General features: G+C 35.5%; 3 protein-coding genes and 1 pseudogene across 7 annotated transcripts in view; 2 read left to right on the top strand and 2 right to left on the bottom strand.

Annotated features, from left to right (window-relative positions):
* Nucleotides 1-20,698: 20,698 nt before the first annotated feature.
* Nucleotides 20,699-93,688, bottom strand: P4HA1 (prolyl 4-hydroxylase subunit alpha 1). 3 transcript variants are annotated; one of them, XM_079137088.1, is made up of 15 exons: nt 93,494-93,684; nt 77,563-77,670; nt 76,418-76,514; nt 74,874-75,025; nt 70,184-70,321; nt 60,684-60,923; nt 58,070-58,266; nt 55,814-55,990; nt 53,841-53,911; nt 39,649-39,748; nt 30,667-30,720; nt 27,899-27,964; nt 24,997-25,065; nt 24,241-24,337; nt 20,699-22,753 (listed from the first exon to the last, which is right to left on the bottom strand). In XM_079137088.1, the coding sequence occupies exons 2-15, from the start codon at nt 77,636-77,638 to the stop codon at nt 22,683-22,685; spliced, it is 1,605 nt and encodes a 534-aa protein (XP_078993214.1). In that variant the 5' UTR covers nt 77,639-77,670; nt 93,494-93,684; the 3' UTR covers nt 20,699-22,682. The 3 variants fall into 3 exon arrangements, with proteins under 3 accessions (XP_078993214.1, XP_078993213.1, XP_078993215.1); XM_079137087.1 differs by lacking the exon at nt 53,841-53,911 and adding an exon at nt 52,606-52,676 and having other exon boundaries at nt 93,494-93,682; XM_079137089.1 differs by lacking the exons at nt 53,841-53,911; nt 70,184-70,321 and adding an exon at nt 52,606-52,676 and having other exon boundaries at nt 93,494-93,688.
* LOC306659520 (ribosomal biogenesis factor-like) lies at nt 43,978-48,659 on the bottom strand. The gene has a single exon (XM_079137145.1). The coding sequence runs from the start codon at nt 45,078-45,080 to the stop codon at nt 44,781-44,783; it is 300 nt and encodes a 99-aa protein (XP_078993271.1). The 5' UTR covers nt 45,081-48,659; the 3' UTR covers nt 43,978-44,780.
* Nucleotides 71,785-74,840, top strand: LOC306659511 (thymocyte nuclear protein 1-like; annotated as a pseudogene). The gene has a single exon. The product of its transcript is annotated as a thymocyte nuclear protein 1-like (transcript).
* Nucleotides 93,689-107,977: 14,289 nt separating the features above from the next.
* Nucleotides 107,978-112,511, top strand: part of NUDT13 (nudix hydrolase 13) — a 20,917-nt gene continuing 16,383 nt past the window's right edge. For both annotated transcript variants that reach the window (XM_079137118.1, XM_079137119.1), the window contains exons 1-2: nt 107,978-108,107; nt 112,064-112,156. In XM_079137118.1, coding sequence (XP_078993244.1) covers nt 112,074-112,156 — 83 coding nt within the window. In that variant the 5' untranslated portion in view covers nt 107,978-108,107; nt 112,064-112,073. The remainder of the gene's footprint in view (nt 108,108-112,063; nt 112,157-112,511) is intronic.

Here is a 112,511-nt window from a genome sequence, read left to right as displayed (position 1 = left end):
TAAAGCAATCCTTAGCAGGAAGAGTGAAACAGGGGGTATTGCAATACCAGATCTTCAACTCTACTACAAAGCAATAGTAACAAAAACGGCATGGTATTGGTACCAAAATAGAAAGGTAGATCAATGGTACAGAATAGAGGACACGGACACAAACCCAAATAAATACAATTTTCTCATACTAGACAAAGGGGCCAAAAATATGCAATGGAGAAAAGATAGCCTCTTCAACAAATGGTGCTGGGAGAATTGGAAATCCATATGCAACAGAATGAAACTAAACCCATATCTCTCACCATGCACGAAACTAAACTCAGAATGGATTAAGGACCTCGGAATCAGACCAGAGACCCTGCATCTTATAGAAGAAAAAGTAGGTCCAAATCTTCACCTTGTTGGTCTAGGATCAGACTTCCTTAACAGGACTCCCATAGCACAAGAAATAAAAGCTAGAATCAACCACTGGGATAGATTCAAACTAAAAAGCTTTCTCTCAGCAAAGGAAACTATCAGCAATGCGAAGAAAGAGCCTACAGAGTGGGAGAATATCTTTGCCAATCATACTTCAGATAGAGCACTAATCTCCAGAATCTATAAAGAACTCAAAAAACTCTACTCCAAGAATTCAAATAATCCAGGTGACAAATGGTCCAAGGAAATGAATAGACACTTCACAGAAGAAGATCTACAAGCAATCAACAAACATATGGAAAAATGTTCAACATCTCTAGTAATAAGAGAAATGCAAATCAAAACCACCCTAAGATTCCATCTCACCCCAATTAGAATGGCGATTATCAAGAATACGAGCAACAACAGGTGTTGGCGAGGATGTGGGGAGAAAGGTACACTCATACACTGCTGGTGGGGCTGCAAATTAGTGCAGCCACTCTGGAAAGCAGTGTGGAGATTACTTAGAAAACTTGGAATGGATCCTCCATTTGACCCAGCTATCCCACTCCTTGGCCTATACCCAAAGGACTTAAAATCAGCATACTACAGAGATACAGCCACATCAATGTTCATAGCTGCTCAATTCACAATAGCCAGACTGTGGAACCAACCTAGATGCCCTTCAATTGATGAGTGGATAAAGAAACTGTGGTATATATATACAATGGAATATCACTCAGCCATAAAGAATGATAAAATTGTGGCATTTGCAGGCAAATGGATGAAATTGGAGAATATTATGCTAAGTGAGAGAAGCCAATCTCAAAAAGCCAAAGGACGAATGATATCGCTAATAAGTTGAGGATGACACATAATGGGTGGAGGGAAGGGTTAGTGTTAGGGTTAGAGTTAGGGTTAGGGAGGGGGGCAAGTATGGAGGAAGGAAGCACTGTATAGAGGGAAAAGAGGGGTGGGAGGGGAGGGGGGAAGGGAAAAAATAATAGAATGAATCAAACAACATTACTCTATGTAAATTTATGATTACACAAATGGTATGCCTTTACGCCATGTACAAAGAGAGAAGCAACATGTATCCCATTTGTTTACAATAAAAAAATATAATAATAAAAATAAATAAATAAATAAATACACTGAACCATCAAAAAAAAATATAAACTGGATTATTTGATTTTTTAAAAGTTTTTTGACTTCTCTATATATTCTAAATATCAGTCCTCTGTCAGAAGAATAGCCAGCAAAGATTTTTTTCCCATTCTGTAGGTTCTCTCTTCACATTCCTTATTGTTTCCTTTGCTGTGCAAAAGCTCTTTAATTTGATGCTGTCCCATTTGTTAACTCTTGACATCATTTCTTGAGTTTTAGAAGTCCTACTGAGAATGTCATTGCTTGTGCCTAAAAGCTGAAATGTTGACCCTACATTTTCCTCTAGGAGTTGCATAGTTTCTGGTCTAATTCCAAGGTCTTTGATCCGTTTCGAGTTGATTTTTGTGCAGGGTGAGCAATAAGGGTCTAGTTTCATTCTTCTACAGATGGATACCCAGTTTTCCCAGTACCATTTGTTTAACAAGACTATCTTTTCTCTGATATATGTTTTTAGAACCTGTAGATGTGTGGGTTTGTCTGTCTTCTGTTCTCTACCACTGTCTGTCTTTATGTCAGTACCATGCAGTTTTTGTTACTATAGCTCTGTCGTATAATTTGAAGTCAGTTGTAGTGATGCCTCCAGCATTGTTTTCTTGGCTTAAAATTTCTTTGGCTATTTCTGGGTCTTTTATTCTTCCAAATGAGTTTTAGGACTATTTTCTTCTAGTTCTGTGAAGAAGTCATTGGTATTTTGAGGGGGATTACATTGAATTGGTGTATTGCTTTTGGTAGTATAGTCATTTTAACAATATTAATTCTGCCTATCCACAAACATGGGAGATCTTTCCATCTTCTGAGGTGGTCTTCAATATCTGTCCTCATTGTTCTATAGTTTGTATTGTAGAGGTCTTTTACCTCCTTGATTAGATTTATTCCTAGGTTTGTTTCTGGTTTTTTTTTTTTTTTTTTTTTTTTTTTTTTTTTTATCTTTGAGTCTATTGTTAATGGAATTGTTTTCCTGATTTCTTAGAAGATTCATTGGTAAGTTTTTTTTTTTTTTTTGGTATGCTGAATTTATAATCTGCTTTGCCAAATTTATTAACTCTAGTGGTCTTTTTGTGGAGTTTTTTGGATCTTCTAGGTATAGGATCATATCATCTGCAAACAGTGATAATTTGACCTCTTCCTTTTCTATATTTATTCTTTTATTTCCTTCTCTTGCCTAACTGCTCTGGCTAGAATTTCTAGCACTATATTAAATAGGAGTGGTGAGAGTGGACCTCCCTGTCTTGTTCCAGAGTTAAAGAAAATGCTTTGCTTTTGTTAAATTTACTATGAGATTGGCTTTGGGTTTTTCATACATTGCCTTTATGATGATGAGGTAGGTTCTTTCTATCCCTAGTTTCTTCAGTGTTTTTATCATGATGGATGCTGAATTGTTGAAGGCCTTCTCTGCATCTACTAATTCCTAAGTGATTTTTATCCTTAATTCTGTTTATGTGACATATTACATTTATTGATTTGCATATATTAACCCATTCTTGTATTTCTGGCATAAAAATCAACTTGATTGTGGTGCAAAATCTTAATATGTTGTTGAACATGATTTGTTAATATTTTAAGTATTTTTGCATTTAAGTTCATCAGGGATATTGGCTGTAGTTTTCTTTCCTTGATGTGTCCTTATCTGGTTTTAGTATGAGCATGATATTGGCTTCATAGAATGAATTTGGAAGTGTTCCATCCATTTCTATTTAATGAAATAATTTGATACATTAGTTATTCTTTAAAGGTTTGGTGGAATTCAGCTGGGAATCCATCTGGTCCTTGGCTTTTCTTTTTTGGAAGGATTTTTATTACTGCTTGTATCATATGTTATTGCTCTGTTTAGGTTTTCTATGTCCTCTTGATTTAGTTTTGGCAGACTATATTTGTCTAGAAACATATCCATTTCTTCTAGGTTTTCCAATTTATAGGGTATAAGTTTTCAAAATAGTCTCTAATGATCTGCTGGATTTCTGAGATGTCTGTGGTGATTTCTCTTCTTTCATCTCTAATTTTATTTGTGTTTTCTTTTTTCTTTTGGTTTAGCTAAGGGGTTATCAATCTCATTTATCTTTTCAAAGAACAAATCTTTGTTTCATAAGTCCTTTGTATTTTTTTTTAATTATCAAGTTCATTGGTTTAAGCTCTGATTTTAATTATTTCCTGCTACTGGTTTTGGAATTGGTTCTTTTTTTTTTTTTTTTTTAAGGCCTTGGGATTCACCATTAAGTTGTTTGAGATCTTTCTGATTTTCTTATATAGGTATTGATAGCTATAAACTTTCCTATTAGAATTGCCTTCATAGTGTCCCACAGATTCTGGTATGTTGTATCACTATTCTCATCTAAGAATTTTAAAATTTCTCCTTTGATTTCTTCTATCATCCATTCATTACTCAAGAGTGTCGTTCAATCTCCATTTGTTTATATAGTTTCTGTAGGGTTTTGTTGTGTTGATTTCTAATTTCATGGAATTATATCCATTTTTTGTATTTGGTAAGAGTTGCTTTGTGGCCTAAAATATGCTCTATTATGGAGAAGTTTCCATGAGCTGCTGAGATGAAAGCATTCAGCTGTTGTTGGATAAAATATATTCTGTCTGGCCCATTTGATCTATATTATTTTTTTAGGACCAAAGAATCTTTACCAAGTTTGTCTGGATGACCTATCTAATGGTGAGAGAGATGTGTTGAAATCACCCAGTATTGTACTGGGGTCTATCTGAGGCTTTAACTTGAGTAGTGTCTCTTTTAGGCAGTTAGTTGCACCTATGTTTGGAGCATAAATATTTATAATTATTATATCTTGTGGATTGTTCCCTTCATCAATATGAAGTGATCTTCTTTGTCTCTTCAGATTAATTTTGGTGTGAAATCTGTTTTGTCAGATATGAAAGTAGCTACTTTTGATTGTTTTGGGGCTTCATTTGCATGGTATATCATGGTATATCAATTTCCATCCTTTCACTTTCAGCCCAGGGTTGTCTTTGCCTGTACGGTGTGTCTCATGCAAACAACATATTGTTAGTTCTTTTTAAATCATTCTGTCAGCCCATCTCTTTTAAATGGAGAATTGAGACCATTTGCATTCTATGTTGTTATAGAGAAATGTTAGTTAATTCCTGCCATTTTGATTTATTTATCATGTTATTCTGGTCCTGTTTCTTATTTGCTTAGCTATTCTTCAGATGAGATTTATTCTTTTATGAGCACTGAGGTTTTTTTTTTTTTTTTTTTTTTTTTTAATTCTCTGTAGTAGTTTTTTAAGTTCTATAGTGCTGGTTTAGTAATCATGAATTATTTTAGTTTCTGCTTATCTTGGAAGGTTTTAATTTCATCTTTTATTTTGAATGATAGCTTTGCTGCATATAGCAATCTTGGATGACAGTATTTTTCTTTCAGAACTTGGAACATACCATTCTAAGCCCACCTGACTTGTAGCATTTGTGCTGAGAAATCAGAAGTGATTCTGATACGCTTGCCTCTAAATGTGTCCTGAAGTTTTTCATTTGAGGCTTTTAAAATTCTATTCTTGTTCTGTATGTTAGGCATTTTAACTATAATGTGTCATGGAGAGGTTTTTAATTTTATCTATTTGGGTTTCTGAATGCCTCTTGTATCTGAAAAAATAACTTTATCAAGTGAATTAAATTTCTTAAGAAATGTAGCTCCTTGGTAGAACACTTGTCTAGCATGCAGGAGGCCCTGGTTCCATCCCAGTATCCCCTCTCCCTCAAGGTAAATATAATTCCCATTTGAGAAGCAAGAAAAACAAATCAGAGGTTAAATGGCTTGGTCAAAGCTAGGCAGGCTATTGGTGGCAAGGCTGGGACCTGGGCCAGTTAAAACAAAATTACAGAGCTTCTTTGAAAAAATCAGGGAAAAGATCCCATTAAAGATACCATAAATAGAAATATTTTTCCTTTAAAAATGTCTTTTTTGGGGGGCTGGGGCTGTAGCTCTGTGGCAGAGTGCTTGCCTAGCACATGTGAGGCACTGGGTTTGATCCCTAGCACCACATTAAAATAAACAAGTAGAATAAAGACATGCTGTTCATCTACAACTACAAAAAAAAATTTTTTTTAAATGTCTTTTTTGGAAACGATTTAGGATACTAGTTACACATAAATAATAATATAAACAAACATTAAAAAGTATTTTTGATGTTATAGTTTTAAATAATACAACATATATACTAATATGTGATATCTTGCTTGATTATAAGATTTATGTGCTTTTCTGAAAATTCATTTAGATGATCAAATTTATATTTCAGTTTCAGTCAATATAATTGAAAATTATTTCAGTTGCTGATGACAATCAGAGTTGGCAAACAAAATTAGACAACATTTTGTTTTGAGAAGGGACCTTTTTGCTGATGTATCTGTGAGGGGAGCTATTAAGGATATTTTCTTCCCATTTCTTAATGCCTAAATTTTTGTGTGTGTGGTAAAACAAATGTTAACATAGTATCCATTTTATCTATTTCTGAGGGTATAATGCAGTGGCAATAAGTACCGCCATCACCACCATCTATCTTCAGAACTTCTTCATTATCCTAAACAAAGTCTGAACCCATTAAACAATGACTTCTCCTTTCTCTAGCCTTTGGCACTTTCTTACTTCCAATTCCTATGAATTTCCTAGTCTATTATGTTCTCGATATAAATGGAATCATGCAGCAGCATGTATTCTTTTGTTTGACTTATTTCATTTAGCATGTTTTCAGTTTATCCATGTTGTTTATATCACTACTTCATTATTGTGGATAATACTACTATGAATATTTGTGTACAAATACTCATTTGAGTTCCTGCTTTTCAATTCTTTGGACTGTATCTCTAGAACAGGACTTTTTAGATCATATGATAATTTTATGTTGAATGGTGTGTGTGTGCGCACGCGCGTGTGTGCGTTTGTATGGTCCTGGGAACCAAACCTGGGGCTTTGCACATGCTAGCCCTGTTTAACTTTTTGAAGAAATGTCATAGTAGCCACACCATTTAAATTCTCACCAGTGATAAATAGGATTCCAATTCTTCTACACTTTTGGTGGGTGGTTTTTGGTACCAAGGATTGAACCACTGAGTTGCACCCCAGCCCTTTTTTGAATTTTATTTAGAGACACGGTTTCACTGAGTTGCTTAGGGCCTCATTAAGTTGCTGAGGCTGGCTTTGAGCTCTCGATCCTCCTGCCTCAGCCTCCGGAGCCACTGGAGTTACAGGTATGCATCATCATGCCTAGCTCTACATTCTTGCTAATGCTTGCTACCTTCCTTTTTCTTTTCTCCCCCCTTGATAAGTTTCCTAGTGGGTGTCAGTTAGTATCTCATTGTGGTTTTGACTTGCATGTATCTAAGAATTAGTGGTACAGGGCATCTTTGCATGTGTTTGACCAATTGTATATCTTCTTTGGAGAAATGTCTATTCCTGTCCTTTGCCCATTTTTTTAAAAAAATATTTTTTAGTTGTAGATGGACACAATATCTTTATTTTATTTATTTATTTGTATGTGGTGCTGAGCATTGAACCCAGTGTCTCACATTTGCTAGGCAAGCTCTCTACCACTGAGCTACAACCCCAGTCCCCTTTGCCCATTTTTAAATTGGGGTTTTTTGTTGTTGTTTAGTTTTAGAAGTTCTTTATGTATTGGTTTCTTATCAGATATATGATTTGCAAATATTATCTCCAGTTCTGTGAGTTACCTTTCACTCTCTTGTGTTCCTTGCATAAAATTTTTAGTTTTTGTGAAAAACAACTTTGTTTTCTGTGCTTTCTATGTCAGTCATAGCCAAGAAAGCAAATCCATGGTCATGAAGATCTTCCCATTTTCCTAGGAGTTTTCTAGTTATAGCTCTTTTTTGTTTTTGTTTTTGCTTAATAGTATGAAAGTTTCACTTATATTGCTGGGATTAAGGTCTGAGTATTTTTATTTGGAATTGTGGATCTTTGGGGTTGACAGGAATATTAAAGTTCATCTTGTCCACAGTCTGATGTTTGAGTCTCCCCACTACGTCCCCTCCTAGAATTGATCCGTTTTCTTGGTTGCTTCAGTTAGCTATAATATTTTTAATGTGTAAGCAGGGAGTGATTATTTAGTTTGAGAATTTAAACATGTTTTCTCTTTACATAAATTTTAGCCCATGATCAACTAGGAATTTTTCTCAGAATTGTAAAGAATAAAGCAAATGTAATCCTGCTGTAAAAGAATTGATAAGCCCAAACTTTTAGATGGAGAGATCTGTGAAATAAAAGGGTTTATTTGGGGCTGGGGCTGTAGCTCAGTGGTAGAGTGCTTACCTAGCATGTGTGAGGCACTGGGTTTGAACCTTAGCACTGCATAAAAAAAGGCACTGTATTCATATACAACTTAAAAAAATAGAAATTAAAATTTAAAAAGGGGAGGTTTATTGAACAGTTATGGATGGTAGCCAGTAAAAGGACCAGATCCTGGGACAATTTCCCCAACTACCTGCAGCAGAGCTGAGATGCAGGACGTGTCTTTCAAACCTGGAGCTCAGAGTATCTCTATAAAATTTGAGGAAGGAAAGTACAAGTTGTTTACATTGAATCCACACAGGCTATAGGGGTGGGGCAGCTTAGTAGGAAGTGGAGAGTGCTTTGGGAGAGGAGGCAGTCCAAAAGAAGCCTTTGTTGCTTCAGGAGTGGTTAGGGTTAACAGGGAAGTTTTTAAGTAAGCACGTATCACGGACCCCATAGGATTTAAGTCAAGGTTTCAACATACATTCAGGAATGCAAAACAATCTTTGTTGGATTCAGTCTTAGCTGTAAACTAATTAACTTCCCTTATCTCTCTCCAGAATTTTTATCAGAATATGCAACATTCCTTTTTTTTCTAACTTGTGTCTATCTAGATTCTCAGGTTGGCTTCTATAGTTAATGTGATGCATTACTCTTGTGACAAGAGATTGTCAATTTTTGAATGAGAAATAAAAGATGGTTGTTGGAACAGATGAAAAACGAGTCACTTATTTACAAAAGGCTTCTTACTCAATAACTTGGAAGAAATGCAGAGACAAGAACAGTAATTCAGAATGTCAATCCTAGGACATTTGGAACCCCTGAGTTCCAAATGTTTTCATCCCTTCACAAATTTCTCTGCCCTCTCTTATGTCCTATAGAAATTGTCAGAAACCCTTACAATATATATGAGAAAGGATTAAAAGTAATGAGACCACAGATCAATTTCATCGATACTGCTCATGAACATTCACCTTTAAAATTAGTCAAATGAGGGTTCCAGACAGTTATCCTGGTGCTAAAAGTTGGTCAAAAAGTTTTCAGAACTAGTTCATGAGCCAAGTATGCTGTTCTCTTGATCAGTGGGGCTAGATCTGTGCAGAGTTCTCAATCTTATTTCACATTTAGGAAATTTTAAAAATATGTCCAGGTTCATTTCTAGAAACTAATTGGTAAGGGAGTTGCTCCATTTTGACTTAATTTTTCTTTGTGATATATAAGGGATCTAGTTCATTTTTTTTGCATAGGGATATCTGTGGGAAGCCATCCTTATTTAGAAGAACCAGGTTAGGTCAAGCCATGGGACGCAGATGCCTGGCTTCTAGGAACTGCCGGGGAAGGTTGTGGCTCTGCATGGGAGTGGCTCCCTGTCTCCTTCTGGAATATTCCCCCCTAAAAGAAGGGTTCCCCTAACTCCACCCTATCCTGACCATCACAGAAGAAGCTCTTCCTGGTCCTGGCCCCCCTTTACCTGTATATCATAAATAAGAGTTGGGAGACTCCAGGTTATTGTTAGAGGCCAGAGCTGCTATAGCCAGACCAGTCACACCCCCTCTCATTTAAAAAGCATATTGTCTCTTGTGTGTCAATAGATAAGTTTTTTGGGTAATAGAAAAGCAGTCAACACCATCCTCCTGCAGTTAACCCTTTTCTCATCCATGTGGACATGGCAGAGAGGCCCCCTGCAGATATCCACTGTTCCCATTTGTTAAGACTGTCCTTTTGGGCTGGGGTCATAGCTCAGTGGTAGAGCACTTGTGTAGCATGTGTGAGGCACTGGATTTGATCCTCAGCACTGCATAAAAATAAGCAAATAAAGGCATTCTGTCCTTATTACAACAAAATTTTTAAAAAAATTATTAAAAAAAAAAACCTGTCCTTTCCATCACTGAATGATCTTGGCACCCTTGTAAAAATTATTTGACCATATATGCATGGACCCTTTGTTCCATTTCATTTCTCTGTTTATTCCTAAGCCAACACCATACTGTTTTGATTGCTTTAGGCTTATAGTAAGTTTTGAAATCACATTTATGAGTCCTTCAACTTGTTCTTTTTCAAAAATGTTTTGGCTACCACGAAATGCTGTATAACTGTCAAATGCAGTTTCTGTGTCAATTGAAATGACCATATTTATTTTTCTTTTTCTATGACTATAGTACATTGGTGTATTCCAGGAATAAATCTCCCTTAGTCATGGTATATTGACCTTTTAAATTTGATGTAGAGTTTCATTTGCTAGTATTTTTTATCAGGGATATTTTCATCAGTGTTCATGAGGGATATTGGTTGGTAGTTCTCATATTTTTGGCTTTATGATCAGAGTAATGCTGTACCCTTGGAATAAATTAGGAGGTGTTCCCTCCTCTTCAGTTTTTGAGAAGAATTTGAGAAGGATTGGTATAAATTCTTTAAATGTTTTGTAAAATTCATCCATGAAGACATCTGATCCAGGGATTTTCTTTTTTGGAAAGTTTTAGATAACCAATTCTATCCTATAGAGATGATAGATCTATTCAGATTGTTTCTTCATTGTTCAGTCTTGGTAGATCTTGTGTTTTAAGGAGTTGTACCTTTCATCTAGGTAATCAAATTTGTGTACAGTTGGTATTTCCTATAACCATTTTTATTAAAATCAGCAGTGATGTTCCCATGCTTGTTTCTGATTTTAGTAATTTGTCTTTTATCGTCATTCCAACCAAAGAATGACCATTTTATTTCTATAGAACCAGCTTTGGTTTTGTTTTTCTGTTTTTCTATTTGTTATTCATCTCTGTTCTGATCTTTACTATTTCCTTCTTCCTGCTAGCTTTGGCTTTAATTTTTTTTTCTAGTTATTTAAGGTGTAAAATTAGGTTATTAGAAATCTTTCCAGTTTTTGTTTTGTTTTGTTTTTTTAAGGATATGTTTGTAGCTATAAATACTCCTCTTAGCACTGCTTTTGTTGTTCCCATAAATTTTGGTGTATTTTGTTTTCATTCATCTCAAGGTATTTTCTAATTTCTGTAGTGACCCATTGGTTGGTTAAGAGTGTGTTAATTTTAATTTCCATACATTTGTGAATTTTCCAGTTTTTCTTCTGTTATTTCACTTCTTTTTTTGGTACTGGGAATTGAACCCAGGAGTACTCAACCACTGAGCCACATCCCCAGCCCTTTCATGTATTTTATTTAGAGAAAAGGTCTCACTGAATTGTTTAGGACCTCGCTAAATTGTGAAGGCTGACTTTGAACTCATGGTCCTCCTGCCTCAGCCTCCTGAGCCACTGGATTACAGGTGTGTCCACAGCACCCAGCTCACTTCATTTTGATTGGAAAAGACACTTGGTATGATTCCAGACTTTTAAAATTTAAGACTTGTTTTGTGGCCTAACATATGGTACAATGCGGAAAATATCCTATGTACACGTGAGGAAAATGTGTATTGTGGTGTTGGCTGGAGTGTTCTGTGTTTGCCTGGTGGGCCCAGTTGTTTTATAGAGCTGTTCAAGTCCTCTGTTTCTTTAGTGATCTTCTGTCTGGTTGTTCTATCCATTACTGCAATTACCACAATTGTAGAACTTTCTCCTTTCAATTCTGCCAATGTTTACCTTTTTCCTGAACTCTTAGGTATATAATGTGTATACTTTAAAGCATCTTAGTGAATTGACTCTTTTATTAATATGGATGTCCTTCTTTATCTCTTGTAATAGTGTCTTATCTGGAATCTATTTTGTCTGACATTAGGATAGACATCTCAAATCTTTTATTTGCATGGAATGTATTTTTATATTCATTTTTAACCTATATTTGAATTTTTTGATTTTTTAGTGTTTTATAGTTGTACATCATAGTGGGTTCATCTTGACATATTCATAAATTCATATAACATTTTTTGTGGGGGTACTAGGGATTGAAATCAGGGGCACTTAACCACTGAGCCACATCCCCAGCCCTATTTTGTATTTTATTTAGAGACAGGGTCTCACTGAGTTGCTTAGCACCTTGCTTTTGCTGAGGCTGACCTTGAACTCGGGATCCTCCTGCCTCAGCCTCCTGAGCTGCTGGGATTATAGGCATGCGCCAGCGCACCCGGCAACATTTTTTTTCCCATTATAATTGACAGTACTGTCCCTTCCCCCCTCAACTCCCTTCGCCCCTATCCCCTTCTTCTACGCTATTGTTCTATTTATTTTTAATTGGCACATTATAGTTATATATGAAATTGGAATTATTGTGATATTCATATATGCATATAGCATAATTTGGTCAACTTTATTCCCTGGATCTTCCTATTTTCCTCCCCTCCCTGTTATCCCCCACTTTACTCTGTTGATCTCCATTCTGTTTTTGCAAGATCCCGCTTTATTTCTTTTGTCTTTCTAGTTTCTACATATGAGAGAAAACATTCAACCCTTGACATTCATTCTGAGTCTGGCTTATTTCACTTAGCATGATGTTCTCCAATTCAATTCATACCAGAAAATGACACCATGTCATTCTTTATGGCTGAGTGCAGTTCCATTGTGCACATACCACATTTTCTTGTCCATCTGTTGATGGGCTCCTATGCTGGTTCCATAACTTGGCTGTTGTGGATTGTCCTGCTTTATTGGTATGTTTGTATTGCTATCCTATGTTGAATTTAGTTCTTTTGGATAAATACCAAGGAGTGGGATAGCTGGGTCACATGGTGGTTCCTTTCCTAGTCTTTGGAAGAATCTCCATACTGCTTTCTAAAGTGTTTGCAATCCCACCAACAATGTATTAAATGTACCTTTTCCTCCACATCCTCACCAGTAATTATTTGTATTCTTGATGATTGCCATTCTAACTGGGATGAGATTAAATTTTAGTGAAGTTTTGATTTGCATCTCCCTTATTGGTAGGGTGTTGGACATTTTTTTCATTTGTTGCACATTTGCATTTTTTTTTTTTTTTTTGAGAAATTGCACTTTAGAGCTTATTCCCATTTAGTGAGTGGGTTACTCATTTTTGGTGGTTTTTTTTTTTTTTTTTGTCTTTTTTGTCTTTTTTGGAACTGGGGGGTCAAACCCACAGCTTTGAGAATGCAATGCAAAATGCTTTCCCACTGAGCTACATCCCAGCCTGGCTTATTCATTTTTGAGGGGAGTTTCTTTATTAATCACATGTCAGAAGAGTCACTGGCAAAGATTTTCTTCCATTCTGTCAGTTCTCTCTTCACTCTAATTACTCCTTTGAGTTTTTAAATTTGTTGCTGTTGCACTTATTGATTCTAGGTTTTATTTCTTGAGCTTTAGGAGTTTTATTAAGAAAGTCAATCTATTTTTGTCTTTAGACTTAAAAGAGGTCTCTTATAGACATCATATACTTGGATCTTTGTTTTTTAAAGCCCATTTTGTCAATCTTTTGTTTTTTGGATTGGCATGTTTAATCCACTTACATTTAAAGTAATTACTGATAAGAATTTATTCGTGCTATTGTGCTATTTAAGTATGCCTTATAGCTTTTGGGGGGAATTACATATAACATACTAAAGTTATAGTAGTATAATTCAAATAATACAGCTTCATTCATATACAGAAACACTCATTTTCAGCTCTGCTTCCCCTTTATCAATGTCACCAGTTACATCTTTATGTATTCTATACCCCAAAACATAGATCTATGACTTTCAGGCATTTGTCTTTTAGGAAATAAAAAGTGAAGTTACATATTTGCCCATGCACTTACTTTACCTGAGATCATTCTGTCACCACGTGGCTTTAAGTCATAGTTCAGCATCCATTCATTTCATCCGAAGGATTCCCTTTTAGAATTTCTTACAGGGCAGATCTAGTGGTGATGTATTTTCTGGCTTTTTCTAGAGGATGACATCCATGAAGCTGGCCCTGTCTGGGACCAAAACCTGGTTATCTCAATTCATAGCCTCACATGCTTTCTCTACAAAAGTAGCACAGCAATTGACATCTCAAGTGGAAGTAAACTATTTTAAGTATTTCTTATCCTTTTGTTTAGGCTAAAATAGTTCGTTGTTTAATGTATTTGAGTAATAAACTTACAGAAATAGTATGGAAGATAGCTAATATTAAAAACACATTGGGCTGGGGTTGTAGCTCAGTGGTGGAGTGCTTGCTTTGCATGCGTGGGGCCCTGGGTTTGATCCTCGGCACCAAATAAATAAAATAAAGGTATTGTGTCCATCTGCAACTAAAAAACAAAACACGTACTTGCATGTAGGAGAACTTGATTAGAAAAGATTAGTGAATGAATGGAATCTACCATATGATAAAAAATGCTACAAACACCAATTAGTTGCCATCAATAAGAAATTTGCTTGATTTTATTTTTATTTTTTGCTGTACTGGGGATTGAACCCAGGGCCTACACATGCTAGGCAAGTGCTTTCCCACTGAGCTATATTCATGGCCCATTTACTTTAAAAAAACAAAAAAATCCATTGTACAGGCCTGGTGCAAGGGTGCACACCTGTAATCCCAGTGACTTGGGAGGCTGAAGCAGAAGGGTAAGTTTGAGGCAAACTCAGCAGCTTACTGAGGCTCTAAAAAACTTAGCAAGATTCTGTCTCAAAATAAAAATGGCTGGGGGTATGGCTCAGGGGTAAAATGCCACTGGGTTAAATCCCCAGTTTAAAAAAAAAATTCCATTGTCCAGAAAAGTTTATTTCTAATTGTTATATAGTTATATGCTAAAACTTGTTTACTAAAACACTTGCAATAATGCTTTATGTCCTCAAATTTATATTAAAAATTTATGACAAATGAAAATGGAAAAACTGCCAATTGATTTCTGTTCCCTATTTTTCTGCTTAAAATCATACTTTCAACCTCATGGTGGCTGGCGAGGGGGCAGGGGTGGGGTGGATGGGGGGAGGGACCTAACATTTAGAACTACCAAACAGGAAAAAAGGGGGAAAGAACATTTTTCCCCAGAATGAAATGTCTTCCATCATAGTGGATTTTAAAGCATGTTCTCCAGGTATGTGGCATGCTTTTTGGATTTCTATATTTTTTTTGTCCTAATAGTTACAGGTTTGACATGGACAGCTCACAGGCTGGTATCTTCAAAAAAGTCAACCAGGTAGGCTTCAGTTGCCTCCTGCAAAGCACTGATAGCTGTGCTTTGTAAGGGCAGATTCATTTTGAAGTCTGAGTAATTTCTTATACTATATGCTGAAGGGGAGTGTGCAAGTCTGTGCTGGGGAACTCAGATGTCTAATGCCTGAGAGTGCCACAGTACAGGCCTGGAATAGTGAGGTTTCTTCATCTCTCCAGCAGGGGACGCTTTTTGTGAGCACCATTTGTAGCCAGTTGCTCCCTGGGCATTTTAACCATTGGTTGACTTGTGGGCATTTGGCTTTGTCTAAGCCCTGATACAGAGATCTACTTCCTTCTGCTGGAGCTCAGTAAACTAGAGGTGGCATTGGCATAGGTGTGATGGCAACACCCTGGCAACTGCAAACACCATTCTTATGTTTAAAGCCAAGTTTATAACAGGGAACCTGATCACTTAAGGTTTTTGCAAGATTCAACTCTTAAGTATCATTGTATCTTTGCTTCATACAGCAAGTTTACTTCTCATATGAAGTCCTTTGCAATTTGAGCAACATGGTTGCTCAACATGGTTTTGAGTTATATATTAGCCTACTAGGACTGACTGAGTCAAAGCTGTGTTTCTGGGGCATAAGATGCAAGTCTCTGCTTGGCCCCCTGCTCCCTTGGATTCCCACCACAATTTTCCAGGGCCAGGTGTGTGCACACCTATGTGCATATGTTTTCATGTGCTCATGCACCTATCGTATTCAGGATGTTAGTCTGTGTTGTATGAAATAACCCCTACTGTGGCTTTGCAAGCCTGCTGGGAGATAGAACAGCAGCAAACGGAGAGGCAGGATGAAATGACCACAGGAATCCAGAGATCCCTCTGCAGGTCAAGGTGAATGGAGAAGATAGGCTCACATGGGTCCTACTGGGAAAGGCCTACATACATGGCAGAGAAGGAAGCCAGTCAGAAAGAAGGAAGCATAGCATACTCTCTTCATCCCTGCTCCACGCTCCCCTGTGCTAGGGATGGACCCCAGGGCCTTGCACAGGCTAGGCAAGCTCTCTATCAGTGTGCTACAGTCCCAGCCTCAACAGTCTTTAATCACAAAATTCCTCTTCTGGAAAGCCTTCCTCCGCCTGGTCAAATCTGACTTATCCTTTGTGACTCAGTTTGACTGACTTATTCTTATATAAAATTTAGCTTAACTATAACAGTGACCATCACTTACTGAGCATTTGTTCTATGCCTGCCCTGATGCTAAATGTGTTCTACTTAAATTTCCAAGAGTAATTCTCAGAGGTCTGTGACATAGGTGTTATTACCATTGTACTTATGAAGGTAATGAGGCTTAAAAGCTGGCTGAACAATTTGTTCAAGGTCAGATTGTGAGTGGTTAGACCAGGACTCAAATTTGGGATTGCCTAATTCCAATGCCATTCTCTTAATCAGGACTACTGCTCCTAGTTTGTTGTTGCTGCTCCAGCCCTACTGTTGCAGGTCTCCTAACTCCTATAAGCTTTGGTTTGTCTGCTCCAGGGGAGCAGCAGCTGTCAGTGTCTCCTGCTCTGTCCATACTCTTCAGTCAGCTACCAGCAGTCATGTCTTTGCCTAAAGGCTTTCTCGGATTGCCTGAACCTCCCAGCTCTATGGGGTACAGATGGCTGGAAGTATCTCAGGGAGTAATTACCCTGGGGCAGCCCTACCAAATGCATGATGGCAGCTGGTGTCTAAAAACCCTGTTCCTTTGCCCTGTGCAGGGAGACGGGATTCTGGGATGTATTTTTTTTTTTTTTTTCACTGTTACTGGCAATCTCCTGCATTTGCCCAGGTGCCACAGTAGTAACATACCATTTTATTGGTCTTCCCCTCTCCTCAGGCCACCTCACAAGTATATACATGGCAGCCAAACCCTCCTCCTCAGGGACTGCTTTTGGGGAAATTCAAACTAAGACACTCATTTTAGTGTTATCCCTAACCTTTGTTTTATTTAGACCTTCTGTGTGTTCATGTTTTTTCTACTAAGGCAGACATGGCTTCTAAGCCTTGTCGCTCCCCTGCATATTTAGCAGGGGGTTGGGAATGAGGTAGGTGCTCTTAACAAACCCACTCATTCGATTGTCAGGCTTTGTTCCAATAATTTCTGGTCTGGGAGCTTTCTATGCAGTGGGCCCCTGGGAATGCTATGGTTGAATCGCGAGGCAAGCGCCCTAACAGGTCCTAGAGGAATGTCTGATCTCTAGGTTTTACCATAAATCCAGGTTTGGAGCATCCAAATCAAATTTGGGACCTGGATGTGTGTTTGTCGACTCTGATCTGGGCGTTCAATCTGAAACTACCACAAAGCAGCCCGGGGCTTATTTGGAGAGACTGAAAGCACAGACACCCCTTGATATGAGTAAGGGGACTAATGTAATGCATGTCCTTTGCAGGCAATGAACTATGAAAGGGGGAAAGGCTATTTAATGTTTGTTTAAAAGACTGTATAGAGGCCTCTGGGGAAAGGGTGACCTCGGTAGTATTTCCCTCCTTCACATATTCGCAATACCCACAAGCATTCCTCAGCAGGGTTGTTTTTAACTTTTAGAATGCTGAGTTCTACCAGCACTGAGTTCTACCAGTGTATCTTTGGAGAAATGTGTCCATTTTCAAGTGTTTTTTCCTTTGTTTTTGAATTAGGATTTATCTTCTTGCTTGCTCTTCTATTCCAGTTGTCTGTCTTGCTAGCAGTATCACACTATTTTGATGGCTGACTTTGAAGTACATTTTGAAGTCATCATGAGACTTCTACTACTCAAGACTGTTGGCTATTAAGATCCTTTGAGATTCTTTATTAATTTTAGGAGGTGTTTTGCTATTTCTGCAAAACCCCCACTGGGACTTTGGTAGGGAATAATTATTTCCATCCTTTCACTTTCAGCCTGTATCTTTAGATCTACAGTGAGTTTTATAGATAGTATATAGTTGAATCCTATATTTTTATCCTTTATGCCAATCTGTCTTTTGACAGGAGAATGTACTCCACTACATTTAAAGCAATTACTTTTAGGGAAGGATTTGTTTTGTCTTACAGCTTTTTCTCCCACTTTTTCTTGTTTTTTTTTTTTTTTTTTTCTCCCATTAGTGGCTTCCTTTGTGTTGACTTTTTAAAATAGTAACATTTTGGTTCCCTTATTAACTTTTGTGTATATTCTTTGTGGTTATCAGGGGAATTATATGTAACATCCTAATGTTATAACAATCTAACTTGAGCTGATGTGCTACTACTCTAGTGAGTGAATTCTTCAATTTGGTTACTGTATATTTCAGTGCCAGAATTTGTTTAGCTCCATTTTACATATTCTTGTTGATAACCTCATTTTGTTCATGTCACATTTTCCTGACATCTGTAGTTCTGTCCATGTTTCTTTTTAGTTCTCTGAGCATACTGCAAACAGGTGTACTAAAGTCTTGTTTTTTTGGTCTGTCTTCCGAGATGCCCTTCACCAGTCTTTCTCCCTTTGAAGGTAAGCTTTGTTTCATCTTTTAGTTTTCTAGTTGGAACTTAGAGAAAACAGTCATCTCTCCTGTTCTTTGCCGGCTGCATTCATGCCAAGGACAACCTCTGCTAGTACCAAGCAATGTTCTGAGCCTTGAGATTAGCCTGGGGTGATGGCCTGAAGTCCTGCAGGTTTTCCCCAGCTGCTTCCTTTCTTCCTGAGGTAGGTCAAGCAGACTAGTCCTTTAGGCACCTCCCAGAACAAGTCAGAATATTAAAAATAAGTTCTGCTTCATTCCCTCTAGCTCAAGGAGGGAACTGGGAATTAAGCAATTCTACTTTAAAAGTGATGGTTTTCAATGAAGTAAGTTTTTCCACAATGTAAACAACACATTGCTTTCTTCATTTAGAAAGTCTTGCTATGGTGTGGGGGGAACTGAACTAAATGTGTTCTTGATGTAGTTTAAATTTTGATGTAAGGTCCTTAACACCAATAAGAAACCAATAAGAAACCCATGGCAGCTCACTTGCAGATCACACTCAGAGAACTTTTATTATTGCTTTACTTGAATTTTCCATACTTTTCCCCATAGTTAAAGATATAAAATGGGAATGTGGGAAAGATAGCACTGATTATTTTTAGTTAGGACTTTTTTCTATCTCATGGTAAAAGTCTAAAAGGTGTTTCATATCACAGAACTTCACTTTTTTTTTTCCTTTTAAAAGCAAAAATAGAACATAACTAAATTCAACTACTATGTAAGTTATTTCATCTTTTAAGATAAAACAATGGCCTTATTATTATATAGGCATCAAAGGATAAGACTAATACCTGTTAGAAGTTAAACATTATGTAGTTATTTCATATATGTTTTAAATAATATCTAAACCCATCTAAAACCTACTTTGCAATGGAGATCATCTATACTTACAACTTCAAAGTAGATGGGTTAATAATTCTGACTTTGTGGACTTTAAGTGAATGCCTTTCCCAAGAAAAGGTAAACTTCAAACTGTCCTCTCTAAAAAGCACTGAAATGTAAAGTGCCTCTCACTCTATATTTAAAATGTTTTATTCTGAATTCTATAAGGTGTTTAGACTAAAACAGATTTATATTACAAATAAGCCTATTGGGAAATTGGAAGGATCCAATGACAGAATTTAGAAAAGTTTGAGTTTATCTGTGATTATCTTGCTTTGTACAATTAATTTCAATAGAATAGTACTGCAAAGGAAGTTCAAGAAGGCCACAAAGAGCAGAAAAAGGGTAGGCTCAGGGTTAGTGAGGAAACAAGAGTTTCCACTCCACTGGTTTTCTTTGACTTACCATCTGCTTGTACACATAACAGTAGGCTGTCTTGTCAGTCTTCCTATGTCAAAATTTATATTTAATTGAAGGCAATGTTTATATAGAAGATGAACTTAAAACCCCTCAAAAGTTAGAGTAAGCAGCCAAGGTACTTGTCTGCTGTGGTTAAATTTTGCAAAACACCATCATAGTGGTAGGACAGTATTCAAGGACATTAAGAGGATATGAAATCTACATTTGTCTGATAGATCTGGTAATTGATAATACTCTAGTTTTGGTAATTCATTCCTCTAACTTACCCACTATTATTCCTTCTAAAACACTTACTTTAACAGAGTAGAAATAGGCGCTACCAAGAGAAAAGAGATTTGTTTTTATGTTGCTAATCAGATCAAAATATCATTTTTCTGTTCTGTTTTGTCCTTAGTCTTTATTTCACAATTATCTATTCTTGCTCAAATGATCACAGTTAATTATGAGGGTGTTTTGGTGTTATACTGTTACCCATTCAACTATTTAGCCCATGATGTATGGCCTATAAGTTCATTTTTCAGTTATCTGGGAGTAAATAGACACCTGGCATGCACCTTACATACAGTGATTGATGCATGCCTATACATAGATATTTAGAATCTTAGCAGTAAGATTTCTTTCATATACACATAAAAATCAGGCGATAAATTACATGTTATTTTACTGCTTACAATAACTCTTCTCAACCCTCTTCACATATAATAACCTTACTATTACTGAAGTAAATGGCTGATTGCTTCTTTCATTATTATCGTTAGCTAAAGAATCCTAAAGTTGACTCATTCTTTTACTAGGTTGTTGCCTAGTTATCATATTCACATATCCTGCTGTTTTGGATGTCCTGATGGATATATCAGTTAACTCCGTATTGGTAATAACTGCAATTTTTTTAATAATGAAATGTCTCAATTTGAAGGATAGGCCTAGGGTTGTTGAGGAAACCAGTTTCCACATTTTACAGGAGAGTTCTAGCTCATTAATTTGAAAGGTCAGCATTAAGAAAAAAAAAAAAAAAAAAAAAAAAAAAAATCCTGACAGTTGAACCCTAGGCTTCCTGTTTTCTTTTTTTTTTTCTTTTCATTTGGAAGGAACAATCCCTGATATTTATGAAATTGTGGAGGGTTCCGTAAGATCTAACTCTGAAAGGAGTTTACCAATCCCCATGTGGGATTCTGGGTGAATAATAGGAAATTTGTAAGGTCATGGAATATGCAATTTCCTTTCAAAAGTTATTTTACTTGCTAAAACACATAATGGCAATAAATGTTTATTTTCTATATTTTGAACAACCATTTTATTTCTATACTTTTGAATTTGTTGCTTCTATCTTAACTAGAAATTTTTGTTGTTGTTCTGGGGACTGAACTCTGGATCTTACTTATGCTAATAAGCATGTGCTCTACCACTGAGGTACATTCCAACATCCCCAGCCTAAAAAAGTGTGGGGGCGGGGGGGGGGGGGGGGAGAAGAATCTATGGTTGCAAAACTTTCAGTGGATGAAAGTGTTGAACTTTTTAATATTTTTGGTTAAAATACTTGGGGTGGAGTAGAGGGCAGATAAAAGGAAATTTGTAGTTCATTTTATACATAGGTAAAAATAATAGCTACTTCTCCACAGAATTAAACCCAAACCTTCCTTACGTATTAAAAATGCATAAAGGATAAAGAACCAGGATTCACCACAAGTAATATAAAAACTCATGGTCAATTAACATAAGTTCACAGCTTCACACTATTATACCCTATTTCTGAATAGGAGAAAGCTTTAAGTACCATTAATGTAATAACCCCATAACCAAAGCTGAGCTCTCTAAAGGAAACTTTAGGTTTTTTTTTTTTTTTTTTGAGTTATCAAACCCAGGGCCTTGGGTATACTAGGCAAGCTCTACCACTGAGCTATAACCCCCAGCCTAACAAATACATTTGCTTAAGTATCTGAAACTTTAGTCTTTATCTCCCATGACAATGTGTTGGTGTGAGTGAGAACCAAAAGTATAACTTAATCCTATATATTAAAGAGGTAAAATAAATTAGAATTAACCCATTATTGCTCTATCAATCAGATTTAAATATAAAAAATACCACACAGAAAACAAACATTTAAAAAAAAGATTTAAGATCATAAATAGGTCGTTGTTGACACAACACATTTCAGAATTTTTTTTAAAACATTTTGGTTTTTTAAGAAAAAGATTTTTTAAAAAAAATCAATTCCCTCATTGAAAGGACCTGTACATTTTAAAACTTCCAGTCTTATATAAGGCACAATATTTAATCAGAATGCCAATATTACCACCCTGCTGTAGTAGGAATAAGATGCAAGGTACTGGCACGAAGAAACAAAATTTCTGGAAAAAAAAAAAAAGTCATTTAAGAAAAAGGACAAAAGACTAACTCATGAGCACTTTTGTTAAAAATGCCTAGTGTTGTGGAGGACTTTCTGTTAAAAAACTTAAGTATTTTAACTCACCACAGAGGAGCTATAAGAAAAGAGGGGCATTGGCAAATATGTTTAAAAACTTACCAAAAACAAAAACAAAACAAAAAAACAGCTTTGAATAATGTATGGAGGGGGCAAAAATCATCTAGAACCCGGATTAGAGTCCTAGTTTATTACTATTATTTAAGCATATTCAGAAAATAAACAGGAAGACTTGGTTAGTATAACACTGTAAGGCATTTGTTTGGTCTACCATCCTACAATGGAGATAGAGTGAAATATTAAAATCACGATGCTTAAATTATATTTTATCCTGCTAAAAAATTCTTTAAAATATAACATGAAATTTAAAATTCCTCATTTTTAACTTTCTCATTTCCTGTGGTATCAACTGAACTTTAAAGTTTTATACAATGTGGTGATTTAGTGTCTTAAAAGAAAAAACCCAAAGTGATTGTCCACAGATGAAACACGGGATGAGGTTCATGACTGAATCAATCATGGAGTGTTAGTCAATTGTAAACTCTTAAAGATTAAAACTAGGAACTGTGTATCGGACACTAGAGTAAAAGAATAGGCATAGAAAGGAAAGCCTGTTTGTCATTCCAATTCTGACAAGGTACATGGTCTTCGAAATTCTTGTCCACGTTCATGGAGCCATTTATTAGATACTGTGAAAGAGAAAAAAGAAAAAACATTAATTTTCTTCCCTTCTTAAAGCTGGTCTGTAACAAAGTTTTCCCAAGACCAAGATCAGACATTAAACACTTGACCTGGAAGCACAAGATTCTGTTATCTACGTATTTGTATGTGTACATACATATGTATATTTGAGTCTGTGCATTTCCTTAAATTTCCAGTGTGAAGCTTGCAATGAGACACAGATGGGATTCAGACAGAGCAGGACATTGTTTTACCTTTCAAAGTAAGACATCCAAAATAAAAATGAATGCAAACTTTCCAATCTAGAGGAGCAACTCTGATCAACCACTAATATTATGTGCTCATTAATTTTCCTTGGTTCCAAGATAATTTTTAAAAATACATCCCAAAGAAATTCTCTCCTTCGTCTCTAGTATCAAACTAGGTACCTTTTTAAACTGTTCTTTTACCTTTATCATCCCTTGAATCTGATCATTAGTCATCAAACTCTCACTTCTCCTTAGGTTTTTCTTTTTTTTTTTTTTTGGTACTAGGGATTGAACCCAGGAGTGCTTAAGCACTGCAACACATCCCCAGCACTTTTTACTTTAAGACATTAGGACAGGGGCTTGCAGAGGCTGGCCTTGAACTCAGGATCACCCTTCACTCTCCGGAGTTGCTGGGATTAAGGCATAGCCATTATGTATCTTGAATCTACTGTTTGTCTCTTAACCCTTCTGCTGCTGCTTTAGTTCAGGCTTTCACTTCACCATTGCCAACTTAGTGGAAAAAGCCTGTGAAGCTGAACTCTCCCCTGTCGTCTCTCCTTACTGTAATCCAGTGGTTCTCAAACACAATCACTGGAGACAATTTAAGAAGTGAGATCTGTTTATCAGAAATTAATCTTTCTATTTCTAAGAGACATAAGTTACTACTGACACACTGAAATGTATATATGGGTTAATACATATTATTTTTTTTTCTACCTTTTTCTTTATTTCCATGGTTGTCCCTCAGGAATGCTTCTTCATTTTGTACCCTAGGTGCTACTCTAGCCTCACATTCGTCCTGACCCCTGACATGCTTGAAAAATTACTTTCCTGTCTTAAGGACCAACTATTAAAAATTAGGCATTGAAGAAGTCTTCCAAAACTTAGGAGTCACCATCTTCTGTTTACATCTTTGTATTAGTGTGTACTGCATAATACTGCTTGATACTATATAGTAATAATTCATAAATCAGACTCTAAACTCCTGAGGGGAAGATGTTTTATTCAACTTTGAGTCAATGTTTCTTGGAAGAACAGGTGGAAGTGAAGTTAAAAATAACTCATCAAAATCCTGATCTGAAAAAACACAAATTTATATTAAGATCAGGGACTTACCTGGTTGAATCACATACAATGGTAGTCATATGAGGCAAAACTATGGGAGGAGGTGTTTTTGTTTAAGGTGTAGAATACAAGTTTCAAACAGGAGACAAACATTCTTTCCAGGGAATATAAGAAATACTTACCCCATTTGTTTCCAACTAGCACTGGACAGGCTGCGTGCCGTGTACTATAATCTCCTTCTCCACTGGCAAACAGATTATACCAGAAAACAGCAGTTCCCTGTGAGAAACAATTCAAAATTATCCCCAAATAAAATGCCTGGTTATCACTTTCTTCCTCTCGTTTTTAATTGTTGGGATTACAGGTGTTCAACATAGCTGGGCTCTTGTCTGTATCTTTTTTTTTTTTTTCCTAACATTTCTTTTATTTTCATGTGGTGTTGAGGATTGAACCCAGTGCTTCACACATGCTTGGCAAGAGCTCTACCACTGAGCCACAACCTCAGCCCCAGTTATCACTTTCTATAGTAGTTAAATATTTGTTTCCTCTTGGGAGCATTATATCTCCCCCTAAAACTCTGAAAGTGATAAAATCACTTTAGGAACTTTTATTGATTATACAAAAAAGTTAATACCACAAAGCTTCTTGACTAGAGTATTTGCAAAAACAAAGATAATGAATCTAGTAATGGCAATATGAAGAGGAAAAAAACATGAAAACCAATGTTAGGAATGAGAACTTTCAAATACCAATCCCTAGTTATTACTTACCTCTAGGTACCTCATGGTAATTTGTACCATAAATCTAGAGATAATGTAGTCCTCAAAGGATACTACCTTTAAAAATTTAACAATTAGACCATGAAATACTGTTGCATCTCTTCCTCAGGGGCAAAACAGACAAAAAAAAAAAAAACTCCCACAACAAACCCAGCTTACTTTTTTAGGCCAAACACTAGCTCCTACTTCAGGAAAAACAGTGGCTCCTCCTGCAGACACATCACTCATCTACAAGGGACAAGAGGGCATCATCAAAAGTGTAAGTAGACTGAAGTTTTAAATGCCATTGAGGAAAATTTATATTGAATCCCAGAATACTGGGGACATATAGATTCCTATTTATATAACTGGGCTTTGCATACTACTCAATTAAAGTAAAAGTCACAAAAGAATGCTTAACAGGAAGGGAGATGGGGATATAATTTGAGATAGGCAAAGGGAAAAATAAATGACTGAAAACAAGTAATAGGCATAAATATCTATTTTACTGCACTAGCATGTAATCTCCCCAGAGACCAGAGTGTCATTTGTTTTGCACTGCTGATTTTCAGCATCTAGAATAGTAATTCAAGAACAGTAGGTGCTCAACAAATATTTCTTTAAATAAAATTTAAACAAATCAGCTTTATCATCTCTCATGCTAGGTGATCAATATATTAAAAATTAGAAAATGAAAGGATTATATGAAGTTATAGTCATGAAGGAAACCTAGAATTAAAAACAAATCTTTCAAATTAACAAGTACATGGACCAAAATAAGGTAAAGGAAATACAGTTCATATAGGATCATATAGTGAAGTTGTTTTTTTTTTTAAAGCAACAGAATGTATAGATTTTGTTATCACAAAGAAAACCTAATATGCATTATCAGTTTATCTAAAATAAGACTTATAAATACAAAGATAAGATTTTTTGGGCAATATCACCCCCAAAATACAAGGTACAAGCTCACATCAGACAGCATAAATCAAGATAAAAAGTATTAATGAAAGGTCTTTCACAACAATAAATGTATAATAATGAAGAGTTAATATCTCTTAAACAATGAGAAAATCAACCCTAAAGATATTTATAAGTTGTACGTGATAGGACTCTAATATAATAGACCAAATATTATAACATCAAATTCACAAAGCAAAGACATGAGAAACCCAGAAACTAAGGAAACACTAGTGGCTCTAAAACATCTGAAATATGTAAGGTGCTTAACCTCTCTTAATAAAAATACAATAAATAACTGCCAATTTGATAAGTGAAAGATATACAGATGAAAAAGTCTGACAAATGTATTACACTTAGAGGTGGGATAATTTGGTACAACCTCTATGGAGAGCTCACTTCTAGAAAGTATATATGATTTCACAGCCTAAAATCATACTGTACCAGTTTCTCTCCTCGTTTTCCCTTTGTGATATTTCACTTTATTTTACATAAAACTTAGTAATGTACCTTACTTCCTTTCAGAAACTAGATGGAGTTGTAAGAAGGATGCAAATAGGGAAGAAGAGAGAGAGGGAAGGTAAGAGGGTGCGAAGGTGGAATGGAGGTAGGGAGAGAGGAAGACAGTAGACTGAGCAGAGAGACAGACATTGGTAGGGAGTGAGATACTAAAGATAGCAAAGACAATTCCATAAAATTCCAGTAAGGGTAAGAGATAAATAATGAAATCAGCAAAATTAAGTCTAGTTAAAAAATACATCTTTAAAATTAAAGGTCACAGCCTTGTAACAAATTGTATTTTTCCAAATATAATACATCCAAATACATTTCATTCTACATGTTTTTTGTTTTGTTTTTGGGAAGTGCCTGAGATTGACCCCTGGGTCTTAGGCATACTATCCACAAACATGCTACCACTGAACTACACCCAAAGCCCCTACATTCTCTTTTTACATGACACCAACATTCATCTCAAGTGGTAGGACCTATATTCCCTCACCTTGAAGCTGAGCAGAACTTTGTGATTGCTTCAATTTTAATATAATACAGCAAACATTACTCTTACTACACTGTATGACGTCTAAGGGTAGGTTATAAAAATACCATGTACTTTTGCATTGTTCTTTTGGGATGCTTGCTCTTGCAATCTAGACACCATGCTGTGAAACAGCACAGGTCACATGGATTGGCTAAATTGAGGTATGCTGTCAAAGAGCCAGTTTCAACCTTGGCTTCAAGATGTTCCTAGTACCAAATATCTGATTGAAAATGCATGAGAAATCTAGAGCAGAAACCATGAATTGAGCCAAGTCAACCGCATAACCATGAGATAATATTAAAAGGACTGTTATTTTAAACCACTCAGTTTTGGATGATTTGTTATGCAACAATAGAAAAGTAGAAGAAATACGACTGAAACTTAATTTTGGGGTTGGGCACATAGCTCTGTGGTAGATGCTTAAAATACATGAGGCCCTGGGTTTGAGCCCTACCAGCACACATACCAATTTCATTTTACATATATGAATATATAATTTTTTTAAAAAGACCAGTGGTTTGAAACTTGAACAATGTCAGCATTGTTACTGCTGATGGGGCTTTTGGAGTACTGCAATGTGCTATTTGATCTGGGTACCAGTTACCAGATGTGTTCACTTTGAAAAATTACCAAGATATATACTTAATGTGTGTACTCTTCTGATACTTTAATAAAAGTTTTAATTTGGGGGCTGGGGTTGTGGCTCAGTGGTAGAGCGCTTGCCTGGTATGTCTGAGGCGCTGGGTTTGATTCTCAGCACCACATATAAATAAATAAAAAATAAAGGTCCATCAACAACTAAAATATTGTTTCAAAAATTTTAACTTAAAATATGTGAATACATGAGCTATTATATATACACATTATACATGACAGAATAGTCCCATTGATCATTGAGTATGAACTAAATTTAAATTTTCAAGTTTTTCATATTTCTACATTGAACATCTACATTACAAACTGAAAAAGTTAATTTTAAACACTTTAAACTAGGATGCTAAATAGGAACTATGCTTAACAGTTGAGCTTATCTAAATGTCACGTGATCAAATCCCAACTTAAAAATATTTATCCATAACTTACATAAAACAGCCACGTAGCAATTCTATTTCCTGTCCCCAGCTCTTTGAAAGCATCTGGCTCATCTTTCTGTGAAAACAACAGTGAATTAAATATAAAATTCAACAATACAAATACTCTAATGACAAACTGAACATCAGTAGAAATAAGCTGAATGATATGCCAAATATTCCCTTATTATGTCCATAAGCATATTTAGTATCTATTCAAGTACCTATTGATTCAGCTTGCATACTGGATACTTTCAACAAAATCATTAGGGGGTAAAACATACTTGTTAGCTTAAATAATAGCAGCCAGCATTAAATGACCATAGATTATTTAAAAGACATGACAATTATCTCTTAGTTACACTCCTGAAGTTTATTCTCTGTGGACAAAAAATTTACTCTGAGATTGACTTTCAGCTTACAACTCCCTCAAATACTTCAATTCTGGTTGTCTATCTTTTGGATAATCAACACTAATCAGGTTGGAGACTTCATGTCTAGCTATTTAAATCTAAATTAAAATACAGAAAATCTCTTGGCATTTATGAAAATGTCCCTTCCACACAAATTTATACACATCTGTACTGGTAATAACCAAAAATTGAGAACAATCCAAATGTTCTTCAAAAGGTGAATGGGTAAACTGAGGTACATCTATGCTATGGAATACTAATAAGCAATAAAAATCAATATTGTGGTGTCCCTTGAGGGAAATATGCTTAGTAAACAATCTCAAAAAGATTCATATTGTATGTTTCCATTAATATAACATTTATGAACTAACTGAAATAGAACAGATTGTTGGTTACCAGCAGTTAAAGATGGGAGGAGGAAGGCTGTATGTAGCTATAGAGCAGTACTGCAAGGGAACATTGCTGTGATGCTACAGTGATGCAGCTTGACTACAGCAGTAAGTACATAAAGCCACACCATGTGCTGAAACTGCAGAGAGCCACAACTAGAAACATGTGCAAGTGTAAGTGGTAGAATATGAATACACTTTGTGGATGTGTTAAGGCCCAGTTCCAGGTTTGAATATTTGACAGTACAAAACTTATGCAAGATATTAACACTGAGGGAGGCTGGATGAGGGGTGCATGGGCCCTCCCTGAATGTGTGTTTGCTAATTCCTATGAATCAATAATTTAAAAAGTTCAAAACACTTAGTTTTGTAATGTCAAGGCTTTAACTGTATAGTTTTCTACACCATCAAAAACCTTCATATTTTTCAATAACTGCAAACAGAAGGAAAATAGACTTTACATGACTCCATAGAAAAAAGGCCCAGAATTCTGGGATTAAGCCAGAAGAGGGTTTTTAAAAAAATACTTTTTTTTTTCCCCCCCAGAAAACAAAGAACCTACCCTTATTTAATAATGGAAACCAAGAATGTTGTGGATACATGGGGCACATTCCTTAGATGTTTTTACAATAAAGATTAAGTTAAGATTTGGTAATGTTATACTTCAAAGTTGAATATATTAAAGTAAAAAGAGATCAGCATTTATTAGTCTTAAACTAAGAGTACTTTGCAAGCAGCACCAACTTTTTGAAAACTGCTTTAATATTATCTACCCTCTAAGCTTTCTAGTCTCTAGTCTCTATCTTTCATGTTTCTTGTTTTAATTCTCTATTTTTTAAATCTTACTATGTTGCTCAGGCTGTTCTGAAACTTCGGGGCCTCAAGTGATCCTCCTGCCTCAGCTTCAAGTAGCTGGGAATACAAAAACATACCACTGTGCCTGGCTTCTCTTGTTTATTTTCCTGTCTTAAAATGCATTGTAATTGCTTCATATCTATTGGCCAATTCACTTCCTCTGTCTCCAATCTGTTTTGAACTTACCCATTAAAATTTAATTCTCAATTATTTTTTTTAATTTGGAACTTCCCTTATTTTTCATATATGCCAATTCCTTTTTATAGTTTCTTTTGTCCTCTTCTTTAAGAACTATGTATTCATTTTACATTATATATCTGATAATTTTAGAATCTAAAATCCTGGGGATGTCTGTCACTTGCCTTAGTCTTACCAATAGTGTCTTATTTTTTACCAGATAGTGATTTTTTAAAAGAGTCCATGTTTATAGCTTAAGTGCTACAATGAGGATTGTCCCTCTCTAGGTAGGATATGAATTTGTTTCTGTCACATCAAGGAGTGCCACCACGCTGAACAGTCTCTTCTTTTCCAGAGTAGTAAAAATTCAAATCCAAGATTTATGTGAGGGTAGGCCTATGCTTTAAAACTTCTAGAACTTCTCATACTCACCCCAGCCAGGATGGAAACAGATAACGCTTCTTTAGGCTCAAAGTAGATTATTTTCAAACCTACTCTTTCCTTCACTGAAGGTGTAATCCTTCTGGAGATATAGGTGTGATGCATGAGTTTCACACTGCAGCTCACATTGCGGCAGGTCCTCTCACAGCTAGTAACCCATAAAGCTCTGGGTTCTTGGAGGAATGTGCCTCTAGCATCAGCTATTCTGCCTCCTGTTAACTAATTCTGGTCTCTAGGTATTTTTGTTCAGTTTGCCTTTGGGAGTATCCTTTACTTTCTTCCAAGTTCACCAATGTACTTAACCAAGTATCTTACATACTTTTTCAGGTATCTAGGTGTTTTTTACTGCTAAAAAGGCTTTGCAGAGTATGTACTTGCTATGGATTTATAACACTAAAACAACAGAATCAATATGTTGATATTCTTTAACAAGTGTCATAAGTAAGTTTTTCTTTAACAATGTAACACCTAAGCTTCAGTGGATTCGTTAGGTCTCCATTTCTTACCCGTGCAAAGTCAAAATGGGGTTCATATTGTCCTCCAACTCCGTAATTTGCGACCTGAAGAAACAATGTATGAAAAGAACTATCAAGATGAATGCTTTAAAAAAATTTCTGTGAGCCCTCTTACATGGTTAGGAACTTCAAGAGAAATGAAAAAGTCAATGAGAGTTCCAAAAAATAGGAATGAAAAACTAAGGATAGTTACTATATGCAATTTTTAGAACCTTAGTTAATATGCTTTTCTTTAGCAAATGTTTGGGAGACATGTTTTTTCCTAATAATTTAAACTAAAATTTTTGAGTTTACAATTTTCACAAATATTTTTCCTTAGAAATTTAAATTTTAAAAAAGGTTCCCAAAGTCCCAAATGCTGGCAAATTCCCAATGGACTTTGATAAAATTCCTTTTCTTAAATATTTTTTCTTTGCTCAGATAAAAATGAGAAGTCGAGAGATCCAAGATGGCAGACTAGAGGAAGGCTGCATTCCTTGTTGCTCGGAAACTTGGGATTCAAGCAGAGGAAATACTGTTTCTCCATGAGGCAGCTGTCACTGCCCATTGATTCCCTGCTGTTTACCCCATTTATCCAGTGGGGTGCCTGAGAGGGAGGATTACCCGCGGTCTGCCAGCATATCGCCTGCCTTTTAAGTGCAGATTGCTCACTGACCGCCACCTATCATCTGCCATTTGCCCACCTCTTGCCTACCTTTTATCTACCCATTGCCCACTGACCAATGTCCACTTGGCAACTGTCTGCCATTAGTCTGCAGACAGTGTGCAGACCGCCAGAAAATCACCTGCTACCTAGAAGTTCATTGTCACAGTACCCACAGATTTGGTTATACGCAGATGCTGCCAACTTGGGACAACAGCCATGACCTGCAGGTTTGCCACCACCATCGTGGAGCGTGGCAACCTCAGTCTGGGGACTCAGGCCACAGCCTGGAAATATATTGGGGTACCTGCAGGTTTGGTTGCACCTGAGGTCTTAGTGCTCAGTATGGTAGTGGCTGCCATCTGGCTGCCTCTTCGCAGGGTCACTTCTTTGTGTGAGTGCATCCCTGGTAGTCTCTCTGCAAGTTAAAAGGGCATTGAGATCTTAGGGCTGTAGTAAGAGAGGGTCTGGGTAAGCTGAAGCCCAGGTCCATCAAATTGCAGCAGGGTTTGTTGGGCCAGTCTGGGTCTGGCAAGCCTGTGAAAAGCCAGAGACTACGGGCAGCTCCCTGGGGGAGCACAGGTTGAAGAAACTGAAGAAAACTGGGCTCTCTCCAACTCAGTGACTCCTGAAGTGCACAGGGACAGAGGGGCCAGCTACGATGGTGGGAAAACTATAAGAGGGTATGTAGGTATTTTGCTATCAGCTCACCCACCCAACCAGTCCAGCACTCACTGAACTGAAGCTAACATCAAATTTCAGACAACCCACCTATCTGCAGAGAAGGGAAGCTGAGAAAATTTTTGAAAACAAATGGAAGCAATCATTCCATTTTCCATTGAGACTTTCTCCTTTTTTCGCCCTCTTGAACCTCTACCATCTTTGAATCCAAATATTTTTCCAAATATCTGAATAGCATATAACAGTTGTTGTGCATTCTTATATTTTTACCTTTTTTTTTTGGGGGGGGGGGGCTGCGGATCGAACCCAGGGCCTTGTGCTTACAAGGCAAGCACTCTTCTGACTGAGCTACCTCCCCAGCCCCCTTATATTTTTACTTTTTAAAAAAAATTTGTACATATTTTTTTCTCTCACCTCCCTGTCCCCTGGATAATCTTTCTCACTTCTCTCATACTAACAGCCAACCTCTATTAATTCCTCCCTCACTCTCACCATAAATTTTTACTCTATCTTCTCTCCCTCTCCCTCATAAACATCACATCTTACACTACTTCTGTTCCCTCATTGTCCATCATTTGAAACCGTAAACCCTTTTAGCAAACTTACTGTTTATGTTGTAGACAATAATTGAATACTTCATTTCTGTCTATTGTGACAAAACAATAAATGCATTAATAGAAGCCCCATTTGGTTTAAGGTGGTATATTGTTTTCATTGGGTGCTGTTAATATTGGTCTCCCTGGACTAGGGATACAGCTCAGTTGGTAGAGTGCTTGCCTCACATGCACAAGGGCCTGGGTTCAATCCCCAGCACCACACACATAAATATATTGGTCTCCCCCTTAACGGTGAGGTACTAGAAGCCTTCAGGCTATAAGACTACAGGGTGGAATCTATACAGCCTCAGCTCCATACTGCTAGATAAGAAGACAAACAACATGAAAAAACAAGGGAAAAATGTACCTCAAACTAAGATGTTCCAACAATAGAATCCACAGATGACACAGAAGAAGAAATGTCAGAAGGAGTTTAGAAAATACATAGTTAGATTGATCTTTGTAATAAAGTATGGTACTGGAGAGAAAATACAGGAAGAGAAAAAGAGCACTTCAATAAAGAGGCAGAGAATAATAAAAAGGAATCAAGCAGAAATCCTTGAAATGAAAAACAATACACCAAATTAAAAATTCAATGTAAAGTATCACCAACAAACTAGACCACTTGGAAGACGGAACCTCAGACAATGAAAACAAAATATATACTCTTGAAAATAATGTTGACCGCACAAAGAAGATGCTAAGAAACCATGAACAGACCAAATTTAAGCTTAATCAGAATAGATGAAGATGTGGAGATATAAACCAAAGGAATGCACAATCTCTTCAATGACATATCAGGAAACTTCCCAAATCTAAAGAATGAAATGGAAAATCAACTGCAAAAGGTTCACAGTACAAATATACAAAATTACAGCAGACCCATACCAAGGCACATTATAATGAGAATCATTAACATACAGAATGACAGAATTTTAAAGGCTGTGAGAAGAGAAAACCAAATTACATATATGGGGAAACCAATTCAGATCTCAGCTGATTTCTCAACCCAGACCCTCAATGCCAGTATCAAGCTCTGATGGAAATGGATACCAACCGAGAATTTTATATCCACCAAATTAAGCTTCAGATTTGAAGATAAAATAAAAACCTTCCATGATAAAAGAATTCACAACTATAAAGTCTGCACTATAGAGCACTATCAGCAAAATATTCCATGAGGAAGAAATGAAAAAAACAAGGAAAACCACAAAGGGAGGAAAAGGAAAGGAAAGATCAATCAAAGGAGAAACCAAGTCAAGTTAAAAACCAAAAATAAACCAAAATGACCAGGAATACGAATCATATCTCAGTAATAACCCTGAATGTTAATGGCCTAAACTCATCAATCAAAAGATATAGAGTGGCAGACTGGATTAAAAAAACAGACCCAACAATATGCTGTCTTCAAAAGACTCGCCTCCTAGGAAGACATCCACAGACTGAAGGTGAAAGGTTGGGAAAAAACCTCTCACATGGACTGTGTAAACAAGCAGGGATTTCCATCCTCACATCAGACAAAGTGGACTTCAAACCAAAGTTAATCAGAAGGAATAAAGGACATTTCATACTGCTTAAGGGAATCATACACCAACAAGACATTACAATCATATATATGTATATCCCAAACAATGGAGCATCTATGTACATCCAAACAAACCCTTCTCAATTTCAAGAATCAAATAGAACACAACACAATAATACTGGATGACTTTAACACACCTCTCTCGCCACTGGATAGATCTTCCAAATAAAAACTAAACAAACTATAGAATTAAATGATACAATCAAATGATTTAGACGTAAGGGACATAGAATATTTCATCCATTGAGCAAATACACTTTCTTCTCGGCAGCACATGGATCCTTCTCTAAAATAGACCTTATGTAATGCCATAAAGGAATCCAGCAAATATAAAAAATAGAAATACTACCCTGCATTCTATCATATCAAACAGAATGAAACTAGAAATCAATGATAATAAAAAAACTGAAGCTACTCCAACACCTGCAGACTAAATAGCATGCTATTGAATGATGAATGGTTAAAAGAAATCAAGGAGGAAATAAAAAAAATAGAGGTAAATGAGAACAGTGATACAACATATCTAAACCTCTGGGACACTATGAAGGCAGTGCTAAGAGGAAAGTTTATTGCATTGAGCTCATACATTAAAAGAATAAAAAGTCAACAAATGACCTAACATTACATCTCAAAGCCCTAGAAAACAACACCAAAAGCAGAAGACAAGAAATTAAAATCAGATGAAATCAATGAAATAGGAACAAAAGAAACAAATTAATAAAACAAAAAGTTGATTCTTTGAAAAAAAATAAAATGGATAGACCCTTAGCTACACTAACAAAGAGAAAAAAAATCAAAATTTGCAATAAAAAAGGAAATATCACAACAGATGCTATTAAAATACAGAAGATAATTAGAAACTATTTTGAAAATTGATACTCAAAAAACAAAATAGAAAAACTTGAAGGCATCAACAAATTTCTAAAGGCGTATGATCTACCTGAGCTGAATCGGGAGGACATACACAATTTAAACAGATCATTTTCAAGCAATGAAATAGAAGATGCCATCAAAAGCCTACCAACCAAGAAAAGCCCAGGACCAGATGGATTTGCAGCCAAGTTCAATAAGACCTTCAAAGAAGAATTAACACCAATACTCCTCAAATTATTCCATGAAATAGAGGAAGGAACCTTTCCAAACTCATTCTATGAAGCTAGTATCATCCTGATACCAAAACCAAAGACACATCAAGGAAAGAAAACTAAAGAACAATATCCATGAACATAGACACAAAAATTCTCATAAAATTCTGGCAAACTGCATCTAAAAACATTAAAAAGATAGTGCACCATGATCAAGTAGAGTTCATCCCTGGAATGCAAGGTTGGTTCAACAAAGGTAAATCAATAAACATAATACATCACATCAATAGACTTAAAGACAAGAACCATATGATTATCTCAATGGGACACAGAAAAGGTGTTTGACAAAATACAGTACCTCTTCATGTTCAAAACACTAGAAAAAAAAAGGGATAGTAGGAACATACCTCAACATTATAAAAGCTATCTACATCATTCTAAATGGAGAAAAATTCAAAGTGTTCCCTCTGAGAACTGGAATAAGACAGGGATGCCCTCTTTCACCACTTCTATTCAACATCAGTGTCCTTGAAACTTTAGCCAGAGCAATCAGACAGATGAAAGAAATTAAGGGATATAAATAGGAAAAGAATTCAAATTATTACTATTTGTGGATGACATAATTCTATATTTAGAAGATCCAAAAAATTCCACCAGAAAACTTCTAGAACTCAAGTGAATTTAGCAAATAACAGGATATAAAATCAATATCCATAAATCAAATGCATTTCTATACATAAACAATGAATCCACTGCAAGAGAAATTAGGAAAACTATCCCATTTTCAAAAAAACCCCACAAAACTTGGGAATCAATCTAACAAAAGAGGTGAAAGACCTCTACAATGAAAACCACAGAACACTAAAGAAAGAAATTGAAGATCTTAGAAGATGGAAAGCTCTCCCATGCTCTTGAATAGGCAGAATTAATACTGTCAAACTGGCCATACTACTAAAAGTGTTATATAGATTCAATGCAATTCCTATTAAAATCCTACTGACATTCTTCATAGAAATAGAAAAGGCAATCATGAAATTCATTTGGAGGAATAAGAGACCCAGAATAGCCAAGGCCATCCTTAGAAATAAGAGTGAAGTAGGAGGCATCACACTACCAGACCTTAAACTATACTGCAGAGCAATAGTAACAAAGATGGCATGGTATTGGCACCAAAATCGACATGTAGACCAATGGTACAAAACAGAAGACAGAGACGAAACCAAATAAATAGCTCTTTCATACTACACAAAGGTGCCAAAAATATACATTGGAGAAAAGATAGCCTCTTCAACCAATGGTGCTGGGAAAACTGGAAATTCATATGTAACAAAATGAAATTAAACCTCTATCTCTCACCCTGCACAAAAATCAACTCAAAGTGAATCAAAGACTTAGGCACTAGAACAAAGACTCTGTGCCTAATAGAAGAAAAAGTAGGCACAAATCTTCATCATGTCAGTTTAGGACCTGAGTTCCCTACCAAGACTCCTAAAGCACAAGAAGTAAAATTAAGAATCAATAAATGGGATGGATTCAAACTAAAAGGCTTCTTCTCAGCAAAAGAAACAATAATTTGAAAAGAGCCTACAGGATGGGAAGAAATCTTTACCACAAGCACCTCAGAGCACTAGTCTCCAGGATATATAATGAACTCAAACTTAACACCAAAAAACCCCAAATAACCCAATCAATAAATGGATAGACTTCACAGAAGAATAAATATGAATGGTCAACAAATATATGAAAACATGTTCAACATCTCTAGCAATATATACATGTAAATGTATACATATGTATATATATATATATACAGAGAGATACAGAGGTAGGTAACTGATAAAGGAAATATTTACACTGTTGCAATATGAGAGACTCTAGATAGGCAGTCAGAGAAATTTAATGAAGGCAAATGTATTATTGTGAAAAAAGTGTGATGAAAAGGAGGAAGATGTCCAGAGGAAAATATTGTTAAAACAGATGAGCCCTCAGATTTTACAACACTAAAGGATAGTGTTGGAAGTGTCTCCAAACTTAGAAGTATGACATAGGGCACAGAAAAGATGTTTACTCTATAAGTGAAATGAAAAATATTGCTGAAATGATTCTTGCTAAGTTTTTACAAAGAAACATAACACTTTAATTCTTTAACTTTTTTTATGTTTTAAATTACCATGATAAGTGTACTTGTCAAGACAATTCAGTAGGGAAAGGACAGTCTTTTCAATAAACAGTGCTGAGACAATAGATATCCACAGGAAAATAATGAAGTTGAATGCCTACCTCACAATACCTTTTACATGCAATATTAATCTAAAATCAAAGACTTGAATGGAAGAGATAAACTAAAATTCTTAGGGTCAGTGGTATAGCTCAGTGTGTGTGCTTAGCATTTGCAAGGCCAGGGAAGGTTCAATCTCCAGTTCTGAAAATGAAAACTATACAACTCTTACATGAATGCACAAATGTAAAAATATTCATAACCTTGAATTAGGTAAGAGCTTCTTAGAAACCTAAAGGCATAAAAAAAAAAAAACTCTGACAAATCAGATTTCATCAAAATTTAAAACATTTGTGCCTTGTGCCAGTGGATACCTTTAAATTGAAGACAAGTCACAGAATGGGAACAAATATTTGCAAACCACATCTGATAAAGGTCTGGTATCCAAAACACTTGACAAACAATTCAATCTGAAAATGGGCAACAGATTTTAATTGACATTTTTTTTCCCCAAAGAAGATATAGTAAATGACCAACACAGGAAAAAGATGTTCATTATCATTAGGCAGCAGGGATATGCAAACAAAACGTGAGATAGTACTTCAAACTCATTAGGATACCCGTGCTGCTTAAAAAAAACACACACACACAACAACAACTGGACCGGTATCGACAGTTAAGGTTGTGAAGAAACTGGAACTCTCACATATGGCTAGTGAGATCATAAAATGGTACAGTCACTTTGAAATAGTCTGGTAGATCCTCAAATGTTAACCACTCTGGAAAGCAGTATGGAGATTGCTAAGAAACTTGGAATGGAACCACCATTTGACCCAGTTATCCTACTCCTTGTATATACCCAAAGGACTTAAAATCAGCATACTATAGTGACACAGTCACATCAAAGTTTAAAGCAGCTCAATTCACAACAGCTAAGCTACAGAACCAACCTAGGTGCCCTTCAACAGATGAATGGATAAAGAAAATGTACATATACACATGGAATATTACTCAGCCGTAAAAATTGAAATTATGGCATTTGCCAGTAAATGGATGGCTATCATGCTAAGTGAAATAAGCCCATCCCAAAAAACCAAAGGCTGAATGTTCTCTGATATGCAGATGCTGACTCCAAATAGGTGTTGGCGGGGAGTGCAGGTTCACTTGATTGGTCAGGGTGGAATGGACAGAATGATTTGGACATAGCTCTCCCATGTTCATATATGAATACACAACCAGTGTAAGTCCACATGTGCAATCACAAAAATGGGAAGTTATATTCCATGTATGTATGATATGTCAAAATACATTCTACTATCATGTGTAACTAAAAATTTTTTTAAAAATGTTACCATATTGAGCCAGCAAGGCACATTCTGTACATGAAATGGTCACTGCAGAGTTATTCATAATAGCAAAAAGTAGAAATAATCCAAATGTCCAAGTTATGAACAGATACATAAAATGTATCATACCTACAAAGTGGAATATTATTGTGCCATAAAAGGGATTAAAGAATGATATGTGCTTCAACACAAATGAACCTTGAAAATATAATGCTTAGTGAAAAAAGTCAGATACAAAAGATCACATAATATGATTCCACTTATATAAAATACCTAGCAAAAGCAAATTCAGAGACAGAAGGAAGACTAGTGGTTGCCAGGGGCTCAGGGTGGGGGAATGTAGTATTACAATTTAAGGGGTAAGGATAGGGTTTCTTGCTAGGATGATGAAAATTTCTGGATTTAGATCACGGTGATGGCATGTCAATATAAAAAAAAACAGGGCAAATTTTATGGTATGTGAATTACATTTCAATTTAAAAATTATTTTTAAAAAGTCAAAATTCATAGTGGCTACTTGACAGACTAGGCCTGGGGAATGAAAAAAAATTATAATGTGCTTAATGTTAGTATCACATACTTTCAATTTTCTTGCATATTCATACTCAATAGTATTTTGCTTTAACAAAATTTAAGTCACAGAACAATCATAATTTTTCCCATTGATTATTAAAATCACACTGCATGGTTTCAGGCAACAGGGTTACTTTTTACAGTTCCCAACTATCATACAAATAAAGGACAGCCTGTTCAGTGTATGAAATTCTCATCTGAAGCCTCTCTTGAAGAACTATTAAAATAACTTGATATTATACCTACCTGTAATTCCTCTGCTGTGGAAACATCTAGTCCTGTTAGATCTTGTATTCTCATATTAATCCGAGACACTACAGGATTTTCATAGCCAGAGAGCCAGGCACTAAGGACAAGAAAATATTGGCTTTACTGATATTGTTTTATACATGAAGATCAAGAGCTATAATTGGTAGATGGGTGCTGGGGATTGAACCTAGGGTGCTCTACCACTGATGCATATAACTGGCCCTTTTTCTTATTTTGAGACAGGGTCTCTAATGTGCCCAGGCGGCTGTGAACTTGTGATCCTCCTGCCTCAGAGTCCCAAGTTGAGATCATATACCACCTGGCAAGAGCTGTGAGTTTAAAAATCATAATGTATAGGACAATAAACATTTAAAAGCATTTACTTGATTTGCTTGTTGGATATGCTTTTTGTCAAATATAATTTTTAAAGGATGTCACATTCTATAGTTAGAGGTTGGAAAGGAAAAAATTCTTTTACAGTGTTTCTATAAAAACAGTTGGATTAATGTAGAGAGACTACACTGAGAATTTCCTTCTTTGAGATGACATCTCACCATGTTCCTCAGGCTGGTCTTTTAACTCCTGATGTCAAGCAATCATGCCTCAGCCTCACATGTAGCTGGGACTATAGGCAATTACCACTGTGCTCTGGCTTATGTTGACAATTTCTAAAAATTCTAGAATACATTCCAAACTGAAAACAACTGTTTCTTTCACATAATGGTAGGAACCAACGTGGGGATGGAGGTCAAAGGGTCATATGTATATAATGGTAATACTGTTTTACAGGAAACAATATCATGTATTAAGTTTTATAAAAATATCCAAATATCCAAACACACCAAGATGGTTACAACAAACTGTTGATAAGAATATACAGAAACTGGAACCCTCATACATTGCTGGTGAGAACATAAAATGATCAGCCTATTGTGGAAAAAAGCTTGGTACTTCCTCAAAAATGTTAAGTACAACCCAACACCATGGCGTACACCTGTAACCCTAGCTACTTAGGAGGCTGAGGCAGGAGGATTCCAAGTGAGGTCATTCTTGACTACCTAGCGAGACCCTGTCTCAAAATAAAAAGGGCTGGGGAAGTAGCTCAGCAGTCAACTGCCCCTGAGTTTAATTCCCAGTACCACAAAAACAAATTAAAAAACCAAGAGTTACCATAGTAGCCAGTAATTCCACTTCTAGCCATCTACACAAATTAAATCTTACATACAGAAATGTTCAGAGCAGCGTTATGACCAAAAAAGTGACAACCTAAATGTCTATCAACTGATGAAAAAACCCATAAATGTGGTGTATACATATCCATAAAATGGACTATTACTGAACGGACTATAACGAAAGTTATGCTATGACATGGATGAAACCTTAAAAGCATTACATTCAGTGAAAGATGCTAGATGCAAATGGCCACATATTATGATTTCACATATCTGAAATATACAGAATAGGCAAATCTATAGATAAAGATCAGTGATTGCCAGGAAACAGATCCGTGGGGAATGGGAAGTAACTCGTTTTTTGGGGGGGAGGGGACAAAAATGTTTTGGAATTAGATAATGGTGACAGTTATATAACTAAAAAAATTAAAAATCACTTGACTGCACACCTTTGCAAAAGAATAAAATTTCGTAGTATAAAAACTATCTCTCTTTAAAATATACCTCCATCAAAAGGCCCTGGGTTTAACTCCCAGACCCCAAATTACAAAGGAACCCCAAATTAAACTATATCCCCTTCATATATGTTTGCCCAGTCTATTGGCCCTTTACTTTTTTCATTTCTCCTCTCATTAAGCTCTGATTCCATGGTTTATCATTTTAATATTCTTGCTATAAGACTAAATTTAAGAAAAAATCCTGCATCAATTCTTTCTCCAAGCTATACCTGTGTCACCAAACCCTAATCATCAAATAGGACAGATATGGTGCACTAAAAAATCTCAGAAACCAATTTCAAATGGGCCCTCATTCTTATTTCCTCCTCTACTCTGGACTCCAACCCACCCAGACTCTTCTTTACTCTGCAAATAACAGAAAACTACATCACAGAGAAAATAGACCATATAATTTACCTACATTTGCATCCACCTGCTCCTTCTAGTTCCTACAAGTTAATCTAGTTTAGATCCCATTACCTCATGCCATCTCAGGAATGAAGCATTACTGATTAGCCCTTCTATGATCAATTTCTCTCTTTTGCACTCCCCCTCCTTATTGTGGTGCTGGCAATTGAACCCAGGGCCTTGTGCATGCTAGGTACCCTACCATTGAGCTACATTCCCAGCTCCATCTTCCTTTTCTTAATACATCTTCCCACAGCTTTTAACCGTGCTTATGTCTCTCCCATTAATAAATATAGAAAAACAATTTCCCTCAATTTTCTACCTCCCACCAGCTACCAAACTCCTCATTCCCCTTTTCAAGTAAACTTTTTCAGACTCTCCTCACATCCTAAATCCATTCTAATCCAGTTTTTTTTTTTTTTTGGGTGGGGGGAGAGTACTGGGGCATGAACCCAGGGGCACTTAACCGCTGAGCCACATCCCCAGCCCTTTTTTGTATTTTATCTAGAGATTACAGGAGTGCACCACCAGGCCCAGCTCTAATCTAGTTTTAGTCCCTTATCACTCCATTAAAATTGCTCTTGCTCATATTACCCATAATCCTATTGTGCTATTAAATCTAGTAACACTTTCTAAGTCTTACTGTTTCTGCCTCAGTAACATCCGAGAGTATTTATTCTTTCTGGAAACTCTTACTCCAACACTCCTTCTCCAGGTATTCCTGCAGTATCTCTGACTTCTTTACAGCCTCCTCCACCACTTTCTACCTCCCTCCTAGGGCTTCAACATTCCCAATGGAACATGGTTCCTCTAGCCCTAAGGCTAGTGCCATGCTTTTCTGTCTGCCCAGAATACTCTTTTTCACTTTGCAAAATTAAGGCCATGGACAGCACCTTAGACATCACTTCTTCAGAGAAGCCTTTCTTGGCCTCTTCCCCCTCTCAGACTAAGTCAAAGGTTCCTAATACTTTTTCTTTTTTTAAGAGGAGAAGGAAGAAAGAGAAGAAGGAGGTGGCAGAGAAAGAAGTTTTTGTTAATCACATGAAACTGGCATGACATCCTATTAGAATCAAACCAGGATAAATAATACTGCTATAAAATTTCTATTTCTTACATCCATTTCAAAGGAAAATATACTTGGCTTTTTGATCATATGGACTGATTTCAGTAATACCATTTTTTTGTGTGTGTATAATATCAGGGTTTGAAACCAATGATGTTCTACCACTGAGCTACATCACCAGCCCTTTTTGGTTTTTGAGACCGGTCTCACTAAATTATCCAGGCTGCCTTCTAACTTGCAATCTTCCTACCTCAGCCTCCTGTGAAGTTGGGATTATAGGCATGTACCCCCATACCTGGCCAGTAAAACCATTTCCCCACCCCACTGCATCCAGTAGAACCATTTAAAAAAAAAAAATAGTAAATGGCAATTAACATCTTCTCAATTGCTACGACACTGTCAGAAAGGCAATTATAAAAACATAACAACTGGCAGGATTAGGAACACTAAGACACACCTCTATTTCAGCTATTACATCAATGCACCTTGCAGTTTTCTCTCCCAGTTTTACTTTTTTGGAGTACAGTAAATAACACAGGTTTACAGGTAGGGAAGTATCGCAAAATGCTGCTGTTGCAATTTTCTAAATTTTATTCCTTCACATGTAAACGGGGCAATCTATGATTGTTAAGAGTAATTCTTTGAAAAACTTTGTTTTTAAAACAGCAAGGCTTCTGAATAACTTCTTAAAACTAGTTTTTCATTTTGGTACATGAGCTTATAAGCATTATGCATTTTGATCTGTATTTTAGTACTTTATGACTGTACTTACCTTCAATGAGGGTTAATGTTTGAGTTTCAAATTCTACTTAGATTTAAAAACTGAACTGAGATCTTTTTTCCAATTATATGCATTAATGAGGTAATCTAAACATACACATATACACTTGTCTATGAATGTACATGTATTTTAAAAGTAAGTTAATTTACCACTAGACTAAAACTAAACTTGAGAAAAAACTCAAGAGTAGTTTGGTTTTCCTTAGAAATTCTTTTCAAGGTTGGAGAGAGCAGGTAGTTTGTTGAAGAATACAATACAACTACATACAGTCTTATCATCTGTTAGTCCCACTTTGCATGTCTCACCACCTCAGCTATGTGTATGTCAGATTGCTCTGCAGCACAGGTCTCTAGAGTAATGCACATCAGAAACAGGATGCTGTTGGTTGGTCATTCAATGATCTGCAATCTTTCAGTTAACTCTTCACTTTGTGCCAAGTTTTGGTATCAAAATAACACATTCAAGAATATCTCCCTCTGTAGAATGCCCAAATAGCCTTTGTGTCACTACATTGAGAATAAATACTTTCATTTAAATCTTCATTTACTGAATGCTGTAACTACACATTCAAAGAATTCTGCTTTCCTATGCCCAGCTCTGAATGTTTCTACCCCCATGTAGCCCTGTAGCTATTTCAGAAATACTGGCCCAAACGCATTATCTGCTACAGCCTGGTTCATCTGTTGTAGGATGTCTGCCCTATTCCCAAGCTATAGGGATCAGAATAGTCCCATCCTTGTGGGAATCCTCTTCAGGCCTGTTTCCTTAAAGGACTTACATTCTGCTGGCACTCCTTTTCTTTCCAAGAGGGAAGACATGTTTTTTCCTGCAGATATTTTTAGTGTTTTCTTTAATTTAAGGAAATAAGATGTTCTTCACAAAATCAATCTATTTTGTGGCTCCTTTGCTATATACTGGAACTGCAGTGACTCTGGCATCTGCTGAATGCTACTCCCGGAATCAGCCTAGTAGATGGAAGACTAGAGAATGGCAGCAGCCTTACCCCCAGAAGTCTGGGTTTCTCATAGCCCTCTAAGAATCTTGGAGTTAGCAACTGCCTGCTGCCTGAACCTCATCAGGAAAGGCCACCTCTGAGCACCATGAAGTGGAGAAGGCAGCTACTTCTAATATGCTTTGTTTTTTTTGTTGTTGTATGAAACATTTAATTTATTGAACTTTTAAGGGGAATTTGACACATCACCATTGTATTAAAACTGAGCCATTAATCTCTTAGCTTTGTCAACATTAACTGGTTCATTTTCATGATGCTGAGGACTCAGTTCTTTCTGCAGAAGTTCCAGAGAAAGGTCTTTTGAGAAGTGTGCAAGTTCCTTCTGTAGGTTCACAAAACTTTTATTCACTTGGTTAACTGTTTCATCATTCACAATGTTCATCTTCCTAAGATTAGTAGTAATTGGTTTTTCTTTGTTTTTAGTCTCAAAGTTTTTTTGGCTGGCTATGTGAAATACATTCCTTAACTTCTGTCCTCTTAATTTGTTCTTGGTCATTTGTCTTTCACCAGGTCTTCGATACCTGTGTGCAGTTGCTCAAGTTCCAGGCGATGCCATCTGCCTCTAATATACTTTTATAATACTATACTATCCTTCCTTTCTAGCATTTATCACAGTAATAATTTTACATTTATTTGTTATTTATGGTAGATATCTTAATTTGTCTCAGTTCCAAATACACATAAATGCTGTTTGTTTCTGCTCACCATCATAACTGCAGAACCTACAATGCCTGGCACGTAGTAGATGCTTAGTAAATATTTGCTGAATGAATGAACAAATTCTGTACATTGCTTAAAACAAATCCAAGATTTACCCTATTTGACCAAAATTCTTGCCTTTTGTAAATTTATCAGGGCTAGCTGAGTAGATTTTCTTAGTGAGGAGAATGGGGAAGAATCAAATTATCTTATTGTAAAGAATACAGATAATGAATATATTAAGAATTTGATTTTTTAATTTAATAAGCAACCAGCAACTGACTTATATTTATAGTTAACTGCAATGCATAACTGACAAGTGTTCTAATTAACACATCCTGATAACTGTTTATATTCTATCCTAGAAACTAGTACCAAGAAAGAATCTGACTTCTGATATCTTCACCTTAAATTGTCTATTCCTCTTTTTCTAATACTTTAGAATCATCGTCCTTCAGCCTTACAGAGGCAAACTATTTTTTTTTTTTTCCTTCTATGCTGAGGACTGAACTCAAGGCCTTGCCTTGCATGTGCTTACACATGAGACCCCATCTGAGCAGGGAAAAAAGTACAGGCAACCAAAAGCATAAACAAAACAGGGCACCATCAAATACCAGTAAAATATCCAGAAAAACAAACTTTTAGCCAGGCAAGGTGGCACATGCCTAGCTACTTGGGAGGCTTAGGCAAGAGGAATACAAGTTCAAAATCAGTCTGGTCAACTTAGTGAGACACTGTCTCAAAATAGAAAATAAAAAGGGCTAAGGATATAACTCAGTGGTAGAGCACCTAGCTTCAAATCCCATTACTGCAATAAATAAACTTTTGCACCTCAAAAACACCACCAAGAAAGTAAAGAGACAATGGAATAAATTTTTTGCAAATCAAAAGTCTGAAAAGGGACTTATAGCTAACATATGAAGAACAATTATAGTCAATAATAAAGGACAAATCATTTAAAAATGGGCAAAGGATCTAAATAAAAATTTCTTCAAAGAAGATATACAAATGGCCAATAATCACATGAGAAGATGCTCAACTACACCAATCATCAAGGAAATATAAAACAAAACCACAAAGAGACCAAACATGGTAGTGCCCACTTATAGTCCCAGCTACTTGGGAGGGCTGCCTGAACCCAGAATTCAAGACCAGCTTGGATAACAGAGTAAAAACCCTGTCTCAAAAATTCAAAAATGTGTGCCTATAGTCCCAGGTACTGGGAGGCTGAGGTGGGAAGGTTGCCAGGAGTTCAAGGCCAGCCTGTGTAACACAGCATGACCCTATCTCAAAACAACAAAAACAAAAACACACACTCCACCATTAGATAACACTTAACCTCTACTAGGATGGCTATGATCAAAAGGATAATAACAAGCCAGGTGCAGTGGTACATACCTGTAATTCCAGGGACTTGGGAGGCTGAGGGAGGGAGACTGCAAGTTCAAAGCCAGCCTCAGCAACTTAGAGAGGCCCTAAGCAATTTAGCAAGACCCCTTCTCAAAATTAAAAATAAGAAGGGCTGGAGATATGTAGCTCTGTGGTTAAGCACCCCTGGGTTAAATCCCCCATAGCAAAAAAAAAAAAAAAAAAGTTCTGTAAAAGCTAGAAGCCTAATAAATTGCTGATGGGACTATAAAATGGTATAGCCATTTTGGAAAACAGCTTGACAGTGTTAAACATACAGTTATCATATGTATCAGCAATTTCACTTCTAGGTATAAACTGAAGAAATTTAAAATATTTATTCCTACAAAACCTTGTGCTGAGTATTTATAGCAGCATTACTGTAATAAAATTTTATGTATATATTTGAACATTTGTGAGAATATCTCTGTAGGATAAATTCCCAGATTTAAAACTGCTACTTGACTTTCATATTTTGAAAAACTATATTAAATTGTCCTTTAAAAAATTGTATTGATTTATACCTGCCCATTTCATAAAATGCTTGTTAATATCAGTCTTTTTATTCTCTGTCAATCATAAAGCAAAAACAATTTTAATAGCTTCAATTTTCTTAAAAATTTTTAAATTTGCACTTCTGGTTATAAAAGATCTCAATGGAAGGCTTGGAGTTTAGCAGTTAAAGCCAATAACAATTACAGGTTAAAAAAAATATTTTTAATTGTGGTTCTATTGTAGTCACTGCAGAGGAAAATGAATTCTAAAATGACACATGGGACTCAATCCTGCAAATACGTCTTTATGGACATAACTATAGGCCCATCAGGTAATCTAAAAATTTAGCTCTGAATTTATATTATTATAACATTGTTAAAAATTCAGTAGAGAGAATTATACTATAATTTGTTAACTGTCCATTCTTCTAGATGTGGAAGTCTTATTCCTGCATTTAATTTAATTGTCAGAAATCATGGTTTCGTGTAGTACCCACTGCTTTACCTAAATTAATATGTAAAGTTGTTGTGGGGGGAATGTAGTTCAGTAGTACAGCACTTGTCGAGTGTGTACAAAGCCCTGGGTTTCATTCCCAGCACTGCAAAAAAATAAAATAAAATAAAAAATAAAAAGAAAGATAAAAAGAAAAAAAGAATTTAGAAATAAGTTAATATGGACATTATTATCCTACATACATGTATGAGTACACTACCAGTGTGACTGCACCATGTAAGCCAGAGGAATGAGAAGTTGTGATCCATTTGTGTACAATGTGTCAAAATACATTCTACTGTTATGCAAAACTAATTAGAACAAATTAAAAAATAAAAAAATTTAAAGCCCTAAAAAAAAAAAAAAAAAAAAAAAAAAAATAAGAAAGTAAAGTTACAGAATTTACTTTAATAGGAAAAATCATTGAAGCTGGACTTGGTGGTGCATATCTCTAATCCCAGCTACTTAGAAGGAGGGGCATGAAGATCACAAGTTCAAGGTCAGCCTCAGAAATTTAGCAAGACCCTTAGCAATCTAATGAGTACTTGACAAAATAAAAAGGGCTGGGATAGTAGGTCAGTAGTAAAGTGCCCCTGAGTGGTTCAACCCCCAGTATCAGGAAAAAAACAAAAAACAAAACCCACAACCATTTCAAGATCATTTCTTTTTTTCGTAGAACTGTATTAGAAAATGTCAACTAAGTTATAGCATTTTTCCCATAATACAATTTAGTGCCAGAAGGAAAAAAATTCTTGCTTCAAATAATTTCATACACATTCCCAAACTTCCATTAAAAACTAAATTGCCCAAAATATCTTCCTTTTGGTCTTAATGACAGGACTTGAGAGCCAAGTTGTACATTTAATTAGGGCAATATTTCTTTACTTCTTCCTTTTAAACTAGATTCTCTTTATCACTGTTTTAAAATATTTTTAAAACATTATAGTGATAATGTCTTATTGAGAAAGAAGCAACATTCTCACACTAAGCAAGCACAAGTGAATGATATTATTTTGGAGGTTTTGGAGATTGTTACAAAATCTCCAAAGGAAAATGTCAGTACAATAATTTGAACACCATCACTACCTTCTTCTAACACAATACAGATGTGAAAATTAACTTTTACAATTAGCTAATATAAAAATCTCTATGCAAATTACCTTTTGCCTTTGTAATTTAGGCTCAAAATGCCAGTTACTGAAGGCAAAAATTCCAACAGTTCGCTAAGTGATTGATGGTTAATGAAAGAGAATTATCTACACTGGGAATTTAGTGCTTAGTAGGATAATTAACAAGACTACAGATCTGCCCATTTCAGTTCTCAGTCTGAGAACCACTGTTCAACCCAATAAAGGGGAATGTTGTTAAAATTTATGCTAAAATTATGTTAAAATTTTTTAAAATCAGAAATTATTCAAAATGATTTGTAATTGCTTACATATTATAAACATACTTTTATATTTGGATCTCCTTATTAGCACGGTAAACTAAATACTGAGCATAATATAAATATTATATTTGGTATCAAAAATGCCATACTGTAGGAAAAGATTACTTCAGAGTAAAAAAATTAAAACCATTTCCAAGAATAATTCACCAAATCATAGAAGCTTTTTCTACCACTTTAAATAGATTATCATTTATTTATATACATCATTATATTACTTCAACTGAACTTTATAAGTTCACCTCTCTTTTCAGAACAGGTAACTGAACATTTACCTTTCAAAACTTCAATTTCTCAGCCAGGATGGTGACACATATCTATAATCCAGTGACTCGGGAGGCTGAGGCAGGCAGACCACAAAGTTAGAGGTCAGTTTCAGCAATTTAGCAAGACCACAGGCAATTATGTGAGATCCTGTCTCTAAATAAATCAGTCAATAAAAAGGACAGAAGATGCAGCTCAATAAAGTGACCCTGGATTCAATTACTAGTACCCAAGGGGTGGGGGAAATTTCAATTTCGCTAATCTAGCCCAAATTATTAGCTTTTCCCTTAATAAACTGTAGTTAATTTTTAGGGGCTTGTAGTTTTTATCATTGGAAAATTCAGATTTGCCAAAAGTTACCAAATGTTTAGTAATATAAAAACCCAGGCTGGCCTAGGATTCCTGGGCTCAAGCAATCCTCCTGCCTCCGTCTCCTGAGTAGTGTGCACCATCATGTCTGGCTTAAATAATTTTATTTTATGTTTTCATTTATAAAGAATTTCCACATATATTTTGCCAAAGAAAATTCCATTTGCTGGAATGCTGAAATAAATTTTACTTCTACAGAAGATGATGCACTCTCTTAGAAATTTCTCAAAATACAGTTATTTGAAATCACTTTCTGGAAATTTTCAGAATACAGATGTTCCCAGAGCAAAAAGCATTACATGAACTGACATCAGAACACATAAATTTTCTTCCACTTTGTATCTGAGATGTCTATTTCTTATAATTTATAAGAAAATATTTATTTCACTCATAGGAAATGTTCAAAATTAAGATTTATGGTGGTGGGTGGCAAATGGCTCCACATAGCTTTAAAATAATTTTCAAAATAGACAAAAAAACCCTTTTTACTTGTTAATATAAAACATAGGGCTGGGGATGTAGATCTGTGGTATAGTGCTGGCCTAGTATGCACAAGGCCCTGGGGTTCAATCACCAGTACCACTCCCAAAAGATTTATAATATATAAAATTGATACAATATATAGAGATCCTTTATATATAAAATACACATAAAAGATACAGAAAATTTCCAGAAAATGTTTTCTAAAACCCTTTACTTATTAAATGTTGTTTTATATGCTCCTTAGAAACATCTAAATGTGGAGAATTGAGTACTTACTAATTTTATGATAGTAAAAATGTCTAAAACCATGCAATCATGTTTTTATTTTAAAGAGGTTCATATTTGTGGAAATGAATGATATTTTATAATACAATGGAAAATTAGCTTAACTTAAAATCGGATTAATTACAATGGTCAGAAGCACTATAAATTATGTCTCAGAACATGTCTTCCAAGTTGATTTCTGCAAATCCTTACCATCTATTGGTGTTCCTGAAAGATAATTGCCTCCTACAATTAAATCAAAATGATATAAAGCAATTTAAATTTTCCTCATGTCTTCTGATAGGGTTCAGGGTGCTCTACCCCAAAATATGGCACCTTGGTACTTGAGGAAACAGCAAAAGTCAGAAGGTCTCTTTGACTTCCTCCTACTCTTCTCCCATGAAGCAGGCCACAAAAGAATTCTCTGACCCGCCTCAAAATAGATTTTCATTCCAAAGATACCCTCCTTAAACCTGAAGGAAAAGAACTTTTTTTTTTTTTTTTTGTACTGGGGACTGAACCCAGGAATGCTCTATCATTGAGCCACATCCCCAGCCTTATTTTGTATTTTATTTAGAGTCAGGGTCTCACTGAGTTGCTTAGAGTCAGGCAGCTGCTGAGGCTACCTTAGAACTCTCAATCCTCCTGCCTCAGTCTCCCAAGCCTCTGGGATTACAGGCATGTGCCACAATGCCCAATGAAAAGAACATCCTTACCCTTAAAGATACAGAGATGCCAAGAAGTAACTGAACAAACAGGCCTTGTTAAATTCACTCTAGTTTATCCCCATTAGATCATATCCCATTTTGTCCAATCATGTTTTTCTAAAGGCTTTTATGTAATGTAACACTTTATTAAGTAAATACGGATGCTCTTCTTTTAATAATCTGTCTTTTGTTGTAGTGACTCAGCCATGACCTAGTGAGAGGTGGGGGAAAAAAAACTTTTCTCCCGTCTTCTTACCCAGCAAGCGGGCAAGTATAGGGCAGAGACAGGCAGGAAACCAGAATATGTATATGGTGATGCTGAAGGTAAATACATGAAGGACATACATATATGCCCAAAAAACAGTAAGAAAATGTTTAAGCGATGCATTATTGAACCTTTAGAATGTTTTTGAGTACTTTCTAAAATACTTGTTAAAAATCTATGAACTTATTTTGCATATTTTTTTGTTACAACCAAAATTTTAATAAATAATTTCAAATGATTTTCTTCTATCACAATGAAATATTGGTGTTATTTTGGTTTTGGTACTGTGGATTAAACCCAGGGGCACTTTACCATTGAGCTACATCCCAGTTGTTTTTATTTTGAGACAGGGCCTTGCTAAGTTGCTGAGGCTGGCCTTGAATTTACAATCCCCCTGCCTCAGCCTCCCAAGTTGCTGGGATTACAGGTATATGCCACTGTGCCTGGCTTCTAACTAATCTTACAAATCATTTTAGTGGGCTGGGGTTGTAGCTCAGTGGTAGAGTGCTTGCCTAGTATGTGTGAGGCCCTGGGTTCCATCCTCAATACCACATAATGATAAATGGATAAAATAAAGGTATTGTGTCCATCTACAACTTAAAAAAATACTTTAAAAATTCATTTTAGTAATCTAATCAGCTAATAACCTAAGCAGATTATCTTAATGAATTAGATTCTCCTTATATATTGTCAAAAGCAAGGAATCTGAAACTGACTTGCAAAGTCTTCATTATGTAATCATTCAAGGTATTTACTTTCTTAATATGTACAGCTACTGGGTGACCCAGAGATTAACTCCTGTTTATAAAAGAATCCAAATTAGGCTCTGTTCTGTGGAGGGTCTTTGGGAACTTCTCTTACTTTACTATGAGAATACAACTTTACATATAAGTTAAGAGTTTGGGGAGTCTCACTAGGTACTTTGTAATCTAATTAATTACTTTGGAAAATGTCATTAATTAACCATGTCTGTTTATTGGTCCATCACAAAAATTCAAGAACAGATGTCATCAAATACCTACACTTAATAGCTGAGGTCTCAGAAACCATTTCAAGAATTTTTTGAAAATTAAATTCAAGAAAGAAAATGGTCCAAATATGACTAAAGTTCTCTCCATTACTCCCTTACCTCTTAGACACTCTGTACTGTGCTGTGGTCAATTTTCCAGTCTCAGGGTCATGTACTGTAGCTCGGCTCAGCTACGAAAAAAAAAAAAAAAGAGAAAGGACAAGGACTTACTCCAGTAGCAGGCAATTTTGGACTTTTGTTCCTTTTGTTTTGTTTTGCCAAGCCACAGGTGATTGGAAGGATTCAGATTGGTCTGAATGGTAGGTAATGGTTTCAAATCAGCAAAAAAACATTTAAAAAAAGGTGGCAATAAGAACAGCCACTTCTAAATAAAGAGAAAAAAGGGTTGACAGATTCTTTGTTGCAGATTTATTGTCCTTTCACTTTTTTTAAAAAAATCATTTGAAACTGTATGTAAATGATTTTTGGCACTGGATTTCACAGGGCTTTCCCAGATCTAGAAGTTTAATGTTCTTCAAATATTTTGGGGAAAAAATTAGTCTCCGTAAGTACTTTTTTTTAAAAAAGAATTTAAAATTTTTTATTTATGTAAGGCTGAGGATCAAACCCAGTATCTCGCCCATACTAGGCAAGTGCTCTACCACTGAACTACAACCCCAGCCCTGTAAGTACATTTTAAAAAACTCTCACCAAAAGAAACTGATTTTCACTTTCTCTGCAAAGTAAAAGGCAACTAAGTTCAGAAGTAATTTTTGGAAGACTGAGCTCAGAAGCATAACTTCATTCTTTCCATTGCCAACTTTTGAGTCAGCAAGTTTTTCTAAAATAAAAAAAAACTCCAACAGGAGAAATAGATTATAATGACAATATTTTATAAGATGTAAGAACAAATGCCAACACAATCACTATGAAAAATGATGTGAATCACTGTAGCACTTAGGAATGCCAGAGAAATTCATGAGCAGGGTCTATTCCCAGATTAACCAGGCTGCTTCTTTTTCTTTATTTCCTACATTAGCAAAAAGGGGGGAAAAGAAAAGTATCAGGCCATTTTCTGGATATTTGATACCTGATCTTAAGAAAGATACAAAACATATTAATTCCCTAAACATAACAGATCAATTAGCAATAAAAAATAGAACTTCTACTTAAAGGGAAAAGCCTGTGAAACACAGGGCAGTTTAATCTATGTGTTATCCTGTTTATATATAAGGTGGCAAATTGAGCTGGAGACTGAAAATGACCTATTTCCCTTAAATGAATAAAAATTCCTGTAGGATGTACAAAACTCATTAGAGGGCAAAATATGCAGCATATAAGGTAACATCTCTTACCTTTTGCTAATTCTGTAATGTACCGTCTCCAAGTCTCCTGTTATTGGGTTTGAAATGGTGGCTCGCCTCAGCTGTGAAGCCAACCATCAAAACAGTAGCATTACAAGACAAAACATGAATCACATTTATCCAACCAGTCAGAATTCTGGTGTTTTGTTTCGTTTTGAAAGGAAAGTAAATAGAGGAAATAACTCCATACACTTCCAGTCACCTTGTGCTGAGCTGAGAAAGTCAATTGGTTTCTTAGGATTTTGTATTTTTTTTTTAATTATTATTTTATGTGCTTTTATGTTGTATGAATAGAGGAACACAAACAGAAGAGAATGGAATATAAATTTCTTTATGTGACAGTGAGGAAAAAAGAAATGTGTCAAATTTGAAGCATAATTTACAGCTATAATAAGGGCTGTTTACAATTATTGATCTATTCCAATTTCTCTGGTTCTAATTTTTAGTGACAGAACTATTTACAAAGGCTAATACTGTTTAGAATTCATTTTAAGGTCAATCTTTCCTCCTTTAAGATAGCCACTCAACAAATACAGTGAAATAATTTTGGACTAAGGAGAAAGATGAAAGAACTCATAAATGAAAGAGATGACAGCCAAGATAATTATTTCAAACTTTTTTAAAATGGAAGAATGATTCTGAGGTTAACGAGTATGAAATTTTATTGTCATTCAATTTACTGATCAAAAAAAAATTCAAATTAAGGAATCTCCAAAGACTGAGGCCTTCAAATCCAGAGATGAATTCTTAATATTCTACTAAGACAGTTTACTAAACTGAGTTTATTGGCCACAAATAAAGGATTAAAATAAGAAGAAAATAACAGAATATGATATAATTATAAGTAGCATTCTGATAGATAGTAGGTTTGTAAGAATTTCAGTGGACAGCATCCAAATGCATTAAACCAGTCTTTTCAATTACAATGTAATCTTTCTTTGGTTAAAAAATACTAATTTGGAAAAGTAGTAAAGCTTTAAAATTCGAAGTTTATTTTGCAGTACCCATACCCACATAATTCAAACCTTTATGATATAACAAGGGTGAGTAAACCCACAGGTCAAATTCAGTTTTTGCCTATTTTTAGAAATAAAATTTTCTTGTAATATTAGCTACATGCATGTATATTAAAGCCACACTTTATATATTTTCTTTTGCTACTTTTACACTGCAGTCACAGAGTTGAGCTGTCTGCAAAGCCTAAAAAGTATTTACTATCTTGACCGTAACTGAAAAAAAATTCAACAGTCCCTGTGTAACAAGTGAGCAAAAATATGACCACCATTTAACAAAATCTCTCTGAAAGTGATAGCAGTTTGTAGTTTACTATCAATAAGATGAACTGTTTTAAGAGCAAGCTGATAGGAAAAAAAGCAAGAGCATAAAGGTTATCCTTTCCCATATTATCACACAAAAGAAGAACTTCTATTCTGAACAGTGTATAGGACTGGGTTTTAACCGAATGAGACTATTTTTCTTATTAAAATAAAGATTGATAAAGTCAGAAAACTATGATGCTGCCCTTTAAAAGTCAGCTTGATTCTTGTATCCAATTATATTTTTCTAGTATGAATGTGCCTAAAAGGGAATAAAAATACTTCAAAAGTTTTTTTAGATAAAAACATTGAAGGTATAAAAAAGTTGAGTTTTGGTCTCTGCAGTTATTAGGACTACAAAATATATGAAAAAGTTCTTCAGTAAGAGCAATATAGATTTGTTAAGTGTGAATAAAAATCTCACCTATAATTTTCATAATTTGGTATTTAAAGCCGAGTTGAAGAATTACTTGTGTTGATAACAAAGAGAAAACTGGTATATATAGAGCATAATTAGCAACTCCATTATGTTGAAGTGATAATATCTAAAACTGTGGAGTTATTGCCTTATCAATTATCCTTTCTATTATTTTACAAAGGAAAATTTGATAGGTATAGTAAATTGAGGAGAAAAGAAAAAGAATTTACCCTGGGTTTTGCTAGATCTTTGACAATTTCAATTTCTGCATCAGAAATAATATCATGGAAACGAATAATACGAGGTTTGTCCCACTCATCCTCCTGTTTGGCTGGAGCCAGAATAAATTTAGGATTCCGGTTTCCATCATGGTAGCGGCAAAACAGCTTTTTTTGTCTCCGAGGAGTCTAAACACAAAGTTAAGAAAATGCTAAGTATGTTAGAGTAGTAACAGTTATCATAGCTATTCCCACATATATACATAAGAGTAGCTCTGGAAGAATACACAAAGTACTTCGCAAATACGTTCATCAAAAAGGGCTTTTAGGATCTAAAACAATTTATTAATGATCATTTTCTTGAGGAGAAATGAGTCTAAATAGGAAAAAAGGTAAGGTTTTTCTTTTAACAATTCCTCATCAAAACAAAAGTTGAAAGTTGCAAATATGAAATAAACAAGGAAATGGTTATGAATGCTAGCACTGCTCCAAACTTTAAAAAGTAACTGGGGCCGCCCGCAGTGGAACATGCCTGTAGTCCCAGCAGGTCGGGAGGCTGAGGCAGGAGGATTTTGAGTTCAAAGGCAGCCCAGCAATTGAACCAGACCCTGTCTCAAAATAAAATATAAAAAGGGCTGGGGATGTGACTCAGTGGTTAAGGGCCCCTGGAACCAAAAAAAAAAAAAAAAAGTAACTGGGAAGTACCTAGAAAGTGACAGTTTCTAAAAGGAAATAAACAAACAAAACCAAACAGATCTTCCTAAATACCTCACAATTAAATGCTTGTGGTGGTAATAATAATAATAATAATAATATTTTAAACAGTAAAGATGAAACTGGGTCTTCTGTAAAAGAGAAAACAAGTTATCAAAGAAGACAGGTGCTTTTATTAGGGGGCATAAAATACAGCTGTCAATAAAGCAAATTTTCTCATCAAATATCTATACATTATATTAATGAAGCAAATTATTTCACTGCTGATTCTTTTTCTTGATTAAAAAAGTATGTCATATATAAAGCAGGAATATGGTGTTTGTCTTAAGTACTGTAACAAATAATGATCCATATTTTTCAAGGACTTTACCTAGAATCAAATCCAAGTCTTGATATCAAAGAGGTCTCTTATATGTAACAATGAAATGAATTAGCCATTGGACAAAATAATGCCCTAGGCAAAGTTGACATGTATTTGTTACATTACACTGGGAATTAGTAGGCTCCTGTTTTGTACTTATAATTCTATTTTTCTCTTATACAAGAGTTATTAAGGGCAATAAAAAAGTCTGCTTACTGTTAGAAATTTATTGTGAATTTTTTAGGTGTGATCATGGCCTTATAGCTATTCTGAATCCTTATCTTTAAAAGATACACAATGTTAGAGTTTGGATCAGCCTGAGTTTGTTAGCAGTGAAGAAAAATTCAAACGCTTTTCCGAAGTCTACACTTAGAAGTACTTTCTCTAAAAATTCACTAATTCTTTTTCAACTGAACACTACTACTTAAAATAAGGTTCCATGACCAATTAACTTAGGTCATGTATATTAAATTCAAAATAATGCACATTATCATTAAAAGTTTCTGAGAAGTCCTGAAACTCAACAAAAACCTATGTTCAACTCTGTTTAACTAATGTTCCTTGGAACTTTTTTGATTTGGGCCCCACATTCTATTGATATCCTAAAAAGTCAGCATAAACATACATATACATATACAATAAACAAAGGAACATTTATAGACATATTTGGGTCTTTTAAAGAGTAAATGTTAAAATAAGCCTGTTAAATGTCTGTGTTTTAAGTGTTTCTTAAATAGACTAAAATATTTCACTAAGGAATCTTTTTAAGATTAAACAAGAGCAAACCCACAAGAGATTATTATATAAATGAATCTGTTATGTCTCAAAATCAGATTATTATTTTAACACAAGATGGCTGAAATCTTTTCTGCATGAAATATAGAAAATGTATCACTTCCCTTAAACTTATTGGAAGGGTGAAGACCCTAAAAAATAAGCCTCATTTGATATGTAAAAAGGGTAATATTACCACAAATGCATATAATGGTCTATGATCTACAAGTTTTATGATAAGACTATTTTACCAACAACTGGAGTATATTTAGTGTGACATCTATAAGCAAGGTAATGTGGCATACTATATTTTACACATTGAGTTTTATCACATAGACTTAAAAGAACTATGGTTCTCTCTTGAACTATGTATACACACACACATTCTCTCACACACACAATTGGCTTTTCCACTTTACCATTTTGATACCCTCCCCACGGCACAGCATTTCGTACTTCTGTCTCTCTGGCAGGTAATCCACAGCAATTCCTTTTTTCTTCAGTGAGGTTTGCTGATCAGATTGCTCATCTGAAGCAGACTTATTGACATCTTTTTCTTTAGCCATTATATACTCAAAATATTTTAAGTTACCATTAGCTCTCTGATGTTCAGGATCTATTACAAGAGAAATAAAGCATGTCCATGGTTAAACTTACAGTTGTTCAAGCATCAGAATACAGTAACATACAGAATACAGTAACAAATACAGAGGACCATATAATTTATCTTCCAAACTAAGATGATTTTGAGTTAAAGGAGGAACAAATAAAAATTATAATACTGAAGCAATAGATACAAAATAGTACTGCCCCAAGTAAATGAGGATATACAATCATCCTATATAAAAATAGTTCTGGAGATGGAAACAGGCTTTTATTTCAAGGTAGCAATTATTGCTTCTACTTTGAGAACTTACTAATCAGCTAAAGGAACTATGTTCAACTTGATGTCAAATGAATCTTAAAATCTTAGTCATTTTACTTATTTTAAGAAATGGAAAAGACCTTTCTCAGAATGAAAAGTAATCACTATGGTAAAGACAAAGCATACATGGTTTAAAATCAAGCTTTACCACAAATATATAATAAATGCAGATCACAGTCCACATCAGAGGACTAAGTGTAACTTTCTATGTAAGAAAAAAAAAAAAAGAAACTAAAGATATAATTTTCAAATAAGCCAGAATCCACCAACTACCTCAGAATTGCTAGTGGTAATTTTTAGCTACCTTTTAGTAGAGCAGAAGAAGAGAAACATACCACCCATCATGGGAAGGAAAAAAAAAAAGTAATTCAAACCACTACACACAGATGAAAATAAAGGGCAGAATGGTAAGTAGAAACTTCATGAGTTGTTTAGGAAATCTAGTCCTAGGTTGTAAAGTATTTCTGTCCTTCAGAAACCACTCACAGTATATGTCATGATATACTATAACAGCCTATTTTTCTAAAATGGAAAAGTGAATATGTGCAGGGGAATATATACAATATTGAAAATTTGTGTGTATCTTTGGATAACTGGCTCATGGATGACTCTTCTATATATTTTTGTTTTAATTTCCTACAATGAGTACAAAGTATGTTGTAAGTCAGGAGGAAATTCATTGGACGACAGTGAAAGAAAACGGATATTTGAACTAATATCTTATTTGGCTTTTTCTAACATATACAAATATTCCTATTCATAAAATAAATTTTTAAAAGTTTTAAAGCTTCATTATAGCCAAGTGCACTGACACATGCCTATAATCCCAGTTCAAGGCCAACCTGAGCAACTTAGTAGGACTTTGTTTTAAAAATAAGAACAAAAAGGGCAGGGGATGTAGCTCAGCATAGAATCCCTTAAGTTCAATCTTCAGTAATGCAAAAAAATAAAATTAAAATTAAAAAAAAAACACAAACTTCATTATATACTAAAGGCCACCTGAAATTTTTATTATATAGATTCTGGACCCCCATATCCAGATATTATGATTAAGTAGATCAGTATAAATTAAGGAATTTTCAGGGCTGGGGTTGTAGCTCAGTGGTAGAGTGCTTGCCTAGCACACATGAGGCATTGTGTTCAATCCTCAACACCACATAAAAATAAAGTATTATGTTCATCTAACCTAAAAAAAAATTTAGGGGAGCCCAGTGGCAAATGCCTGTAATCCCAGCAATTTAGGAGGCTGAGGCAGGAGATGCTGAGTTCAAAGCCAGCCTCTGAGGCGCTAAGCAACTCAGTGAGACCCTGTCTCTAAATAAAATACAAAATAGGGCTGGGACTGTGGCTCAGTGGTTAAGGGCCCCTGAGTTCAATCCCTGGTACCCCCACACCCCCTAAAAAACTTTAAGAAATTTTCATTTCTAAAATGTGTTTAAGTAATTCTGATGGGCATAGTCCCTGGACCATATCTGCAGAAAGTATGCATCTCTTATAAAATGCTAGTGGTAAATCTTCTTATAAGATGTCACATGTTTAAAATTTTTTTTTTTTTTCAGTACAAGTAATTGAAACAAGGGATGATCTACCACTGAGCTAAATCCCTAATCCTTCTAATATTTTAAATTTTGAGATAGGGTCTCACTAAGTTGCCTGGCTGGGCTTAAATCGAAATCCTCCTGCATCAACCTCCTGAGTTGCTGGGATTACAGGCATATGTTAGCACACTGGTCATATTTTTCCAACATTTGAATATGAAATTCAATAAACTGATAACACTCTTCAAAGGAAACTCATTAACATTTAATATGGCAACATGATAAATAAATATTTTTGGCTGAGTTAGATTTGATTTTGAAATTCCTGGAAAATATAGAGCATAGGAACACAGCCACTGTTGTAGTACTAGTAGGAAGAAAAATCAGTTGCCATTTACTTTGAGAATTAAAAGTGAGAGAATAAAGTATATCTGACAGATATGGCTCTTGAGTTCTAACAGCAAAAAAAAGTACCAAAGGTATATGCATGAATGGGTAGATACATACATACATAGATGATATATATCCCCAATAATAATTAAAACCTTAAGTTAGGCATGGATAACATACCTAGTTCAAGAAGCTTCTTTGTGAGCAAAAGAGCCTTATCCAGATCTCCCTGCTGGTACACTGCATAGCTCAAATAATCTAGAACAGAGACTTTATCTATGGTAGAAATCTCGCCTTCATTCAGCTGCCTTAGTGCTTGATCCATCCACAGTTCTGTATGGTAATAATCTGCTTCTGTATAGGCTACTTTGCCCAACTCAAAGCAGTCCTCAGCTGTTAGAAAAGATTTGTGTTTTACTCCTATAAAAGAAAAAATAGAGAACTTTAGGAATCTTCACATTACTTTATATTTTATTTAAGACCATATAACTTTCAAAGTGTGATTTCACTTTCAATTTAACTTTACAATAATCCTGAGGTAGAAAAAGCCAAAATTATCCTAATTTTATAATAAAGGAACAATTTACAAGGCAATACAGGATAGGAATTACACTGCTGAAAGAACCCAAAACTTAGATTATCAGTCATTATACCCAAATGAAACATCATTTAAATTGAAATATGCTATTCTCTAAACAGAGAAATCACCATATGAGATATATCTATCTTACTCCTAACCGACAATCTGTACAGCAAGAGAGACAACCCTATCAAATGCATGCTTTGGTTTTTTTTTTTTTTTTTTTTTTTAATGGCATCAATGATAAATAATTTAAAAATCGTAGATATCACCCATTTAGATTACAGTAGTTCTTAGGATATTTAGAATTATGCAAACAATCATCACAATCTGTTTAAATTGTTTGTATACTGTAACTATATAAGTATATCCCACCAGACGTTCAAAGTAATGAGTCTACCTGATGATGGACTGGAAATTCCAGAACTGGCCAAAATAAACCTTTTCTCTTTATAAGTTAATTGCCTTAGGTATTTTGTTATAGTAATATAAAGCTGCCTAATACAATAGCCTAAAAAGGACCAGGCAGATTTGAGGGGATTGGGGGAGACAACTTCCAGCTGTAAAGTACAAGTTGAGTATCCTTAATCTGAAAATATGAAATGCTTCAAAATCTGAAACATTTTGAGCACTGACAGAACAACAGAGAGAAATCCCACACCTGACCTTATGCACTAAAGTACAGGTGCACTAAAAAGTTGTGTGAAATTACCTTCAGGCTATATGTATAAAGAGTCTATTAAACATAAATGAATTTTTTGCTTAGATTTAGGATCTATTTCAAGATATCTTATTACATATATCAAATATTCCAAAATCTGAAAAACTCCAAAATCTCAAAACACTTCTAGTCCCAATTTGAACTTATTTCAGATGTGGGATATTCAATCTGTAAAATCAATGCTAGTAAAAACTCACTGGACAGGTTTAATAGTGGACCACATATAACTACAAAGAGAATGAAGAAACTAGAAGAGCTAAATAAATCAACACTTAATACACTACCCAGAATACAACAGAGAGAGAAATAAAAAGAAAGTGCTAGATTAAAAACACAAGGAATAAAAAATAAAGTAAGTATGTCTACTTGGAATTCCAGAAAAAAAAACTGAGAGAATATGTATAGACACTAAAGACAGTAGAAATTTTTCCAGAACTAAAGCACCTAATTTTAGATTCAGGAAACACAATGAATTCTACACCAAACAAAGTACATAACGGTTTCTTAAGGATGTATCTCAAGAAAGAGAAAAATTTCAAAAGTTTGAGGTACAAGAAAGAATCATGAACAAAGAAAGTGGCATACATATAAGCCAATCTAAACTAACAAATTGGCAAAAAATATCAAAGTCTGACAATATTTTGGGGAAAGAGGCTCACATACTACTGGTAGAAATGCAAACTGATACAAACCCTATGGACTATATGGGGACAATATTAGCAAGAATATTTATTTTCTCTTTGTATCAGTGGTACCACTTCAAGAAAAATATCTGTAAAGATCTGTTAGCAAAAACAGAAAATAGCCTATCCACAAGGTTACCAGCAGCATTATTATTATTATTTTTTTTTTTTAGCAGCAAAGGACTGCAAATAAACCAGATGTTCATCAATAGAGGCATGGTTAAATAAACTGTGGAACCTCCACAATAGAGTAACATGCAGCTATAAAGAGAAGTGAAGATTCTTTCAGGATATGAAGTAATATGTAGGGAATATTAGTAAATTAAAACACCAAAGTACAGAACAGTATTCATAGTATACTGCATTTTGTGTAAATGTTAACTGTGCTACCTTTTGGGCATATGTCAAGAGGAAATAGGAATATATATATATATAAATATAAATATATATTTATAAATATAAATATATATATAAATAGGAATATATATATATATAAATAGATAGATATATATATATATATCTCATACCAGATATGAATAGTCAAAACATTATCGTGAAGATACCCAAAATAACTAATTGCTCTGAGTGGTATGCCATACATACATATATACACTAAGGATTGAGGGGGGGAAGCTAGGTGTGGTGGTGCATGCTGTAATCCCAGATACTTGGGGTGTTAAGACAGGAGGATCACAAGGTTGAGGTCAGCAACTTGGGGACAGTCTGTCTCAAAATAAAATAAAAAGGGCTGGGGATATGACTCAGTAATTAAGCACCCCCAGTTCATCCCAGTTTATCAAAATAAATAAATAGTACCAAAAATACTGCATTCAGCAGTCAACAATATTAATACAAAGGCACTGTTATCTTGATATTCTTTTAGGCATATTATAGGTAATACAAAGAATTAAGTTAATGTCATTAGGAACAAAAATTTTCACTAGAGGAAGGAGATATAAGCCCTGTAATCTTTAATTTGAATCAGAAATTAATATGAATTCAAATATTTCCCATCTGTTTATTGACAGGAATAAATGACAAAGAGCAATAAACACCCCTAGAACCCAGCTAGCCTGCTCCTTAAATGCTATTCCCTGTTAAAATAAATCAAGGGTTATTAGAGAAAAGCCTGATTACAGCTTTGGAATAGAATTTACAAGATAATCCTGGGAAAAATTATACCCAAAAGTAAGAAAATTCCCTAGCTATCAAAGAATATGATCACTTCAAAAAGACAAAATGAGATGACGAGCTAATCTGAAGAAACTTCCATTGGCAAAAGCAAGGTAATCTGAGAATCAGACACAATGAATAAAATAGACTGAAATACCAAAATACTACATCTAAAAATTTATGAGTTCATGATAATTTAGATGAAGATCACCGGTCACTAACAAAAGTTATTAGGACATCAACTTATTATGCTGAAAACTGATAAAAAAGGAATATTCTTGTTAATACAGAATGTCAGCTAATCAAAGTAAAACAAATGATGGAATGAGGAAAACCACCATTTTGTAACCCTTAATGAAATACTGGCTCTAGGCAATGATCATCAAAGCTGCCAAAACCATTAGATAAAACTCAGAAAAACATTATATGGAGGGACCAGGCTCTCAGTACCTGAACCCACTCATCAATTAGCATCACAGAAAGTATAAGGAGACGTTAGTTGTCCATTTATGTAAATCAATAGAAAGTTTATAGCGCCACCTATGGAGTTAGTGAAATAAACTTAAATTGAATCAAACCAAGCCTCAAGCTCTTTTTAGTTTATTGAAACAGGAGTTAGAAAAAGAAGTTTAAACACTACCCAAAGAAGAAATCAGCCAATTCCAGAAAGTGGGACATTCCACAGATCATATGTGCAGGTTTTCCAAACTGATCAATGGCATGAAGAATTAAAAAAAAGAAGAGAAATTTAAGAGACATAACCCAAACTCCTCAACTATAAAAAGACATCTTTGAGATCATCACAGAAATTGAACATTGACTATGTATTAAATTATTAAGGGAATACTACCCATTTTATCATGCAGAATAATAGCTAAGTAGTTATGTTTTTTAAAAATATTTTCTTTAGTTGTATATGGATACAATGCCTTTATTTTTATGCGGTGCTGAGGTTCAAACCCAGTGCCTCACGTGCTAGGCAAGCACTCTACCAGAGCTACAACTCCAGTTCAGTTATGTTATTAAAAAAAAATTCAATTGGTTTAAAACATGCATACTGAATTATTTGTGGATAAAAATAACAGAATGGCTAGGATTTGCTTTTAAAATATTCTGGCAAAAATAACAACAAAAAGGAGGAGTGAAGGGAGGAGATAAAATAACAAATTATGATGAAACTTTGGAGCTCTGTGATGGATACATGAGGCTCATTATGTTACCATCTTTAGTATGTGTGTACACCTGTGCGTGTCAGAGTGAGAGAGCACACGTCCCCATGCACATGAGAGATGTTTGATATTTTCTATGATAAAAGATTTGTAAATAACAAAAAAAAGAAAGTCAAGGTGCTACAAGACTCTTCTTCTTATACCTTATAAAGTCCCAAAGTTCCCATTTTGACACAGACAAAAACAAAAAAGAAAATGACAAGTATGAAGGAAAAAATAGTAAAAATAGACAATAAAATTAATATGATTATCTGACATTTCCCTCTGACTATATAGTTCTGCTAATAAATTAATATTATAGCCAGAAGCAGTGGCACACCCCTGTAATCCCAGAGGCTCAAAAGGCTGAAGCAGGAGGATCACAAGTTCAAAGCCAGCCTCAGCAACAGTGAGGTCTAAGCAACTCGGCAAGACCCTGTCTCCAAATAAAATACAAAATAGGGTTGGGGATGTGGCTCAGTGGTCAAGTGCCCCTGAGTTCAATCTCCGGTACCAAAAAAAAATAATAATAATATCATACTAGAATCATACTAATATTAATGTAATCAATTTTATACTAGAATCATTTTATCTGATAAAACAGATGATTTTATTAACATTATCTGACATCCCCAAAGAAAATTGCTAGAAAAAGGAGCAAAAGGGTATTTTTCTTTCTTTTCTTCCTCTTCTTTTTTATGCTGAGGATAGAACCAAGAGCCAAATGCTCTGCCACTAAGCTACACTGACGCCCACAATGATGTTTTCTTTAATAAATTTTGGTTGAATATACTTCAAGGACTATGAAATTGGTCAAAACCAGACTTAGCTATTAACCTAACCAATAGTGTTAACATGTTTTTTAAAAAGATGCTTAGAGAAAAGGAATTCATGAAAAAAAAAATCAAGAAGTTATAGGCACACTTTGCTAATGATCAGACATTCAATTCAATGTCCAGGGGGAAGTATGCCCTGGTCTAAAAATGATCTGTTAAATTCCAGGACAAAGCAGAGTCCTAGCATGGAGATATAAAAAAATTCTAGAAAAATTGCATGATCCAAAACAATAAAAAATTCGAACTATACAATTATATTACCTCCATTCACCTTTTTTTTTTTTTTGCTCCCTGTTAATCACTTATGGATAGTAACTGAGTATCAATGTACTCCTAAAATCAAGATGAAGATCCATGTTCTGATGTTTTCCCCCTTAACTAATTCTTTACCTTACCACCCTCCACTCTAGAATACTATCCTTGGCCATCTGTGCTGCTGAAACAAAATACTGGAGACTGGGTAATTTATAAAGAACAGAAATTTATTTTCTCACAGTTCTGGAGGTTGGGAAGTCCAAGATCAAGGTGCCAGCAGGTTTGCTTGTCTGGTGAGGGCTGCTCTCCACTTCAAGATGGCACCTTGTTGCTATATCCTCCAGAGGGGAAGAATGCTGTGTCTCACATGGCAGAAGGCGGAAGGAAAAGAGAGCTGAATACTGCATGAAGCTTCTTTTATAAGGGTCTTAATCCTGTTCATAAGGGAGAAGCCCTCATGGTCTGATTCCTAAAGGCCCCATTTCTTTATATCATTTCATTGGCAATTGTTATGGTTTAGATCTAAAGCATCCCACAAAAAATGTGTTTAAAGCTTGGTCCCCAATGTATCAGTGTTCAGAGGTGAGGCATTTGAAGGGTGATTGCCTCCGGGGAGCTCTAACCTCATCAGTGGATTAATCCATTAATGGATTCATAGATTAATAGACTATTGGGAAGTGGTAGAAACTTTAGGAGATGGGGTTGAGTTGGAGGAAGTAGGTCACTGCATGAGTGTCCTTGAAGGATATTTTGTTCTTGGCCCCTTCCTCTCCTTCCTAGCTACTAAGAGGTATAAGCAGCTTTCCTCCACTACATACTTCTGCCATCATGTACTGCCTTGCCACAGGTCTAAAAGCAACCAGGCCAAGCGACCATGGATTGAAACCACGAGCCAAACCATATCTGTCCTCCTTTGAGTTGATTTTCTCAGGTATTTTGTCACAGTGATGGAAAATCAACTAACAGCCATTAAGTTTCAACACCTGAATTTTGGAGGGGACACATTCAAACCACAGCAGATAGGAAGAAACTAACTCAACAGTTTAATGTGACATAATTCCAACAAATAAGTATATTAAATTCTGGCTTTCCTATGATTTTTTGTTTATGAGAAGTGGTGCAGTTCTAAGATGAATTCACAGTGCAGCAATGATGAGTGTCTCAGGGACATGCCAAACACATAAGAGAACCATAAACTACCATCAATACATGCAGGTAGCACCAGTAGTATTGTTTTACATGACCTGATATTTTGGCAATGTTACTTGAATAAACGTATTTTAAGAGCAAAGGCTTTAGTAAAGTATCTATGCTTCTTTTATTTTTGAACTAGTTACAATTATTAAAGGAAACTAGAAATCAGATTCTTCTTTAAATATTTTTTTAGTTGTCAACGGATTTTTTATTTTATTTGTATGTGGTGCAAAGTATCGAACCCAAGGCCTCACACATGCTAGTCAAGCACTCTACGACTGAGCCACAACTCCAGATTCTTAAAATAAAATTTAAAAAATGATGTGGAGCATTTGAAAATAGAAGTCATTGCAAAAGAGTAAACGTGAGGGTAGAAATAGGCAAGAAAATGAGAAAAAAAATGAAATGAGGAAAGTTATACAGCCAGAAACAGACCTTAAAAGGCTTTCATACAAAGGGTAAACAGAATTGGGTCAGTAAAAAGAAAAAGCTGTAATTCCTTTGGTTCATAGGAAGTGGCATGAATGACTGACATTAACCTATAAGACTGAACATTTTGAGACTGTCGCCAAAAAAATAAAATAAAATAAAAAGGGCTGGGAATAGCTCTGTAGTAAAGAAGCCCGTGAGTCCAATCCCCAGTACAAAAAACAAACAAAAAGGGTCCTCTAATTTACTGTCACAATGACCTCATGTGTTTATGACTTGAACTGTGTTGTTAAGTCACACAAAATTTTTAATTATCTGAATATGATATGCTTTACTTTCCAGCCTTTGTAGATGTTCCCTCTGCATGGAACACTTTTCTCCTGACCACTTCTGCCTTCCTCTTCCATTTTCATGGCTAATGCTTTGTCCATTAGATCTCAATTCCCCCCCCCCCCCCAGGGATTGAACCCAGGGGCACTTATCCCCAGTCTTTTTATATTTTATTTAGAGCAGGGTCTCACTAAGTTGCAAGGGCTGGCTTTGATCTCATGATTCTCCTATCTCAGCATCCCAAACTTGGATTATGGGCATGCGCCACCACGCCCAGCTAGGTCTCAATTTTTTAAATGTTGTTTTCTCCAGGAAGTCTTCCTTTACCCTTCTTATCAAGTCCAGAATTAGGTTTCCACTTATGTGGTACCATGGTATGGTAAATATTCTCCTTCTATGCATTCACCATAATATATTGTAAAAAATAAACACCCTACAAGGCAAAGGTAGAATTCTGTCTTGTTCATTATATATGGGGATCAAACCCAGGGTCTTGCATATGCCAGGCAAGCACTCTACCACTGAGCTACATCCCGAGTCCTTCAGAAGTCAATTTTTAAAAATAAGATTATATCTAATTGAAGGTATTATAATATATAATATTAGCAGAAACAAATTTGCAAATTTTTACATTTAGGGAACTATAAATTAATGGAATTATATCCCAGTTTAACAAATTTTATTTAATATTAAACCATGTTTATTAGCTTTACCACTTGATACTTTTATCCAAAATGAAGAGAGATAAATATGAAAAATTTTTTTTTGATATTTTCTTTTAGTTATAGGTGGGCACAATACCTTTATTTTATTTTTTTATGTGGTGCTAAGGATGAAACCCAGGGCTTCATGCATGTGAGGTGAGTGCTCTACTACTGAGCCACAAACCCAGCTCCCAAAAACATCTTGATAAACAACTCATCCCATTGTTTTTTCCTTCCTGAGAAAACCAATTTCAGTTCTGAACACAGAGGAAACATTTTTATTTTTTCAGTTGATAGTGACAGGAGACAGTAATGGTAGTAAGCCCTGACTCAAAGAAAAAGTGAGAAAAGTAAGTTATCATGAAACAAGATGTAATTTTAAAAAAGGAAAGCTCTGCCAAAAAGGTTTTGGATGTTCCATATAATATCTGTGCAAAGTCACTGGGAAGCCGGGACGCGGAGACAAGATAGTTTACTCGAATGGACAAGTGTTGGAGACTCTCTTTGCCAACAGATTTCTTTTGGGGAATAGCTGAGTTTGTGGTTGTTCTTTAAAACTCTGCTTCAGCAAGATGTGAAAAAAAGAAAAAAAAGAGGCTATGAAAACTCATCTGATTCCAGATATGATGATGGAAGAGGGCCACCAGGAAACCCGCCTTGAAGAATGGGTCGAACCAATCATCTTCATATGGCCCCAGTCCTCTCCTCCAATGGGTGGTGGATGAGGAAGGTAAACATTTGCTCTAAGAAGCAGACAACTAAATGTACACATTCATAGCAGAAGGAAACCATCAAGAAGTGGAGGGCTGACCATGCTAGTCAAGTAGATGAGTGTACATCTAAATAAGGATTGCTCTGTGTCTTCATGGTTAATGAGGTCATGCTGGGAATTCCCTCTGCAGGGATCTAGCCTGACTGACATGCAATTCCATAAATGCACATGTTTGTCTCATTATCTTTTTTGTATAGTTTATTAAAGTATTAATATAGTTTTAATAAGTAAATATTTTTAGGTTGTAAAACTGGTTCCTCATCTTTATGTAATTAAATCACAAACACTCTAAACCTGAAGAAAAAAAGGCTGTATAATCAGTACTGTGTCCCTTTTTTCAACGTCTGCAGTACTGTACATGGTTAATTTGTTCTCATTTATAAATAAATAGCACTGTATTTCAGTAGTATGCATAAAAAAATCTGTGCATACCAAACACATCTTGGTTTTTAATTATTAAACCTATAAACTTTGATTATCAATTCCCTCATTTTACAAAGCATTCTAGTATCAGATGTTCTAAAAATCTGGAAGAATTATTCTTTTTCAAATCGATAAAATTGCCTACTTAAGTTAGTCCCCATAAATACAAGCTTTCCCAGTAACGAACTAGAAGACTATACATGATGATTAAGTCCTAGAGAAAGGGATGGTTCTTTTGCTCTCAAAGATTATGAAACAAACAATAGTTTAAAACCTTAAAATGTAAAAATCATTTTAAATTAACATTATCCTACTGGACTGAATAGAGCAGCCAGGGGATAGGCATTCCATTGACTGGAAGAATGACCTTACCTGGAAGATTTCCCTTCGAGATGGTATCAGTATCCAGATTGTAAGTGTCCTGGAGACGCAACAGAGCCTTGGCTGCCCCAACCTGATCTTCATCATTTGGAAAGTATTGTCTCTGAATGGTTAGGTTAGAGATAAAGCCTTGAAATAGGAAGAGATATTAAAAAGAAATGTACAACCTCATTGACTTCAAAAACAGAGTCTTTTCAAGAATTAAATCATATCATTTTCTACCATGCCATGAATGTTTCACATGTTCATCAAGAAAAAAATTAAATACACTGAATGAGATTTGACATATCTCTAACTTGTTCACCTTTCCCAATCACTTCTAAGGTTAAATTATCTGAGGTAACTGCATAAATTCTATCTATATTAGTAGGTAAAGATCAACTAACACATAATTGCAAGAAAACAAAAATATAACACCAACCTAGCCAGAAGACAAAAAGTAGCTCCATTAAGCTTCTGAAATAAAATATTTATGGATTTGAAAAGGACATTCCTTGGTAATCAAAATAAACATTCTGATAACAGATAAGTAAAATCTGTGCTCTTAAAGCTGTTTCCTTCCATGTAACACATGTTATATGGCATGTAAATATATAAATTTAAGTGGGATACTTTGGGGGACAGAAAAGATGTTAATTATATATTTAAGATCAACAGTTAAGCTAGTATACTGAATATATTTAGATATGTTAGATTATCAAATGCAGTATTAATCAAAATTTGATATATAAAACCTTGATTTAAAGAGGATTTGTATATAATATAGCAAAAATCAAACAAACCAATTACTGATAGGGGTTCCTAAGAAGGAGGGATGTAAAATACTCCGAGAAACCAAGACCAAAAAAAATGGTATAAAATTTTTATAATGTAAATGTCATTACTGTAAATGAAAATTAGGTATGAGATTTCCCTCTTATTAACTTATAATCAACTATTTGTATTTTGATCAGCAAAAGATTAGGCATTTTTATGTTAATGAAAATAAGCAAATAACTAGCTGGAAGAAGGTTACAGTTCATATTGATATATTTTAAGTTTTAAGATTATCCCTCAGTAACAATTTCTATATGGAATTTTACAAATTTTACAGACGATCATATGGGGATTTTTTTTGGTTTTTTTGTGTAGTGCATTATGTGATAACTACCACAGATTAAAACACCAAAGTCTCAAGGTTTGTGTTATAAAGGAGCTACAGGTTATTTTCTTTTCCAGCCTTGCATACTGCAGGTCATTACTTTAGAATGAAAGTGTGTTTATGTGTGTGTAATATATGCTATACATAGAAAGAGAGAGAGAGAGAAAGAGGGGGAGAGAGGGAGGGCGCAGTGTTAATTCTTTTAAAATGTTCTCATGGTGTTATATAGCAGAGAAAATAATCACAGGCATTTCCCCTCATAGTGGAGTAGTCACAAGTACTTGCCATTACTTTTCAAGATTTCTGGTCTTATGAATAATACAGCAGTCCCCCTAACTGTAAAGGAGACATTCTAAGACCCCCAGTGGTTGCCTGAAATCATGGATAATACAGAACCCTATATAAACTGTTTTTTCCTATACATACATATATATATATATATATATATATATATATATACAAAGTTTATGCAGTTTATTTTTTAAAATACTTTTTTTAGTTGCAGAAGGACATAAAATATTTATTTATTTTTATATGGTGCTGAGGTTGGAATCCAGTGCCTCGCACATGCTAGGTGAGCACTCTACTGCTGAGCCATAATCACAGTCCATGCTTTTTCTATCTTAACAAGCACTTATACACTGTTACCATACTTCTGTAGTTTGAGATGAAATAGCAAAACAAGCATGAGTTTCTTTTTCCTTCTTCACAATTTCATAGATTTTTTTTTTTTTTTTTTTTTTTTCCGGTACCAGGGATCGAACCCAGGGACACTTAACCACTGAGCCATATCCCCAGCCCTTTTTTAACATTTTATTTAGAGACAAGGTCTCGCTCAGTTGCTAAGGCTGACGCTGAACTCATGATCCTCCTGCCTTAGCCTCCTGAGCCTCTGGGATTACAGGCGTGCACTACCACACCCAGTTCACAGAAAATTCATTTTTACTATAGAGCCTCACAAATTCAGTATGTAATTTTTTCAAGTTCAGTACAAGATTTTTCTCCTATCAAGTCAACAACTTTCACTTAAAAGAAATAACTTTCACTTGAAGAAAATACTTTATGGTTTCTCTTTGGCACATCCAAATTGCCATCACTACTCTTGCACATTTAGGTCATTAAGTAAGATAAGGGTTATCTGAACACAAACACTATGATATGGTGACAATGATATGGTAACCAAGAGAGTTACTAAGTGACTAAGGTTGGGTAGAATATATAAAATGGCTACACTGGACAAAGGTATGATTCCCATCCCAGATGGAACAAGGCAGAACAGCATGAAATTTTATCACACTACTAAGAAAGGCACAAAATTTCAAACTGCTTATTTCTGGAATTTTCCACCTGATATTCTTGAAATATTAATAACTAAAACTGCAGAAACGAAAGTCATACATACAGTAAACTATAGTTTACTTTGTTGCCTAAAACACTGGCAAGTACTCCTGGAGATTTTTTTGGTGGTGCTACAGGTGGAACCCAGTAGCACTCTACCACTGAGCTATATTCCTAGGGGTTTTGTTTTTGTTTTTGTTTTTGAGATAAGGTTTTTCTAAGTTACCTAGGCAGGCCTCAAACCTATAATCCTCAGCCTCCCAAGATGCTGGGATTACAGGTGTGCATCACCATTCCTGGCTATATTGGAGTATTTTTATCTGAGACGAGCTATCTTGGAATATTTTATCTATATAGCTAACTCAGCATGCGTGCTCCTTTTGGCTACCTTAATACACACCACAAATATTTGAGCCTTTGTATACTAAACATAATCCCTTACTTCCTGCAATTCTAGACTAAGTTTTCTGTTACTAAAATATCTAAAACATCAATGATTTCAACTGCAATTTTACTGTTTCGATTAGGAAGACTTACTCATTATTGGTGTTTGTAGTCTGTTTTTTAATTTATTGCCTATATTGAGTAAAATAATCCTAAACTGTAAATACTAGATAGAACATAGCTAACACTTCTCTTTTTAATACTAGTCCTGGGACTTTGGTGGTCCATTTTGCGAGCGTGGGGCTGATGTTGGGGAGAATGGTTAAATGGGTAAGACAGGACTCAAGGGAAGACCTGGGAAGAGTTTAAGGGCAGGCTATTCGACATGGAATGGGTGCAATTAATGGAGGGAAGGATTTGACACCCTTAAGCACAGTTTTCTGCTTTTCGCAAATCGGAAGCTCTTTGAACTTCCTCATGCCATCTCCATCTTGCTGTGCGCTTTTTGAAGGGCAGTGTGGAGTTCCTTTTTGTATCTCCCTATTGATTCCAGAACCCTCTGCACTTCAGCCCCCTGCAGAGAGAGACCATGCTGAGACCCCAGAAGAGACCAACCGGGGCTGCTGGCCCAGAAAAAAAGGGGCAATCAGAAAAACATACCAAATCTGAGAACTTAGGTGAGGCATCAGCTAAAGTGGAAAACTCCAGCCTTCAGAAGACTTCAGCCTTTAAAAAATGTGGGAGGAATCTAAGCAACTACTGGCTGATAAAGTCAGAGCCAAAGGCGTAGATGTGAAGTTCAGCACTGAGGATCTCAAAGCACAGCCCAAGCAGACAGCATGCTGGGATGGTGTTTGAAACTACCAGGCACAGATCTTCCTTAGAGCCATGAAGCTGGAAGAAGAAGCCTTCTTCTACCATAGCAACTGCAAAGAACCAGGCATTGTAGGACTTATGAAGATTGCAAAGGAAGCTTAACCAGACCACACACAGTTTGAGAAAAATAATCCTCATTATGACCCATCTAGCCAAGAGGACAACCCCAAATGGTCCATGGTGAATGTACAGTTCATTTGGATGATGAAGCGTTTCATCTTCCTGGCTGAGCTTAAAACCTATCGCCAATCTCACAAAGCTACTGGTGGCCCCTTAAAAAGATATGGCTCTCTTCACTCACCAGAGGCTCTCAATAAAGCCCCTGACCCAAGAAGAGTTTGATTTTATTTTGAGCCTGGAGGAAAATGAACCAAGTTAACTGAGTATTGCAGTAGTGGACAAGCCATTACTCTAAAGGTGGCAAGGTTTTATAAAACAAAGGATGGTGTGTGAAGGCTTGTGTGTTATGTTCACCTGATACTTCTTACACAGATATTTTTTTCCTACTTCTTTCAATAAAACATTTAATGTCAAAAAAAAAAAAATACTAGTCCTGATACGTTTAAGAACTGATTGAAAATAAAAATTTACGCACATCTTTAAAGACTGAAGGTAATCCTAAAATAACAAATGATTACTCTCAGAGATGCCAAATGCTATTTGCCAAATAATGTATTCACTTCTATAGGTTTCCTAACAAAATCCCAGTGTTAGTCACTAATAGCATAAATTACTATTTTTTAAATCAAAGAATTCAGGATCTTGACTAAATTAGCTCTAATCAAAGCAAATGAACTCAGGCAATAATTCACTTCATTTACAACATTGAATATTTAATGTTCTAGGAACTGAACTTATCATGAATTCTAGCATCTCTACAGGTGGTGAAAATACTGCCTTATCCTTTTTTTTTTCCCCCCTCATTAGATTCCTCAGACTTACCATCTGACATATCCTTAAGGATAAGATTCTCCAACTCACTCCACTCAGTGTTTAGTCGTTTCATTAACTTGAATGCATTTACAGGATGCCCAACAAATCCTTCTGGATCTTTTGTTGCTGTGCTAGTTAGCTGATCTAACTTCTCTGCCCATCTACAAATGTTAAGATATAAAAATGGAGTATACACACAAATAAGGAAAAACTCAAAAAACACATTTTAGTAAACCACTTAGAAATAGAGACTAGAGGCTTTTGAATTAAAACTATAACTTCTTTTTAAAGTAGAATTATAAAAGCTCTTTAAAATCCAGAGTCAAAATATAACTGTAAAATGTTTTGCTTTACTTTTTTTTAGATCTCGACCTTTATGTATGTACATATATATGTATGTATGTATTTATATACAGTGCTGAGAATCAAACCGAGTGGCTCCCACATGCTAGGCAAATGCTCTACCACTGAGCTACAATCCCAGCCCTCTTGGTTTAGTTTGTTTCTTCCAAATAGTAAATGGAACCTACCTTAGTAAAAGTTGAAATTTGATCTCTTTAGTATGAGTCAAAAAAAATTTCATTTTCCCATAGGTCCTTAAGGCCAAATAACTATTACAAAGTACAAATTAGCTCAACTCAAATTCAACTACATGATTTAAATCAACTTAGACTAAATTTTTTTGGGGGGGTGTAGCATTGGGATGGCCTCATGACATTTTGCTAGGCTGACCCAGAACTCCTGGGTTCAAGCAATCTTCCTGTCCTGCCTCAACCTCAAGAGTAGCTAGGTCTATGGGAGTAAGAAAAAGAACCTGGCTTAACTTATACCAAATTTTTACATTCAATATGTAGAAACTATGTTTTAAAACAAAAGCTTTAAAACTTAGCTACTCATTGAACAAGGAACAGGAATTCTCAGGTCAGGATTAACTATGAACCTGAGTCAATTAAAGATAATAAGCATTTGAAAAAAAACTATATAAATTAAATAATATTAACCATACTTATTATCAGCTCAACAATGGGGCCCTAGGAGTGAAGGATAAATAGAACTGGAAAATTGCTCCAGATTGCTTCACTGTGGGTGGGGCAATCATAGGAGATAGATGATATTAGCACCATTTTGAAAAATGGTCAGTCAACTCCTCATTACCCATCCATATCCTCATCCCAATCCATGTTCTGCCACATAAACCTGGGCCCAGGTTTTAACCCTTGTTTTCTGTACTCCTGCTTTAGCCAAATGTTCTCAAAGACCCACAGATAGTTTTAATTTCTACTGAAATAATGTTTTAGCTTAAAAAAGAAAACACTAAGGTGGAGTCAGTAATTTTTTTTTTTTCTGGTACCAGGGATCGAATCTAGCAGTGCTTAACTACTGAGCCACATCCCCTATCCTTTTATATTTTGAGGCAAGGACTTGCTAAATAGCTGAGGTTGGCTTTGAACCTGTGATCCTCCTGCCTCAGCCTCCCAAGTTACTGGGATTATAGGTGTGTGCCACCACACCCAGCTTGGAGTCAGTCTTAATAAGTAAAATACACTACTTACCTTTTTATTTGTTCTAATTTGTCCTCTTCTGCCTTAATATAATCTTTCAGAGAAGTCACCAGATCTTTCTCAGTATGGATCAAATCAGTCATCTGACCTATAAAGGAAAGAGGGGAAGAAAGTATTGCTCATATTCATCAACACAAATATTCTAGAATAAACTGAGAATGATTAAGAATGCTTCATTCTATGGGAAGATTTAACTGGCACTAAATAAGACAGTTTAGAGAGGATCATCTTTTTCTTTTTCACAGTGCTTGCTTAACATGAGAGAAGCCCTGGATTCTATCCCTGGCACTACAAAAAAAAAAAAAAGAGTTTAAGAAGATAAATCAAAATAAAACCCAAAACTTTTCTAATCATGTGTTCCAATTTTAATTTTCAATCTACTTAATTTTACAAGCCTTGTCTGTGTTGGCAAATTGTCTTCTCATCGACAAAATTAAGTTACAAAACAACAGTACTTTCCAAGGATAGATGTTTTTCATCACTTTTCTCTTTACCTTTTGTTTTCAAGACTAGAATTAAACAGAAACCACACTAAAAAAGTTGCAAATATTCTATTTTTAGTTATATATAAGGCATGAAAGTACTCATTATTTTATATCCAGAAATCAAATATCATAAATATTTGTGGTTTAGTGTACAATTTCATAAGGGTCAAAAGGTCAACAGAACGAAGAAAAACACCTTATTCAAGACAATGAAATTTACATACATGAAAATATAAAAGGATACATTTTGAACTCTAAGGAATTATTCTGGGAGGAAGGGGCTATGGGAAGATATCAGTCTGTGTACTGTACTTTTTTCCCCCCACTTTAACCAATATGCTATTTTTATAATACTTTTAAATAAGATTTTTTAAAATTATGATGCAGTAGAGTCTTAAATGGAAAAAGATTAGAAAAATAATTTGTAGGGTATTTGTGTATATGTGCATCAAAAGACTATATCCATTCAATTATTTGCTAGATAGACAATCAGTAATTCTGGTTGACATGCTTTTCTACATTTTCATAAGCTTCTAACCAGAATATTTATCATGGGAATACATTGTATCTGTTTTTACTAATTTTAAAACACTTAAAAATGGAAAATTTTAAATGCAAAACAACACAAATCAAAACATAGTTAAGACTTACCAATTGAAGTAAAAAAGCCTGGATGTGCCAAAGACCAGGGAAGTAGAATCCCTATGATTAAAGTACACCAGATCATCTTGGAAGGCTTAATTTTATAGATTCACAAGTCTACAAGAGAAACAGAACCATTACCAATAAAAAAAGAAGGGAAAGGTTATTTATTCTTCCCATTAACATAGTAAAAGTCCGACTCCAAGGTTGCCCATAGAATTGTTTTTGTTGTTGTTGTAGATGGACACAATGCCTTTGTTTTATTTATCTATTTTTATGTGGTGCTAAGAATGGAACTCAGTGTCTCACAGGTGCTAGGCAAGTGCTCTACCACTAAGCTACAACCCCAGCCCCAAATTGATGTTAATTATTATAAATTCAGTGGATTAGACAAAATGGAAAAGGAAGAGGAGCTAGGAATAGGAAAGACAGTAGAATGAAAAGGAAAAAAAATCTTATAAATTGATGTAATAATTTAATGATAGCTAATTTCTTATTTTTCATGTAGAAATATTACCTTGATATTTCCTATTAGAGAAAAAAATGTGTTTTTATTACCTGATAACTTATGCTTAAAAATTCAATCTGAATTTTTTCTTAATTACTATTACAATTAGAGTAGCTGAATAGTAGTGGCTCTTCATATAATCTAAAAAATAAATTTTCTCTGTGATATAGAGCTAAACCATGATATTCCCATAAAGATATACTTCATAAGATATTGCCAATAGTTTAAAGATATCAGAATATGTTTTAAAAGAAAAAAAAGGGGGGCTGGGGTTGTGGCTCAGTGGTAGAGCGTTTGCCTAACTGGGTTCGATCCTCAGCACCACATATAAATAAATAAAATAAAGGACTATCTATATCTAAAAATGTTTTTAAAAATATTTTTTAGAGCTTTCTAATTAATCCTTAAAACTCTTAACTGTTCTATCTTTTCCCTATATAGTTTCTAAATTTTAAAATAAATTCAATTAAAAGTTGTGCATTTTGGGGTAATGAAAATGTAGGGACACAGGGTTAAATAACTCTGGTAGTACTGAATCATGAATATTAAATGGGTGAATTGGTATTGTCTATGAATTATATCTCAATGATGCCTAAAAAAAATCTCAATGAAGTACATAGCTGTGGAATTTTTCTTTTTCTTTTTTAATTCTGGTAGCAAAGCCCTTCTGTGTTTCTGTGTCCCTGACAGCAGTTTTTTAGTGAAATTTGTTCACAGCAGATGAGGATATCAACTAACCAATGGAAAGGTCTTAACTTGATTTTCCAGATACCCTACCAGCACTATTCTCTTTCTCCTTCTCTACCACAAACATGAACTTTAAATGCTTCTGATTACCTTACAGGAGAATAAACCACCATTACATTACTGTTTGCCCCAGTAACAGGCTCCCACTGGTTATTCTGATTTGTCACACTGTTCCTTTTTGTACAAGCACCTCTGACTTCCAGTGACTTTACCTAAACCAACAGGCTTAGAGGGGCCACAATGAAAGGTCCCTATTCCACAAAAGCTGAAAAATAAAATAACAACACTTTCCCTGTAACTTGAATCTCAATAAAAATAGATCACCACAAAAAACGACATTCTGGAAGAACTCCTAAATCTCCTCCCTCAAGTATGCTGCAAACTTCCAGATACTTCCAGAACCACACAGTAGTGAAATGCACTGCTTTCTTGGCTGCCTTACAGTGATTTTGGGAAGGCTTCTAGAATGTAGTAGATGCAGACACTTCCTTTGCTGGGTTGCTGCCAAAGCACAAGCCTTTTTCAAAACCCGGTGCTGTCTGAAGAGTCTAGAATTTTCTCATTGTTTAAAAGATTTCTGTCATCATTTTCTTCATGAATAAATGCTCTTTCCAAAAAAAAACCAAAAACAAACAGAAAAAAACAAAGGCTTGGACTGTACTAACAGAAAGATAATCACAAATATTGTCTAAACTTTTAACTCTAATGAGAAAGTTTAGATTTTTCAGATAAGAGATTGTTTCACTGCTAAAATATACTGTTAATAAAGATTCTTCTTTAAGGTCAACTTTTATTGTCCTTAAACTTCAAGAACAATTAGCTTACAGAACTAAAGAGAAGGTTTCAATGCTGTCTTTCTTCAAATACAACTTGAAAATTATATTTTAAGAATGACATAGCTTACATAAAAATTCAAAGCATTATTCATGTAAAGAATAAGTATGTCTTGAACTAGAGTTGTGGCTCAGTGGTAAAGCGCTTGCCTGGCATGTGTGAGACCCTGGGTTTGATATTCAGCACCACATATAAATAAATAAAATAAAAAATCCATTGACAACTAAAAGAATATTAAAACAAAAAAATGTTTAATAAAAATAAGTATGTCTTTACCTTATATTATGCTTTAAATTCTACACAGGTTTAACAGTTATAAACAATAAAATAAACAACCAAAGTTATAGCATCTCTAAAAGCAGAGAATTTCTAAACATAAAAATAAACATGCCATCAAAATCCAGATGGAATTTATATTCACACAATATAAGTTTATATGTAAAAAAAACTATAAACTACAAATTAGGAAACCATTTAAAGAAAATAGAGCTCTTTTAAGGAGTTCATACAAATCAGTAAGAAAACCACTAAGATGCTAATAGATAAGTAAATAAAGAATATGGAAACTCACAAAGAGGAACCACTAATAATTAACTAAAAATGATCAAACTTATTAGTAATTAATGACAACAAAATTAAAATAAGATACCATCTTTGCCCATCAAATGAATAATAAACAAATTTTTCAATATAACAATTAAAATGATATGTTTTTATGTTTGAAGAAACACAAAACAAACTTATCTTTTAACTTGTAAGTTGAGTGAAATACAATATTTAAAAACTAACACCATACAACTCTGGTGTAATATGTATTAAATGAAAAGAATTCTTCACTGGTGGACAGAAAGTTATAAATTAATACTGACCAAAACAAAGGAAAAAATTAACTCTAGGCCTCTATATTTCATTATTTCCTTCAAAGATATTTATGCCTACAAGAAAGCCACCCAACTACCTAGTACTGAACTACATTACCACAGTAGCACAATTTCCCACTCTGCCTCCACCTAGAGAGAGATATGAGCTAAGGTAGGTCAGTCACTGAATGGTGGTTGAGGAATGGGTTTGTGAATTGCAGGAGTATCTCTTTCTGGAATTGCTAAACTCAGAAAATGTGAATTTGAATCTGCCCTGTGACCTATCTGCCAAGGATTCACAGAAACCCAATTTAAAAACAGGACAAAGTAATACAGATATAATCAGTTCCAACCCCCAGGTCCCTGATTCTTTAAATTACTGTACTGAATCAGAGAGCAAGAATCAATAAATGGGATGGACTCACACTAAAAAGCTTTTCCTCAGCAAAGGATACAATCAAGAATGTGAAAAGAGAGCCTACAGAGTGGGAGAAAATCTTTTCCACATGCACTTCAAATAGAGCACTTATCTCCAAAATTTATAAAGAACTTACAAAATTTTACACCAAAAATACAAAGAACCCAATCAATAAATGGACCAAGGAACTGGACAGACACTTTACAGAAGACACACAGGCAATTAATAAATATATGAAAAAGTGTTCAACATCTCCAGTAATTAGAGAAATGCAAATTAAAACAACTCTAAGATTTCATCTTACTCCAATTAGAATGGCTATTATTAAGAACACAATAATAGATGTTGGCGTGGATGTGGGGAAAAAAGGCACACTTTTACATTGCTGGTGGAGTTGCAAATTGGTGCAGCCACTCTGGAAAACAGTATGGAGAATCCTCAGAAAACTTGGAATGGCTCCACCTTTTGACCCAGTCATTCCAGTCCTCGGTTTATACCCAAAGGACTTAAAATCAGCAAACTACAGTAACACAGTCACATCAATGTTTACAGCAGCTCAGTTCACAATAGCTAGATTGTGGAACCAACCTAGATGCCCTTCAACAGATGAATGGATAAAGAAACTCTGGTATATATACATAATGGAATACTATTCAGCCATAAATAATAATAATATCATGGCATTTGCAAATAAATAGATGGAACTGGAGAATATCAAGCTAAGTGAAATAAGCCTAGCCCCAAAAACCAAAGGCCGAATGTTTTCCCTGATAAGTGGAGAATGATATATAATGGGGGTGGAGGGGGCAGGGAACTTTAGAATATGTAGAAGGAAATGAGAGGGAGAGGGGTATGAAAAATGGTGGAATGAGACAGACATCATTACCCTATGTACATGTATGATTACACAAATGGTATGAATCTACATTGTGTACAACCATAGAAATGAAATGATGTACCCCATTTGAGTACAATGAATCAAAATGCAGTCTGTAAAAAATTAAAAGCTAAAAAAAAAAAAAGGCAAGTGCAGACACTACAGCTTTATCAAAAAGTGAGCTATGTCTTCTGTTCTGAATCTTCAAACAAGTTTGAATAGAATGTAAATGGAGCAAGGTGGATACAATCTCCTTTAGAAGACAAATCTCTATTAAGCCTGGATAAAAGTAATTGCAAAGTACACTAATTATTCAAAATCAAACTTTCCTAAAGTGCTTCTTCCAGGCAAGTCCAGCCCCACAAACTCAACTGTTCAATTAAACCTCAGAACAGATTTTAAGAGTTCTACTACACTGTAAATATTTACAATGTTGGGTTGTCCAGATTTATTGAATTTTAAGTATAAATTATTCGATAAATTACTAGAACAGAGCATCTGGCAAAAACAATTCTATTACCCTTTCAGTTTTACATTTTTTCTTCCAAGAAAAACCTGCAACATTTTAAAGTTTGTCTTTTCCAGACAAATCACCCAACAATTAAAAAAGGCAGACGAAAGAATGCTTGATAGTCTAAACTTTGACACTAAAAATTTTCCACAAAGCTCCTTTTAGCAGTCTCTCCACACCTTCCACACTTGTTCCAAACCTTTTAGAAGGCTCCAGCCTTATTTTTCCTCATACAGATCTCATATTCGACTGTTGGTTCTCCTTTCATGGTGTTCACTTTAATCTTTTTGACAGTTTTTATGATCAACACAAAAGACCAACACAAATTCAGGCCATTACAATGTGCTATATGTCAAAATGTAGCATGCCTTTTCCATCTAAAATGAAATGGATTTTCTAAGACAACTAGGAGTGATTACTGATACAACTAGTTTTATTTTTGCTTTTCTCTTTAATCCCTCAGCAAATTGTCATTTGTTTGAACTTAATTCCATGAATTCCAGTCATACTTCTGCTCCCAAAGAATGTGAGCTAGTGTCTAGTACTTAGAATTTGATGGACAAGTGCTTTAAAGCTATGATCAACTTCTCTCAAACACTCAGAAATCATGTTAGCTTCTTTATCACATCTTTCAGTAGTTGAGCAGTGAACCCAGTTGCTGACATAATTCCAAGTTAATAGCATTTCAAGATTCATATGGGGAGTCAGCTCCAAGTCAAAATATTGCTCTTTACTAAAAGTGCTACCCGGGGGATCTTTTAGAAGTTCTTCTATCAGACAGAACTTTACTATAAGATCATTTCAGAAAAACACACCTCTGATTTTTGCCTATTATACCTATATTACTCCTCTTTCTTCTGAAAACTAGTCTTCTACAGTTTCATTGCTGTTCAACTGTACCTTTAACTCATCTCCATAGTTTTAGCAGTCATGTTACAAACAGCATGATCCCTAACCAAATGGCTGATAAGTTCTTTTCTGGAAATTTTGGAAATACAACTGAGAAAGAAATGGCACTCACACTTTGAACTATATAAAGTAAGTTCAGGAGAAATTAGAGATAAGTTCTGTTACATAGGTCCAAAGAGTAGATGAAACTTATCTGGAAATATTAATAAATGAAGCAGATATACAGAAAGGAAGAAAGACAAGCTAGAGAAGAAAAAACATATTCTTCAAATCTAATCATAATCTTAATCTCAGTTTTGTAGACAATTCCCTATCTATTCAAGACTTACATAAATTACCTTAAGTTACCTTATATGTTAGTAGGATTTGGGTTTTCATTTAGCCCAGAATACTAAAGGGTAATTTCTCACCTCATCCCTGTACTTAATGCACTATTTCTCAATGACTGCTTTTGGTTTGTTAAGAGATTCAAAAACACTACTTATATATAAAAGGTACTTTAAGAGTATGTGATTTTAATCTATTTTCTAAAGATTTAAATTGAAATTTGGACTCACATTTGGAGTTAAATGAACTCAAAGTTTATTTATTTTTGTTTTTTTTTTTTTAAGTGCCAGAGATACCCCTAAAATAGAAATTTTTAAACACAGGTTAATGGGAAGGTTCGACAAAGATATTAATCTTATTATTAAAATGGTACCATTCTTTACTGAGACTGTGTATTTTAAACTATATGATACCTTTCCATTATTTCAAACATCTTAGTTAGAAATGCACACATTTCCTAATATAGGAAAAAGGTCAGATTCTTACTCCCAGGATAGAAAATCTAAAAACTTATGGTAAATCTGATTCATCAATAATGTCAACATTTATTTAATGGTTCCTTTAACAGGAACCAGGAATAAACAAAAGGGTAAGGTGCAAACATAAAGGCCAAATGTGACTGCCAGCAAGTAATTTAAAAAGCAATAATTTATATCAAGGTGCCTAGCTTACCATCTGGCACACAGAAGACACTTAAGGTATGTCAGTTACTTTTGGATATAGGGCAAGAACTCAAGAATAGCTGAATTTGTTGCCAAAGATATCTCAAGGGGTACAGAAACAGAAATGACCTGAAGAAGAAGAAAGCTCAATTTCAACTCTGGGCTAAGGCTGCAAGAAGGAACAAGTATCTCAGTCCCCTAAAGACAGATGCAGGTCATTTATATTTTAGGAAGTTTGAGAAGACAGTAGACAGAAGCACTGGAAAGGAAGGAGGAGGACTGGGGTTGTGGCTCGGTGGTAAAGCACTTGCCTAGCACATGGGTTTGATCCTCAGCACCACATAAAAATAAATAAAGGTACTGTGTTCATCAATTGAAAATATTTTTAAAAAAGGAAGAAGGAAAAGATACAAACATTAAATTATATACACATTTCTTGATGTTGCTTAATAGATGCTGTGTCCAAATATTACCTTAAGCTAAAGATTTCTGAGAAATAAAACAAAGATTTTTTTTGCATATAGATATTCAACTGTTCCAGACTATCTCCTTCTTTCTATTGAATTGCCTTTCTACTTTTCTCAAAAGAATTGACCATTTTTGAGCATCTGAAATCTTATTTTGTCCCATCTTTTCTCTAATACCATACTGTCTTGATTATAGATTTATATCAAGTTGAAATCAAGCAGTGTGAGTCTTCCAACTTTATTCTTTTCCAAAAGTGTTTTAGTTTTTCCAGTTCCTTGCTTTTCCCTATCAACTTTAGAATCAGCTTGTGAGTTTCTATTAAAAAATCCTGCAGGAATGTGGAAATTACACTGAATCTATAGATCAGGTTGAGAAGAATGTACACCTTAATTATGAATCTTCTGGGGCTGGGGTTGAAGCTCAGTGGTAGAGCACTTGCCTAGCATGTGTGAGGCACTGGGTTCGATTCTCAGCACCACATAAAAATAAATGAATAAAATAAAGGTCTATCAACATCTAAAAAATATTTTTAAAAAATAATGAATCTTCCAATCCATGAACATGGTATATAATCACTGTTTTGTAATTTTCACCACACAGGTTTTATAAAGTCAATTCTTCAAATATTTCATGTTTCTGAGATAATTTTTTTAATTTCAATTTTTAAAATTTCATTTGTTCATTAAAAGTATATAGAAATGCAATTGATTGTTGATGTTGTGTACTGATCTTCTATCCTGCAAATTTGCAGAATTCACTTATTTACCAGAGCTGTTTTTGAAGAGTCTTTGAAGTTTTCTAGAGATGTTGTATGATAAGAGGTACCTTTTGATAAACACTGTTAAAAGGATGCAGACAAGTCACCAACTGGAAAAAAATTACTTCCTTATCACATAAAATCAAGTCATTCTACTCCTAGAAAAGAAAGCAAATGCCCTGCTAAAGATCTGTACATGAATGTTAGACTTATTATAGTCAAAAATGGGGAAACAGCCCAAATGTCCATCAACTGATAAATGGATTTTTTAAATTATGTTAACTCATACAATACTATTTTTTAAAAAAGGAATGAACAACATGAGTGACTGTCAAAATAATTATACTGGGGCTGGGGCCATAGCTCAGTGGCAAAGCCCTTGCCTAGCATGTGAGAGGCAATGGGTTTGATCCTTAGCACCACATAAAAATAAACAAATAAAATAATGGCATGCTGCCCATCTACAACTACAAAAACAATTTTAAAAAATTATACTGAGTGTAATTAGCCAGACTCGTACTCCACCACCACCACCACCAAAAAAAAACAAAAAAACAAAAAAACAAAAAAAAATATGTATATATATATATATATATATAAAATGTGTGTATGTGTGTGTAAGATCTACTATACAATCCCATTTATATAAATCTGTAGAAAACACAAACTAATCTCAAGTGGCAGAAAGAAAAAAATGGTTTCTTAGGGATAAGAAAGCAGAGAGGAGGAATTGAAAATTCATAAGGAAAATCTTAAGGGTGATGTTTAATACTTTTTTTTTTTTAGTTGTCAATGGACCTGTATTTTTTTTATGTTCAGTGCTGAGAATTAAACCCAGTGCCTCAGACATGCTAGGCAAGCACTCTACCACTGAGCCACAACCCCAGTCCAAGGGTGATAAGATATATTCCCCTGATTGTACTAACACCTTGAATAGATATTTTTGTTAGATTTATCAAATTATATACAATAAATGGCCATTTAATGTATGTCATTTATACCTCAATAAAGTGTTTAAATATATCAATTTCTTCAATTGGTAATCTTCCTTATATTATTTACTTAACACCATCACTTTACTTGCAACTATAACTGTAGTTTTCACATAACTTCATTAGTGTTGTTTGCTTGTTTATGGGTACATTTTTTTTTTACATGATAGTAAAATGTATTTTGACATATCATACAGAGTATAACTTTCCATTCTTGTGGTTCTACATGATATGGAGTTACACTGGTCATGTACTCTTACATGAACATAGGAAAGTTATGTCGATTCATTCTGTCTTTCCCATTCTCCCTACCTCCCCACTATGAATCAGCACAAATCAAGGAGAACACTGGGCCTTTGGTTTTTGGGGATTGGCTTATTTCACTTATCATGAAATTCTCCAGTTCCATCCATTTACCAGCAAATGCCATAATTTCATTCTTCTTTATGGCTAATATTCCACTGTGTATATATGCCACACTTTCTTTATCCATTCATCTGTTGAAGGGCACCTAGGTGGGTTCTGTAGTTTAGCTATTGTGAACAGAGCTGCTATAAACACTGATGTGGCCACATCACTAAAGCACGATGGTTTTAAGTCCTCTGGGTATATGCCGAGGAGTGGAAAAACTGGGTCAATTGGTGGTTCCATTCCAAGTTTTCTGAAGAAGCTCCATATTGCTTTCCAGAGTGGTTGCATCAATTTGCAGTCCTACCAGCACTGTATATGAGTGTACCTTTTTCCCACTCTCGCTGACATTTATTGTTACTTGTATTAGAGTAGTTTTTAATCAATTAATTGTGATCTATTCTCCAAATATCTTTGAGGTTAAAAGAAATGACACTAAATTTTGAAACTATGTAAATCTGAGAATGTCTTCACAGAACCTTTGAAAATGAATAAATCTGTCCAAATTTAAAAGGGGTGAGGACAATGGGCCATAAACATAGGTCAACATAGCAATGCTGAGAGATCCTAAATGCTTTGAGGTTCTAAGTTCAAACAAGTAGATTTTAGAAACACTAAAATAAACACTTACTGATCAATTTTTGAAGGAACTACATCTGTAAATCCAGCTAATCTAAGATTAGAGTGTAATAGAAGTCCTGAGTCTATTTAAAACCAGTTAATCAATATTTACTGCACATTCTCACATAAATACATAAACACATGTAACTGTCCTCCATTCTGTATGTTACTTCAAACAAGAAGTTGTATTCTTTCAGCACAATGTAGATTAAGTAACAATATCATTATGCACAATAAAGACAAAGGACCCAGGAGAACATTTCCAGGACAATTTTTCTATAAGTAAAAAACAGTGCAGTCTTTGTATACACATTTTCCTTCTTTACTGAAATGATTCTTAAACATCTCAGAGAACAATTTTTGGTTAGAAAGCTTGAGAAATTATTTGGGCAACAGAGCTGGGGAATGAAGTAAAGAATCTTATATATTCAGAAAACAAACAAACAAACAAAAAAAACAGGTTAGACACATCTTAAATTAGTGATTAAAACTTTACAATTTCCATTTCTATTACTTATTCCCCAGAAACCTTACAAAAGACCTTCTAAAATTTTAACATGTCTATAGAAATTTTAAGATGCTTATACAATCCATCTCTGTCATTGTAGACATGAATAACAGAATACAAGTTTTCCTTTATCCACAAGTTCACTATCTGTGGTTTCAGTTACCCATGGTGAACTGTGGTCCAAAACTATTACTTTAGTGCAATAAGTAATTAAGACATTTTGAGCACAAGTGTAGTGATGCTAGCAATTTGGTAAGCAAAGAGAAGCTATAAAGTGCTTCCAAAATAAAGTTCAAAATTTTGAGAGACCATATCACATAACTTTTATTATAGTATAGTTACAGTTTTTCTATTTTAATTTATTGTTTTTAATCTCTTACTCTGTGTATAGGAAAAAGCAATACATGTACAATATGATACTGAGTTTTCAGGTATCCATGGGGGTCTTGGAACGTATGCCCCATAGATCAGAGGGGACTACTGTATATTGTTCTTCTACTTAATACTTCATACAATGTTCAAAGCCTTTTTCATGACTTGTAGTTGTTGACTATCAATTCTTGGATCTTATTAAGTTCCAAAATCAAAGTAACTTTCATTCCTATAAGAGAAACATCTGTTTAACTCATTCTGCATGTGTGAGGGACAAATACCCACAGATACCTATAATATTACTCAAATGTCATTCCTAATACAAAAAAGGTTATTTATGTATGCAATCTTTGAACATGATCAATTCAGGTCAGGATTCACTAGTTCAGAGTAGAATACCCAAAACTGGTTAGCAACCCCCTTCTTAATACATGGATTATAGTGTAGAGTCAGGTATACTTTACTCAACTTCATCCCTTCCAAGGCTTTACTGCCAAAATACCACTTTTCTTTACCCTGGTCTTCCTCTCCTCTTTCCAGCCTTCAATTCTCTTTTTTCTGATGCCAGCTAAAGAAAATATACACAGAAGACCACATATACTAGGAGAAAATGAATTCCTTATTACTGAGGATAAGAATCTAGATATGTGCCTCCATTCAGCACTGACTGATTTAACATGGAGTAAAATAATAGTATTATGCTAAGTATTCATGTTCTATTTCTTTTTCTATGAAACGTTTTTCTTCACTTTTGATACCCCCAGTAGTCTTTATTTCAACCCCACCTTTATTTCAACTCTAGATATTGAAAATATTTCTAATACGTTGTAGATATGCTATTTAATTGACTTTCATTAATTCAGAGTCAGTCTGGCCAATCAGCAATGATGAAGGAATATGAAATAGGAATCAGAGGGCTGGGGTGGCTCAGTGGTAGAGCAATGTATGAAGAACTGGGTTCAATTCTCAGCACCACAAATAAATAAATAAAATAAAGTTCCATCAAAGACTAAAAAAATATTTTTTTAAAAAATATGAATCAGAGAACAGATAACCTGAGTCTAAGTCCTAGTTTTGCTACTTGCTATATTCTTAAGCAAGTTACTTAACTTTTCTGAGCCTCGGTTTCTTTACTGTAAAAAGGAAATAATATAAAACTACCTCACAGAATCATCTTCAGATATTATTTAAAGAAACTCTTCCAAAAGTGCTTTAGTTATCTGGTAGATCATATAGGCGAACTTTCCCAGTCTTTTTAGAGCCCAGTCCAATCCCTGGAGGATTAGAGAAAGAAAAAAATTACTGACTGCTATGGTTTGGATATGGTCTGTACCCCAAAGGTTCATCTGTGAGAAGCCTGGCCCCAACATGGCCCAACATGGCGATGTGAAAAGTGGGCCCTAGTGGGAGGTGGTTACATCATTGAGGCGCTGCCCTTAGAAGGGATTAATGCTGGTCTCAGATTCAGTTTGTTCCCACAGAGTAGATTGTCAGAAGAGAATAAACCCAAACCCTCAATTTCTCTGGCTTCCTGTCTCACCATCTCATCATTTTCTCATACACTTCTACCAGTGCGATGCCATCCACTGTGAGGCCCTCACACCAGAACTGGGCAGAAGCTAGTGCCATGCTCTTAAACCTCCAGACTTTAAAAAAAAACTACCCTATTTTCTTATAGCAATAGAAGACAGACTAATACATGGATCAGGTCTTAGTGTCATGTGTTTCTTTCTTCAAAGAATACAAATGGAGGGCTGGGGATATAGCTCAGTTGGTAGAGTGCTTGCCTTGCATGCACAAGGCCCGGGGTTCAATCCCCAGCACCGTGCACACACACACAGACACACACACACACACACACACATAAACAAAAAGAATACAAATGGAAAGAAAACTGGTTAAAGTTAACTGTGTTCACTACTTCCCCTTGCATTATTTATAAAGCAGTTCATTTGCCAAAAAAAAAAAGAGGCTGAGTATATTAATTTATAATTATTTATATTAATAGTATTATTTAAATTAGATTTATAAATCAACATACCTATATGAAACACTAAGGAAGAAAAAGTCCAAGACAATACTCACTCACTGATGACAACTATGTTATGAACCACGATCTCTGTATTTTTAGCCAACATCCAACCACATATACTAATGGCCATACTGATTTCTTGAATGATCAGTATCAAGTTCAAAAACTGTTGGAGTAACCTAATGAGAATCCTTTTGAATTCTGTACAATATTTATTTGACTAGAGCAAAATTAATGACAGAATAGCTTCAATTTATACAAATACATTTCATTAAGTAGGAAGAGAAATTTAACACGTTTCACTTATATACATACCTACTTTGTTTAGCTTGTCTCATATATTTATATTCACATCCCATAATTGTTTAACTGTAAGAGTCAAGATCTCACTGTAAGAACAGCAGGAAGTTTAATTCAAGAGTGATGCAATTTACTTTTGTGTACTTTCATGACTATTCCACTTTCAGAGTGAAAAACCAAAGATATGTCACAATGTGGTGGGAATACACAATATGATGTACTATCACTGACTTGGCAATTCAACAATTCTAACCACCTATTAACTTTTCTTAAAACCCTTTAAGCAAATGTTTATTAGGGTTATCTATGTACTCAAATCCATGCCTAACTCAATTTTCAATAATATTCAAGAAATTCAGTCTCAGGATGACTAGATAGCCTTAAACATTAGCATCATGTCTTTTTTTTTTTTTTTTTTTTTTTTTTTTTAGGGTTTCTTATAATAAGAGTTCATGGGAAGGAAGGGGGCAGAAATGGTATATAAAATTCCATGTAAGTGCATATTTGCATTTTTTGACCTAGGACCACACCTTTCAGCAGTTTTTCAAAGGACTCCATGACTTGACATAAGTTAAGAACCACTCACAGGTCAATCTAAGAGCAGTATCTATGTTCCAGTTGATAATCACTAAATAAAATAAGCATTCCTTCCACAGGAATTAAGACTTACAAGTTTTATCACTATACTTAACTGCTCTATAAAAGATATTTTTTGTCACTGCAGTAACAGAAAAGGTTAACGTCTCCTTACTAAAAGCCAGCGTCCACCTTCAACAACACGGACTACACAGGTGATACAAAGCTTCCTTTTTTTCAATGGCTATTTGAAAATAATTAAAAGTCGTACACATTTTTAATCTGTTTTACCAGTTTAGTACCAAGACACAAAATAACCAATGTAATTATCCTTTTATCAAAAAGAACTGGTTTTCAGCACTTTAAAATTCATTTCACTATGTCAATGGAAACAGCATTAACCATTTTAAAATAGACAAAGTAGTTCTTTTTGTAGACTTGCTAAATCCAAGAAGCTTTTGCCATTAGCTATCAAAAATACTGGCAGGACTTAAAAGAGCCAACAGTCCCAAACCAAAACTGACAGGATTTTTAAAGGCAAATCCTAAAACTGATGCTTCTAAAAAAAGAAAAAGGTAAAATTTAAAAGTTCATGGGCTGGGGTTGGGGCTGTGGTTCAGTGGTAGTGTGCTCACCTAGCGCACTTGAGGCTCTGAATTCGATCCTCAGCACCACATAAAAATAAAATAAAGGCACTGTGACCACCTACAACTAAAAATATGTATTTTTAAAAAACCCAAAAACTTAAAAAAATAAAATTCATATTAAGATTCTTAAGTGACACTTTAAGCCAAAGTTTAAAATCATGGAATGACTATTCATGTTTCAAATCAAGGCAAAATACATTCAAGGTTGTTCACTTTTCAGCTTCCTGACTATTTTCTACTTTACCTATTTTCTCCATATAAATTTGATCCAAAAAACCCTTCAAATTGTTTAACTTCCAGTGTTCCTGCTATGCACACTGAATGTTTCATCTAATTATTTTAGGAAAAGACTAGCCCCATTCATAAGCTACATCCAAACCTACAAGGGAAAATACGTTTCTTCCCAGAACCTTAAAAAAAAAAAATGAGCAAAAGTTGATGAAAGAACACTGCTGCCACGTCTTTCCCCCTCCCCCACTCACGTAGTGGCCACTTCATCCCTTCAGAGTGCATTCCAAGGGAAAGTCCAAGAGCCACAGCTCTCGGAGAAACAGTTAAGTCTAAATTGGCAAGCCTGTTAGACCTTTTAGATCAATTCCTAAAAGGGGATTTAGCTGCTGCTTTATCCCTTTAAGACGGTGCAAAATTCCAAGAGTCTTCTCCACTCTGCGGAATGAATGTTAGCGTCTAAAAATTAAACTATGTATTTTAATAGGTTGGATTATTTAGAACTAGTCTCATACTTACCGTACCATCCCTCCTCCCCTTGAAACATGTATCTGGAGGCCAATCATATAATCCAACTCAAAATTCTCGCACAATCATGAAATGTTTGACTTAAGGGGACTTTTAAACCCTGCAAATTCTCGAGGGGTGGGGGAGAACTCATGTGCCTTTAAAAAGATTTGTGGGGAAGCAGCAAATCCAGCTTCCCCAACGGGGTGATGTGACAGCAACTTCCTCAGCTCCAGCAGCCCTAAACTCGGTGCCCCGGGCTAGTCTGGCTGCTGAGGCAGCACCCCAGCGCGCAACAGATGACTTCAGCCCGAACTTTCCGAGTAGGTCCGCTTCCCTGACCCGACGCCTTTTCGATAGCGCCGAAATGCCTGGAGAGCTTCAGCCTCAGCTCTGAGCTTTAAAACCCACTCTCCACTGCCACATGCTAACCATCTGCGACTGTGGCGGCCAAAAACCCACGCCCCACCCTCGCGTTCCTCTCGGCTTGGTAGGGAGCACCAGGTACGAAGGGAGCTCGGAAAAATCAACAGGGCGATTCCTCCCCGGGAAGGAACATTCAAGAAAGTCCTGGTCCCTGGGGCGGGGACAGAGGCTGCTGCAGCCCCAACGGTCAGAGGCGGGACGGGGGCAGAGGTGGGAAGGGGAGCACCGATCAGAGCAGCCGGGCCTGCGGGGCAGCACGAGGGCACCGGGCGAGGGGCCGCGTCTCCAGCGGGGAAGGTACCCAGGCTGCTGTAGTTAAGCGGAGACCCCCGCCCCCAAGCCATTCTACCACAGCCGGGAGACCCGGACTGCCGCGGCAAGTGAGAGAAGGACCCGGGCTGCCCCGAGGCCACAGCCTGTCGCCAAGGTCGAAGGAGCGTCTCACCTGGAAAGCGGGACGGGAGGGCGGCACGCTCTTCAGTTCCTGCCGCCTGCACTCGGGCCGGCTACCTACTCCCTGCCCTCAGCCCGCTGGCGGCACGTCTGGGCAGCAGAGGGAGCCAGTTAGCCCTTTTATAACCTCTAGGCCGCGACGGCAGCGCCTGGGAGGAGGCAACTGCAGCCCTCGCTACGTGAGCTCGATCACACCAGCGCCCCCACGACTGCGCAGGCGCCCAGCCCCGGCCTCCCTCCCGCCCCCACCCGCGGAGGGTGCGTGGAGTTAGAGGCGGAGAGGAGGGGCTGGGGCTGGTCGCGCCGCCGGGGCTGGCGGGCCTGGGATGTAACGCGCGTGCGCAGTGCTCTCTCCACGCGCCTTCCAGTGGTTACCGCGGGGTTCTCCTGCTCCGGTTCAGTTTAGCGCTTTAATTTCATGGTCAGCGCCTGGTCTAAGCGAACAAGCCACCAGCAAAGCGGCCTCTTGAAAGTGGGAAGAGAAACATGGAAACTTAGAAAATGTAGCAGAAAGGAATACTGGAGTGGAAAATCATACAGTGCGTCCAGTCTAGTGTCTCAGCTGTCCTGTCCCTAAAGCCTTTTTGCTTTTTAACCTCCCTTTCATATCTCTACATTTTATAGGAATCTCACTGTATCTCCCAGCTTTATTCTTTATCAGCAGATAATAGGCTAAGAGCTCCAGAGGCAGATTATCTGGGTTTAACTCCCGGCACAGTCCTGTGTCACGTTGGGCTTTAACATTTCTTGTATCTGTTTCCTCATCTGCAAAACAGGAATGACGGTATTATCTGTCTCCTAGGATTAGTACGAGATAATGAATGTGAAGCACTTAGAACATGCCTACCATACAGAAAGGATTTGATAAATATTAGAATCTATTATTAAAATAGTAAATCCTCTGGGGTCTGGGGGTGTAGCTCAGCGACAGAGCGAGCACTTACCTTAGCACACAGGAGGCCCTGAGTTTGACCCCCAGCAACGCAAAGAAAAAGAGGAAAAAGAAAAAATATAGATTAAGTACTGTAAGGCACCAAGTACTGCCTTTGATCTTAGTCCTTCCTAAAAGAAGAAAGCCTTACTACCAAGGAGCAGTGCAGGTGATTTTTCTCTTGTCCGTGAAAAGAAAAGAATAACTTCCCTAAAACATTTTTTAAAAATTTTAAGTTGTCAATGGATCTTTTATTTTATTTATTTATATGTGGTGCTGAGTATAGAACCCAGGGCCTCACTCATGCTAGGCAAGTGCTTCACCACAGCCACAATTCCAGCCCCTCACTAATACACTTTATTCAATAAAAATTGTTCCCAAAGCTTTCCATATGTGCCAAAAAGTACAGCAATGATTAACTGTTGACACTTATCTGAGAGGTGGGGTTGAGTATACAAATACTGAAATAGATAAAGCATACTTGGTAGCTTCAGGCAACCAGAAAGTAGATAAGGTGATGCCTACATCAATGGTTCTTAAAGTGTGGTCAGGACATCACACAAGGTCAAAATTCTTTTCATGTTAAGACTTTATTTGCCTTTCTGGCAATACAGTGGGGTTTTCCAGAGTGCACAGCATACATGAGAATCTTTTAAGCAACATTAAAGAGATTTGCAGAGATATAAAATAATGCTACTTTTCTTGCTTTAGAAAATATATTTTATTTAAAAAGTTAACATGTAACTTTTTAATTGTTTTTGAATGAATATTTTACCTGTTTGTTTTAACTCCTAATACAGTAAATGTTGACAGATATGATCTACATAAAAGCTTCTTGTTGCTAGTCACAGTGGCACTAGCTTGTAATCCTAGTGACTTGGGAGGCTGAGGCAGGAGGATTGAAAGTTCAAGAACAGCCTCAGCAAGCTAGTGAGATCCTGTCTTTAAAAAAAAAGAAAAGGCAGGGATTGGGGGGCTGGGGATGTAGCTCGGTGCTAACACATCCCTGGGTTAGATTTCCCCCTGCCAAAAAAAAAAACCTTGTCCTCAATACTTTTTAGAAGTGGTAAGTGGTCAAGGAGCCAAAGAAGAATGGCTCCAGTAGATTTACTGTGAAATCTGTGAAGCTTCAGCTTCAGCTTCAGGGATACTCGTTTGCACTACCCATTTCCAAGTCCCTGGAAGGAATTCTAAGAATATGTTCAAATGGTCCTATGCTTTTGTAAAAATTTTAAAAGCGAAATATTTTAACAACAATCTTTAGTCCTTAGTGACTTCACCTCTTCCACACTTCCTCTTATCTAGTGGTGTTGGAATAGCTAGCAGACATTTTTTAAGTGCAGCTGAAGTTGAATTAAGGATACATTTGGTTTGAGTTTAGTGGGATATATTTTTGTAACCCACAGTCTCTTTCATGTGCAGTTAAGATATTGCCAGCTGTCCCAGGCTTCCAAGAATATTCCTTACCACCCATTGTGTTGACCCACCCAGGATTGTAAAACAAAGGTGTAGGATCAGACCTCTTAGAGTTATTTGAATGTGTCCTGTGTGTTAGCATCAAAAAAATATGTGTGGGCTGGGGATGTGGCTCAGTGGTAGAGCACTTGCTTAGCATGTGTGAGGCCCTGACTTCCATCCCAACAGCTCAAAAAAATAAAAATAAAAATAAAAATGTTGCTATGGAAAATAAGCAGGGTTGAATTTTGGGGAGCTTGAGGCTAATCTGTTGGAAATTCTTCCTATTTGATGTATAAACTTTTAAAGTAAAGATTAAGTGTTTATCAATGCTCATCCCAAAAAAGGAAGTTCTTTTCTGTTAGAATTTAATGAGAACATCCTCAGCAACTAAAGAGTGTTATTCATTCGAAGAAAATTGATGTGCCCTGAACTCTTTTGAGTCATACATTAAGCAACCCTTGGTGATTTCCCCAACTTTGATGACAATTTTAAAGATTTATATGGCATAATCAACAATGAGTTGTGAAGCTTAAACTTTTCTTACCTACTTCTGTCAATAATATAAGATTTTAACCAACCACACTAGAGGAAAAAAACTAAATTTTCTTTTTATCTTCTCTATAACAAGTTATTACAAAATTCTTAGCATTTGAAGAGACAAATAGTATAAGGTAAAAAATTTATGGAAAGAAAAGTAATACAGAGATGTCTGGCAGTGAATTAATAAATTTATTATATTAATTTTCTGAATTTTATGATGTTTTGATTGTTTTTAATCCATTTAGTGTTGCTATAACAAAATACTTGAGACAGAGTACTTTATAAGGAAAGTGGTTTATTTTGGGTCATAATTTTGAAGGAAATAAGGGCAAGATCAGGCTGCCACATCTGGCAAAAGCCTCATGCTGCATCACAACATGGTGGATGACATCTTGTGATGAGAGCACATGCAAAAGAGTAAGAGAGGTCACATGATAAGAGAGAAAGCAAGAGTGCAAACCAAGAAAGCTGAACTCAACTTTACAACAACCCTCTCTCATGGAAACCAATCCAAGTCAAGAAGACCTTAATCCCTTAAGAGAAGCATTGATCCCTTCTAAGGGTGGTGACTTCAATCGCCTAATCACCTCCCACTAAGTCCTGCCCTCTAAAGTTCCACTACCTGTCAATACTGTTACTCTGGGTTCCAAAACTCCACATGAAACTTCAGGGGACAAAACATATCCAAATCAAAGCAGTGATGTAATTTAAAAATATTTGTCATCTGTTTGCTCCCCCCCAAAAGCACTTCATATTAAAATCTTTATGATTATTCAACCTGATCATCCCTGCCTGGTTATAATAAAAATGAGAGATACTTGGTAGAGTAGAAAAAGAGTAACATGAATCCCTTTTGAATAATCAAACATTCAAGCAGAGCTGATCTAGCCTTACTCTAAACTCTTGCATCTGAAAAACTTGAACATGTTCATCAATCAATAAATATTTTTTGAATAAAGCATTAAAAGTTTAATACATAGATATATATTCATTCTTAGGAAAAGACTTTGGTAACTAAGGTAACCACTAACAAGCAAAAGTGATTTTAAACTCAATGGATTGATGCAACTAAACTTGGCAAACAAGACTCTCTCAAAAAACAAAACAAACAAAAAACCCAGCCAATTAGTAACAAGCTTCACACTTTTTAAAGTTAATTATAAACAGTCTTACTCTAGTGAATTCATCTCTGAAAGTCAGCCAATCCTCAATAGTCTCTCCACCAAAGTAATCATACTGCTAAGGGTGATGTCTACCCTTCCCCACCTTTGAAAAATCAATCAATCCCTTCCTCAATACTGTACAAGATCAACAGAGAACTGATGTCAAAAAGCACAACACTTCTACATAGAAAATAAATTAGCTTTTTATTTTACATTTTGAATGTTTTTTCCCTTTGACATTGAGCATCTGTGTGACCAACAGAGGGGAAACCAAAACAGAAGACATATACCATGTTATTGAAGGCAGTTTTAAACAACTTGCACTCACATATAAAACAATTAGAAATCATTTGAGATAGTAAAGTATTAAATTGTGAAATAAGGATTATGCACTTCAGAATTAGAGTGAGTAAAGTTAAGTTTGATGAAATAGATAATAGTTCCTTTGGTAGGGGATAAAGATGATGGAAGAAATACTTTAGATCCTGTGTGTCAGGCACTGTGCTAGAGATTTGGAGATACAGGGCTGAGAAGCAGACACCAGTGGCCCACCCCCTGGAAGTTACAGCCCAGTCAGGGGACTGCTCAGTTCCATGTTCCATTGACTGAGGAGCTTTTAAGTTCTGGTTGTGTGTGAGGAAGGAGACAGACCCCCACAGACTAGTCTCAGGGTAACCCTTGCTCCCTGGGCAGCTCTTTCACCCCACCCATTCCTCCTAGACCAAGGCAACCTTTACTTTCTTGGTCTTTGCAGCAAACGAGGCTCATAGTGGGAGTAAAGCCTGGTGGGATGAGGGAGATGTGAGGGTATGTGTTACCGGGATAGCTGGTCTGGGGAGAGAAAAAGGAAAAAACAGTGACCTTGAATGAGCTGCTTCATGAGATTAAATCAGACTCTATCTGCATGGGTTTAAACTTGGGATTTGTGAGTCTTCTTGTGCAGCATTCCCTCGATTTTAACTGTCCCAAATTTCAGGATTTCTTGTCCCATCTCTACAATTTTGTGATATAATGTAACATATTTTTAATTATACTATAATATAATTTAATTATAATTATAACATATTTGTAATTATTTTAACTCACTTATTTAAATGAAGTTAAAAATTTTTATATCTTATGAACCTTCCTCTTTATATTATATATAATTATTTATAATATTTGTAATTTTCAAATGTTCTTGCCACTCTCTTGGGCGTCCTCAGGTGTTGCTTTCTTAGGGACAGTCTGCCTAAGAAACTCATGAATGTTCCTCCAGGAGGACCTTGAATCCCTAAAATTAAAAATTGTGCTTATATTGCAAAAAAAATTTTTTTACAAATATTATGCTATATGACTTAGAAAAGTAGGGTCTGGTGAATAATTTAAGATTCACTGAATTAATATTTATGGAAGACCTACCTACTATACCAAAGACACTGCCTGCTGGGCTGTAGAAAATAAAACTTTGATTAAACAGTCTCTGTTTTTAAGAGATTTAACTCTTATTGGACAGAGTAAAAAAACTGCATTAGTGGCAGTGGGAATTCATTGATCCTGACTACATAAATTAGACTATGCTAAGAGATGGGTATGTGACTCCTGCTGTCATAGAACCTGGGATCCTTCTAAGTAAACCAACAACATACCAAATTAGTAAATCTACTTACATATATCTTGATAAGGGAAATAATAAGAAAAATACCCAAGTGCTATAGGAAAGAACAAGGGATATAATTTAGATTAATAAATATAAAGTATCACTGAAGAAGTGACGTTTAAACTGAGGCCTGAGTTGAGCAGATAGAGTGTGTAAATAAGAACATTCTAAAGAGAGGAAATAGTATATGTGAGGACAAGTGCACAAGATAAACTTGATGCATTTGAGAAGAAATTCAGTATGGCTGTAGTATAGGAAGCGAAGAAGAAACTCGTAAGAGGATATTGGAGAGGTTTGTAAAGGCTAAATCATGTGGGACACATTTTTTTTTTTTTGGTACTGTAACAAGTATGAAAAGGCATGGAAGTATTTTAAGCAGTGCAGTTACATATTATTTGCCTTTAACGAAGGACAATACAATGTAAGAGAATAGGTTTTCCTATGAATGACATGTCACTGAGTGTGGGGATGGACCTTAGGAATAGGAGTGATGGAAACTTTCTCCTTGTTCATGAAGATCAAGAAACAAAGGATTCTAGAATGTAGCTAAAACTGGCACGTATTCTATTCACTAACATACTGGTATTGTGACACTGTGGAAAATGATGGCATCAGAATAGCCAGTCCTCCTACATCATGTGACCTCAATAGAGATGGAATACTTGCTGTAGTAAGCAAAATAATGACTCCTAGAAGATATCCACATCCTAATCCCCAGAACCTGTAAAGAGATGGCCTTACAGGTCAAAATAACTTTGAAGACAAAATTAAATTAAAGATGTTCAGATGGGAAGATTAACCTAGATTATAGAGCTGGACCCAATCTCATTATGCAAATTCATTAAAACTGACACCCTGGGCTCAAGATGTGGCTCAGTGGTACAGTGCTTGCCTGGCATATGTGAGGCCCTGGGTTTGATCCCCGTACACTCTCCTCCTGAAAAACAGGGGTACCTTCCATGATCAGAGAAAGAAATGTGAAAAGGAAGTAGGGTCTGATATATGCTACTTTGCTGACTTCAAAGATGGAAGTGGACCTTGAGTCAAGGAAGGTGGTAGCCTCTACAAACTGGTAAAGCCAAGGAAATGGATTCTTCTATACAACCTCCAAAAAGGAATACAGCCCTCTCAGCTCTTTTTAATCTTACCCAAGAAAATCTATATTAGAGTTCTGACCTTCAGCACTGTAAAAGAATAAATTTGTATCAAGCTACCAAGTTTGTGGCAATTTGTCATAGCAGTAATAAGAACCTAAGGCACTCCCTTATGTGACCATGACTGAAACAATGGCAAAGACAATGACTAAAGATGTTTCTGAAGAGTTCTGAGATGTGAATGATGTGAACACTTACCCTTACACTGGGTAAGTGTTCTCTAGACCATGGGAATTATCTAAGGAAGAGATTGAGAAAGAAAACCCTTTCAATAAGCAGGATAGGAACATTAAGACCTTTAATTCTCACATTAAAAGCTATATTGAGGTTGGGGTTGTGGCTCAGTGGTAGCACACTTGCCTAGCATGTGTGAGGCCCTGGATTTGATCCTTGGCACCACATAAAAATAGAAAGTATTGTGTCCACCTACAACTAAAAAAATATATATATACATATATATATATGTATATATTTATTTATTTATAAAGCTATATGACCTCATATTGTATCCTTAAGCTGATAAAGCAGGTCATGTGAGTTACATAAGAATTGTGCCATGGTTTCTAGCTTGAAAAGCTGTCAGAATAATGGTATCAACTACCAACATAAGGAATTTGGGAAAGTGAGCCTAGTTTGTAGAGAATATGATGACTTTGATTTTGAATCGTATTGGGTTTGAAATGATAGAGGCTTTCACATGGTTCAAACACACTCCAAGAGTTTGCCATTATTAAGCAGATTTTCATAACAAAAGAAATTGATCTAAATTCTGACTTTCTGTCTACACATAATTCTAACTTAAAATTAATCTATGATTTCTTTGGATCTAACTGCTAACTTAAATCAACTGTACGTTTACTAGACATATCTTTCTGTTGTTGGCTGGCATGGCAAGACTACCTCCTTGTGGTAGCCATTAGTGTTATTTGTCAAATATTTCTAGGGCTTTCGTCTTCCCAGACAGGAAGTTCTGCTCTTCTCCATTTTCTCTGAAGTTAGCCAATTAACTTGCTTTTGCCAAAAAAAAAAAAAAAAAAAGTGGCAGTTTGAGAGCCAGAATTGTTTCACCATGTTCTCTTCCCATTGTAGTGACCATGCAAGTTCATATCAAGATGAAGCATTCATCTCTTTGGGTCCCAGAGTTCCTACAAGGAACACAGCTCCAAACTCTTCACTGTCTTGACAATCTATACTGAACCTGTAGCTTGAGTGAAAAAAAAAAACACAAACTTGTATTATTTGAACCAATAAAATTTGAGCTTTATCATTGCAGCATTACCTAGTCCATCTTCACCTATAGACTGCTGGGGGTGTAGCTCAGTGGAGGAGTGTTTGCCTCGCATATGTGAGGCACTGGGTTCGATTCTCAGCATCACATAAAAAATAAATAAATAAAGGTGGTGTGTCCATCTAGGACTAAAATTATTTTTTAAAAAAGAAAATAATTGTATATATCAGCCAGGTATGGTGGTTTATGCCTGTAATCCCCAGGGATCAGGAAGTTGAGACAAGAGGATTTCAAGTTCGAGGCCAGCTTCAGCAATTTAGCAAGGTCCTGAGCAACTTAATAAGGCCCTGTCTCAAAAAATAAGAAGGACCAGGAATGTAGATCAGTGGTAAAATACCCCTGGGTTCAGTCCCCACTACCCCCCAAAATTGTATTTATTAGTTCTATTTTGTATCTGGAATGTACCAGAATTCTATTTATTGATTATATTTTGTAACTGCTAATAAATACTGTGTTACCTACATACTGTTAATTTCCCACTTCCTCCAACCATTGAGACTCTCCAGATTGCTAAATTTTCCTGTTTAGGTGTGATTTCTACTTCTGCTTAGGATGTAGAAAATGGCAAAGAATAACTTTCATCCTTATGAGGAGAAAAAAATGTTAATAATCTACAAAACAATAAAGTTTTGATCATAACAGACAGCTGAGGTCACAAGAAAACCAAGTAACCTAAGTTCCAAGGAGAAATGGGACACACAATTCAAACCTTCAGCAGAGCAAAACAGAAATCAGCAAACATTTTAACAAATTGTTAAAGGCCAATTGGAGGCTACATGTCAGTTGAGAATCTCAGCCTTCCAAGTAGTTGGGACTACAGGTGTTTGTCACCATGCCCAGCTCGTAACCCTAATATTAATGGCCATTTTAGAAAATACTCTAACTCAGTCCTCAACTGTTGTCTTATTTTGAACAAAATTTCTAATTCCTAAAGGAATCCATTTCCCAAAGGGAACTGTTGTAATAGGAAGACTATTTTAATTCTCCATGTCTTCATTCATTCAACAAATATTTATTGAGCACCTACAATGTGCCAGACCTTGTATTTGATACTGGAAAAATATTGGTGAATGAGAAACAATCATTTATTAACGTGGGTATATGAAAATTGATGAATAGCCTGATAGCTGTAGCAGATTCCATTTGCTCCTCTTTCATTTTCTGGTCTCTTTCCTAAGAAATTTATCATCTTTTGAATATAACTGGTTGGAGTTACAAATATTAAATATTTTCAGTTTTATAGTTTTCAGGAGAATATCCAGCAGCTCTTCTATCAAGCATAGAAAATGTTTACAATTTTAAAAATACTTTAATGAAAACAAGAAGTTACATTTGAGAATACTTCTGTTTATAAACAAACAATCTGTCTTGGCTGACTGGAAGATTTGTAGAGCTTGGCCAGTCTTCACATTCTTCCACCCAAATGAACTTGTCAAGAGGTCAAAAACACCCAGAAGGAATGCCAGAAATCTCAGCTTGATTTGGTGAAACAAGTCTCAGAGTTTAGGACCAGGAATTCATTCAGTATTTGGAAGAATAACTCTTGGTTTGGAAAGAGCACTAATAGATTCAATGAATGAACTTGGGTCTTGGTCCACCATTAACAGTATAGTAGAATGTCCCTGAGTGAATTGCTCTAACTTTTATGCTGAAATTTCTTCAGCCATCAAATGGCCATTATAATATGCATTCTACTTTTAAAAATCATGTATTCAGATTATTTTTAACTTTACCCCAATTTTTTTTTTCACCTTCACTTCCAGGTGCCTATAGACTTTAATCTTGGCTCTATTCATTTCTGTGTGTTAAGCATCATTTCATGTTTGAGAATATAGTGTTGGGGATACCTATTCTACTTTTCTTTTAAAGAGAAGCATAAGGATCACCCCACGTTTATGGCATCGTTGGCTTGAATGGACAGAGCTTTTTGCCAGTGACTTTTATATTTGAAGAGTCTAAACCCTTTTCCATTCTCATTTGCTAAAATCTATTTCATGTTCTGCATCGAGTAAAACACTATCCAACTATAAACCTGCTTGCTGAATAAACTTCCAATTTCTCTCCAAGTTTGCTAGCATATGCTCTACTTCCTGATGTTCATTCCTGTAATTGGTTAAAGGCTGAGTAAATGGGCTGTTGTCTCACATATTTATGTGCTCACTCATTATGTACACACCTGTACACACACATTCACACACACACACACAATACACATACGTGTATAACTAGCCTTTTTTTTTTTTTTTTTTTTTTTTTTGCGATGCTGGGGATCGAACCCAGGGCCTTATGCTTGCAAGGCTAGCACTCTACCAACTGAGCTATCTCCCCAGCCCATAACTAGCTTTTTGATGGCAGAGCAATAAGTTATTCACCATCATATCTCCAGTTCTAGCATGATGCCTAGCACATGATAAGTTTCAATGAGTATCTGTTCAATGAATGAATAGTTACTTCTTTACCACCACTAGGATTTAGTGCCCTTTAGTGTATTCAGTGCTAATTTATTACACCACTAAACATATCCTATTACTTTGAAGCTAAGCATGCCTGAGGAAACACAATTTTATCTCGTCATCTAAAAAAAACTATAAGGATTATTAATAACATGTTTTGTATTTACTAACCATGTGCTATAATTGTTTAATGGAACAGTGATTTGGCTGAATTTTCAATAGCTTTATCGAGATATAATTGAAATAACATACAATTTACCCACTTAAAGTGTGCAATTCAGGGCTGGGGTTGCAGCTCAGTGGTAGAGCACTTGCCCGTCATGTGTGAGGCACCGGGCTCAATTCTCAACACCACATATAAGTAAAATAAAGGTCCACTGACAACCCAAAAAAGTATTTAAAAAATTTTTTTTTAAAGTGTGCAATTCAAGGGCTGGGGATATGACTCAGTTGGTAGAGTGCCTGCCTCGCAAACACAAGGCCCTGGGTTCAATCCCCAGCACCGCAAAAAAAAAAGTGTGCAATTCAATGATCTTTAGTAAATTCACAGAACTGCATAATTAGCACTCTAATCAATTTTAGGACATTTGCATCAATCAAAGGAAAAAAATTAAAAACCTGTTCCCATTAGTGGTCACCCCATTATCTCCAAACTCTTCCCCCACCCTCCCCAGGCAACCACTATCTACTTTTTGTCTCATTGATTTGCACATCCTGAACATTTCATATGAATGCAATCATATCTCTATGTTTATTTCATATAATTGCTCCAACCTTAGGCAATCACTAATCTACTCTCTACCTCTATAGATTTGCCTATTATGAACATTTATATAAATGTGATATGTAATCTTTTGTTTCTGGATTCTTTCACTTAGCATAATGTTTTCAAGTTTATTTCTGTTGTAGCACATATTGATATTTCATTTTTATTGGTGAATAAAATGCCAATATATGGCTATAGAACATTTTGTCCATTTATTGGCTGCTGGACATTTGAATTGTTTCTACCTTTTGGCTATTTAAATAATGCTGCTATGAAAATTCATGTACAAGTTTTTGTGTGGATATGTCTTTTCAGTTATCCTGGGTATGTAACCAGGAGTGGAATTGCAGGGTCATTAGTAAGTCTATATTGTAACTTTTTGAGTAGCTGCTAAGATGTTTTCCAAAGCGGTTGGACCATTAACAGTCTCACCATCTGTGTATGAGGGTTCCAATTTCTCCACACCTTGTCATTATTTGCCTTTTTGATTGTAGCCATCCTCGTAGATATGAAATAGTATCTTGTGGTTTCAGTTTATATTCTCTGATGGTTAATGATGTCGAACTTTTTTTCACGTGCTCTTTGGTCACTTTTGTATCTTCCTTTGAGAAATAAATATTCATATCCTTTGTTTTTAAAATTGGGTTGCTTATCTTATTACTGAGTTGTAAGTGTTCTTCATATATTTTGGATACAAGTTTCTTAACAGATACATGGTGTACGATCATTATTTCCAATTCTGTGGGTTATCTTTTCATGTTCTTATCGGTATCATTTGTAGTACAAAAGTTTTAAATTTTTATGGAGCCCTGTTTATTTTCTTTTGCTGCTTGTGCAAAAAAAGCCAGCTGATTTTTGATAGGTATTGCATTGGATCTAAAGAAAAATTTAGGGAATATTGCCACCTTAATAAAATCAAGTCCTCCAATCTATGAACATGAGATTCTTTCTAACATTCCCATATTTTTCAGTATTTTTGTTCAGTTTCTTGACCCACACCTAGTCAGAGATATAGTCCAGGTCTATAGAACAGCATAGTGATCAAAACTACTGCTTCTGTCTAGAGTTTGACAGCTTTGAGTGAAAGTCCCAGCCCTTATTCAGACTTGCTATGTATGGGCAAATGATGGAACTTCTCTAAGTCTGTTTTTTTAAAACAGAGTGTAAAGTGCAAATAATAATACATATTACATAGGATGGAAAGATTAATGACAAATATGTGACACATTTAGCATTGCACCTGGAACATTTTCCCCTAAGTACACTCCACTCCCTCTTTGGAATTCATTGACTTTATATCTTGTTTCCTTCAAAATTTCTGTGCCTTCCTTAAATACATGAATCAAACTGGTTAAAAGTTTCAGTTCATGTCTAATGGAAGAGGTTCTAATGGAAGAAATGACTGGTCAATTAACTAGCTCTGCTCTTCCTTCCCATGTAATCTAGGTACATATCAACTATGACATTCAGGATTTAGTTATCCTTGTCCCCTACAGTCTGAGCTCCACACACAGTGATTCTTTTAAAATGTAAGTCAAATCATTTCACTCTCCTACTCAAGTCCTTCAGTGATATTCCAACCCTCTTCCTGTAAGAGCCAAAAGCATTGCAATGGTTTTATAAGAATGTAAGACTTATAAGACCCGATGTGCTCTAATAACTGGCTACTCTTTGACCTCATCTCTGGTACCATCCTTTATCCCAGCCTTTCCTCAAACCTGCCAGGCACATTCCCACCCAAGGAGCTTTGTATAAGCTCATTTTGTTCTGTATACAAATATCTTCCTAGAGATATCAACTTGGCTTCCTCCGTTACATCCTTCAGGGTCTTTGCTCAAATATTGCCTTAACAATAAGGCTGACAACCCTGTATAAAATAGCAAAATTAGTCCTCTTATTAACTTGCTTTATTTTTCCTAGCACTTATAACCACCTGACAAATTATATATTTACTTGTTTGTTTCCTTCTATAAACTGCAAGTTACATATGTTCATGTATTCTATACCTTTAATATTCCCAGGCACATTTGATGCTTATTAAATATATGCTAATTGAATGGCCTCCAAAGTCATCTTTTCCTGTAAGTAAGTAACTTCAGTAGTAAGAAAAGAACAATGAGGGGCTGAGGTTGTGGCTCAATGGTAGAACGTTTGCCTGGCATGTGTGAGGCACTGAATTCAATTCTCAGGACTGCATATAAATAAATGAATAAAACAAAGGGCCATCAACAACTAAAAAATATTTTTTTAAAGTGTTAAAAATTAAAAAAAGAGAACAGTGCAGGACCAGAGTGGGGGTGGGGCAGGGTGGGGATTGCTTCCAGTCAGATGGCAGATTCTTTCCCAATCTATCAAAGGATGAATTCTACCCAAAGCTCAAACATAGCTAGACACAGTCCTGTATCCACAGTCCTGGGTGGACACCTTTATTTATTTTTATGTGGTGCTGAGGATCAAACCCAGTGCCTCACACACGCTACATGAGTGCTCTACTGCTGAGCCATAACCCCAGCCCCCAATCCTGTATTTTTTTAAAAACTTTTTTATACCTTTATTTTTTTTTTAATGTGGTGCTGAGAATTGAACCTAGTACCTCACATGTGTGAGGCAAGCGCTCCACCACTGAACTACAATCCAGTCCCCTATATTTTTAATTTAACAGAATTTCAAGAAATGTTAGAACTAGCTCTAAAGCGGACAGAAATAGAATTAGAAAAAAGAAAGGTTAAAGTTACCTGATTCCCACTCCCCTTTGCCCTATCCCCATAATGTATGCAATTCTGTGTTTCAGGGTGGATTTATAACTTTATCATTTTGTTATTTAAAAATGGATATAATGCCACTTTACTTTTTCCGCACATGGCATTTCTCTTGGTGTTAAGATCTTAAAAATTTGTCAACAAGATCGTGGTTAACTTTGCAGTTGGAAAACACAGTTCCACGCCTTGGAATTGAACTACAGTTCCCAGAGTGCATCTCTTAGGAGAACTCTGGGAAGTGTGGCAGAAGTATGCTTTTTGACAACCATAGATAACTTTATCAGACATAGGGATTAAATAACATTTCCCAGAGTGCATCTTTAGGAGGATTCTGGGAGGTGTGGCAGAAACAGCAATGGTCTCTCCAGGGAAGGAAAACTGAACTTGAACATTTGGAGTTTGCTGGTTTCTGACGATTCTTGATGCCTAGGAAGGCACCCCCAAAAGAATTCAGAGTGAGTACAGTAGAACAGAAACTTGTTCAGTTCTAAGTGCAAGAAGAATTTTATAGGGAGACATAATTAGAACTTAATAATAGCTCTTGGTTACAGCGTTTTACAACTTAGGTTAGTCTCCCCTCTGTCTTACAGAAACCAGGGGAATGACCAGTTTTGCACTTGTGAAGCTATCTCATTAACTACAGTTCATCACTTTCTGATACCTCTTTGAAAGGTTGTTTAAAAATAGAATTTGTTAACTTCTCACCCTTTTCCTTGATTTTTGAGTTAAAGGAGAAAAAATGATCTTTTAGAAAGCAAGTCATAAGACCTTGAAATCTGTACCCTAGTGCTTCTTCAGTTTTGCATACTTCCCCATCTATTTGAGGTCCATAGTTATGCCAAGATAAATGGACCCTCTCCAAAGGTGTCTCCCAAACACAAGAGTCTTGACCTCTTCTTGGTGACAGTAACATAAAGATTTGAGATAAGTTTTTATGTCATGTTCTTGGGTTTTATAAATTAATTCTTCTTTTGGAAAGATGAACAGAATGAGAAATGTGTGTGAATCATTGATTTCAGAGGGACAGAGAAATTGTTAATCTTAAGGTCCTACCTCATCATTTGTTAGTTTTTGATGAACATAATATTACTTTTTTTTTTTTTTTTTTTTTTTTTTGCGCTGCTGGGGATTGCACCCAGGGCCTTGGGCTTATGAGGCAAGCACTCCGCCAACTGAGCTATCTCCCCAGCCCCATAATATTACTTTTCATCTCCATAAGGCTATGTACTTTAAAAAGCAAAAACAAAAGTCAAGTCAGCCATGATAATTCACCCCTGGCTGACGTTAACCTGAACAAAACTTCAAAACTTAAGCAAAACTTCAGACAGCCAAGTACAGTGGGCCACACAGATTCGTCAGTAGTTAGAACCACAACCAAATAGTTCTTGAAGTTCCCAGGATCCAGAAAATATTCTAAAGGAATTCCCTTTGGCTAACGGAATATGGTGAGGTATTTCCAGTAACAGTGGCTTAGAAATTAGCCTCATTGACCAATTAGTCCTTGGAACTACTATTTTATGATACTTTCTTTAATTTAAATAAAAGAATAAAGAAATATGGGGGCTGGGGAGATAGCTCATTCAGTAGAGTGCTTTCCTGGCAAGTACAAGCACAGGGCCGTGTGTTCAATCCCCAGCACCACAAAAAAAAAAAAAAAGGAATATGTACATAATGAATAAATTAAAGTTTACAAGTACCCCTTTCAGCCTTTATCTCCTTTCCTCTCCCTCAAATTAGTCAATGTTAAGAGTTTGGTATGTATACTTCTAGTCATTTGAAAAATGTAAACAAATACACAAATTATGTACTCTGGAATATGTATGTATATGTCCATTTCTTTATAAATTCATTAGATCCTGCTGACCAACCAAATCTTACTTTTTTTTCCCTCCAGCTTAAGGTATAATTGGCAAATAAAAACTACATATTATTATTATTATAACAATATATAAAATTATATATGTATATATGCATCACATAATTTTGATACATATATTCATTATGAAGTTATTAAATCAAACTAATTAATGTATTCATTACCTCACATACTTGTGATTTTTTTTTAATTATAGTCAGGACATTTAAGATCTATTTGCTTAGTAATTTTCATATATACAATACATTAACCATAGTCATCATGAGATACAATAGATCTCCAGAATTTAATATCCTGTCTAACTTAATTATCCTGTCTAAAGTTTTATCCTTAGTACTTTTGACCCACATCTCCTATTGCCCCCTGTGCTTTTCTTACTTAATGATATATTCTGAATAAACTTACCTATTACTACATAAATTTTCTTGTTATATTATTCTCTTTTTAACAGCAAAGTGTGTTATTCCATTTCATCATAATTTTTGAACATTCTTATACATGTCCTTCTCCTCCTAGGATAAATTCCTAGAAGTGGAATTGTTAGGTAAAAGGTATGCTTATTTAGATGTTCCTAAATCAATCTCTAAAAATGTTATTTCAATTTACATTTTCTGAGTCATATATGAACCAGAAATATTGACTTCAAATACATTTCTCCGAATATATCACATAAGTCCCTGGGTTATTAAAATGGGGATTTTACATTTAATACTGTCTCAAAGAGTGCTTTGCAATCCCCATATCACACAGTCTTCTGTGAAAGTTAGTTAAGTATTTGTGTTCTCTCTCTGCTAAAGTTTCTTGAAGGTAGGGGTTTTCATCCTGTACATTTTTGTGCTCCTTAAGAGACCCTGTGCAAAGTCAGTATTCAATAAATGCTTAGTTGACTCCCATTGCTAAATATATTTTACCCTTGCCTAGGACATAGATTGGATCTGAAACTATCCAAGGATTAGTCACCAGTGACTCATAATTATGCAAGGAAGAAGTAGGCCTGAACTTTACTTGTTCCTTGGTAGGTTAGGGTCAAAGCTTGCGTCCCTTGAGCACAATTAAAGGAATGGCTTGTTACTTAGCTGTACTGATTTTCTCATTTTTTTTTTCAGAAGTTCTTGATTTGATTTTTTTTTTTCCTGTTAATGTGAAAGGTACTTTTCATGGGGAAGAAAATACTACTGATATACAATTTAAAAGGAACTCTGGGAGCCAGGGATGCAGCTTAGTGGTAGCTTACTGGGCCCTGGGCATGCCCTGGGCCCTGGGTTCAATCCCCAGCATGGAAAAAATAAATAATAAAAGGAACCAAGTTTTGAAGAATGGCTTCTTCAGATACAGATTTTTTCCCCCTCTTCCAATGATCTACAAAAGATACAAACTGAGTGGGATCCATGTGAATATATATAGCTGTCTTTTGAAATATTTTCCTAATGGCAATGATTTTAAATTTTTCCTATCTACAGAATTTCCTCCAACCTCATTCTCAGAAGGATGTTGGCTTTTATGTATTCTGAGATATTTAGTTTCATTACTCTGGAGATATCTCAGGCTTGTTATATGATCTTTTAATTAGAGTAATGCCTAACATTGTAATAAATAAACTTCAAATTTTCAGTACCCAAGCCAGATGCAGTGGTGTGTGCCTGTAGTCCCAGCTATTTGGGAGGCAGAGGTAGGAGAATCACATGAGCCTAGGAGTTCAAGGCCAGCCTAGGCAACACAGCAAGATTCTATCAAAGAAAAAAATAAAAATCAATGACCAGGCATATAGCTCAGCAGCAGAGTACATGCTCCCTGCACAAGGCCTGGTTTCAATCCCCAACACCAAAAAGTAAAAACAAAATGAAGCATTTCAGTGACTTAATATGGTGAAAATTTTTATTTATTTTCTTGTAGTGCTGAAGATTAAATCTAGGGCTTATGCATATTGGGCAAGTGCTCCATCGCTGAGCTACATCCCTCAGTCTCCATGTCATAGAAATTTATTTCTAAATCATAAAAATCCAACATAGAGGGTCTGTTGTCAGTGGACAGCTTTTCTCCATGTGTGAATCAAGGATCCAGCCTCACGATCTAATCGATCCTTTTCCTGTGGAGTCTTACAAGGAGAAGGAGAAAAAGAGAATGGAAAAGGCATACCTATTTCTTGATTGCTTCTGGCTAGAAGGGACACATCACTTCCACTCATATTCAACTGTTAGGGCCCAGCCTTGGCTCTACTCACATGCAAGGAAGGAGGGAGATGTAGGCCATGGCCTGGCAGCCACCTCCCTGCAACAATTTCACAATACGAAGTATAATCAGGTGATTCTCCTAACTTATCAGCTTGGCAGAACTAATTTCAATTTTGTAGATTAAGAGAGAAGCACTGAGAATTTGAGGTCCTGTGGCTAGTTAGTGGTGGAAGTGCAATGGAGAAGCCAGATCACCTGACTCTTATTTAGTTTCTCTTAATATTGCAAAGCCATCCTAACCTGGCTTAAAATATAACTCTTGATGATTCATTACCTTAATTTTTTTAACTCCTTTTTTCTCTAGGGATCTGACAATGGCTCTGTATTGTAGAATAGCTTTCAGAGGAAAATCCTTTTGTTGCTATAGGCTGCTGTCAACCTATGTCACTAAGACTCGGTAAGTTTTGACCAATCTGAGCTCTAATTATTCTGTTTTTGGCCTAATAAGTTATGAAATCTAAACATCTCAAAATCCCACTTTGAGGATTAAAGATATATAATAAAATTACCAATAAGAATGTTCAATGTAAATTACTTACCATTGAAAAGATTTTTAAACAAATGAAATTTCCAATATATCTAAAATACCTAAAATATCTCACACCTTGAATATAAATTCTGTTAAGATTTTGGGGCTAAGGATGTGGCCCAGGGATAGAGCAATTTCCTGGCATGAGTGAGGCCCGGTTGTGATCCCCAGCACCACCAAAAAAAAAAAAAAAACCCAACGAGAAGACTTCATCTCTTCTACT

Source organism: Sciurus vulgaris, assembly GCF_902686455.1.
Source record: "Sciurus vulgaris genome assembly, chromosome: 4".
NCBI lineage: Eukaryota > Metazoa > Chordata > Mammalia > Rodentia > Sciuridae > Sciurus > Sciurus vulgaris.
Note: the sequence above shows the minus strand (reverse complement) of the source record. Positions and strands in the feature narration are given on the sequence as shown.

Excerpts from the sequence above, each read along its gene's own strand:
- LOC306659520 (XM_079137145.1), bottom strand. The coding sequence starts at position 45,080 with ATGACCAAGAACAAATTAAGAGGACAGAAGTTAAGGAATGTATTTCAC.
- P4HA1 (XM_079137088.1), bottom strand. The coding sequence starts at position 77,638 with ATGATCTGGTGTACTTTAATCATAGGGATTCTACTTCCCTGGTCTTTG. Across the intron at positions 53,912-55,813 it reads AAGATCTAGCAAAACCCAGG|CTGAGGCGAGCCACCATTTC; the intron begins GTAAATTCTTTT and ends TTGGCTTCACAG. Across the intron at positions 27,965-30,666 it reads CCCATTTTGACTTTGCACGG|AAAGATGAGCCAGATGCTTT; the intron begins GTAAGAAATGGA and ends TTGTTTTCACAG.